The 133,525-nt window shown below is 42.8% G+C and overlaps 1 protein-coding gene and 1 pseudogene across 2 annotated transcripts; both read right to left on the bottom strand.

Annotated features, from left to right (window-relative positions):
* Positions 1-18,466: 18,466 nt before the first annotated feature.
* Positions 18,467-124,690, bottom strand: LAMC1 (laminin subunit gamma 1). Its single transcript, XM_079760546.1, has 28 exons — positions 123,830-124,690; positions 60,025-60,329; positions 56,098-56,228; positions 53,945-54,111; positions 50,704-50,892; positions 49,790-49,907; positions 49,329-49,427; positions 49,099-49,235; positions 48,137-48,259; positions 47,860-48,049; positions 47,458-47,570; positions 44,005-44,226; positions 43,708-43,896; positions 39,643-39,888; positions 38,997-39,150; positions 38,277-38,419; positions 37,118-37,296; positions 35,650-35,806; positions 33,870-34,075; positions 33,109-33,188; positions 31,460-31,597; positions 30,769-30,913; positions 29,539-29,688; positions 29,165-29,279; positions 26,768-26,967; positions 25,639-25,797; positions 23,074-23,173; positions 18,467-21,502 (listed from the first exon to the last, which is right to left on the bottom strand). Exons 1-28 carry the CDS (start codon positions 124,275-124,277, stop codon positions 21,246-21,248), a joined length of 4,860 nt encoding a protein of 1,619 aa, XP_079616672.1. The 5' UTR covers positions 124,278-124,690; the 3' UTR covers positions 18,467-21,245.
* Positions 103,732-119,836, bottom strand: LOC307092951 (adenylate kinase isoenzyme 6-like; annotated as a pseudogene). Its single transcript has one exon. The product of its transcript is annotated as an adenylate kinase isoenzyme 6-like (transcript).
* Positions 124,691-133,525: the final 8,835 nt, after the last annotated feature.

Here is a 133,525-nt window from a genome sequence, read left to right as displayed (position 1 = left end):
CGGGCAGGGCAGGAAGGCTGAGGCCCTGGAAGTCCCCTCCGTCCATTGTTTCTTTTGCAGCTCAGTCACCCCCCTCCCCCCGCCTCCCTCCCACACACACAGGGGACTTTCCTTTCCACAATGCTGTGTCAGTCACGTCACAGAACTGTCATCTCTGCACCCCAGCCTCCCAAATCGAATTGCAAGTGACATGTTGATTTTTGCCTCGAGTTCCATCTTTACCTCGGTTCACTTTCAGAAGGAATGTCTGGCATGTCACCGCGTTCACTCACTTATGATAAAAACTGAAGCACTGGCTGTTCACATGCCAACATCAGACCCAATTCCCTGCCCTTAATCTCCCCAGATAGCGCCCGTGACGTCAGCTCCTGCATAGCATTTTTAAATGTAAAATAAAGCAATAGGGGCACTGGGAGGGGGGGGGGGGGAGGTGGCGGGGAGGGCAACTCCTCTTGTTCTTAATGGTAAAGGAAAATGTCCATAAATGGAAATCTCATGTTTCCTGGATCGTCCGGGTAAATTCTCTGAGGCTGGCCGGATTCCAGAGCAGGGCTCTCTGAAGCGAGCCCCTGGCTGAAGTGGCCAGCTTTCACTTTAGGCAGAAGGGTATATGGCGTTCCCACAGCAGGTTCTCAGGGAGCTGTGGTGGCCAGGGCCAGGCCCGGCTCTGCCTTTTACGTTGGGAGGGGAGGCGATCCTTTTTCTGTGGTTGGCTGGGGACCCATGTGGGCCAGGGATTGGTGGGCAATCACAGCTCTGCACAAAGAACAACTTCCTTACATCTATTCGGCAGACAGAAATATTCAAATCAAGTCTTTGTGTGTGTTTTTTTTAACCTATACAACAAATAGAGAGGGCCAGAGAAGAGAGGGCATATGCTCAGAAAACAAAATAGAAGGAAAACTAATAATTATCAAGAGAGTGAAAGATTCTGGGAGAGGCAACTTCAGTACATTTAGGGGTGTGCCAACTGTCACGTTCCTTTAGACTGAAATTTTGCCATCCACTCCTGGGTGAAATGGCCATTCGCCGATTAAACACTGCCCATGGCTCCTCGGCCACTCTAATACTTGGACCAGAGATATTCGGATTTGAACGAGAGGCCACCAGATTTGAAGGAGCCCATCGCAGTGAGGATTCTTTGCTGGGCTTCATGGGTGAGGTCAGGGCTGCAGGTGTGACGGGGTGAGAGGTGGCCACCCTTAGGTCAGGCTCCCCAGCCCTGCCTTTCAGAGCCAGAACGGAGTCCAGGTAACCCTGTTTCTAATTGTGCTTCTTCATGGCCATCTGGAACTCTCCTTAATAAGTGAAGTTATAAAGTCTGAAAAACTATATATAGCATTCAGAGCCTAGTCCTCTCCTTTAGATAAGAATCTGTGAACACATTGTAAACATCTAGTAATAATGCTGACAATTATAGTACTGACAGTGAAGCTGTATGGAATGTTCTGGATGTGCCCAGCTCAGCTCTGGGAAATGCAGGGTTTTGGAGTGTGTTCCTCACCACCACCCTAGGAAGCAGGTCCTGCTATTATCCTCATGTTGAGGTTACTCACACATCCAATACCTCTATCTAGAGTTATTACTGACCTACAATATACAAAAAATTAACATGCCCTCCTCCCATTTAAAAACAAACAAACAAAAATGAGTCAAATGTTCAAATAAAACATGAAATTCCTAGTCTTCTATATACCATATTCTGCAGTGACTCCCCTCCTGCAATAAAAGTTTGGTTATTAGGGACACATTTTCCTTTTCACGTTACCTTTTTCAATTCTTCAGTGTACAATGACTTCAGACTCTTACGCAACATCCTTTTACATCATCCAATCAGGTCCCTTGCTCTGATATCTTAATCCAGGTATGAGCACTTTATTAAGTAATTCAATTCTTGAACTCCTTAGGGTAATTGGAAATGATTGTTGGCCTAGTGCAGAGTCTGAGCGGTCGGAGAGAACTCCAGATCCCAGTAGCTACCTCCCTGGCCGCAGCGTTTCCGGGGCCGGGTCACACAGAAATCCCCAAACATTCCTGGGTGGTTCTACTTCAGGAAGCCTGCAGATTGGATGAGACCTCGGTTAAAAGGTGGGACTTTTAGACCACTGCAATTATGGAAAGAGCTGCCAATAATCGCAGAAAAATCTAGACACTCCTCACTAACCTGAAAACCTCTGAGTGTACTTAGATTTAGTAGAATTAACGCAGTGATTCAGACAACTTAAACCAAAATGACACACTTCTCCCACCCACCCACCTGCTTTGGGTGACTGTAGTGTAGAGTAGGCCTGAATTATCTGGACATTGTTTCAATGTCCTGCTTTTTATTGTGCAAATGCACAGCCGAGCAAGGGCTAACTGCCATTGCTTGACCAAAGCTACTGATGCTTTTGCTGTTTTCTTACCTCAAGGTCCTCTTTGAATACAACCCTTGGAAGTAACTTAGGAAAGCTCAGCAAAAGCAGAATATGACTCCTTGGTTTTTCGGAAGAATTGTTTATAAGGAAGGGAATACATTTTATAGGCCCCAGGAGTTCTTAGAATGACACGTATGCGAAAAAGTCTACACACAGAAAGGGACATATTTTACTTGAGCTCCGGGTAGAAAATGTCCTTTTGAGTAAAAACTGTGGGCTTTTGTCTGGTTGGTTTGCTTCTTAGTTTTAATCTTATACTCAATATTTTCTAAGAAATGTCTCATCATTGGGTTGTACACCTGAAACTAATATAATTTTGTATGTCAACTGCAATTGAAAAAAAAAATTAAAAGGCATTGTAGGGCAGTACAGATACATACATGAAACTTTGAGACGAATTAAAAAAGGGAGGGGGCCAATTCTATATCTTCTGACCATTCAGGGCCTGATGGAAAACCCATCTTAGAGGTACCTGACCCAATACGATCAACAGTCTAATCTTTCCTGTTGGAATTTTCTGAAGGATTATTAACTTTATACATAATTTTACATTAATAAAAATTAATTTGGTGAACTTCCTTTCAGAACCAGATCTTGTCTAGCCAGTCAGCCACAATGTAGATGTTTCCCTCTGGAACAAAGACAGAGCCCGAAGGGTGATACCACACAGGGCCAGGCCCATTCAGAGCAAGTCCCTTACACAGAGCAAGGCTGGACCCCACCGGAGCACCAGCAGGTGTTTGGGGGTGGGTGGCCGCTATGACACTAACCCTCAATGAATGTTCAGGAAAACAGTGCAAAATATCCTGAAATTTACTTATTAGCATATTGTGGAATTATCTATCACCTGTAAATTTAACCAACTCTCTTTTTAAAATATATTTTCTAGGAGTTTTTTTATCTGCTACATAAAATCAACTTTTCTTTATTTTATTAAAAGGACCTCTTAATTGTCCTTGGTTCTAATACTTTAGGATTTGCTAAACAAGAGTATATTTTAGCATTTCCCAATACTTTATGATTTTATAAACTTTATATGCCCCCTGGCCTGTCTGGCTGAAAAATCCCATTTTTGACATCTAGTAGCCATCCCTGGTGATGGTTTTGGTTGCTTTTTTTTAGGCTGTTTCCAAGCTTTTCTATGAATGTCTTGACAAAGAAAAACCAGATTGTAAAAAGGTTTTTACATTTAACTGTGCCACAGCTTACAGTCATTTTCCTAACATTCTTAAGGGGTAATTTAGATAAGATATAATTTCCATCATATTAATATTTAAAGTGAGGCATAGAAAGGTGAGATTTAGCCTGATTGGAAGAAAAACAATTCTGAAACTCAAGTTCTCTTATTTTATTAAAATAATATATCACCAAAGCTGTAAATTCATACAACTAAGCAAGACTAAAATGAATATAAAAGAATGATGTATGACTATAAGAATGGTATAAGAAACATTAAATGTCAAAATGAGATGTTGCTTATGAAAGATTTTGTTTTACATTTTACAAGTGGTTTCCTTTTTTCATAAACTGTTTTTATGAAGTCCTAAGGTTTAAGATCATTTTCATTCATTCAGTTTTAGATGTGCATTTGAAAAGTACTTGCTTAAGTTTGGAGCTTGAAGAAAATGAAGGGAAGAGATCTACACTTAAGACCAAGGGTGTTACTAGAGAGAAAGTCCATATTCTCAGTGCCTCTTGGCATTCATGTTCTTAGTTTCATCACAGAGAAAGTGTCTTCCAACCCATATATTTCATAGATTTAATCAAACCGTCGCTGCCTCCAACAAGGCCCATACCACCACTCTAGGTAATTAAAAGAAGCTACTGTGCCCTGGCTGGTGTGGCTCAGAGGTTAGAGTGTCGGCTGTTCACCGAAGGGTCCCGAGTTTGATTGTCGATCAAGGGCACCTACCTGGGTTTCAGGTTCTATCCCTGCCCTGGGAAGCAACACAATTGATATGTCTCTCTCATATTGATGTTTCTCTCTCTCTCTCCCCTTCCCATCTTCCCCTCTATTCTCTCTAAAACTCAATGGAAAAAATATCCTCGGATGAGGATTAACAAAAAACAAACAACAAAAAGCTAGTGTAGCTTTATTCCCTATTTTTCACATTTATTATTTTTTCTTTCTTTATTGATTAAGGTATTACATATGTGTCCTTATCCCCCCATTTCCCTCCCACCCCCCCACCCCCGCTCATGCCCTCACCCCACTGGTGTCTGTGTCCATTGGTTATGCTTATATTTCACATTTATTTTTAATGATGGAAAGGAACTTTTATAGGAGCAGGTGTCAACTCTTTTTAGTGTCTGCAAGTTTTGAAAGTCATAAACATTTTACGTTTTCTATCAGCTAGGATGCATTTAGCCTCAAGAAATAGAAATCCCAACTCAAAGTGGTTTTTACAATAAGCAAACCCATAGGCTCACATAATTGAAAATCCAGAGGTTGGTGGGAAACGGGGTTATATTATCCTGTGGTCCATTGAGACCATCAAGGAGGCAAGTTTCATCTTTCTCTTCCATCACCCAGAGCACACTTCACCTGAAGGCAGTTGTCATAGCTGTAAACCGGTGGCCAGTTACAATCGGGGTTATACATTTCCTTATTCACATAGGCAGGAAGAGGTCAAACTCCTCTCCCCCAAACTTCAAACAGAAATCTTTCCTCTTCATGGGGCCAGTTTTGGTCATATGCCTGTCTCTGAACTAGTAATTTTCTCCAGGAAAATGCTTTAGGCTGGTTGGTTTTAGCCTAGATGCCGTAATCACTGGCAAGAGGTTTGGGAGAACTGTGATCGGCTTAGTCCAGAGGTCAGCAAACGTGGCTGCGGGCCGAATCCTGCCCACCAGCTGCCTCTGGGAAGTTTTATTGGAACAGAGTCACACTCTCCCTCTGCATGTTACCCAGGGCTACTTTTGCATTATAACAAGCGAGTTCAGTACTTGCTAACAGAGACCATCGGACCCAGAAATGCTCAGATAGTTACTCTCTGGACGTCTACAGAAAAAGTTTGCCAGACCCCGTTTTGGGTGAGCATGGGCCTGCTTTGGAGTTGAGTCCAGTCCCCTAAATCATGTTGCCACTCCACGAGAGAAAGTTGGACTCAAAGTTAGGTTGACATGTAGTCCCTCACATGTCAACCTAAGTGGAGTGTTTTCTCGTTTGGTTTTTTTCCTCAGAAGAGCTGAAAACAGATGAACACACACCAGCCTCTGAATGAAAGCCCTCGTTTTTGAAGTCCATTGACTTATGTCTCATCTAGGTTCATCGATATCAGTTCCTTACATTGATCTGTGTTCCAACGGTGGCTCTCTGGTTCTTTGCTTTTGATTCTTGTTTATGTGTGCGTGTTTTTCTGAATTGTCTTCAAGAAATTTGTTAATTTCATGGAACCAGACTACCCAAGCTTTCTTCCAGATCTTCAACCCTCCAACAGTGCTACTTGGAGTTCCCCCGAGACCCGCTGCAGTCAGAGAAGAAATCTGCGGCAAACCAGGGCTTGGCAGTGCCTGCCCAGTCACAGGAAGGGCCAGTCCTGCCCAGGGTTACGTCATGATTTTCTAGGTAAGCGATTTCCTGCCAAAACAGCCATCTGACCTTTCTTTTTCCATAGCTTTTCTTGTTTGTTTTTCTTATGACAGGTGCAATACACGTCCACTGTAGAAACATTAGAAAACACAGCTAACAAAAGGGGGAAAAAGAAAGAAAGAAAGCTTGTCATCATCCCACACCCCAGGGAACTTTGAAAACATGCTGCTGCCTGTTCCAGAGGCGCAGTCTTCCCTCCAAGTGATCTGAGCAGCTTTGACTTTTCCAGCAGGAAGTCGTGGTGGAATGGTTTATTTTTTTTTAGCCCCCTCCATATACCAAGTTACTGAACGGGTCTATTCTTGGACTCGCCTTTCTAAGGGTCTTCAGTAAATTGTGAACTTTCTCACCACTTTTGGGAGAGGCCAGCGTTGGAGAAGTTGCTGTTTCCAATTGCTCCCTCAATGCCTCGCGGACATCTTTTGCAAACATGAAAGAGCCCCCTTCTCTGCATTTGGGCTGGTATATACAAACTCACCGTATTTTGTAAATAAAAGGGAGCCAACCTTTCTGAAGTATAGGGTTGGGAAAGTCTGCTCAGTTTCGCAAATCCTCATTTAGGCACACCTGTGGGTTTGCTAATGCTCATTATAGAAACCACTTGAAAATGCCCCAAGGTTGGGTTGTTTCCAAGGCATCAGATGGGATTGACTTAGGTTTAGGGCTAGAATAGACTATAGGATAGGACTCAATGTTACTCCGAGTGCCTGTGGGGATCTGAGTGTGTGCTCAGGACCAATGTTGTAATTAGGAACCAGGCATGACTTCAGAGAGGGGTGCCTTCCTGCCTTGCTCACGCACCCACCCCACTCCATTATTTCTCTATAGAGTCCACACAGTACAGTTGACACCACGGGTCAAAATGACTCTGGCCATTCATAGCCTAAGGATAATTCCTGCTGAAGCTCCTGCTGCCAGGACGAGGAGTGAGCGGGGAGGAAAGTACACAAATGATAGACGTGAGAATAACACTGACTCTGGGCCCAGACGATCTGGGCTTTTATTCCAGCCCCACTTTTACAGAAAGAGAGAGCTTGAGTCTGTTTTTCTTCATGGATAAAACAATGACATAACAACACTCACCCCCTTCATAATGTTGGCTGCTGTGAAGGTGAAAGGTAATACATGGGCTGAAAACTTAGCACAGTATCCTAGGTAAACACGGGCTCTTATTTTTATGAGGGGAAAGGGTCCGGAATGGGAGAAGTGGGAGCTCTGAAACATACTTCTCTTCACAGAATTGCCAGCCTGCGCAGTCCATATTTACAGGGTTCTGGCTGCCCAGAACTGCCTGCTTCGTGACCAGACTTTCTGCATCAGATGGACTCTGAGAGCAGCAGAGTTTACTTTCCAGTCAAGTACATTAATATATATATAATTTTAACCCCGGCCAGTGTGGCTCAGTTGGTTGGGCGTTGTCCTGTGTACCAAGAGGTTGCTGGTTGATTTCCCCTGCTAGTTTTTTAACCTGAGGTCCTTTTCCTGTTCCAGGACCCTACCCAGGCTACTAGACTATTTAGTGGTCATGCTTCGTTAGGCTCCTCTTGACGGACAGTCTCTTAGACTGTTCATGTTTTAAATGACCTTGGCAGTTTTGAGGAGTGCTGGTCACTATTTTGTAGAATGTCCCTCAGCTGAGGACTGCCGGATATTTTTCTCATCATTAGATTAGGGTTGTGGGGTTTGGGGAGATAAGTGCCATTTTTATCTCATCTGGTGAAAGGTACATGATTTCAACACCATGTTGATATTGACCTTGACCACCTGGCTGAGGTTGTTTGCCTGGTTTCTCCCAGTGAAGTTACTCTTTTCTCCCTCTTCCCATATCTGACTCTTTGGAAGGAAGTCACTACACATGCCCACAACTAAGAAATGGGGAGTTACCCACTCCCTCCTCGAGAGAAGAGTATCTATGTAAATTATTTGGGATTCTTCCGTAGGGGAGAGTTGTCTTTTCTCTTCAAGTAATTTTCCTAGTCGAATCTTTGCTTGAATGAATTATTTAATTTCTACCAAGAAACCAGTGAAAAAAATAGTCTAAAGCCGGCTTCCCCCAAATCGATGTCCTTAACATGCACCACTTTCTGCCATCAAGTATTAATGCTTGGAGTGTTCTTAAGCTGAGCATGGGGGGAATATAGCAAAAGCAAGGTTGCTAAAACCAGCTCAGGAATTAGAGAGTCCTTGTTAACCCTACATGGAAAGGCCTGAAAATGAAGAAGGAACTAAAAATAGTGGGATGGTCAAAGCCAGTATGAATGAAAAGCTGTGAGCCAAGTGGAAAAGAATCCTCTGGCGAGTTCAAACTGGTTGCCTCAGCATGTCCTGAAAATGTGTTCTCGGTGTTCCAGGCCACGCGGTTCCTTCTGTGGCCATAACTCCTGCCCCTCCTCCGAAAGGGAGCCATCTCCATGTCCCTCCTAAAGCACACATCCGTAGATTGCTCTAGCATTGGCATGCTCCCCCAAATCTCTCACACACACACCACACAACTCGAGAATAAAGGACATGTCATGGAATTAGGGTGATTACAATTAGAATAACTGGCTGGGTAGCTCAACATCCACTTGGACTTTTTCTTAGAAAGACTTATTGTAAAACTAAAAGGCATGCATTTGGAGTTGTTCATTTGAAAGGAAATGGGGGATGCGTATTGTTGGATCAGCCTATCAGATTTCTACCTCTGTTTGGTCAGATCAAACTTTAGTGACTGTTGTCTTCATTGCTTCCAAAGCATCAGCTTACAGAAATAGGTGTTTGTTCATTTCTTCAAAGTTTACCCCAAGACAGAGAGACCTTTAATGTGCTCACCGGGTATCTTTCACTCGCCCTCAGGTGGGGCACAGCCTGGTCGCAGCATTCCACGGTGGTTCTGACACATTTCTTTGGAAAGCCACCCATTGCATGGGATATAGAAGCATCTGTCTCCCAGTGGTGAACTCCTGTCTTATCTTGTTCTGCTGTGCTCCCACAGCCATCTGGGACAGACTTTCATTTTGACTTATTATCCCAGGCCACTGAAATGAGCAGAAGGAAAACAGCCTTTGATCAGCTCCAGTGTAACCACGGTGAGGAATTTTAAAAGAAATAACTCTATCTGGTTCAGAGACTCCTCCATTTCCCACTTCCTACAAATGAAGCAAATAGAGAATCCCTGATTAAATAGAAAGTTCAGGAATGAAGCTTTTGGGGTTGACTATGGTTTCTGGCTAATTAAACCCTGCTAACATTTTCCCCCCCTAAAGTATGGCACTCACTCTACTTTCCAGACTAAGGTATTCATGCCTTCACTTAACATGTTGGGTGCCCTCTCTGTGTCCCCCAAATTGTCTAAAGTGTGATTACTGTCATCTTTCTGGAATATTTTGGATCTCATTCACTCATCATTTTTCCTCTTCAGCGCTATAGTTAATGGAGACAGTATAGGCCGAATTTTTGCCCACCCTTTGACCTCACTTCAGAATTTTGTAAAGTTCTTTGTCTTTTTTTGTTTTTATTTTTCAGAGAGATCATTAATATGAATTTTTATTCTTGAGATATTTTTCTTTCCAATTAACTCAATTGCTGAAAAACAGCCAGTCAAATTAAGGGTTCTGATTAAGAATGTCTAGCTTAAAGGTTTTCAAATTCTTTGCCTGGAGAGGTACACATACAAGAAGGTCAATTTGCAGGAAGCTCATGGCAACCACCAAGGGAAGTACAGTAATCTGATATTTGGTTAGAGCAGATCAAATATCCCTTGTGAAACCATTGGCTTTACAGAAATTACTCAAGTGTACTTCACCAACCCCAAGTATGTGCGCTTGCTAATGTTCACCTGGGATTCAGACCCATCCCTTTCCATCAAGGAGTCTCATCAACTGTCCCAGTCATGTGTGTGTGCAGGATGCAGAGAGCCAGGGCATTGGTGAGTCATGATGGGTCATTCATGGACTATGGACTACCAGTGAACAATGATTTCATTTGGTTTCACTTAGAAATAAGACTTTTGGACAATTTACTAAAGTGGCTTCTATAGGCACAAGATTGAAAGAAAAAAAAATGTGACTGCTTAACCAAATAAATGACCGGGTAAAACACACCCTGCTCGGCTACTCATTCCTGCATTCACATTTAGATCTTGCCATTCCACGTAACAGTACCTCTTCCAGAACTTCAGTTTCAAACACCTAATCTCTAATCACCAACTCTGCCTTTTCAAAGTCAGTCTCTCTATTGACCAGACCTTAATGCCACTCCCCCCTGGGACCTACAGTCCACTGAACCTACCACCTTTGCACTTCTCCAACCCCCTCTCGCCACCGCAGCCCTCCTCACTCACTATAAATGCCATGGTCAGTCATGCCTTAGAGTCCCATTAGAATCCCATGCACAACTTACTGTCATAACTTTGAATCCATGCTTATTAACCTCAGGGGGTTCTGAGCAATCAGACTCCATCTCCATAGTCCATTGGTTCTCCTATTCTCCTTGAAGACTGTTTCACACTTTCCCCTTTTCTTCCCACAGCCCACACTTCCTCTCCCAGGTCACTCTCTGCTAGTGACCTAGCTAGAAGCACCAGAAGGTAACCTCTACCACACGCTTTTGCTGCCACATCCAACTGCCTGTCCTCCTTTTCATGTTCCCTGTTGTCACATGCCCCATGTAAGGCCGACGGGAGGACCTAACCCTTCCCCTGGAGAAGGATTCTTCACCCTTTCTCTGGAGACACTGGCTTTTCTTTCTTTTCTCAAATGTTCCCATCTGAAAAAACAAGAACAACTCCCTTGAGCCCATGTTACACATTAGCTTCTGCCCTATTTTTCTGCTCCCTTTTAGAGTTGTCTCCCTTATAGGCAATAAGAGTTGTCTTTACTTGAATGCCACCTTCTCAGTGAAGTCTTTCTTGACCACTTTGTATAAAAATTACAAGCTCCATTTCACACCCCAAACACTTTCTGCCCCTCCCCTGCTTTATTTTTCTCCATAGAACTTTCTACCCTACTAGACACTGGCATGCTACTTGGAGGCAGTATGATGTGGTGGATGAGATACGGGTAAGTGCTAGAGTCTGTTTGCCCGAGTTCAAGGCCTGGCTGTGTCATTTACCAGGTAGTCAAAATAGAATCTCGCTCTCTCCTTCATTTTCCCCATCAATAAAATGCGAAAAATAATAATAGTACCCACCCCATTGGGTTGTAGGCTTAATATTTATAAAGTGCTTGGAACAGCATCTGGAACATATTAAGTGCTACATGGTTAGCTTACATATTTCATCTACCCCTTGTTTATTATGTCTCCCCTGCTAGAATGTAAATTCCGTAAGGGCAGGGTTTTATCTGCTTTATCCCCACCACATCGGCAGGGCCTCACACAGAGCTTCTCAGTATATAGTTGTAGAAGGACAGGTCATCAGTTTCTCATCTCAGGAGTCAGTAGGAAACATTTGCTAAAAAAAATTGCTTACTGTAATGATGTGCCTAAGAACAAAAATCAGAGTTCCCCTAGTGCATGGGCCTGGATAAATCTGTGCTAATCATTGATAGGTGGCAAGTCTCTCTCCCGGGTTACTTCAGAAAGTCACAGAATAGATTCTCAGCGGGCTAGGTGGACATGCATGGCTTTATGTTATTACTAGATGAGTAACCATCAAAAGTCATTTTCCTGTGATAACAGAGAACCAACTGAGGTGTTTCAGTTCTAAACTAAAGCTCCTCTCAGTATCTTTTGACCAGAATATTCTTCACAGTGCCACTGAAGAGAGCAAGTCCCCACAGGGGACTCTGGGGTCCCCAGTAGAGTGACTCCCTAAATAAAAGTCACTATTATCTTCCTCTACCATCTCCCAGGCGCTGCAAATATAGACTCCAAAGGCTAAGCTGTAGAGTTCAGATCTTTTAGCTCATGGGAGCAGCATTGTTTCTGTTGCTGTTTTGTTTTAATAAAAACACACCTGGCACCAAGTCCTGGCTGAGACATCAGGGCTATGCGCTTGCTGTCCAGAGCTTATGTTCTAAGCATGGTGTGAGCTTAGAGCACCAGGCCGGGGCCCAAGAGCAGCTCTGAACAACCAGGAGGTCATGGTTCGATTCCTGGTCAGGGCACATGCTCGAGTTGTGGGCTCCATCCCCAGTGTGGGGTGTGCAGGAGGCAGCGGATCAATGATTCTCTCTCATCATTGATGTTTCTATCTCTCCCTCTCCCTTCCTCTCTGAAATCAATAAAAATATATATATTTTTAAAAAGAAGTCAGTTTTGCCTCTTCCATTTCTGAGTTTGAAAGATTTAATGGAGCAGACAGTGAAGGCTCTGCCCCGTCAAGCCATTGCCCGTTGCCCCAGTGAATGCACGCCTTGGGGTGCCCTTTCTTCCTCTGGCAGAAGGCTGATTCTGCAGCCTCCGGGCACATTCTGGAGGCCGGGCACTCCCCGCGGAGCCGCACCCATGTCGTCATGCAGTGAGCACACCAAACAGGTTCTCCGGGCCAGACAGCGGCTGAGGTGTCTGCAGCGCAAGGGAAGTACAGTCATGCACACGCCCAGTGAAACAGTGACATAAAGGAAGCAACTGCTCTGCCTTAAAATAAATATAGGAAGTGCACTGTGCTTGGCTTTCCCATGTGGGGGTGATGGAGCCCATGGGTCCTTCACGGCTCCGTACTTACGTTTGCATTTGTGATTTCATATATTTTTAAAAAGAAGGCCACAAATTGTATAAGCTTCAGGCCCCAGAGTAACTTAAGTTTGCCGGGTTATACTACATGTTGTGTAGTTACACCTACTTACCCATTTCTAGGAAATGCAGGCGAAGGTGACTTAGCTAAGGGCACTCAGCTAACTTGTCCATGAATCGTGGCCATGCGATAGGGCCCGAGGTAAAAACGGAACTTCTTTTGATGTCTTCAGGTGAATTTGTTGGTTATCCTCATTTCAAAGGCATCTCTCACACTGAGTGACTTGGCTCTCTTTCATTTTGTGCTTGAGGAAACGTTCAGGACAAGCTCGCCAAATTCGTAGCATTAGATGGTAATGATGAATTATAAAAAGTCTAGTCTATTCCATGATCTTTTGGTCTGTTCACAGCTCGTGGACAGAAATTAGTATTTTAAAGATCTTGTGGAAAGTGGAGAAATCAATTGGAAGTGAAAATACTTACAAGGTTTAAAAAGTAGATTTGTCAATGTCATAAAATACAAAGGAAGTCTCAGGAACTGTTCCAGATGGAAGGAGAGGAAAGAGACATGACAACTGAACGCAACACGTGAGTTCAGATTTTCTTTTTCTATGAAGGACATTATTGAGACAAACGATATATTAGTTATCTATGGTTGTGTGACACATTACCCTAAATTTAGTGGCTTAAAACAACACAACGTTATTGTATTTCTTTAGGTGAGAAGTCTGATTGGGATTTTCCTCATGTCAATCAAGGTGTCTCTATTCCCTTCTGGAGGCTCTAGGGGAGAAGCCATTCCCGCCTTTTCCATCTTCTAGAGGCACCGCATTCCTTGGCTCCTGCCCGCTTCCTCCATCCTCCGGCCAGCAATCGTGGGCTAGTTCTCATCACATTGCATCACTGTGACTTCCTTTTCTGCCTCCCTGCTCCAATTATAAGAATCCTTAGGATTATATTGGGCCCCCAGATAACCAACATAATCTACTGTAAAATCAGCTTCAATTCCCCTTTGCTGAGTAACCTAATCCATTCACAGGTTGTAGGGATTAGCATGTGGATATCTTTGGAGGCCCATCATTCTGCTTACCACGAATGGTAAAATCTGAATAATGGCTGTAGATAATAGTAGTGTATCAATGGTAATTTCTCTGATTTTGACAACTGTACTATAGTTATGTAAGAAAGTTCCCTGTCTTTACATTGAAGTATTTATGGGTCAATGGGGCAACATGCCTGTAATTTAAAACAGTCTCTCTCTCTCTCTCTCTCTCTCTGTCCCTCTCTTTTTCCCTCTCTCCATCCTTCCCTATCTCCTTTTCTCCCACTCTCCTTCCACAGACAGCAAGAGCAAGAGAGCAAGAGTGAGAGCAGCAAAACAGCCAATGTAGTGAAATATTAACATTCAGGGAATCCAGGTCAACTATCGAAGAATTGCAACTATTCTTGCAATTTTTCTGTAAGTGTGAAATTGTGTAATAATAAAAAATGTTAATGTAATCTTTGTTATAAGTAAATCTCCCATTTCTAATAAATACTTAAATTTGTCACATTATTATGAATGACATGTTCATTCTACGTAAAGATAGATCTTTAAAAATCTCTTTTGAAGCATTAAGGACATTTTAGCAATTTGTTTAATGACATTATTTGTAATGAACTATGAATGTTATACATTGGGGAGTCTTATGTCTATTAGGAAAGTAAAATAAATTATTTTGGACTCCACATTAATACCCATCGGTTAGGTATTAATGTGGAATATTCTGTTTCTATTTTAAAATTCAGTATTACTTTAAAAATGGTGTCTTGAAGAAGAAAGTGTTTAAAAGCAGGCAAAAGACTATGGTTAAGAGTATTCTGCCAATATTAATTTCTTAGTTTTGATAAATGTACCATGGTTCTCTAAGATGTTAACATTAGAGGAAACTCGGTGAAGGTAGAGATAGCTGAGCCAGCTTTACACTCTACCCCTGGACGTACTAGTAAATAGGGCAGCAGGAGAGGAGTGTGAGCTGGGTGGTGTATATGGGCCAGGCTGCTTGAGGACAATAAGGTTCTAAGTGATAATTCTGCCACTAATTGGTTCCATATATTGGTCAAGTTACTAATATACTTTAAATTCTGTTTTGATTTCTCCAAAAAAGGGATTTGCTGAAACTGAAAATAATTTTGTACCATGAAAATTCTTAAAGGGAAAATAAACCAAAATCACAGGTGAATAAGGCAACATGCTGAAGTAGTGGTGAGGATGATGGAGCGGGGGAACCATGCTTGAATTTCCTCACTGGGCAAATGGAGACCCTAATCAAATGAGGGGCAAATTAAATAATTACAAAGGCGCCTTTTCAAACAGGACATACAATGCAAGCTACCTCGATAGTGCCAATCCTTCCAAAGTCCCCAGGAACTTAAAGAGGGCGACCCATCTGAAATCTACAGGGTGAAACTCGCATCTCTGGCCCGTTCTCAGCCTCTGCATCAGCCCGACCCAGACCGCGGAGAGCAGACTGTCTGAGCCAAGAGCAATCAGCAAGTTGCAACACACACACTTCTCTGACCAGGCTAAACGTGTAATCACCCAAATCACAGCTGTCTCCCCTGAGCCTTCATCCTGGACGCTGGCTCAGCAACCCAGGAAGGTGTAATCCACACCAGCACAGCCCTTCCTCCCCAAAGAGCTCTGCTGTGGCTGGACTTGTGCTTACGTTGCATGAACCTCAAGCTGGAAGCTATGCTCAGGAGGGAGAAGCATCCGTGGAAGAAATGGCGGGGACTGATTAACAGCGAAGAGCAAGAAAACTAATGTACATCCCAGAAGGCGGGCGCTGAATATTCAGAAAGAAATTGCACTAGAAATGCTTAACACTTAGTTGTCACAGCACAAAAGTTGATGATCACATTTAGTTACTGCAATGATGAAGGATCTCAGTATCAAGGCAGACTCCATGGAATGGACCCCCTAAAACAGTGGTCGGCAAACTGCGGCTCGCGAGCCACATGCGGCTCTTTGGCCCCTTGAGTGTGGCTCTTCCACAAAATACCACGGCCTGGGTGAGTCTATTTTGAAGAAGTGGCGTTAGAAGAAGTTGAAGTTTAAAAAATTTGGCTCTCAAAAGAAATTTCAATCGTTGTACTGTTGATATTTGGCTCTGTTGACTAATGAGTTTGCCGACCACTGCCCTAAAACATCAGCCTTAAGTTCAAGTAGAATTTCTTTGCTACTAGCCATAGCAAAAATGGATTATAGGAGGAAGGGTGGTCCTCACAGGTATAAGTAGGCACATTTCACAGCCACTGAAGTCGACGTGGACATTATTGTGGGAATCATGCTGCAAGAGAAGGTTACATTTCCGATCAAGGCGTGACCCTCCACTTTTTGTAGAAATAAATACAAACTGTTCTGAATTACTCATAAACCATACCTCTACGGCCTCTATTACAAGGCTTCTAATGCCAGTCTGTTTAAATTCACTGGGACCATTCCAAGGAATCAGAGAAAAAGGAAGGGAATTAATGCTATAACTTGGACCAGAGCCAGAGATCCCTACAGAAGAGGCTGTCGGTAAAAATCACAGCCCCACGCCCATGGCACCGGGAGTGGCTATCGTGTGGCTGGGAGCCGGAGGAACAGATCACATCACTCACTGGACGTTGGCTGCTTAGCTGTGTGTGTGGCGTGTGCAGTGCCATTTGGTGAAAGACAGGAGTTGGTTTTGCTTATCGTCCTGCAAACCCCTGCTTAGATGAGTGTGTTGAGGGAGCAGAATGTTGTTGGAAGGAGGCAAGAGAGGGCATTAACGAGTATCTCTAAACCTCCCTCTCTGCTCATAGCAGGGGAAAAGTAACAGGAATAAGGAGAAAAGGCAATGAGGAAGGATGACTACGTTCATGTCATCTAGACAACCTGAGTAACTACACCTCCTAGCCCCGAGGATGTGAATATGAATGACACAGACCTGGGTCTTGGGGAGAGGGAGGGAGGTAGAGGTGGGTGGAACACCTGATCAATAAACATGTGCCCAAGGGCCGTGCTAGGAGACAGACAAGGCTGGGAGGGATGGTAGACATCAGGAAGGACTGGCTAGTTTCAACAGAGGAGACTTTCCTGTGTTGAGAAGAGGAAAGAAAGGGCGTTCGTTCTAGGCAGAGAGAAGAGTTAAAGCAAAGACATGGAGGTTTTATACAACACTTGAAATGTTGGACTTTCTCGCATTTGAATTGCAAATCGGGGACTTTGAAGCTTTTCTTTGGACTTCTGCTAAATATTTCCTTTTCTTAAGCATGCATTTAGAATTTCATTTATCCATGCAGAGCAGATACAATCCTTCTAGGACACGCAGGATGAACAGAGGACACGCTAGTTGATGACTCCTGAACCAGTGGAGCCTCTGAGAGAGAGATTACTAACAGAAGGTTTCTTATTTTTCACTCCAACTAGGAATACTCACTTCTTTAAATCTGCTTAATGTGAATGGGCAAAACTATCTGCCATTGACCATTTCTCACTTGTTTCCATGAGCTATGGGCCTGCGGAGATCTGATGTTTCCTCGGGCCGGGACTTTCCTCACCTTAGGGAGAAGGTGCCACCTGCTTTTCTACCTCAGGACCCCTTGGTCCCAGGGGTCCTCTTCGGCATTATCCCGCTGTAAGCTTCATGGATGGAGCTGGTGAATTCAGATTCCCTGGGGACTACGATGCTTATTTACAGAGTAAGCCTCTGGGGATTTTTTTTTTTTTGAATCACATTACGCTGGTACCAACTTTGGAGAAACTGCAGAAACAAAAGGAATAGGAGCACGTTTTTAAAATCCCACTCATCCCGCTGACACAGTCACTAGAAAGGATGTACTTGTATTTGAACCAGATCCTGCAAACGAACTAAGAGGAGGTGTGTAGAGCTAGTAACTCACGCCCTCTAAAGCTCTCAGAGGAAGTCGAAAGGGAAGCGCTCCGGCTTTTCACTACAGGTCACGTAGTCACGATGACGCCTAAGCCGGGGAAGGTGGCATGTCCTCCACGGGAACGCAGGGCAGTCAACAGCGCTGAAGAGCGAACCACAGCCCACCTGCTGTCTCTGTAGTTCCAACGCTGCTCACCTGGTCTCAGGTGACTCCAGCCGGCTCAGCCCTCCAGACGGGCAGAGGTACAATGAGCAACGCCTGGCCTGCTGGTCCAGCACATTCCTTACTCACCCTTTCTTTTTATTCCATGTTTGGGTGTTTCCCATCATCTGAAGAAACCATCTTTAGCTAAAGACATGTGAGTATTCAAAAGACGAAACAACTTGTTACATACAGCTGCTAATTTAGGAAGCCCAAATAACTTAAAAATTTAGTCCTCAGCAGTCATTCATCAAGTTCTGAGACGACACCAGGGGTAAACTACAGATGGCAGGCCCATGGCCTGTGTTTGTAAATAGCTTTACTGGGACGCAGCCACTCTCATCTGTTCCCATGCTGTCCATGGTGGCCTTTCTCCTACAATGGTGGAGCAGCTGTAACAGATACTGTCTGGACGGCAAAGTCTAAGACAAATATTTGCTATCTAGCTCTTTACAGAAAAAGCTTGCCAACCTCTGGGCTACACCGAAGTATCCCAATCCGAGAAGGGTAAGAGAAAAAAATGTATACACACACATACACATACACATACACACACACACACACACACACACACACACACACACACACAGAGAGAGAGAGAGGGAGAGAGAGAGAGAGGACTGTTCTTATGAAAATAAGTAAACACCGTTTAACACATCTCACGCCCCCCGCCCCCATACTCAAGACGCACCAAATGTGAAGGGTTACAAATATTCAGATTTTATTATAAATAAAATACTGGTTTTTTAAAACATAAAAATTGCCAAGTGTTGCATTTTATTCACCACCCTGGAGAGCAAGACTGTAGAAATGAAGGCAAACAGCTCAGGTGAAGGCACATGTAAAAGGGCCACAGTTGGAATTAAAAACAGAATCCCAGGGAGCAGCTGTCTCTGCCCCTGTGACACCCAGCATTCCGCAGCAGCCACCCTGTCGATTGTATTGAATTGTAAAATACAGATAACTGGAACTCTACAATGAAACAATGGCTATATTGCAGGGGTGTAATCAAGGTATCGTCTTATAAAGAACTTTTATTTAAAAAATAAAATTCTGCTTACAAATATACCACACAGATGGGGGAGAGAAGAAAAGAAAAAAAGAAGCCAACAACAGAATCAAAATATTTCACTGTTGCCCAAGACTCACCGGAGTGACCCTGACCCAGAGGCTGGATGGAAAGCTACCCTGGCAGTCTATCTCAGGCCTCTTCCTGCAACCTTGACCACAGCGTCTATTAGGAAACGGCCACTTGACCAGAGGAACTAGCTAGGAAACTCTGCTGTGACAACTTGGCAAGGAGCCATGGGTCCTGGGAGAGCAGGAGAGAAGCAAGAGCGAAGGCTTAGGAGTGTGCCACGTGAAGCCACCTCTGGTCGCAAGGGGAGATGGGAAGGGGCAGAACTGAGCTAGGCGGCTCTCCCACTCTATCTGGAGCGCCTCCCTGATGCGCTCTCAGGAATTACGCAATCTCTCCGAAGACTGACCCATCCAGCTCCAACCATTGCAGAACGGGCATCTCTAGCTCATCCCTGGCTAGAGCTATACTGATGTTGAAGCTATCCTTCTGCAAAATGTCCTCACCCCTCCATCCCCTGGCAGCCTGGCATTCCTGCTCTGGAGCAGGCGTGAAGAGCAACACCGTGCTGCCGTTTAGGATCCCCAGGGCTGCAGTGGAACGGGGGGGGGGGGGTGAGGGGGGGGCGAGGGACTGGGATGCTGGCTGCGGCTGGAGGAAAGCAGGCTGATTGATGTTCGCGTGAGAGAATGGGCATGCTGCAAACACAAGGCAAAGAGCGAAGGGATGGACCAGGTACAATCCGGAGAACTGCCGATGGAAGGGGCGGAGGTAATCAGACACATTGTGCCCGGGACGAGGAGAAGTGGAGAGAAGTGAACAGACAGTGCCATTCTAGAAAGAGGACCAAGTATATTTACATAAATTCCTTACTCTATAATCATGATAAACAAAAACAAAAAAAAACATTCACACAAAAATATAAATTTTGAAATAATTAATAGCACCAGTGTGTCAGATAATAGTTTCTTTCCCCCGCTACGCAAAGTACGAAGTTGCATAGTGTTAAAGGCGATATATGAATCTCAAAGGCAGGTTGGTAGGAGGAAGGGGCCGTGTGGCAGGGAATTGTCACACTGTGATCTTAAAAGAAAACCACAGAGCTGAGGATCAAAAGTTGAGAAGCCCACTAGGAAACTCCATGTAAGGGTCTTCCCTCGAAACTTAGAGGGAAGGGTTAGAGTGGGTTTAAAATCACAAAGTGCAGGAACTAGATGGTGTTGGCAGCTGTATGAACTACTGAGGGCAAGTATTTGCCACCTGGATTTGGCAAACACGTGTTTTGAGGAATTCTAGACGATGGGAACGTCAGAAGAAAAAAAAATGAGGCTAAGGATCAAATATGTCATCTCTTCCCAATGGAAGAAAAATGGACACATGGGATCCTGACAACAAAAACTGACCTAAGTTTTATCCCTTCGCTAGAAAAGACGGGGGCTTGTTTTTCTTGTGTTTTGTCAAGATCTTAGGGACCAACTATTCTCTGCCAGATAACAACACTAGTTCCCATACCAACACACTAACACAAAGCTCTAAGAATCAGATTTGGGGGGAAAAAAATAAACAACTTTAGTGGTTATCATATCCCTATTTCTTCTGCATAGATTCCATTGATAGGAATATCAAAGGATGTCTAGTGGCAAGTACAAGCTGCCCATCCAGATTGAAATGATCAGCTGCCCAAGGATCTGAAGAATGTTTATCTTCCTAGTCAATTGTTAACATAGGAGAAGATGTTCGGCCCCATATTCTCCCGGAGACTGTCGTGAACAATTGCATCCTTACCCGGGGATGGCTCAGTGTCCTATACTCAAAGTAGCTAAAGCAAGTGGTGACGGCTCTCGACCTTCTAAAGGACCAATACCTTTGGCACAGGAGGTTTAGTTACTTTTGCTTACGAGGAGGAGGGGCAGGAGACGTGGATGCATTTTCTTTAGCTATAGGCTGGCTATACTGGCCATCACAATGCTACAATGAGCAGCCAAACTTTTCCTTCATAGAAACGAGAGGACTGGGGCGGAGGAGGTTCTGTTGGCACCAGTGAGAAAGGGAGGGCTACTTGCCCAGCCCCGGCACGCAAGGGTTCCCACGAAGTGTGCACGCCACTGGAGGAGGCCTCTGCATGAGGACACGTCCTTGCGCGACTCGGAAGGGAAAGTGTGGGTATGGGAGCGCCGTAAGTGGAAGAGAGACTTTGTTAGATAAAACCCTTGGTTCCCGATTCACGATGTTTCATTTGCTTCTCTTTAAACTTTGTGACTTTTCCTGGTTCAAAAGGACAGCGGTGGCGAGCAGCAGAGAAGTGGGGGTCTGAAAATGTCATCTTTGTGTGGAGGCACGCCCCGGCCTCACAGTGGCTCCCGGCGGGAGGACTGCCTGCCAGCCCTGAAGGAAGGCACTAGGGCTTTTCGATGGACGGGGTGTTGAAGCAGCCGGAGGGTAAGGTCTTCCTGATGTCTTCCAGGTTGTGGATGTCCTTCATGATCTCCTCGATGTCCCTGTTGTAGTCCAGGATGGCAGCCTCCTGCTTCCTGGCTTCATTCTCCAGGTCGGACACTTTCCTGTCTAGATCGCTGACTTTCATTTCGTCTTTGGCTTTGTTCAGGGTGCCTTCAATCTCGTTGAGCTTGTTCAAGTCCACGGTGTCCAGCTGGCCTGTAGAGTCAGAGAGGACCCAGAAGAGAACAGACGCGTTCAGAAAGGATTATGCCTTCACTCCACAAGTACCCCTGGCCTTTTCACAGAGCCCCGCAGCTGCCACTACGAAAAGGCGGCCTGCGAATGGGACTTGTCCTGTCGTGCAAGGGCATCCGCAAGGCAAGCCAAGCACCACGCCGACCCACCCGGCAGGAAGGGGGAGAGTGTATACTGAATACTGGGCTGGATGCATTTTCTGAGAAAATGGTTTTTGTGAAATGTTTCCTAAGTGCCCAGCCTTAGGACCTTAAACCTTGCTGTGGTTTTGTTCTAGACCTTAAACCTTGCTGTGGTTTTGAAGGTCATCTGGTGGCATTTAGTACTTTTTCCATGTAACCTGTGTGTCATTTCAGTGCCCTCTAATATACACAAACCCCTTTGGGCTAGAACCCTGAGCCTCAGCGCTGAGGTTCCAGGGAAGCTGAGCTGGTTCTGGGAGTCATGTCCTGCTCTCAAGAGTTAGACACCACGAGGAGCCCTGTGGGCAATGGCCAGGGCTGAAATGCTGACTCATTTCGGCAAAGCTTCACTTTAAAATCAGCAAGGAAGAGAGGTTCTTTGGAAAGGAACTGCTTCAATAATAAATGGAAGCAGACTTCCACACACAAGTCAGCACTTCATACATGCTGTGCTTGATTAACTGCTCACAAGGCCATGTGACATCAGGGATTCTCAGATGTTAAGTAATTTGCCCAAGTTTGCACAGCTTCTGGGCAACAAAGCAAAGACTCCAACCCAAGTCCGACGAACTTTAAAATCCAGCTCTTTCTTCCACAAAAATCGACCTCTTTTAGCTAACTTTCATTTTCAAACCCATCTGCTAGCACACCATTTATTATTCTTGACATTTGAGACAGATAAAAAATATACCCCCACTCCGCCCAAAAAAACACTGCCAAACTTTAAAGGCTAGGAAATGAATGAATGCCTTGTACAGAGCTGTGCGGACTACAGTTTCCCACTTTATGATGAAGGCCAGTGACAAAGGAGATCTGTCTTATAGGAAGCCTGCTCTCTATCAAGCTGGATGAAAAGAGGGTTCCAGTATGCTTATATTTCCTTGAAAAAAAAATCAAGCCTTTTTTTTCCTTTTGACATATAAGTGTCACCTCATCAGATTCTCCTTCCATCGGCAAATGAAGAGAATTCCAGGCAGTGGCATCACAACCAGTCGAAAGTGTTCTTTTATCGCATCACTGAAATCCTTTACAGACTCTGCCAGCAGGATGAGCTAAAGGACAATCACGGTTCGACTGGATCCTAAACCTCAATCATAAATGAGCCACCCCTGCTGGCAACACATCTCCAAACTTCTGTTGAGTCCTGGGACCACTGTCAGACTCAATACCGAGTCAGATTCTCTGGAAGGACCTTGTACGTACTAACTGAAGTAATACAACCAAAAGTCAAGATTCAGTTCACACAAAATTTGCATCATATATAATGTCTGGTTTTGAATCAACTACATCAGAGCCCAAGAACAGTACAAAGAATTCGGAGATTCCCTCATAGACACTATGGCTACTCACCCAGCTGCTCCAAGAGGCTGTTAATAAGGTTGAGGAGGCTGGAGACGGAGTTCTTGGCCTTTCTGGCATTGATCTCGGCTTCCTGAGCAGCCTGAGAGGCCTGTGGGGGGGAAAGGATAAATGATACACCTGTCCCGACCATATGCTTTCATCTGCTTGAAGCACTTCTTCCCCAATGAGCCAACTAATCTCATTTTCCTAACTCATAAAACCTCAATCTCTCACTGCAGGGCTTTTTTTTTGGTTTGTTTTTTTGGGTGGGGGTCGGGGACGGGTCTATCTTCATGTTGAGGATGTTGCTATTTTTTAATACATATAACAGTCATGAATAGGCACTCAGTATGCCTACACTAATTGTGTTTGTATTTCAAAGATCAACAGTATCTCCTTCTCTCACTCTCTCACTCAAAAACACATGGAGTTATATTCATAATAAAATCCATCAGGCAGAAACAAGTTATTTTTAAAGAATGAGCACAAAAACTACATTTTAGACCTAAAACATGTCTTTCAGGACACTCTTAGGAGCTTGATTATTAGAAATGTCCTATCTTCAGAAAACTTTCATAATCAAGTGACACTCTTCTATAATTGTCTCCCCAACCTGCCATGCACGCGCGCGCGCGCACACACACACACACACACACACATACATACACACACACACACACACACACACACAGGGCCAAAACAATTTACATTTTAAAAATCAACCGAAGATAAATATAATTGGGAAAATTCCAGGAAACATGAATAAATACACTTGTGCATGAGTCACAGGAGTAGGCCAGGGAAGAGGACGTGTCCAAATATCAGAACACAGATGCTCTCAGAAATAAATCTCTCAGGACACAAGCGAGTGGCTGTGAAGTCCCTGCCACATAAATGTTTTTCTTAAGTTTTGGGGTCAAGACAACGTTAAATTTTTGGAAACAATGTCAACATTTTAAAAAGAAAAAGAAAAAAAGCAAGGGGTAAAAACCTTCACATTAATCCCAAATCAATGATTAATCTCTGTGGAAATCACCGTCAGCCGTTCCTCCGGAGCCTTTGCAGGCTGCTCCGTGCACGAAGGACCGAGCTGTGGCCGAGAGCAGTGCTGCTGCCCTGGCCCTGCTGCCCCTTCTGGGAACAACCAGGAGCCTGTGCTCTTTTGGTTAAAAAATACAAACAAACCACCAAGTCACAATACTGGCCCAATGCTGGCTTTTTAGCATTGATAAAAATGTAGATAGGATACTGTATGTGATGGTGCACTGTGCTCCTTAGAAATTATTTACTGAAAGGAACAACAACAAAAAATGGATCTTCTTTCCACCCTTTGAATAGAGTCCAGGCCCTTTTTGGAAGCTTAACAAGAATACAGTCTTCTTGCCCGACCAGCATGGCTCAGTGGTTGAGCGTCGACCTATGAACCAGGAGGTCACGGTTCGATTCCCAGTCAGGGCACATGCCCGGGTTGCAGGCTCGATCCCTAGTAGGGAGCGTGCAGGAGGCAGCCGATCAATGGTTCTCTCTCATCATTGATGTTTCTAGCTCTCTCACTCCCTTCTGAAATCAATAAAAATATATATTTTTTTAAAAAGATAGAAAAAATACAGCCTTCTTCTTCTAACAGGATCTAAAACTAATGTTTCTACAACCAGATTACAGATGAAATCTGGAGACCCTCAATGAGAAACACCTATTTTTACTAGATGTGAATTTCCAGTTGGGCCACACCTTACTACGGAAAATGAAGACAATTCAAAAAAAACAAAAACCAACCATAAAAAAATGCATAAAACAGGGTGTTTGCACAGGGATGCTTCCTGTTATCACTTCCTTAAAGTCTTCTCTACCTAGATGAACTGCCTAGTATTTCTCCTTCCCATCCCAAGGCGAAAATGACCCACAGCCAAGGGCCTGTTTTTTAGCAGGACTGGAAGTGCATAACGAAATGAGTTCACGTCTATCATTCCTGTGACTGTGATCAGATGGAACTGGGAAGGAGTATGTCCACTGTGGCTTCATTAAAGTCTTTCAAAAACTAAATACAGCATCAACCGTTTTTGGTTGGGCTGTGCATTCCCAAGTCAACTTCGTTACAAATGGTGTTATCACACAAAAGGGGAACAATTCAATGGGATGCAAGTTTGGGATGGTTTGCCAGCTTCAAAAAATGTCCTTTTCCACAAGAAGCAGGTTTTTGCCTCAAGGGAGCAAGTGGCTGGGAGAACAAGAGCAGGAAGGAAATTGACTTTTCATTGCATCCTTCTTTGTTCCTTTTTTACTTTATACCCTCTATGAATTATCCATTCAAAAATATAAACACATACTGTGGAATACCCTAAAGCCTCAGATGTGCAAAACAATGTTTTGATTTTAACTGAGAGCAGCTTTGGGACAGGACAATTGTGCAACCACCTGGCAGAACATCCAAATTCTTTGTCTTCTATGTAAGTTACTAACCCAATTCCTGACTAGAAAACACAATGAGAAACGAAAATCCATATGAAAGAGACTCTTTTTTTATGAAATACCCTTCCCTTTCTGCCCATGAGCACCTATGTCAATGTCGCTTACCATCCCCGCCATCATCATATCCTGGTCCGCGTCATCTTGTTTTTTCTTCAGCTCCTTTTCTGCTTCTTGTAGCTGTTTCAACATATTGTTCACCTCATTATCCAGGTCTGTCACTTCTGCAAAAGTCCTTTCAGCTTCTGCCTTGGTGCTGGTAGCATTCTAAGTACAAAAGAAAGAATGGTTAAAAAAACACCCACACCATTAACCTGTCAAATGGATCAAAAATACAATCCAGAAAGAATAGGGCAGTAGTTTATATTGGATGTTGACTTGCATATTGAGTTTATTGTTTATTTTTGTCTTCTACTATTCCCATTGTTAGTTGAGTTCACAGAGCTGGCAAATGCTGAACATTTTAATGGGGCACATTTTCCACCACATCATATTGATTAGGTTCTTTCATTTGGATACATTTTAAATTCAAGGCTGGCCTTGTTCTACTTGGCAGCTCATCATAATGTACAAAAAGACCATAATCCTGAAGCAGGAATATTTCATACAATTCAGTTAAGCGGAAACTGACTGTTCTAAAGAAACTAAAAATGTGTGTGATTCTCAAATATGTAATATTAGAATCAGTACCAATCCTCCTAATAAATCATGTAGATTGACCTGTAGGTAGGAAAAAAGCCAGCCGGACAATGAGTAGAAGAAGCCAGCAATGGCAGCTACAGGAATTCTAAACAGGTGGGGCTTAGGTATGGCCAATATGCTTGAATGAGCAGCTTCAAAGATGTATTGACTTGGCACTCTATACAAGATTGAAAAAAAAGGTCAACTGTCCAGGTCAAAGAACTGTCCTGATTTCAGAAGAGCCTAATTTTTTTTGTAGGAAGGGGCTCTATGGGTCCCTGAAGCCATCTACCTGCTCACAAACTCAGATCCTGCCACTGAGACAGTAGAAATTTTAGTCAAAGACCTTTTCAATGATTCTCCCTCCTAGATCAGAGGAGTTGCCTACTCTAATGCCTCGTAAAAAAAAATAAAAAATGACAAGGTTAGTTTAAGATCATTTTACTGAGGCCAAGGAAACTTTTACCAGGGCTCTTGAGTTTCTGGAAAGAAATAGGAAAATAACTCAAGAAACACATTAGCAAAGACTTTGTTTCGAGAAGAGGCAAACACACACCTTCTGGACAGCGCTGGCGATCCTCTCCGCCTCGTGGGCCTTGTTCTTAGCCTCTGTGGCGTCCGCTGCTGCATTGCCCAGGGCCAGCTGTGCCTCCCTCGTCTTTTCATTGGCTTCAAATATGGTCTGGTTGATGGCGGGGATTCTCCTTAGTGCCTCCTCTGCAGCAGTCTTGTTATCATTCACTCGCTTATCAAAGTCTAAAACAAGTTCAAGGAATGCATTTGAAATAGACACTCAACAAACCAAAGGGAAGCTTTCAGGGAGCTGAGACTGGGTTTTATATTACAAACTAGAGGCCCGATGCACGAAGATTCACGCAAGAATGGGCCTTCTTTCCCCTGGCTGCCGGCACTGCCTTTGCTCAGGCCGGAGCCGACTTTCCGGCTTTGCTCCAGCCCAGAGCCACCTTTCTATCTTTGCTCTGGCCCAGAGCCGCCTTTCCGCCTTCCCACAGGCCCGGAGCGGCTGGGGCGGTGCGGACTGCCCCCGGCCGCTGGGCACCTGTGTATGCAAATTACCCTGCCATATTTTTGGGTTAATTTGCATACTCACTCCTGATTGGCTGGTGGGCATCACGAATGTATGGTTAATTTGCATCTTTCTCTTTTATTAGTGTAGACAAGGAAAGTCAGGGGAGAAAATGAAAGCAGCATGGACTGAAATCTCAGAAGAACAAAGCACACAGCTCTACGCAGGAGAGTCAGAGGAATGAACATCTAGCTCTAGAAGGCAAATTCTTACCTGAGAAGTGTATTTTCAGGCAGAGTGCTGGGCACGCCATCACTACCACCTCAACCAATACTAAAAACTGCAGTTTCCTTGTGTTCACTATGTGCTAGGTGCTGAGTGAAGAGCTTCGTTGTGTCTGTGATGCAGGCATTGTGCCATTTTTATATGTGAGAAAACTGAGGATTAAAGAGGTAGGTAATTTCCCCAAGGGTTCACAGTGAGACGGGGATTGGCGATTCTAACTCAACCCCACTGACAATGGGACCCTACATTCAACCATCCTCGTGTTAAGCATTAGTATTCATAGAGCCTGTGGCTACTTTATCAGAAACAAATCCAGGACTACACAGTGAATTCAGAACGTTTCTTCTTTTAATTTGGGCGAGAAAAGAAAACACAAATATTGAGATGCAACTGGCAGAGAAAATTAAAGGTAATCTCCATTTACCAAGAGAGGTTAGCTAAATAGGCATATCTAGGTTAAGTAAGTGAGCCTACCAAAAAAAGTTTCATTTTTTTTCCCATATTGAAGTATGCAGGAGTGAGATGACATGAGCTCTGTTTTTTTTTTTTTTTCCTTTGAAATACTTCAGAAAAAAAGGAAAGTGAGCCCTGGCTAGATGGCTCAGTTGGAGCGTCGTCCTGTACACCAGAAAGGTTTCAGGTTAGATTCCTTGTCAGGGCACATACCCAGGTTGCGGGTTTGATCACCAGTTGGGGTACATATAGGAGGTAACCAATCGGTGTTTCTCACATTGATGTTTCTCTCTCTTCCCCCAGAAAATAAATAAAAACATATCCTGGGTGAGGATTAAAAAAAAAAAAGGTAAGATGGATATTGGGGGATGAATTAAGTGCAGTAAAAACCATAACTATTGAATATGGATGACAGTATACAGAATTTATTATACTACAATAGTTTCCCCCTTATCTGTGATTTTGCTTTCCACAGTTTCAGTTATCTGCTGTTAATCACAGTCCAAAAATATTAAATAGGGAATTCTATAAACAAACAACTCCTAAGTTTTTCCCAGCCCGCGTGGCTCAGTGGTTCAGCTTTGACCCAGGAACCAAGAGATCACTGGTTCAATTCCTGGTCAGGGCACATGCCCACGTTGCAGGCTTGATCCCAAATAGAGAGCATGCAGGAAGCAGCCGATTGATGATGTTTCTATATCATCAATATTTCTATCTCTCTATCCCTCTCCCTTCCTCTCTCTCTAAAAATCAATAAAAACGTATTAAAAAAAGAAATTTCGAACTATTCTGATGTGAATCATCCCTTTATCCAACCTAGGGTATCATGCCGTATGTGGAATACAGGAAGGTATTTTGAGAGAGACCACATTCAATTCCTTTTAGTACAGTATATTGTTATAATTGTCCTATTTTATTAGTAGTTATTGTTGTTAACCTCCTACTGTGCCTAATTTATAAATCAAACTTTATCATAGGTATGTATATATCTAGGGTTGGGTACTATCTGTGGTTTCAGGCATCCATGGGGGGTGGGGGGTATCTTGAAACATATCCCCCACAGGTAAGTGGGGATAACTATTATTTTTCAAAGAATCGCATGGTTAAAATAAAATAAAAAAGAACTCGCCCTTGTGGAGGAAGCATACAAATTGACCCTGTGACCCTTGTTATCTGACCCTTACATACCTTTCAGGTTGTTGAGAATGTCATTGGCTTCTTGTAAGGTATTTCGTCCCCGTTTAGCAGCTTCTTCTGCAAGAGCCTTGGCAGCATCAGCTCGAGCCAGGAGTTGGTCGGCGGTCTGCAAGCACATGGCCGATCAGAGGCCAAACCAGCCAAGGTGAACCCCCTCTCCCCTAACAGATCAGGCACAGCCAGGCAGCCACCCTGAGACTCGCCAGCACCGAGCAGGCTGGGCCTGGGCATCCCGCACAGGCCCTGCTCTGAGTATGCCATGCTTTGCTGCCTCTGCTACTGGGGTGACATTACAGACACAGCTTACACTTGGATGGTTTCAGATTTTGCCCCAAGGAATGAAGCAACCTGCAAATCAAACCGACCTGCTGTTCGACCTTGCCGCCCTCCAGAAGTTTCTTCACTTCAAACTCCTTCCCTCTCATGTCATCTCTGAGGTCCTCATAATCTTTTAACTTCTGGTCAATCAGACGATCCAGATCCTCAGCTTCCTTCTTTATCTTATTTGCCTCATTCTGTGAGAAGCAAGTAAGACCATTCCATTTTATATCAAACAGATGAAGAGGTAGGCTTAGCTACTCTATAATACTTAATAGGTACTCTTAAAAGAACAGCATAGATCAAAATATGGACCTTATTTTAAAATTGAGGCATACTTTACACGTGGTGAAATGCACAATGTTTAGTTTGATGAATCTAGATAAATATATTTACCTATAACCAACACCCCAATCAGGATACAGAATATTTCCTCCCCAGGAAATTCCCTTGTATCTCTTTCCAGTCAATTTCCACACCCATCTTTCCAATAATGCAGCTGCCACCAGTCTGATTTTTAGTATCATCAATTAGTTTTGCCTATTCTCAAATTTCACATATGTGGAATGATACAGTATACACATATCTGAAGAGATCTAAACCTTTATGATAAAAATAAAGTCGACACTGTGGATGTAAGAAGTGTAATATGATAAATTTTAAGTTTAAAAGTTAATATATATGTGTGTGTATATATATATATATATATATATATATATATATATATATATATATATATACATACATACATACATACTGTATATATACCATTTATCCAGAGCCTGGTATGAGGATTTATGATTAGAGTACAGATGAAGTAAAATACTACTACCAATTCCAAAATATTTTACCTGACTTTGAGCATCCTGATGTAATTTTTTCATTTAAACCATTCTCTTTTATTTCTCTCTCGTTCTCAACCAGGTAGTGCCTGGGAGTGACGATCTAGGTGTACTCTGCTTTAATTAATCCAAATATGTTACCATTTGGATTTATATTAAAGACTTAGGGGTGACTATTCATATCACTAAAGTAGTCTTTGCTATTTAATGTTTATAATCACAGGATTCTTTACCTCAATCAGTTCTATTATGTATCTAAAATAGAACTCGCCTTGGCGGTGAGTCCATGGGTGGACAGTTGTGGGCTGGTCAGAATAGCTCTCACCCCAACTGTGTGTGTGTGTGTGTGTGTGTGTGTGTGTGTGTGTGTGTGTGTAGGGAGGAGTGACACAGCGACAACCAAAGCCCTGTGCACACAGGTTGTCAACCCCATACCTCCAAGGCCCCCGAGTCCACAGGCGACAGCCGGGACACGCTGGCATAGATCTCCACAGCTTTCTCACCGGCCCTTTTGGCCTCCTCGTGCACTCGGGCCGCTTGCTTCTCTAGATCCTGGGAGATGTTCTTCGCTTGTTCATACCTAAGGGACAAGAGATGGGATTTCATGAAAAACTCAGTTGCTTTTGGCATCTTAATATTAAGCGGATTCATTTCCATTTAAATCACTAACAAAAGTATTTCGAAAACCTCAAAGAAAATGCCGCCTTAAACTGCTATTGTTTAATACCAACACAGCTAAAGTTTACATTTCATCTCATCAATTCCATTCATAACATTTGGTTTACCTTATACTTTCTCATAGCGACACTTTTTAAATATTTGTAACTCAAGTGTATTTCCTGTCTGTTATGATTCTTTTCTTCTTCTGTTTTCATTTATGCAGTTTTAAGTATCATGGCTAGTCTTGTTATCGTTTTCTGCAGTTACAGTAATTGGACCAAATAATATCTCCATGGTTCTACATCCCCAGCTCTAATTGTGGGACCAGGTGAAAAGCAGGACAAGCAGAAGAAACCTTAGTGCGTGAACGCATGCCCTGAATCCGCCAGCATTTGATTTTTCATTGAACTGGTGTTACTTACAAGAACACCTGAATGGCTATAAGCCACTTTTAGATTTCACTCACTTCCTATTAAGCTCTTCAATCTCCAATGCTGTTTGATTTTCTCCTGCCAGTGTCCTCAAAAGCAGATTATATGCTTCAGTTGATGTGTCATTGGCTGTCTGGGCCACCCGGACAATGTCATCAGCTTCTTGTTTATGGCTGTATAACATATAAGAAAAAATAAACCATGAAACAGAGCCATCTGATGGGGAAAGCAGTAGAACGTAGGGAATGCTTACCTTATTACACATACTAATGTATATATGCATCTACAAATACTAGAAAATCTTATACATTTGGAAATTTGCAATCATTTTAGTGGGCCTGAGTTTACAAGTAGCATTCTGTAATCTAAGAAAATGGTATTTTCCAAGAAAATTAATGGTATAAAATTTATAGGAACAAATGTTTATATTTCTTCAAAAACTTAACTACAATTATTTAAGAGTGATTTATATATAAAACCATGTCTGCTAGCAGGAACACCTATATCTACTCATAAACACAAATCCCAGACCTACTCTGGTTCATTTACTACACAGTCTTGAAATAGCTTTGACTATTCAGATTTCTTACATGCAACCCCACTACTGGCCAAGAAAAGCAACTCAACACCAAATGGCAAGGAACATATCAACAGGCTCTCCAGCCAAATAAATGCATTTCAGATGGGTAACCGCTAAGGTATTTTTCTTCAGCTCTAAAATTTTGTTTTATACTGCAATGTCACACTGCAGTAGGTAGCCGTTCATGTTGGTATGATAAACTTTCCTTCAAAATTCACGTATGAAGTACACTGGAATAAAATGATCTCCAAGACCTAATTTTCTTGGGAGCTTTCCATACTGTTTTCAGCTGTCTTCTTTTAATCAGAAAATCCAGCTATGAGACCAGGAATGCTCTATGAACTAAAGGACACAGCTCACACATTCACATTTGCACACGTTTCAGCAAAATGCCAATGTAATTGCTCTGGACACCGGGGATAAAATTCCAACCTCAGGCTTCCTGAAGCAGCCATGAGGTTGACAGCTGTTCTGCAATGCATTCAACAAACATGTTATTGAGTGCTTACTGTATGCCACACATTGTTTTAGGCACTGGGGACTTTAGGCAGTATATAAAACACAAAAATGCCTGCCCTTACGGAGCATATATTCCAGCAATTTTATTTAAAAAAAATTTTTTTTAACTTGATGCCCTCTACAATTTAAAGTGTTCTTAAGAAATTACATTACACTTAATTTTTTAAAAAAATCAGGAATGAAATGGTCTGTTTTCTTTGGCTGATTTTCAAATGTACTGTGGCTTAGTAAATGGTTTTTCCTGAAACTTGAAAATTAAACATTTTTGTTAAAAATAACTAAATTCTGCCGAGCTTCTTAGTTATCTATTAACTTTAAGGTTTTGAAATTAAACATCTAACAATGTTATTTTTTTCAGATGTGCAAACATAATTTCCCTTCAAGCCATCATACTCTAATATCCAAAGTAAATATTCTAATTTCAAAGGAAGGGAAGAAAAGAGCACATGTAGCTGATAACATTCCAGAAAAGAGAGCCAATGTTGCGAGGGAGGGTGATGTGGAAAGAGCTTGCGGGTGCAGGATGCGGGAACACACCACAAGAAAAGCCACAACTTGACCCGTGAACAGGGGTCTGGCCATTACCGTTCTGCAAGCCTTCGCGCCTCTTCGGCCAAAAGGGTCATGTTGTTCGGGTCCCCCGTGGACTCTGGCTGAGTGATTGACTGAAGAAGAAATAAACAAAACACTAACTTTAAAGGACTGAATTATTTAATTTTAATAAAGCAAGTGTCAAAACTAAATTTTAAAAAAATGTGTTTTCATGGATTTCTGAGAGAGGAAGGGAGAGGAGGGGAGAGAGAGAAAAACATCAATGAGAGAGAATCATTTGATCGGCTGCCTCCTGCACGGCCCCCTACTGGGGATCGAGCCAGCAACCCGGGCATGTGCCCTTGACCAGGAATGGAACCAGACTTCCCGGTTCATGGGTCCATGCTCAATCGCTGAGCCATACTGGCCAGGCAAAACTAAATTGTTATTAGTGTCATTTAGCAAAAAGAATGCCTCTTCTTAATTTCAGAGATCTTTAATAGCAGCATCCTTGATTGTAGTTATTACTTCTAGTTTCGGGAAAGGATAAAAGAAACTACAATTGCCTAGTGCCATAGAAAGAACAAAGCTAGAGAAAGGACCCAGATGTAGCTTTGGTTCTGGATCCAGTTCCTGATAACTGTTTCATGACTACTGTGAGCAATGTGGTTTTCTTGCTCCATGTTTAGAGACACATAAAAAGACACAGGAGTCAAGTTAGCTGAAGGAGTGAACACTCCACTGACTGTAACAGACCTGCTACAAATTACCAAAGGGTTCTCCCGCCCCCACCTCAAAGCATCACACTCACTCACCACGTTGGCAACAGCAATCTTTGCTTTCTCAAGTTCCTTGGACGCAATTTCAATCAACTGCTCTGTGCTTTCTACCCGGGCACGCGCTTGTTCAGCCAAGTTTCCAGTCTCTCCAATGGTATTCCGGATATTCTGTAAGCGGCTAATTTGGCTGGATAAGGAGTTATTCACTCTCTGGAGGCGATCCATCAAATTTTGGTCCACATCTGCAAGGGCAATGCAGAAGAAGGTGCATGGATTATTGGAAGGGTCGGGGGACACGTCACCTCACAGAGCATCCGAGGCACTCGTCATCCTTACTCTTCCAAACACAGCAGCTTCCTGACAAGTTTCCCCATCGGCAGAGCCAGTCAGTCATGACTGTGCCCAGTTACATTCATCACAGTGTCTGTCTGCCCCACTTGACTCCGAGATCCTCTCTCTCACTCATCACTATATCCCCAGTCCTAATGTGTAGTCACGACTTAAAACGTTACAATCAAAGCAAATAACAAACAAACAAAAAAAACCCTAGCGTGGACAAACGCTCTTGACATCTCGTTTTATTTTCCTTAAAAATTTACCTCACAGAACAAATTCTGGATTCTCATATAAAATTTACCCGGCCAAAAGCGGATGCATCCAATTACTTCCTTCTCTATATCAATAATTTTTATGGAGTCAAAATTCTAGATATTAGATACTGACAATAAGAAATAAGCCATCTACTAAGTTTTTGTTGACCTGAACTCTAACAGGAAGACTTCTCTAACGCCACGTGGATACAAATTCACACACTCAGCAGGGAAGTCCATCATGGCGGTCCCAAGTGTGATAATGTTAACGCGCATTTACTGTGAGTGTCTGTGAACTGGGCATCTCAGAGATGGAGAGCCCCAAGCCGAGTGACCTCAGCCGGATGGTGAGCACCTTACTCATCTTTTCATTATTGCTGCTTAGCACAATGCTTGGCCTACGAGAGGCACTCAATACATGTAGGAAAGAACTTGTCCAAATGTAGGAAAGAGCTAATTCAGAGTAAGAAGTAAAAATCTAAAGTGATTTTAAAAAGCAAGTAAACTATTTAAAATAACATTTTTTTAAAGTCTTTTACTTTCAAAGTTTCAAAAACTGTTTCTTGTGAAGTCAATAAAGTGTCTACTCAATTGTTTCCTTAATCTTAAGTCAACCCCTTTGCTGCCTGTCACAGGTCTCATCAGATAATGTACATAGAACTGGTCTACCAAATTGGGAATGATATTAAAGATGCACATAATATGTAAAATATATACTTTTATATATACTAGCACATATGCTTGCTAATTAATTAGAAAATTCCCCAAGTAGACACTAATTTCCAATCTTTGCTTTTGTAAATACTAAGTGTTATACATTCAGTATCTGTTTAGCCAATACCCACAGTCCATAACTTTTCCTCACAAGAGTCCTTTCTAAGAAAATAATAAAGCAGTGCCTAACATAAACTCTTACTCACTAGAATGATAGAAAACCAATGCTACAATTTTCTACTTAAAATAATGCACACCTTTAATGATTTTTAAAGAAACTATTTAGAACAAGTTGTAATGAAAAAAATTTATGAAACAGAATTTTAATGTCTAATCCTTTTTGATGTGTTTGGAGAATTTTTTATGTTTACTTAAACCATTGAGTTGACAGGTTCTTGTAAGGCTACAAATAGTTTAAAAATCAAGAAGTAATTTTATAAAACCATACAAATTCACCTTGAATTAAGACTGGCTTGCCTCACGGAAATTACCCCCCGTTGGATCCTGCGTACCTTTGACATCCTGAGCCTCACGAAGGAGGTCCATCACCTCTCTCTCTGCTTCCTTCAGTCGATCCTCGAAGGCTTGATCCGGCACCACCTCACCCCCAGTACCAAGGTTTGCCATGAGAGCCTCTAATTCCTGAAGTTTCACTCGATGATCAGCAACCTAAATATAATGAAGGGAGAAGAGGAAGATGTAGGACATACAGGTATTTCAGAAGAACTCAACTGTACTTCCTGCAGGAATACAACACAGAGGGCACTCTATAACAAGTAGGTCCAGACACTCCATGCATGCCCATTCCATTGACTTCATTTTTATTTGTATTTAATTAATAAATACAAATTTTATTTTTCAATTACAGTTTACATTCAATATTATTTTGTATTAGTTTCAGGTGTACAGTACTGTGGTTAGACAATCATACAGTTTACAAAGTGTTCCCCTGGTATTTCCAGTACCCACTTGGCACCATATATTACAATGTTATCAACACTATTCCTGTGCTGTACTTCACTACTTTGACTTTAAACACTATGTGCTGAGGACTCTCCAGTTCTACCTCTCCCTTGCCCTTTAGATTACCTTCCTGATATCTCCACTTGGCTCTCCGATAGGTATCTCAACTTAACATCCAAAATTATACTCTCGATTTTTTCCTCTTAAATCTGTTCTGAGTCATCTCAATAAATAATGCCTCCAGCTACCTTCAGCAAAATACCCAACATCCATCCCGATCCTCCTCTTTCCCAATGCTTGCCCGCTGTACTGACTTACCCCACAAACATACACGTTTATCCAGTTCAATCTAGGCTTCCCCTTTGCCATCATTCTTCACGTAGCCGTCAGTGTGGTCTTAAAAGATGAGTCGGATTTCCTAGCTTAAAACTCTTCGGTACATTCCCATTTGATTTGGTATAGGATCTAAATTCCTTACTCTGGTCAACGCGTGCAACATAAACTGTCTCTACCTACCTCTCCAGTCTCAGCACAGACTGCTCCCTCCTCATTCGGCGGGCTCCAGTCATAAACTGTCTCTACCTACCTCTCCAGTCTCAGCACAGACTGCTCTCTCCTCATTCGGCGGGCTCCAGGCACCTCCCAGTGTTGAGGCTTTGGTACCCGTGTTCCCTCTGCCTGAAACAGCCTACCCTCCACTTGCTTGTTCCTTCTTATTCTTAAGATCTCACCTGAAGTGAATCTCTTTCGAGAGGCCTTGGATAAAGTAGCTCCCCCAGTTATTATTATTATTATATTTTTGGTCTCTATTCTTTTGGGCACTTATCTGTTAGGATTTCTTTATTTAATGTTTATACTTTATCTCCCAACTGGAGCCTGAGTCTTTGAGAGCAGGTACTGTGTCTACCTTGTGCACCATTTTTTCTCTAGAGCTCAATGCGCAGGGAGTGGCCATTCAACATCTGCATTGTGAGTGAGTGAATGAATGAATGAATGAGTGCACTGTTGGCAGCTCACCTTATCCTTCACCAGCCGGTAACATGCTGGACATTCCTGGCAGCCAGGCCAAGACCGATTGTAGAAATAGTTCTCTTCGCATTGGTCACAGCGATTTCCCACAAAGCCTTCTCGGCATTCACAGCGACCATCGTCTTTGCACTGGAGTGAAAGGGACCCCTCAGGGTGACAGTCACAGGCTGCAGAATAAAGGCAAAAAAGGACAGGATAAGGAAAAGAAGGAAGAGTGCATTTTCTCTGAACTCAGGCTACCAATAAACTGACTGTAATATCATGATAAGTAGACCTTTTTTTTAAACAGGCTGACTTAGAATTTAAATGGTAAAGTCTACTTAGTTGAGAATACAGACATTTTTATAACAAAAATAAATTTTAAAGTAAAATGTACATCCTTTGGAGGGGGACACGTTTCATGTCACTCAATAATTACAGAAATTAGTCTATTAAACAGATCAGAGCCCTTTCCGTGCACTTGGAGAAGTCTTCTCTCCGCTGTTTAATATTTCTCTCACTAAGGAGCTAGAAAACCCAAACGCTAATGCTTGTATTATATTATTTGCTGGTCTGTTTCCTCACTTTGTTCTCTGAGCAGAAAGTCAATGACTTATGCTGCGTTCCACAGGAGAAATGAAGGAATTCAGCAAGCAAACCCCACACTGTTCTGAGGCCTAATTCCAGGCAAGTGTTTATGCCAAGGAGCAGCAGCTGTTTACATGTAACTGCACCAAAAGTGCCCCAAGGGTGGGAAGCAACTGCAGCCAGCAAGTCAACAAATAGTTCTGAGCAGACTCCCTCACCGTTTCATCATCTGCACTAAGAATGTGATCAATAACATGTTTTACTGAGCACAGTGGGACACTCAGTAACCAAAGGGAGGCTTTTCTTTGGGAAAATGAAAGACTGGCAAAAGGAAGAATCAGGAACATAATAAAAGAAGACACACAGAGGGTGGCTGCAAAGAAACCAGAGAGGCTCTCAATCCCCAGAGTTTGAGAAAAGGATAATTAATATTCATGGAATAAAGCAAAGATGATGATTGAGGGACGGCCCTGGCTGTGAGCCGTCGGGGAGACGGGGGCTGTCAGAGTTCTCTCTGGACTTACGGTCCCAGCTAGAATTAGGGGAGACTTAAGAGTTCAGTGCCATCGACACCCCTTACGTTTGCAGCCTTCGGGTCCAAAGCCAAAGTGGTTGACCTCACAGTGCTCGCAGTGCTGACCGGTGATGCCCGGCTGGCACTCACACTGGCCAGTGCGGATGTCACACTGTCCGTTGGTGGAACCCAGAGCATGGCAGTCACACCTGAAATGAATACAGGACATTTCTCAGGTTAAAAAAAAAACACACAAAAAAACACAGACTTGAAGCAAACTTCTTTTTTTCCCCTTTCAGCATAAAACTGATATAATTTATAACAGAAAACAGAATGTTGAGGACTACTGAGCCCCTGAGGTTCAAGTAATTTTCAGGAATTCTATTCGGAACTTCTTTTCCTAAGCCAGCACACAAACACTGTTATTCCACCACTAAAGCCACCGCCTGTGGCTCTCCGACGTGGCGCCTCCTAGGCCCTGACCAGGAGTTTTGAAAACAAGAATTCCCCAACTGCCGCTCTGGAGGTCTGAGTCTAAACATCTCTGAAAGGACCTTGTCATTTGTGTATTTTTAAAATGCCGCTCAGGTGAGGCTGACCCAGCCGGGGCCTCGGCATCTCGCCTTGCCCCCCATTAGCTTCATTACAGCTCTCCGGTACTGCCTCCCATGTCAGGCACTCGAGTAACTCCTGAACAGAGTCAAGCCGACGACAACGCGTGAACATTCATCGCTTCCGATGAAAAAAAGCGACGGTCACTTCTACCAAAGGCCCCTGACGCCTCACCTCTGGCAGCCCTGCCCGCTGTGCAGGTTGTAGAATCCAGGTTCGCAAGCTCCACAGTCCCGGCCGGTGACGTGAGGCAGGCAGTCGCACTGGCCGGTCACGGGGCTGCAGCCGCTCTGCTGCCGCGAGGTCCCGTAGGGGTTGCAATCACAGGCTAAGGTGGGAAGAGAGAGACGGCAAAAGAGGCAACTCACCCAAGAGAAACACAAAAATGCAAACTTTACAAACAGACTCTTTAGATGTGTGTTGTCCAGTGCAGTGGCCACCGGCCACCTGTGGCTGTTGAGCACCTGAAATGTAGCTGCTCTGAACTGAGATGCTGGAAATGTGAAATATGAATTCTGAAGACTTGGTGTAGGGGAAAACATACATCTCAATAATGTGCTTTTACTGGTTACTTGTTGAAATGATAACATATGTCAGCTATATTAGGTTACATAAAAATATTATTAAAATTAATTTCACCTGTTTCTCTTTATTTGGATGTCCCTACAGAAAAATGTAAGTTACATAAGTGACGCGTAGCTATTTCTATAGAGAAGTGCTGCTTCAGACCAAACAACTGTAAATATTTAAAGAGACCGACCACACAGCGAGTTCTCAGAATGAGCACAATTGGGACGGCATCTGGCCAGTGGCTGATCACCTTTGCATTTGTCTGCCGGATTGGGAGCCAGCGGGTTTCCAAAGAAGCCATCTTTGCACCGGTCACAGTAGAAGCCGGCTGTGTTGTAGATGCACTTCAGGCATTCTCCTGTCAGGCGATTGCAATTTCCAACTGCGTTGGGATCGATGTTGGCGTTGCACTGGCACAGCCGGCAAAGCCTCACGGGGCCGTGTGTCCCCTGAGGGTCTCCAAAGTAGCCATCATCGCAGAGCTCACATCTCTTACCTGTGCACGACACAATCGGATGTTACGAAAGAAAGGCCTTAGGTATTTCCGGTGCTACTGGTTATGAAGAGTCTGCTTACAAATTACCCTGGTGACAAATAGCCTAGTGTAACCACTGATTGGGAGGCAACATGGTGCAGTGGACGTGGCACCAGCCTAGGAGAGCAGAGGACCTGGGCTACGGTCCTGGCACTGTGACCTTGGGCACCTCTCCAGTTCCTCATTAGAAAGTAGCACCTGGTTTGCCTACTTCAGCTCAACTGTCCTGAGGATTACCTGAAATCACACACTGAACGTGCTTTGTGAGTCGGGCTCAGAGTTTAACCTCTCCATTCCCAAGGGATGGCACATTCACATGTTTGCTTTGTTGATGATATTAAGAGAGATGAAAGGTGACTCTTGATACCATAAATCTCCTATACCTATGTATAGGACAGTGGCCGGCAAACTGCGGCTCGCGAGCCACATGCGGCTCTTTGGCCCCTTGAGTGTGGCTCTTCCACAAAATACCACGTACCCTAATTAAGTTAATAACAATGTACCTACCTATATAGTTTAAGTTTAAAAAATTTGGCTATCAAAAGAAATTTCAATCGTTGTACTGTTGATATTTGGCTCTGTTGACTAACGAGTTTGCTGACCACTGTACTATACAACAGGGTGAGTAGGATCATTCTCTTAAAAAAACAAAAGGCTAATCCTTGTTTGAGCAGCATCAACCAACACAGAATCTGAGCATTTTACAAGGGAATCTGAAGATCATTTGCCACCCACGTCTATCATAGCTAAGGGACCGGGGAGAGAGGTTAAACTACTTGCCCACAACCAAACAGGTAGTGAGAGAGACAGAGCTAGAATTCAGGGCTCTTCCTACCACACTAAACTCATGACTCTGTGAAGCAAGAAGAGATGACAGTGATGTGGATGAGGTTGGGTTCAGCGGAAGAAGTGAAACGTGGTCAGATTTACATAGAACCAGTAATGCTTGCTGGCTGACTATGTCTGGGAATGAAGGATATGCCTAGGATTTTAGCTTGAGCAACGAGGTGCAAGGTAGTATTTTTACTGAGATGACCAAGATTGGAGAGGGAACAGGGTTGAGACAGGAAAAAGAAGAAATCAAAGATTTAGCTGGATTTGCTTAAATATGAGATTCCTTTAGCCATCTGAACCAAGACCACAGAAGAAAAGAGTCAGCAGATTCAAATCAGCAAGACCTGAAGAGAATTTAGTAAAGATACTATCTACCTAGATATGGGCAGAGTATAGGGCAGTGATGGAGAACCTCTGACACGCGTGTCAGTGCCATTTCTGATGACACGCGGCCGCTGAGGCGGCCGCATGCCAAGGATGAAACATTTATGTTATTTAAACTATAAATATCGGGAAATAATGTTTTTTCCTCAAAGGGACACACTACCCGAGTTATGCTCCGTTTTTTGGCGAAGTTTGAAACACCAAGCTCAAAAGGTTGCCCATCACTGGTATAGGGAAACCAGAGGAGAGTGTAGCACCTGGGACAGTAACCATGGGGTTGATGGGCTCCACAACCTGGACTTCAGGGGTGGATGGATGGAGTAGCTACCAGAACCTAATAGTTTCTAACTTTCCTAGAAAGAGCTGTTTGGAGAAGGCCACCTGCCAGTAGCTGAGAACTTTGATTAAGGTCACCAAACCATGAGGATCCCACAGAGAAGGAGCCTCCGAACAAATACTCTGCATTTACCAGGGAGGCTACCATTCGATGTGGTGCATGTAGGTCTCGTGAGGGTAGAAACAGATGAAGAATGGAGGAGGAGGAGCATATGGAGGGCTTCCAGCCACCACCCAAGTGGAGATGGTACACAGGTAGCCAGTGCTCAGGGCATCAGGGCTGAAGATGCAGATTTTGCAGCTGTAACAGAGAGGTTTTGAATCCTAAAGATGGGGTCCTACTCACCTAAGGGGAGACTATCAAGTTGACATGAAAGCCCGAGGTTGAGAATCAGAAGTGATCAAAGGAGACCCAAAAGAAGAGAGGTAGGAGGAAACCAAGGAGATGGAAGTGTCAAAAAAGGCAAGAGGAGAAAATGTTTGGAGCAAAGTGAGCAGTCTACAGTGCCCAGGGTGGCTGAGACCGGGCCAGAGGAGGACTGACCACTGCAGGTGGTTAACGGAGACCACCGACGAGGCGAACAGAACAGAATACGTGGCTGGGCTCGGGCAGAAGGGGAAGAAACAGGATGCTGAGAGAGGAGAGGAAGCTGGGGGCCTTCTGGTCGCTGATACAAATAGTTGCCAGACCCCCACCTGAAATCCTTGTCCAGATTAGCTTGAAGACGGCATTTCAGTTCTGCTTTTTCATTAGATAATTTAGCTATTCTAGATAGGATCCACATTTAAAATGTTTTGAAACCTGTTTTGAATAAAACTTAATTTAAAAAATCTGGTGGAAAACCTAAAACAGAACTACATGGTAGCCCATGGAAAGCTCTCATTCCAAAATACCCTCTGGCAGCTACAGCTCGTCTACTCTTTGTCTTAGAGTCTAGGATGCAGGTTCAAATCCTAGCTGTACTATTTACACGGTTGGGCAGGAGAGAGTGGGGTGAGCACTCTAAAGGAGAACAGCAGACGGCAGGCGAAAGAGTCTGGCACATCTGAGGGACGACGAGAAGCCCAGGAGGACTGGAGCAGAGCGTGGGAGTGGGTGATGGGGAATGAGGCTGGGAAGTCTGTCTGCGTGAGACACTTTTGGGCCACTGATTTTTTTTAAAAACAGGAAAGAGTAAAAAATATAAAGTTCTACACAAATTTCCACTCCTTATTTTCCCAACCATCTTACGCAAATGATCGCATCTCTGTGTTGCAATGCCCTGATGCTTGGGGAGGGGTCAGTGGAGCAGGGAGGGAGATGGGGTGTTTGGATGTTTCCCAATGATTAAAGAATGTTTTGATGAAACACAAGAGATACAGATGATTAGCTCAGTGTTCTGGTCTCTCATTTATTTTTATGCTCTGTGGCAATGTCTTTGGAACAAAAGGCTTGTAATGGAGTCCAAGGCTGTATCAGAGGCCTGGCCAGAACTTCTCCATTACGTGGAGGCTGAAGTCAATGTGAGAAGAGAAACGGTCACCAGTGAGCCTCGGTCTCCTCGGGCAGCCAGCCTGGGTGGGCAGCTCTTTGAGTAGCTAGGAAAGACCTAGTTTTATGTTTTCACCAGAAAGAAAGAAACTCAGAGAATGGGAACACTGGCCTATCCAAAGCTATAAAAAAAATGGACATATTTTCCCAATAAATGTGATGGGCTCTGATACTCTGAAAGAACAATTTGGAGAAAGGATATAAAACGACTGTTTTAATTACCACTTTATATCAAGAAGCCCAGGATAATGGCCCCACAAACTAAAAACCAAGCTGTTTTGGTTTTCATCTTATGTGGGGGAGTATACTATAGTGATCATCATCTTTGGAGCCAGAACACCTGGGTTGAAATTCTAGCTCCTCTAATGACGAGCCTGCAGGCTTGGTCATGTAACCTAGAGTCTCTGTGCCTCAGTTTCCTTAGCTGGAACATGGGATGATAGCAGAACCTACCTCACAGGGTTCTGAGGATTAACGAGGCAGGAAAGTTCCTGGCCATGAATATGTTCGCTATTGTAAGTATCGAATATGCATTTTATAAGTCTATAATCAACCTGTTTCCTACAAAATGTTGTCTACGAGGAAAATTGTAATCATTAAGCCAGACAAAAATAATCCAGACATTTTCAAAGCCCTTCTCCTCACAGTGTTTCTAAAGGATGGACACTGTGAGCAGGGGGAAAGAGCAGACTCACCGGTGGTACCCGTAGGACAGTTGGTGCACACCACCTCCTGTGTTGTAGGGACAACAGCACAACTGGAGCCCCCAGGACACGGGCAGGGCTGGCAATCAGAGGAAGTGCCCGCGGTTGGATCGCCATAGTACCCGTCACTGCACTTCTCACAGTTGGGGCCGGCTGTGTTGTCTCTGCAGTTACAGACACCTATTTGGAGAGCGGGTGTGAGAAAGAGACAAAGGAGACAATGAGGATTTCCTACCCATCTGCTGAGGAGAACTTAGGTCGAGCAGCCCCCAAAGAGCATCTGCTCACCTGTCTCAGGGTCACAGGTCTCACTGTGTCCATTGCAGGTACAAAGCACACAGGGGCTATATGGCCCGAGACTCGGGGTTTCTCTTCTGTAGCCCGAGATGCACATCTCACAGAACTGCCCTCCGTATCCCACAGGACAGGTGCAGGTCTCCACCCAAGTTGCAGGGACCCCTGGCCCAGGACGAGCACTAGCCAGGGTGACATCATCCAAATATCCAGCACCTGTGTGGGGTGTGGGAAAGAGAATCGCTGAACTGGTTTCCGTTTTGCAAAAGCTCATGAGAAGTCAATAACATTAAAAGGTAACCAAATCCAAACTTCCAGAGACAAGCAGCCATCAGTTTAATTCATTTACTGGAGAAGATAAGTAGAAAATAGCGTTCAGAATAATCATGCGGTAGCTGGTGCTGTGTCTGGAATACAGCAAACATATTTTTAAACACACACCGAGATTGGTGGCTTTTACAGTTCTCCCAATCACCAATATAAAAAATGAAAAGCACTGGACCATAATCCAGAGCAAGAAGAGAGGAGAGCAAGACTATGGAGGACAAGAAGAGTTTAGGTCTGCAGTCAATAAACTGTTCTTGTTCTCTTGTGACAAAAGCAGGTACTGATTGTAGAAAGACAAGGAAGCAGGGAAAGCACCTGTCAACAAGTACCACTCAATTATATTTTTTCATACCCTGCACAAAACAGCAAAAATAAGCACACAAGTTCTAATACTCAGGGCTACCTCAACATGTATGCAATTATTCCAAAGCCATTATGCCATATATCACAATGCTTTCCCCTTTCCAGAAGAAAAAAAAAAAAGAGGAAGCCTTACAATGGCTTAGACCAGTGGTCGGCAAACCGCGGCTCGCGAGCCACATGCGGCTCTTTGGCCCCTTGAGTGTGACTCTTCCACAAAATACCACGTGCGGGCGTGCACGTACAGTGCAATTGAAACTTCGTGGCCCATGCGCAGAAGTCGGTTTTCGGCCTGGGCGAGTCTATTTTGAAGAAGTGGCGTTAGAACACTCAAGGGGCCAAAGAGCCGCATGTGGCTGGCGAGCCGCGGTTTGCCGACCACTGGCTTAGACCCATGATTCGTCCAACCCCACCGTGCCAGTGATGGTCTCAGCTGGAGCATCCCATGGAAGACGCAGGCCCTGATGATGTCATCAGGTTTCCCTTTCATTTCCATCCCACTCCTGTCTCTGGCAGTCTATCTTTCAAGTATATTTCCCCATGTTATGAAATATTATCGGCTGCTTATAACATTCTTGGAAATTGACAACCTGAGGCTGAAGGATATCTCTTCTGTTACTGCCTTGAACTTAGGAGTTAACTTTAAATATGTTTATGGGGTTTTTCAACAATTAGATCATGAGATACTTTTCCAATGGCTAATGTGCTTCCAACTGTAAACATGCTTAAGGCTCCCATCCTAAAAGTACTCCTCTCCCATCTTGTCCCTACTCCCAAATTATAATCCATCTCTTTTCCTTCCCTTATAGCCACACTTCTTAAAAGAATAACCTTTACTTTTCTTCTTGACCTTCAAATTACTATTGGGACACTGCACTCTAATTTTAGTTTCAACACTACTTAAAAAAAACACATACACACAAAACATTCCACCTCATCAATGATTCCTTAGTCACCCAATCCAAAATCCAATGGTGTTAACTTCTTAAGCTTGTTAATGGTTTCTCCTCTTCAAATGTTTTTTTCTCTCTTGAGGCTCAGGGCATGGTCCTTAAATAACTGTTTCCAGAATTGCATGTTTTTTCTTTTTTTCAAGTTTCCAAGTTTAAAAATTACTGCCCATGCATTGACAACCTTTCAATTCTAGATCTCCAATCCAAACTTTTTCCTAAGCCCCAGATCCATGTTTCTAACTACCACTTATAAGACATTTTCATCTGGATATTCATGCAGGCATCTTGAAAGTCACATCCAAGGAGTTGAGGGCATTGTGCTAAGTGAAGTAAGTCAGACAGCAAACAACTGCATGATCTCACACTCGAAATCTTTAAAAAGAAAACGAAGAGAAACAAAACAAAACAAAATACCCAAAACACTTACCTCATAGCTACAGAGAACAGAGACTGGTGGTTTACGAAGTTCCAGTTATAAAATAAATAAATCATGGGGATGTAATACAGTGTGGTAGCTATCCTATATACTAAAAGGGTAATATGCAAATTGACCCTAATGGCAGAAGGACCAGAACGACCGCTCAACCAGTCACTATGAGGCACACTGTCTATCTCTCAGTCCCTTTCCCTGGCCGGCAGGCTCCCATCGCCCAATAGCGAACGGGGAACCAGGGGTGGGTGGCGGGGATGCGGGCGGCACCAGGCCATGGCTCCCGCCTCACCGGTCGCCCCACACACAAAGGGCAACCCGCGGTAGGAGCGGGGCCAGTGAGCGAGCAGGAATGGCTGACCTCTTGGTTCCTCACCCTGGCCGGCAGGCTCCGATCACCAGATGGCAAACAGGGAACTGGGGGTGGATGGTGGCAGGGGGCGGGGCCGGCTGCAGGCAGCCGGGGAAGATAGCCCTGATCACAGGCCAGGCCTAGAGAGAGTACCCATGCATGAATTTCATGCGCCAGGCCTCTAGTTGCTAATAATACTGCATTGTATATTTGAAAGTTGCTAAGAGAGTAAATGTTAAAAGTTGCCATCACGAGAGGAAAAAAATTCTGTAACTATGTCTGGTGATGGACATAAACTGTACTTATTGTGGCAATCATTTCACAATATGAACAAGTATCAAATCACTATTTCATGGACCTGAAACTAATACAATGGCCTATGTCAGTTATGCCTCAATAATAAAAAATCCACACACCCAAGCTGCTGATGCCACTCTCAGTGCCACCTCACCACTGACTCCCCTTTGCCAGTTCTACCTTTCTACAGAGAGAGGTCTTCATTAAAAGGGACATCTGTAATACTTTCAACAATAAAGATGAATTTTCAAAAACACTGCAAAAAATTTTTTATAGGAAAAAAATTTGAAAGGCATACTTAAAACAACTTTGTTTATCTCAAATTATAACAAATGTATGTTCAGTAATTTATAATGTTTTATAATTTAGTCAACAGATAAAAGACTTGAGAATCACAGAACAATAAATAAAAAGAAATTGAGGTTATTAAGTCATGTGAGCCAGCAAAATTATATTTAGAAATTTTGGAAGAATCTATTTATATGTAATGTAATTGGAATAGGCTTATCTATTATAAGACAATAGTATTTACTAATTTTAGTAAATTTTCTCCAGGTTCTTAAAAGTGATTAAAAATACTTTTTTATACATAATTCATGTATATAGTTTATACCACTTCTTTAGGGTAAGTTTTATAGTATTAGGACTTTAGAGATACCCTTTTGCATATTATGGATCCTTCTACCTAATCGTGTTAAACAGCTCTTCTACATTATATCATAACTTACTTCTCTCACTGTATGTCCCACGGATCTTGATAGAGGTCAAGTTGTTAAGGAGCTTTTGAAATTCGAAAGGGGTAAGAGTAGGCCTCCAAGGGTAATCTGTTGCTTCATGGAGCCTGGAGAGAAAGAAGGGGCCCCATTAGCTTCTGTAAGGACAATTCTGGGGGCCGAGAAAGCATTTTCTTATGCATTTAGGCCGCCAACAATGTAATGCTCTGCCAATGTGACCAAGTCAGAAATCGGTCTGCTGGTTTGACAGTGCAGGTGTGACACAGGGAAGGCTCCCTTTTACAAAGGCCCCTTAGACCCCAAAGTTTATCTTCAACATTCATCTGGAAGCCTGAGAAGCTCAGATAAAGAAACGACTTCCGGTCAAGTCACACTTTACAATGAAGAGGACCTTACCTGAAGACGTATTTCACAGTGGTCTCACTTGGATAGGAATTGCCCTGCGCGATCAAGGGCACGGACACTCTCAGGCCAGCTCCCTCGAGCACCACGTCTTCTGCAGAGAGGCGAGTGTCTCGCCGGTCCACTCGAAAGGAGAAGGAGAGGTTCTGACCATAGCTCATCACCTGCTTGCCCAAGAACTTGGCTGGAACGCAGACACATGGGGCAAGGATGTGAGAAGGAGACTACAGAGGAGCACACCCCAGCCAGACTGCTTTCCGGCCTCACTTACCAGGAGCAATGAAGTACCTAGGAAAGTAGCTGTCTGAGATGACGGCGATGTCTTGCCTCTCAGAGGACCACTCCAGGGATGATTCAGAGCCGTCCCTCTGCTCTGCACGCCACCCATCCTCATCTGCAAGCAGAGGACAAAAACACAAGTGCTGTGGCATTGTAAACACCCTGAATTCACCTCCTTTATGGACCACAAACACATATAAAAAGTATAGGGAGAGCCCTAGCCGGTTTGGCTCAGTGGATGGAGCGACGGCCTGTGGACTGAAGGGTCCCTGGTTCGATTCTGGTCAAGGGCACATGCCTAGGTTGTGGGCTCAATCACCAGCAGGGGGCATGCAGGAGGCAGCCGATCAATGATTCTCTCTCATCATTGATGTTTCTCTCTCTCTCCCCCTCTCCCTTCCTCTCTGAAATCAATAAAAATACATTTTTTAAAACTCTTTAAAAAAAATGGATAGGGAAAGACAGCAATGAATAAATGAATCCTACAACAGTACCTAGATATGCTACACCCCTCAAGTTACATTTTTGCTTTATTTTATGTAACATTTAATTATGGTGAATTCTAAACCCATATGTATGTTTTCATAAAGTACGGCATAGGGCATACAGTAAAAAATATTGTAATGACTATGTATGATGTCAGACTGGTACTAGATTAATCGAAGTGATCACTTCGTAGATTATATGAATTTCTAACCACTATGCTGTACACCTAAAACTAATATTATATTGCATGTCAACTGTAATTGAAAAATAAAAATTTTTTTTAATTATTAACTTCAAAGAGAAACTATATATGATGATAAAAACAAACAAAAAATCCCCAAACAAAAAAAACAAGTAACATGAAGTGTTGGCTAACCATCAAAAAAATCCTCCAAGAGTTACTGATTTTTAAAAAATACTGTACATCTAGTTATACATTTTAGGGAAGGAAGGGAAGGTCTAAGTTACCAATCTGAAAGGTCGAGGTTATAGAGTAAACACTGTAGCCAACGGCGTTCGTGCAGACGGAAGAATGCCCGAAGCAGAAGCAGGGTGTGCAGCCTCGGGGATTAGATGATTCCAGATTAAAAAATCCAGGTTTGCATCTGAAAAAGATTAAGAAACAATCAGGCATTTTTTGTGTGCTTGAAATATGATAACGGAGAAAACACAATCCAGCTGGAGAAGGAATGAGCTACCTCTCACAGTTGAAGCCTTCAACATTGTCTTTGCAAACACACCGCCCTGTCTCGACATTACATTCATCCGTGCTGCCTGAGGGGTTACACGCGCACGGCCTGTTGGGTGGAAAATGAATAAAACAATGAGAGAAGAAACAGGAGCAAATAAAGTCCACTCTTAAAGTCAACCTGTTGGTTTACATGTTAATAATAATAATAATAATAATACCTAACTGATGTCACTTTTATACTTGGATCTGGTTTCAATCAAGGATACCCATTACATTTAATATGTAAAACTCTGCTTAATCTCTGTGCACACCAATCCTGGGTCATCATTACAGCCAGAAGTCTTGAATCTCGCGGACAATTATTTTGGGGGGAAATGTTTATGCGGCTGCAGATAAGCCACAGGTCTATCATTAGGAATCAGCTCCATTTAGGTTGTGCCCCCTTGTTTTGGTGTTGAAAGGTCTCACCTGCACCCTGCCTCCGTGAGAGAATGGAACCCAGGCTGGCAACGGTCACACTTGTCGCCCATCACTCCCGGCTTGCAGCTACATCGGCCATAGCTGTCACACTGCGTGCTGAGGGAACCTAAAATGTAAAAAGCATGTCAACCACCCGGCGTGTCTGCAATATTACATGTCAAAAAAAGAAAATTGGTAACTAAGAACAATGCCCGAAAACCAAAATGCAATCTCTAGATGGTTACGGAGGAAAAAGGTGGAATTCTCTCAAAATCAGACCCCTGTAAGCCATTACATTTTACCTTTCTGGACAAACACCATGGATATCAATGTTGAAAACACTAACATGTCACTCTACCCAGCGGTAAACTGGACACGAGGCCCGGCCCTCCTCTGTGAGAAAGCACTGGCTCCCTCAGGGTCATGCCTAGAAGTTAAGTGTACACCGGCACGCACAACAAACACAAAGGTCAAACTCTTGCAAGGACAGAATGGACTAAGAGCACACCACCTCTGTGGACATATACTAACATGAAACAGCTCAAGCTCTCGAAGGATTTCAGACTAAACAAAATCATTAACAAGGAAGAACTCACGAAGCAGCTAACCTTTCACCGTAGAGTTCAAATGCTCCCTAGGATCTTGTTGCTAATTATTTTAAAAAATCATTGCTCAGGCCACGCCCCGTTTTATACACACCCGAAAATCATCGGAAAGTCCAACGTGGTTTAAAGAGAGTGGAGGTGGGGGGACAGGCAGATCCTGAATCATTGACATGTTATAATTTCCATGTTACAGTAATGTCCCCATTTTCGTACCAAACCTGTGCACATGCCTAGGAAACAGCTTCAGGAAATGCTTACTTTTTTTGTTTTTTTGTCTTGAAACCCATCAGGCTGAAGCAGACACTGCCTGGCACTTACCCACAGGACTACAGTGGCACGGAGAGCAGGGCTCCGTGTTCCCAAGGCGGAAGAAATTCTCCCGGCACCTCTCGCAGTGGGCGCCGTCGGTGTTATCCTGGCAGTTGGTGCAGTGGCCACCATGGCTGGTGGAACGGTATAGTTCAGGGTCAAAGTAACACTCTTGTGATCGGCCATTGCAGTCACAGGCTGTCGGCCAAACACACAAGTTAAGTGAGATCCATGTTCCTTATGAATGGCGTTTTTACAAGACTAAACAAACAAACCACAATTTCCCACATCTCTGTGACAGGTGGTGTTAGAATAAGAATGACCGACAGATGCATTGCTCATTAAGAAAAAGAAAAAGTTTGTCAATAAAGAGTTTATATAGAAAATGTTCATCCTGATCAAAAACAGCACCATCATAAAAGACAAGGAATTCCTTTTCTTAGAAAGAAATCTCCAGGTCATTGTTCATCTATATATATATAAAAGCCTAAGCAACTGAACAACGGAACGACTGGTCGACTGGTCACTATGATGTGCACTGACCACCAGGGGGCAGACACTCAATGCAGAAGCTGCCCCCTGGTGGTCAGTGTGTTCCCACAGCCAGCCAACCTCCTGTGGTCCCGCCCCCTGGCTGGCTGGCCCTGATTGGCCCTGACTGGGACTGGGCCAGACGGCCCCGATAGCCCCCAACCACCGGCCAGGCTGAGGGATCCATCTGTGAACGAATTCGTGCACTGGGTCTCTAGTATACAAATAAAAGCCAAGTCAAATTACAATTTTTCTGAGTCTTTATCCTTCATCCTAATCCCAACTCCAAGAACATGCCAACGTAAAAGCAGGCTTCAAGGCACCTTAACGTTTCAGGCCTTAGATGATTTAAATAGATTAAGATATGAACTTTCAAGGTGCCAGGTTATCTGCATATCCAGACTGGGCTAACCTGAGACAAAGGGGTTATAATTAGTGCTTCTGCAGACGGAAGCAGAATTAAAGCGAAATCTGGATCCACTGGGGAGCCTCGGTGCCAACTGCGTCATCTGTTAAGTAACTAATGATACCACCCCCTACAGGGCACAGCCATAGTTTAAGAACAAGTATCTGCAGTCATAGAAATCATTTATTACACTGTATCAGAATTATTGATTTTTATCAGAATTATTGATTCTGCCCAAAGTATCTTTGATTCTACAGACAGTATCATGCACACTAAATAAAAATAATAAAGTTTTATTTAGAAAATAAAGTTTTATTCGATTTCAGGAAGTAGTTGTTTTAAAATATTTAATTATGCGTATTTTCTTCCTTCATTTACAATCAGTTCTTTTATGATATTATACTTGAACATTTTTTTAGAAACTCGAATTACTGTCACCAAATTAAGAGTTGTGTTAAGTAACTTTTATAGCTCCCTTTCCCTTCTTCAGTAGCTGTTTCTTTTCCCTCCAGCCTCCCTAGATTACCCCACAATCAACCCAGCCAGCCCCACCGGAACAGTCTGGTGCTTGGAGACTATGAGCCAGAACAATTCCCGGGTCTCCACTGTCCTTACCCAAGGGTTTTCAACCTTCTTCATCTCATGGCACACATAAACTAATCACTAAAATTCTGCAGCCACAGCTGTCACACTGCGTGCTGAGGGAACACCAAAAATATATATTTTGCCAATCTGATAAAAAAATATAGGTATAATTTTGACTCATTCACATTGGATGGCTACTGCTGTGTTGGCTGGTGCCATTTTGTGATTTGACAACCTCAGGGAGAGAGGTCAGTGCCCTGACGAAGCAGTCAGGTACTGCACGTTTTGACAATTCTTGCGGCACCCTGGCTGAAAATCGCTGTCTATCCCGCAGCTCAAGCAGAGGCTGTGGCTCCCTCCTCAGCAGCTGGTAAGAGGGAAGGCAGCTGTCATTTCCTCTTCCGTAGCTCGAGCCCCTGGACAATACTGAACTATTGTCACAACCTCCAGAAACGTTCTCTGAGGGGTCACAGGGCCAAAGGGACAGAGGAAGAAAGCAAAGTGACTTCGCTCCTCATCAAAGTCCTTTGCCTACGGCATTCAGCTCATTTGCTCGAGATAAGCTGGCAATCCAGTGTCTTTGTTCTCATAATGTTCCTGGACGGACCCTAAATATGCCCACGTCATTAAACAGAATACTTTCTGAACACAGGTGTGCATTTACTTCGGTGGCACACCTTAGGAATATTTCATTCTTTCTCTTGCCGGCCTTTATCATGTAGCTTCCAACACTGGATATTACAGTTCAGTAAAATAACTAAAGAAGCCCAAGCAATCGTTTAGGAATGCTGGAGGAGGCTATAAAGTTAATCTGCAAATCTGGGATTTGTTGAGGGAAAGAAATGATGAATAAGGAAATCTGCTCTGGGCAGCTAATAAAATTAGTCATAAGATATCAATTCTTTCTCAAGGCTTCTGCCAACAATTCCTGCAAGTTCACAGGGTCCGCTTTCTTATTCAATTTATTCCCAAGAGACCATGATAAGGGATATTTATAAGAACATGAGAAAATTATAGCTGCTTTAAAATTTTCTTAAGTCCTTGGCGAGTCATAATTATATGGTTTCATGGTTCCTTTCTCCTAAGATTCCTTTCCCTATCTGTTCAGAGTAAACAAAGACGTTGTGAAGGAACAAACAACGTGTTATCTTCTCCAGTTCACCCTTTCCTAGGGATTCTAGTGTCTACTCTTCCTCCCAAAGCCACCGCCTCTGCATGAGGGGAGTCAGAAAATTCTCCCCACTGAGCTCTTTAGTGACATCAAGGAAAATTAATTTTTTATAAATAAACTTTTGAATGGCAGTCTTAGTCTAGAACTCATTGTAACTGACACATGTTCATCAATGACCTTAGCTCTGGAGCATTAGTCGGAAGAAGACTATTTTAAAGGACAACAAAGAAGAAAACTGGAGAAATCATATGTTAGAGCTGACCACACTGGCCCGGAATCTGGATCTAAGCACCGTGCCCAGCACTGAGGATGCTGCTCCCATCCTGGTGTGTGTGCTCAGGAAGGAAACACACAACCAGCATGGTTTATGTTTACAGCCAATCGCCCTCATCTGTGATGTTCCTCTGACGTCCACGTCCTACGCTTTCAAAGTATGAAAGAAGCACTGCCTTTCGTTGTTTGCCTTTCAAGGAGGCATAAATGCAAGTCACCCATTCCTTCCTCCACCCCTGAAAGATCTCAAGATAAGTGAACAGCCCGACGCACGGGACACTCACGCAAGCATTCGCTGGCACTCTCGGCAGTCGCCCTCCTCCACGGCCGGTCGTTGAAGAAAGGAAGACACTTTTCACAGTCTACTCCGTAGGTGTTATGCTTGCAGTCACACACCAGCTTGTTATGCTCGTTCTTCACACACTCGCTTGCGTGTCCATTACATTTACACCTGGGGAGAGGAGAGACACTCAGAAACAGGAGACAGCTCGAAAGCCTCAGAAATGGATGCAGAAAAAGGATGGACACAGGGAACCAAAAACAACCTCTGAATATGCTTGAGATCTCCATTCGAAACTGTAAACTGAGGAGCTGAGTAAGATTAGGTAAGGGCTGTTTGAGTTTTCAGGTAGGAAGAAAAATTAAACCGGAGGGGGAAAAATGTGACTTTATTTAACAGGGGATGGGGCATTAACCAGACGCGAGGAGAAAGTCCCTAAACAATATCAGAGGACATCTGCAGCATCACTTCCTGAAGTCAAATGTGTGTGCCAAGAGGCAGCCAAGTGTACTGGGTAAGAAGAGCATGGATTCTGCAGCCAGGCTGCTGGGTCTCAAGCCCCGCCCTGTGATTTACCTGTAGAATAGGGAAGATGATAATGTCTATTGCACAGGGTTCCTGGGAGGATCAAGAAGTTGCTTTATTCCTGTGCCTAGGATGGTGTAGGCACACAGCAAGTCAATAATTATGTCAGCCATTATCTGCCATAATGATTTTCAAGTATTCTGATCTGAGGGCAGCAAGAGACATTAGATACCTCATGATCAGATGGATCTCTCTGGGGTAAGAATCCTTGCAGGGTCCCCTTTAGATGCAGGTAAAACCATAAACTAAGAGCTTGTAGAAATCCCCATGAACACCAACGTGCCCTCTGGTGTGCTGAGTTTCCCTCACTTGCTTCCTTGAAGATAGCAATCGGTTCCATAGCTTCAACTACCACTTAAAAATACACCCAAACATTTCTGGAACATCTACAGCATAACCAGATGAGTCTCCAGCTCTCATGTTTCTCCCAAACTCCTTGACTGCTGCACAAATTTAGACATCCTCCGTGACCTACAATTTTACATGTCTACACGCAAACTCATCGTCTTCCCAATTAACTCATCTTCTTTATTAATTCTGTTAATGGTACCACGATGCTCCTGATCACTAAACCTTACAATCATCATGACTAAATCCTGACAATTCTTCCTTCACAATAAAATGCATCTAAATGTTCTTTTCCATTCTATTGTCACCACACCCTAATGCCAGGTGTTTGTTAGCTATCACCTAGCTCATACAGCGTAGTAACAAGAATAGAAATTCTCTCGAGCATACTCTGCTCATAACTCATACATACATGCCCACAACTAATCTTCCTGATCCGCTGTGGTGGTATCACAGCCCTACTGAAAAAAAAAAAAAAATGACATGATTTCTCATTGGTGACAGTTTCCATCAGCTTCCACTGAGCGTCAACCCCTCCCCAGGAACACTGCATGCAAAAAAAAAACAATGTTTCTGCTCTCGAGACCTTATAGTTTAACAGGGGAGGTAAGTCCAAGGTTCTTGCCTGCTCTGTAAAGTCTCTGGCTACCAATTGATCTCTCTGGTTTACAACTCTACCAATTCACATAAGAGATTTTCCTTGAGTCAAGTAGGCTTATACTCTGCCAACTCTAAACTTTAGTTCATGACCTGCCCATCCTTCTGTACCAAACCAGACATCCTTCCCACTCATCCAAATCATCCAAGACCCAGCTCTGAGCCCATCTGCTTCTCTAGCCTGACAGTTCTGCAGCATTCTCTGGCATACGGCATCTTTTTATCTAAAACATGGGGCTATGCTGGTATTTACTTTTTCACATATTCATACACTGTCTGCCCCATTCCTGGGTAGGATCCTAGAAGGTCCAGTTCTTATCCGTAGGTGCATGTCAGCCCTACACTTCCTCCGGAGCTTCATGGTGCCTCTCTATTATAGAGCTTTGCACTATATTCTCAATAAGAATTCACGAAGGGGACTGATTTGACAAGGTTTTAGAAAACCTACTTACTTGGTTTTTACAATAAAAAGGACTAAAACATTATTAATACAGTTGTAAATAGTTGCTGCATTCACTTCTAAACCAAAGCTCGAATCCCTTTCAAAGTGTTTAATAGTTTACTTACCTACCACCTACGGAAAAATCAGAGATTGCGTAATAGTAGGACTTGAGAACTTTGGGGTCATTAAACACCTCGTCTCCGAAAGTGTTTAGGCGATTGAGAGTCACTCGGATGTCGGTGGCTGTTACCCACTCCTGTGAGAAAACAAAAACAGAAAAAACAGCTAGTGGGACGGAAGATAAGGGATATAAATGGGACCAAGTTTTCTAAACAGTGACTGTATCATTTAACGTATGTCCTCTTCTAGCATTAACTCAATCGTAATACTCAATGGTTCCTTTAATTTCTTGGATATTCTTCTCCTTCTTGACTCTTCCTTTCTTTGTTCTAAGTTGTTACTTTATCACTCAGAGTCCCCCAAATCAGGAATAATACTAGTTTCTTCACAGGCCATTGAGAGGCTTAAATGAAATATACTTCTAAATGCCTGGCATACACTGGGTACTCAACACATGTCCCTTCTCTCCACCCTGTGTCCGCACCCCAAATCCAATCAGATATTAGCACAGAGCTCATGTGACTCCCCACTTGTACAAGACATGCTGGTCGTTGTTACCTCCTCCTGCCCACTTGGCACCACCTATCGCTCCCTCCGTAGCCAATCCACTCCGATAGGTCTGGGAGAGACATCCAAGTAGAAGCACTAAATCATTACACTGGCCTCAACCAATCAGAGTCAGTCTTTGTCTTGACCCTCTCCACAATTTCACTTCTCTGGGAGGCCTTCCTGAGCCACCCTACCTAAAACTGCTACCACCCCTGAAAGCCCGATTTCCCTTCCCTATTTTATTTATATTGTCTGTTTCTGACACCATCATCACCAAATTGTAAGCAGGAAATTTTTGTTTTATTCACTGCCATTCCGCTCGTATAGGAGGTGCTCACAGGGTATTTGCTGAGCAAATGAACAAATGGGAAGAAACTACAGCTGATCAACTTGGTAGGCGTACCATAACGGCCAAGGGTAAGAATGAAGGTTGTACAGTTTCCCCCTAGCGTTTGTGAAATCAAAGCCCTTGTAATAAATGCCCTTTCACTGAGCTAATGCGAGTCAGGTGTTTACATCTGTGACAGACTGTTATACAAATGATGCCAACCCATTGTCATTGCTGGTGTCCCCGCCCTGCGGAGCCCCTTTCCACATGGGTTCTGGGCTTGGGCGTGTGATTTGCTTTAGCTGAGGGGACATCTGCAAGTGTAACACGAGCAGAGGCTTGATAAGCACTTGTCATGGGACTTGCCCTCCTGGAATAATTCCACCATCACATGAAAAAGCCCAGACTGGCCTCCTTGAGGATGTAAGACCACAGGGAGAGAGAAACCCAGCTCCCAGCTCACCTGCCGGCGAGTGAGCCCAGGGCAATACAGAATCAACAAGAAATAATAAATCATGGTTGTTTAACCAAGACATCATCTCCACTTCAAGTCCTCTCCTGGGACTGCACTACAATCATATATGGAGACATAACGAGACGCAAGAGCGAGTGCAGGGCTGTGGGCGAGACTGGGAGGCACGCCCCTGATTAAGAACCACTGCTTCAACCACGCCAAACACCTGGCAGACAGAACACAAAGAACTCAGAAAAGCTAATCTCCACCAAGCCTCCAAGTATAATTAGAAAGGAAAGAGATGATGATTTCACCGCATCCAAACTTGGAACTCCAATAACAACTCCCACTCATGGCCACAATGTTAGGAATCCTTTCGTCGTCTGTAATGTAAATAGCTAAACATATCTGTGTTTAATGCTTATTATATTTTATATAGCCTTCACCTTTATCACAGCTCTCCAGAATAAAAGTTTCTCAAGGGCTGAATCTAAGGTTCTCCCCCCTCTTTTTTCCCCCTCATAGTGGGAACCTTCAAAAGAGCAGACAGACCCTGGAGCAAGACTTTCTGGGTTTTGAGTCCCAGTTCAGCCACTTAAAACTGTTTGGGGCAAGTTATTTTATCCTTTCTGGGCCTCTGATTCCTCATCTGTAAAATGGAGATAACCAAGAAGCATCTACCATAGTAATCCTGAGGGTTGAGTTAATATTATCTGAAGGGCTTAGAACAATGCTTGTCACACTGTGGCACATTGTGGTAAGTGCTGTAATAAATGCTAACCATCACCCTAAATCAATGCATGCTTGGTAATATTCATATACAATGACACCAAGAAGGGCTTCCCTCCTGGCAGGGAGATAACTTCTGGAAGGCGGCACAGGGGGTGATGAGGAAAGGGTGCTTGGCCTCTCCTCACTGTCCAATCAGCTGAAGCTTAAACCCCCTTGGCAACCAGATCTCAGAGCCAGAGCGCTTACATCTAGAGACACATAGTTAATGTCTCTGCATAACGATGCCAACTGACCAAATCCACCGCAGAGGCTTACAGCATTTTTTCCACATTAAGTCTCGTGAGTTCCTGTGGAACAAGAGCAGCAAACATCAGAATTCCTATAGCTGGCGAAACGGCCTCAAGACAGCTGACAAGGCATCCAGTTAGCGAAGGTGCCAGAAAACCAGTCACAACATTATGTCACGGCCTTTTCCTACTGGCTATCCATTTGCCTCTCCAGGACAGTCAAACACAATCATTTGTGTGGGAAGAAACAAAGCTAGCAAATGTCTGCTGGGTCAGCTTGAAGAGTCTTTGTAGATCACTCCTCCCCTAGGCAGGCAGTCTCCTGCTTTTTCATCTATCAAAGTCAGCTAGTCTTCCTGCCATTGACTCTGGGCACCTCTTACTGCCAATGCAAGAAACGCTTTTCTGAAAGACTCTGCAAACATATCCATTGCTCACTACACCCTCAGAGTTTTCCAAAATCAAGATGTATAATCTCCCAGCCAGCAGCTTACAGAAATACATGGAAAGGAAGAACTGGACTCGAAGAGAAATATAATCTCATCTATGGCCACTGTCCAAAACCATACAACCAAATTAAAGGAAGAGTCCTGAACATCATAAATTCCAGAGAGAAAAATGAGAAGACATAAAAGCATTAAGCCCCTGCTACTGAGAAATCACAATAGCTTTTCATGAAACGAGCACAGCTTTTGCAAACCCTCATCCAGTATTTCTTGTCTCAGTCAATTACGACAGCCTGCCCCCATTCACATGTCAGCTTCAGCCACAGGACAGAAGTGCCTCCAATTCTGTGTTAATGTGCTGAGTGTGTGTGGCATGAGGCTCGCCAGTCTCACCATGATCAAACAGCCAGAACATAAGAAAAAAAATCACAGAAATCTAAGCAATATGTAAAGGTGCTGTATGATGGTGTATAAGGAATATGTACACAGCATTCATGAGAACAATTCTTTCTATTGCTAGATAGGGAAAAGTTTCTATGACAGTGCTTAAGCATGATACCAGGGGTACCTAAACTTATATCCTGGCACAAACACCAGTGCTATAGGCAATGAGGAGTTTTCATGATTGGCAACAGTGCCAGACAAGCCCAATCAGAATTCCCTGGCACAGTAATGAAGGAAGGCGGCATTCTTAACTATCCTGCTTCAGCTGTTCCCTCTTGCTAATAAAATATCTTCTAGTTTGTCCAATCAATGAAGAGGTAAGAAAGGATGCAAGAAAACCGGATCAATTAGTTCAAATGCCCTCTTCACAAGGTCAGAAGCAAAATGTTTCCACTTCAAGTACAAACACTAGAGTTAAAATGGCCCAACTTTAAAAAAAATTTGTAAAGTTTATATATCCCAGGACACACTTGCAAGTGCATGAGAACGTAAGAACAAACATCAACCGGGGGGTGGGGTGGGGACAGGAACAAAACTGCTTTCCCTCGCTTAGGGAGAGTCCACAGGAGAGCAGAAGGAAAGCCAGCTGTCTGTCTTGCTGGGGGACCACAGGCCCCATCACCACCATCTTCCTGCATCCCGTGCGTACGTGGGAGAACCACCTGGCTCCACGCCACCCTCCGGATGCCTACCTGCAGCACAGGGCTATTGTCAAAGTTGTAGGCACTGGGTCTCCCCTCCAGCGTGGAGAAGGCCACGTTGCCCCCGGTGAGCGGGGAAATGTCACTGAACTCGTCGGTGCACAAGGCCTGCTGCTCGTCCTCGCCAGTCCTGATGAAGCCGCGGTTCATCTTGAAGTAGGTGTTCTCACAGGAGCCGCTGTAGTACTGGTAAGGAACCCAGGGCCCGTCCTCCCGCGTGCGCTTGTAAATGGCGAAGCTCTCGGGCCGGCTGGTGTGGAACCTGAGGCGCACGTATGTGATGTCAAAAGATTTTCCTACGGGACAAACACATTGAAGTTCATATCTCATGTGTGAAGCCAAAAAAAAAAAAAAGCCCCCCGGTTCCCAGTTTGCTTTGGAACTTGACAGAGAAAGAGTGTACCAACCACCCTGTGCACACCAGACTAAGAAGGCTCCAGAACATACAACACATCGGCCGTGTCCGACAGGCTGGTCTGCACCTGGAACGGAGCACGTTTTCCCACACAAATGACAAGTGATAGTTGGTTCATAAGTTAGCTCATGAAAGCCTACTTATGACATAAGTCGTTGAAATTTCGTTTGCCATAAAAATCGTAGCATATGTTAGTACTGTACTCACACTATTAAAAATAAAATGGGGGGGGGGAGTACATTTATTCTTAATGCTGAGGTTTCAGCAAAAGCTTAACTGAGAGATAGAAAAAAATGTTTTTGAAAGTGGGTATTCTGGGCACTTTCAAAATGTTTAAAAACTCATTCCATATTAACTATAGTATTATCTCTTCATGCAGGAAGCGTATCCTGGGCACTGCGATGCTACTTATCGACCAGATTAAGAAAGAGAAATCTGATACCGGGAGGACGGTGGTTGAGATAGGAGGCAGGGCATAGGGTAGGACAGAAAAAAATTCCTCCAGTGGCTGAATAAACAGAAAGAGAAAAGGAGAAAGGTGGCTTAAAGCAGTTGTGTTTGAACATGTTCAAAAGAGAACAGGTGAGAGGTGAGCCCTGGTCAGGGAAGGGAGGAGTTAGTGGACTGTCATCCCTCCGGAAGAAGAATCCCTGAATCAGGCAGCTCCCTACAGCTGCCAATCCGACGGCAGGGTATCTTGGTCGCCAGCCAGCGTGCCTTCGGGTGGGTAAAAGAGGTCATGTGCAACTGTTCATTCATTCAGAAATTGGGTCTGACACTATCTTTTCTTTGCTGCTTCTATGCCAGAGTGAAGATCACAGTTTGGTCAACAAGTATTTGTTGGGCACAATGACAAGCTCAGGCCTCGGCTGTATACTTTGGGGGACAGCATGTGTTAGGGGTCCTTGTACGCAAGGAGCTTCTAGTCTTTTCTCCCCAAGTGAATTAACTGCACAGGAAGAACCATCCTAATCCTCCCCTACACGCTCAGAAGTGCTGAGGGCAGACTTCAGCCGTTTTCTCACTTCCTGGAACCCACTCATCCCCAGGGGAACGATGCTCATGTGTGGCCTGGAATCTCCAGCTCTCTCTCTAGCTGTCTGAGTCCATCTCCTGCACTCCTCAATGCAAGACAGCACCTCTGCCTCCAGGCAGGAGGCCTGCTGCAGTCCTGGTACAGATCTGAGACTCAGTGTCACGGTGAGTTCAATTGGGAAAAGGAGGTGGTAAGGGGAGGAGGCAGGAAGTAAGAGCAAAAAGGCCACGGAAGCCATGTGTGCAGGCTCTGTTCTTCACTCCAGTCTATCTATTATAAAATTGATGTGATGAGCCCTATCTGATTGTATTTCTCAACTGGTCCTGATCTTAAAAGACAGGTTTGATTAACTACCCCCCATCTACACAAAACACACACACACATATGAGCTTGGTCACAAGGACGTGTGGCATGAAAGAACATAGGACTGGGCACCGTGAGACCTGAGTTCAGGTCCTGCCTCCTTCAACGACTAGCTGTGTGATTTCTGCTCTGCCATTTTCCCCTCTAAAAAATGAGGATGATAATCCCTGAGTCACCCACTTCAAAGGGTTGTTGCAAGGTCAGACTAAGATCTTGTATATATTTGACTCATTGTAAAACTCTATACAAATATAAGGTATTATGACAACAAGGTTTAGAAGAAAATTCCTGAACGAGGACCCTGGATATGTTCACACATAAGGGCCTGATTATTCCAGGGACCACCTGGTACAGCCTGGATCTTCTATCTACAATGCAATCCAATATTTTGCCTCGACACAGGTCATGGAAATACAGTTTACAACCCTCCTATTAAAGGAACGCAAATTTAACCTCTCTTTACTATGTAAAAAATGTCAAGACATCACCTTTGCATGAGGGTGAGGCTATAATGCAGTATCTAGGACATTCCAGAGACTATCTAAGACATTCCAGAATGGGAAAACCACTTAGGAGTAGGTGGCTCAGGATGTTCAAAGGCTGACTCGCTAATCTCTAGATTACAGATGACTCTTACTTTTCTACTCTCTCTGTCTACATTTATGATATCGCAATCTCATTTTTCTTTAGCAACCCAACCTGCAGAAGATTGGATCAAAGGAGAGAAGGCAAAAGAGATCAGGGTGCTTTTGAGTTCCATAGCAACATCTGTACCACAAAGCCACACCCCGAAAGAAACGGGCCTATGTGCTCATTCTCACTGCTGACACACCTAGAAAGCAATCTTGCTAGCATGAAACCTGGAGGCAACCTAGCGTGCGGGTGCTGGCCTTCCCTCACCCAGCCTCCTTTTCAGAGCTGCTCTTCTCTTCCTAACCTATAGCCACCGTTGGAAGAGGAAAGGCTGATGGGGCGATCTGTGGAGGAGGTGCACACGGTCCACACCACAAGACAGCCACGTGGACTGACTGCTCATAGAGTTGCAGTCCGTCCAGCAGTCGCTACAGAACGTTGCGCTTCCGTGCGAGGAGGGCTATGACAGGGAAGTGCACAATGTTTTGGGAGCATGGAGGGAAGTCACCTAATCTAGATTTGCGAGGTTTTCCAGAGGAGGTGACATCTAAATCTAAAACCTGAGGAATGCAGAGGAACTGGCTGAGCAAACAGGGTTCAGTTGTCCAGGCAGATGGAAGAGCATGTGTGAAAGCCCAGAGGACGGAGACGTAATCACTGGAGGAATCGGAGTTGACAGTGTGGCTGGAACTGGAGAGAGTAGCTGGAGATGAGCTAACGAGGAGGTAGAATATGCCGGCCAGAAGTCATGCTAAAGAGCAACTTCAATTTGAGGACAATGGCAAGTCACTGGAAGATTTGTCAGGAAACGCATGGTTTGGTTTGATTTTTAGAAAGATCCCTCTGGCCACTGTGGAAGGAACAGGACTAAGGGTGGGGAGAAGAGTGAAGATGATGTGGCAGTAATCCCGGAGAGATGACAGTGGCTGAACTAAGAGTAGGACAGCTGATGAAAAGAAATGAATGGATGCCAGTGAGATGTAAGAAGCAGATATCAACAGTAACTTGGTCACTGATGGAGGATGACGGGGAACAGGAGCCACTTCTGAAAGCCTCCTCTACATTTACCCTGTTGACATTCTGTTTCACTGTCAAATCTTTTATTCATTTCATAAAGGTGGGATACAAGAATGTGACTAGTGGTGGTGGAAGGATTGCCTCCATGTAGGAGGAACCCTGCATCCCTGCTTGCTATCTGGATGCAAATGCAAGTGACTTTGTAGGTTTTAAGGGATGGACATTGAAAGAATTCTAACTGATGACTTTTTATTTCTGTGCAGTGAAAACCAAGGGTGTCAGGTAAGGGGTGGGGGAATGTTGGTGGGGACTATGTGAAGAGAGTGTAGAGACTTCCTAAGAGCCAGTGTAGAGACTAGCAAAGAGATGACTGGAGAAAAAGAAGGCTTGCTGGGCAGAGACTACACTGCGGAAGAGGGAGGAGATCATGACTTTGTATGGACATCGTTGTGCAGGTGTGATTTTCTACATAGGTGCAATGGAAGGACAATAAGATAAGGAGACTCAAGTTACTTCAAGAAATCTGGAATCTATTCTGAATAAATACAGAAGCAAATACAGAAAACAGAGTGGAAGAGTCAAAGCTTAGCTGTCTGTGCTATCCAGGATTACCTGCAACCATGAATAAGGAAGAACTGGGAAAGTAAGGAGCTACTTCTTATTCCATTAAACATTCCAATTCAGAAAATCAGAAGTGCGTGTCTGAAAAGTGTAACAGCAACTACACAACTAGAACTAGGACATCTTCCACCCCTCACCTCATATTCATACAACTGAGTCTCTCTGTCTCTCTCTCTCTCCATACTTCCCTACTCTGTATCTGTCTGTCCTACTCCTTTGACAGCGGACAAAGTACAATGATCTAGTTAATCGGTAGATGAGCAGAAAACAGGACCAGGTCTCCTGATTTCCAGTCCAGTGACAGCTACAATACTATCGTTACACTGAAAGAGTGTCCAAGGAGACAGTCTGACTTGAAGGTGAAGATGCCAAGCACACAATTCAGAAAATCAGAAGTGCGTGTCTGAAAAGCGTCCCAACAACTACACAACTAGGACATCTTCCACCCCTCACCTCATGTGCATGCCCATTAAGACTAACGATGAATATACACACCCTCAAGAAAATATTTAGCTTCTGAATGTTCTCCTGCCTCCCCCCTCTCTCTGCCACATTCCTCCCATAAACAAAAAGCCTCAAGTGCAGATGTTTAGAATGAAGCACACAAAATTAACTAATACTTCCTGCTCTGAGTCCTACACTTCAAGCTGGCGAGGGAATGAGAGAAGGGGAGGGGGCCGCCTGAACAACGAGAATCAGCCTTTGTTCACACGGGGCCAAGCCAAAGAATTCCGCTTAAGCCTCCTACGTGGTGAAGTATTTCTAATCGCTGAGCAGGGGAGAAACCCTTCCTGTCTCAGAACTGGAGTCAAGCACTGACTTTTGGCGAACATAAACGCCTCTCTGTTATGTGCAGCTCAGAAGAATTCCACTGAGTTCCTTGTATAACAGCCTTCTTCACAATGAAGTAATGAGCGACAATGGCCATACAGAATTTTGCAAAACTTCAAAATGCCCTTCAGTGGCCTGAATTAGACCAAGAAAACGAGTTCATTCTGAAGTCTCCAATTAGGAGTCACTAATTCACTACTGTACTTCTGGGCGAACTCCTCAGAAGCATAAACTGACTGTTTTCCTTGCAGTCAGACTTGATCTTCTGAATCTTAAAACTTGAATAAGGTTGTAGCACGTAAAGTCCAAGAGAGATGATAGATGTTTAGGCTGCTAAACGAGATCCCCCAAACAGTTAACACAAACAGTAGTCACCAAAAGCAACTATTTGAGAACGTTTTCCATTTTGTGAGTGGTGTAACTGCTGGCTGAAACAAGAGTTCCCAGGACAACATGCACAGCTGCGTTCCAGCTGTTATCGCTCCACCTCGGCAGGCAGATTGTCCAAATACGGCCTCGCCAATCAAGATGACCCCGGGCCAAGTGAATGCTGAGTGTGGGATCCTCAAGTGGACAAGGATGGGTGAGCAGGAAGAGGACTGATGAGCACATGCAGAATGTGATCTGGGTACGTGGAGTCATTCCAACTGCCAGGAAACTCAGTCCTGACTGCCTGTTAACAAGCTAGCTACCACTGCCTAAAACTCTTCTTCAAAATAGGTTCTTTTTAAAAACTTACTATCCCAGTCCTTTCCCTTAAATTTCAGTGCCCCTCTGTCATGGCCTCTCTGTCAATCGGCTTGATGCCAACAGTATGAGGGCACAATCCCATAGGAAATACATCTAAATCAGCACTACTTACACCCAGGACAAGTAACCTTTATAGCTGGGTATAAAATAGTCATTTTAAATTGAATTTATTAAAATAAATGCAATGGAATTTACGATTTGAGAAAGCTTCAATGGTTCACATTTCCCGAGTACTTGCAATACGCACTTCCTGTCACACGTGTCACTGCCATGACAGAAAGACATGCTAAGATGAGTAGTGCTGGAATATGGAGTTTCAGTTCTAAGCTGCCACCTGACATATAACAGAGCAGGTAGCTAAAAGAGAAGTGATGACAACCATTTGAATCTTGTTTAAACCCAACAAAATTCTATACCATTGGCTATTTATAAAAATAATTGTACGGCTGTGACAAAGGAGCTTAGAGGAAAACCAATGTTTTGAAATACATTGGCATGCCTTGGGGAAGATAATCTCTTAGGAAAGCAAGATGTTTCCATAAAGCACCAAATTTAAAGTGTAAGCCAAAGAAGACAGTTCTACCTTCATCTCCCAAAACTACCAGTTGGTGCTATTGTTGAATAAGACCATGGCACTAACCTAGCGTAGCAATCTTCCAAACATAAACTCTTTCTGCTTGCATTGCCCAACTGCGATATCCAAAAATGCCATATACCCTTCAGCAAATGGAAAGGTCAGAATTGACCTGGTTTAACACACATCAAATATGAGATCACCAGACAGCTGTTATGTGAACAGAGAGAATTAGAATTCTTCACTGAACGCCAGAACATCACACACTCTTGAAGAGTAATTTCAAATAGGTGTATATCACTGTTAGATGCTACAGATATTTGCCATTATCATAACATAAAATAAATTCATCCTAATTTGTATATCTTTGTCATTTTATTTGAAACCTTCACCAGAAGAGACAAGATTCCCAAGTGAAATTCCAAGCCAAGTATTGGGCATATGCCCTCTTAACCCAAACCTCCTGCTCACAAGATTCCATACCAGCCCTAATTCAGGCTAGTAGGTCACAAGCATGCCTGAAATCCTTGAGCTGAGCTAAAGGAATGAAGCCAGCATTTACTCCCACTCACCCGAGCTGAGGCAAAAAATCCATTCCGCAGAACAACAGAGTTCTAACTACAGGGGATTGACTGACAAGTGCGATTTAATGGAGTCACCTAAAGAAAGCAAAGAAGTTAATTATAATACTAAGGAAATAAAATATAGAAATAGGAAGGCAATAAAATATAAGCTGCATAAGTAAAACCCATATTTTAAAAATGTAAAATTGTTTAGCTATGAAAAAAAAAGACCACACAAGTATATGGGAAGTAATGTCTTCTGTGATATCCATGTACTGTTCCAAACTGCCCATACTTTCACCCATAACAGAGGAGTGAAGAATGCAAAATAATAGTGAGAAAATCTGATTGGGGAAAAAAGATTCTTATATATAACGAGAGATTCTATATGCAATGATAGACTAAGATAAACCCTAATAAACCTTCACCCCCCCCCCCACACACACACACTCACATGTAAGGCCACAGAGAGTTGAACAATAGTGTGCTTTTATTTATTAAACCGCTATTTGCTAAGTGAATTTAAGCTGAAGTCCACCAAGACAATCTATTTAGAAGATACCATTCTTCATTTTGGTAGAATGCCTTTACTCTCATTACTTTAATTCCTAATAAACTTGGCCTCTTATTTCCCTAAATCATATACTTCTTTTTTCCTAACTACCCTAAAATATCTTAAATACTAAAATGTCTTGGTTTTCACAATTGCTTAACCTTTTGCACTCGGATGTCGAGTGTGACTCGACACGGTTAGCATCGGTAGCAGGAATCGAGAAAAAAGCAAGCGAGTGCAACGAGTTAATTTCTGACCACAGCCACCCATTAGGTCAAGCCCGGTTGATAGCCATAACTGGTCTTGATAATTCCATGTCCATTTTTTTCCCATTCATTCAACAAATATTTATTGAGCACCTACTATTTCATCATTCTATGCACTAAGGCTATGGAAGAGAATCACAGAGCCCAACACCGTAGGGCTTAGGGTACAGTTGGGAGTGGAGGTGGGCAAAGGATAGATAAAAAGCAAAATAAAAACAAAAATTTTGTGTCAGATGATAAAAGATGTGGCGAAGAACAAAGTTAGGGGGAGGAATGCCATTTAATACAGCGTCACCAAGAATAGCCTGAGGTGGACAAGAGCATTTGCGGAGAATTCGGGAGAAGGGAAACACGTGGGGGGAAGAACATTCCCGGAAGGACAAAGGCAAATACCATGAGGCAGGAGCATCTTGGCAAGTTCCAGGGAAGGTGACAAGGCCAGTGGGGCTGAATAAGGGTGAACAAGAAGGAATGTACAGGGGATAAGGTCAAGAAGCTGAGGGGAGGAGGGCCTGCCCATCATGTAGGCCTTACAGGCCATTGTAAGACTGGCTTCTACTGGTTTTTTGTTTTGTTTTGTTTTGGCTTCTACTCTGAATGAGATGAAAACCCGCCGGAGGATTTTATACAAGGGAGTAACATGATCTGACTAGTATTTTAAAAGGATCGCTCTGGCTGCTTTATTGACAAAAGACTACAGAGGAGGCTATAGGGACAAGAGGGCTGGTCAGGGTTCTTTTGCAATCACCCAGGCAGGAGATAAGGGTAGTTTGGTCCAGGGCAGAACCAGCGAGCAGTGAGCAGATTCCAGCCATATTTGGAGGGTAAAGTGGACCTGGTTTACTGATGGATCAGAAGTCAGGTGTAAGCTGTTCCATAAGCAACCAGAAAGAAGAAGCCGTTGTTTTCTGAGATCATGAAGAACATGGGAGAAACGGGGATGGGGATGGAGTGAAAGGAAATTGGGGATTCAATTATGAACCTTTTAACTTGGAGACGTTTATTATGAAACAACTGAGTGGACATGTCAAGTAGGCATTTAAGTATGGATTTCAGGGAGAGGTCCAAGCACGAGAGAGAAATCTGGAAGTCAGCAGCAGCCAGACCGAACTAAAGGCCATGGGATTAGATGAAAACACCTAGGGAATGAACGCAGACGAGGGGTCTGCAGCTGGGTCTTGGGACATGCCAACTTTTACAGATGGGGAGATAAGAAGACTCAGCAAAGGAGACTCCAGAGGAATAGACACTGAAACAGAAAGAGAATCAAGAGTAGAATTCTAGAAGCCAAGATTAAAAAAATTTTTTTTCAATAAGGAGAGAATGATTGATTGAATCAAACACTCCTGAACAACTGAGGAAGATGAAGACTGCACACTGGCCACTGGATTGAAGAGCCTGACAATTGGTTTGTAGTATAATGACAGGGATGAAAGCCAGAGAACGTTTGGGGAGGGGGGGAGAAGGGGGAGGCAGAGATTGCAAAAGCTAATATAGACAATTTTCCAAGTAATGTTGCTATAAAGAAATGAGATGGTGGATGGAGGGGAGGAGAGGGGGTTCAGGAAAAATTGCTTTTAAAGGTGGGAAGACAGCATGTGCTATGTTGATCGGGTGATCCAGTTAGCACTGGACGGTGAGGACCCTCTCTGGCAGTGTCAATGGACGAGAGTGGGTTAAAGAGACCCACTCTGGCCCACCATGAAGTGTGTGAGAGAAGCTTTCCAAAGGCCTTCTTCAAGAAAAAAGAAATAATGGGATGAACAAAAACAATGGAATTGGAATCAACAGGATCACCGAAGTATCTAGATTAAAAAGAATCATCTGGTTCCAAAACAGTTCAAAACCCACAGGCGCTCTGGAGGGCGCCTCCCCAAGAGCCCGGCCCCAGGCTAGGCTTTCCTGCTACAGTCGTTCCCATAATCCGGCCCACGTAAGGCTCCAGCCGGCCTGGTAGCATCACCTAGTGAGCTTCCGCAAAAAATGCAGACTGTTATGCCCGACCCCCACAAGTTCTGTTTTGGTAGGGTCTGGGAGGGTTCCCCAAATCTGTATTTTAAAGGGCACCCTAGGTAAATTTTTATGCACATTTGAGAAATACTGCCCTAATGTAAACTCTTTTTTTTTAAAAAAATACATTTTTATTGATTTCAGAGAGGAAAGGAGAGGGAGAGAGAAATAGAAACATCAATGATGAGAGAGAATCATTGATCGGCTGCCTCCTGCACACCCCCTACTGGGGATCAAGCCCACAACCTGGGCACGTGCTCTTGACTGGCATCAAACCCGGGACCCTTCAGTCCACAGGCCGACGCTCTAGCCACTGAGCCAAACCAGCTAGGGCTATATAAACTCTTCTTCATCCTGGCGCTCACCCTTTAAAGACTCAGGTAGGAAAAGGCCTCTGCCCTTGGTGCTCAGCTGCAGGATCAACTAAGTCGCTTATGGGTGGTGACTTTGACTTTCACATGTCATGTATTTCAAGGTAAAATTTATTGCAAGTGTTAACTGTGCAGGCCTGCGCAGTGAACCAGAATAATAGCAGTTTATCTTCTTTAGGACACATACAGAGGCTCAGCTCCACAGGGGCTGCTCACTCCATGTCCAAGGAGGCTTGGAGTGACTGGGCCAACTGAACCCAAACTCTCTCCAACATTATTTTCCATGCTAATCTCTCAGTCATTCAACTTGTGTCCTCAGGGCCCTATCTCCCAGGCAAGTAGAAATAAATATATGTTTGATTCTGAGCAAACCACCGACTGCTGGGGCTTTCACTGTGCTATTCTCATGCAGACAATGGTCGGGATTCCCCAAAACCAAATTCCCCATCCCTTCTGGTTCCTGTCCTTCCGGCCTCCTCCCAACCATTACTGGTACGTAATAAAATGATACAAGACCAACAGCAGTTCTCAGTGGCAAGGGACAAATCTGGAAGCAAAGAGTTAACTTCTGCTTCAGTGCACTCAGAAAGATAAGAAAACACTTTTTCTCCTTTGTCTAGTAGCCTAGACTTGTTTAATCCCAGTCTGTGTCGGGCAGTGTTGGCATTTTCAGGGAGGGTGCTACATTCTGCTGGTTAAAGACCAATGTGAAATATTTACTTTTCAGAGAAGAAATTTCAGGTATGTATTTTACATATAAATATATACACATACACACACACACACACACACACACACACACACACGCTTTAGAGCAAAGTATCAGGCACTCACACTGCTATTAGAGAGAAAGAGAGGCGGAAGGGGAGGGTTAGGAATAAGGGGAAGGAGAAGAAAGGTAGATTGATTAAAGAATTAGAAGAACACTCCAAAACTCCAGACTTGATATTCTGGATTTTAAATTCTCTCACAACATTCACACTGAATCTATAGGGTGACCTTTTAGTTTTCATGTCAGAAATACTTGGAGGCTCCTGTTCCATCTCCTCCCAGACTCAAGCCTTAGGGACACACCGTTAGTAGTTTAGAATCTAAGGTTGGCAAACTGTACCTATGAATCAATAAGTAATTCTGGGCATCAAATGTATTTGGATTGCTCTTAATCTTGTAAAATTTCTGAATGCACCTCCTCCTTCTTCCGCATTTTTGGGGACAATAGAGGACACATTCAGATTTCCTTGGCCCAAATTTTGAGCCTGTGTGCCCTGCAGAAAAGAGGTAAAATGAAGGGGCAAGATAATTAGCAGTTAAAAGGTGAGGAGATGGAGATTCAACTCATTTCCAAGGTCAAATCTGTACTAATAATCTTTAGCTCTTATACGGCCCACGAACTTGAAGCCATCAAGCAGAAAGACAAGGAAAACAACACTTTTTCAGTCACAGCATTTCCCCAGTGGTGCCCCTGTCAACCCGCTCCAGGGGAGACTTAATAGCAGTAACAGCAATGAAAGGAGGGAACCCAACTGATCAATTCAAGGAGCTGGGACAGCAGGAAAAAACAGATTAAAAACCACACACAAAGTGGAAAAGGCCAGCGGATCCCATTCAGTCTCTGCGAGAACCTCCCTCCCTGTCCGCTGGGTGGGAAGGAATTCGGTCCTTCACACAGGCCTCCTTGTGCCTCTGCTCTTCTGAGCGGATGGACATTCTACATCATGAAAATGCTCTGCCAACTGTCACTCTTTCCACAAGCGACTGATTGTGAGCAGATGCCCCTGTAAATAAGTATAAGCGAATACGGCCCCTTTGCATTTGTCGTCCACCCCTGCCCCCCTCTTTGCATAGGAATGGAAATGCACACTCTACAAAGTATTCCTTAGACACCAGAGTTCGTGTTCTCTGCATCTCTTCATCTCTCGTGGGCTGTGCCTGGACTTGCTGGCGCACTGCTGATTAAATTAAGCCCCCCACCCGCATCGAATATCTGAGATGTCTGCAATCTCCCTAAGTATTTGTGGGCAACCTTGTACTCCCAGATGCTAGGGTCTGCCTGTTTGTCCTAATGACTCGAATTAAACACTGAATTACATTCTAGTACAGCCTCAGTCTAGAACATTTGATAATCTACTACAACAAAGAATCAAAACGTCTAACCAGAGTCCATCAAAATTACTGATGTATGCAGTGTTACAGATGAAATAGTCATGTCTAAAGGCACTTTTTTTTCCTATTAAATCCCTTTCCTTTTCATGTACATCATAATTTCAGAAATTTCTTTGTTTTAAATTTCTGTTCAGGAAATTAGTAAAGTAGTGAAGAGGGTTTTTATTTTTTATTTTTTTTAAGGAAAATAGTAAGGAGTATCAATGTCCCTATTTAGGGAGGAGAAATATTTAGTGATCACTCCTGAAGCTGTCTTATAAATTATGTACACACCACATCCAGTGAGGGGGCATTGAGGTCAAAGAGAAGATCATGACAAATTATTTGCATAGCGCCCTTCAGGTAGGCCGATCAGATTCCCGGTACTTCAAAAAGGGGCCTCTCTTATCTGCCTTTCCTTGTACAGTGAGAGCAAACTTAGCGGTGGTATCAGAAGAAATGCTCAAGTCCATCCTTTGCCATATTTCAAACAGACAGCCCTTACCCACAGGAGTGCCTCGAAGGCCCACAATGGGACCCGCTCTTCCTTTCTATTTACATTCTGGATGGCAGCCAAAGTCCTCCTGGCTCTCTTTGATCGGATGCCAAAGACTTGGTATCCAACACCCACCTAGGAGAAATTCCCTCAGGAGCTCCACAGCGAAAGAGGGGGTACGAAGGAGCTGGGAGACAGTCTACGAACCCACCCTACATCATATCACCCCCCAGCGTATGAATCTGTGCAGGTTACCTGTGCAGGTCAGTGCAAACTCCCGAGGTGTGTTATTGCAAGACTTGACTAAGTCTGAACAACGGTGCTTCACTTTCTACCTCCAAGGCAGACCCTAAAACACTCCAACATAACTTGAAATTCCTCTCCAGACTTGCCATCTTTTTTCTCCATCTACCATTTCTCCCTTCTAAGTCATCCTCCAGCCTTCACTCCTTCCAAACCCCACCTGTATTTAGTTCAGGTTTAGTTCAAGTGCCACTGTCTCCATAACACTTCCAACCTGTATTATCCTCTAAGCTCTTCGGGATGCACCGTGTAATTCGGCACTTGAGTATTTACTCCTTTGTGTAAGTTTCTTTTCTCCTCCAAGAGTTTAACTTATTCAAAAGAAATCTATCTATACTTTTTAGATATTCTCAAGAATAATATTTTTCAAGCTTTCCTGACCATCATACACAGTAAAAAAGAAACTTTACGTTGTAACCCCAAGCACACACAACTGAAACTCCAGCTTGATAAAACAATGCAAGACTGTGATGCAACCTGATATTCTATCCTATTATCCATTTCATTTGTTAGAAGGCGCTAGTCACAGCTCACTACGTTGATTTTATGACATTAGGAAGTTGTAACCCACAATCTGGAACGCACTGTTCTGCAAGCTCTTGGGCACCGCTCTTGGCACAAAACAGGTGACCAGTAAATACTTGTTTACTGTTGGTTGACTCACCTCCTACACACAACAGGTCAGAATTCTACAATGAAACAGTGCTTTCTGGATACTGACATAAAGTTTAAGATGATATACCTTTCAAGACCTTCTTCCAATTATTTTAAAAACAGGGCAATAGAAAAAAAAGAGCCTTTGTATGTGGCAGCCTTTAACAAGATCAAAGAGAAAAAATAGCTTTTCCCAAAAGCTAAAAGGCAAAAATTCCATTCATCAAGATGGCATCCCTAAGAGGGCCAGAAGCCCCCAGCCCTGCCTGAACTGATCCTTCCAGAGACCTCTGTTTAGCAGCTCTGGTTCCTGAAGTCCTTCCACCATGAGCACGCTTGAGCCTTCAGGGGAGTAGCAAGGATTTCCTCTCTGTGGGGTAGATGGACTGATGCCCAGTCCTGGGGGTAAGATTTCTACTAAAAAGAAGACATTTGGGTATTTATTGAGAAACTCAATGCTCCATGTTCATGGCACTTTTTCCATTGACTTATTAGTACCTGGAATCATCTCACTTATTTTTTGCATGTTTTGTTTAAATCCCCGTTTCTTATCCCTCTCCCCCGCCCCCCGGCCGCCCCTCCCCACATACTCATACCCAAGAGAGTAATGAGGACCAGGACTGTCTCTTGCTGTCTCTTTACTCTGGGGTACATTTTTCTTGGTGCCCTTTAATGGGAGAGAAGTGTCTGACTTATGAAATAAGCAGCATCCCTATGAGAGAAAGAGAGTGGCCTAGGTAAGTCTGGTTTGCCATCTGGTTCATTCATTCACTAATTCACTCATTTTGCAAACATAGGCTAAAACTTACTGCATGCCCCCCAGGTTAGACACTGAAGATACAAGGATAAAGCAAGACTCAACCCTTGTCCTAAAGGAATTCCATACAATCTCTAAGGGAAGACACGAATAATTAAAATGTAAAGTGAGTGCACTGCTGAGGTAGGGTTAAGTAAGCAGCAACCTTACATCTGCTTCTCATCCGTAAGCCAGTTCTGACAAAAGGAACTTTAAAATCCAGTTCCAAGAAGCTGGACTCTATACTCTTAGGTGTCAGTGACATTTCTAAGGATACTTCCCCACTAGATCGGAAACCCTTTTTCTTAAAGTTACATTCCAGAGAAATGCCAGAATGCCGTAGGAGCTGATTTCACACGGACAAATGACATCTGAGACATGAAGTATCAGCTGGTTTCCAGTTAACGTCAGTTCTGTAAAGACTTGGGTAATTTCCTGAACCTATACAGGCGCCCGGTCAAATCCTAGATTGCCAGCTGCCGGTGAGCGCATACTGAATGATCTGCGAAGGCTAACAGAAATCCAGGTCCCATTTTTAAGGGCACGGCTTCTCTACTGACTGCGAGCACAGGGTTCTCACACAGCGGCTTCGCCTTTGGATGAGGAAAAGATAACTTCTGGTTTCTAAGTGCACAAACGATGAAGCATTTCGATCTCCAGGCTCTAAACAAATAATCAAACATCTCTGTCCACATCTAGCCACAAGGGACAAAGGACACGCAATGTCTCACAGTAAGTTCCTCAGCAGCGGGGAAGAATGGGGTTTTCTGCTCTTGCTTCTCTCACCAGAAAAAGTAAATGTCTGGAGCCCTTTGAAAATTAGCCCAATCCCCAGAACAGTGGAACTACACTGAACTCCCACCACTACTTGGCTCACGCATTCTTCCACAAGTTTGGAACAAAGACCCCATTGACTTCCGCATGTAGGCGGATTAGAATTGCAATGCAGCCATGCAGCACATTGCTGCACAGTGGATCCACCCCGGTGAGTCCGGGGAGCCGTCGTCCCTAGATTTTGCCCTGTTTTCCTTCTCTCCACAGAAACACACTGGCAAGGCCACCCTATATCACCTGAATGTGTCATTTAGCATAAAGCAGGTTTGCTTGTGGATTTTAGAACAGATATGGGCATTACATTTTTTTTTTTAATTTGCCTGCTTATACTTAGTGCTGTGTCCAACCCTTTTTAGAACTCTCCTAAAAGTCCAGACTAAGTGGGCACATGCTAAGGGTCAAACCACTTCAAGTTCCTAAGTGTCCAGTGAGGACCGAAAGAGAAAAAACATTAGTATGAATAAACGAAAGGCATGTGAGGATGGGAAAGGGCTAAGTGGGAGAAAACATGAGCAAAAGGATAGCATGAGCGTAAGCCAGTTTTCAATGCCTTTAGAATTCTTAAAGCATGTTCATAAAACATTTTTTAGTGGCAACAACTTTCGGAATTGATTTCCAAGCAGGAACAGGAATAGAATACGTAAGGATGAATGTGTCTCTGCCCTCCCGAAGTTTACAATCTAGTGGAACCCAAATCAAAGGGCAACACAGAGCAAGCAGGGAGTGCGGTTTCAGCAAAGGCATAAGCAGGCTGACTGATCCCAAGTGAGTGGTTTCCTAAACTTCTAAAAAGCAGTTACATACAAATTTAGATTTCTTCTTCTAAATAATTGATAAAATGGGTGTTTTTGACATAATAAACCAATATAAGATGCACCCCTAACTGCATTTTATTTCAGTGTTCCTCCTGTTTTCGTATATGAATTTTAAGAATATTCACATTGAGTAAGGGCCTGGTACTGTCAGCATTTCACTGGAAGGAACCCACCCAGAACTTAAATGAATACATGTACAGGTAAGGGCAGAGCCTGGTTCTAATATCATATGTGCCTGAACAAAGAAAATAATTTCTCCCCTACGTTATCCTTTCAGAAAGAGGAGAACTGCTTTATATTCCAGTTCTTACTAAGTTTCCCAATTACTTCATTTTAGACCACAAATTACTGTGGAGAACTCAAATTAGCTTGCAAATAACAGAAGTTTTGGAAGTTTATAAAGAACACAGGATAGAAGGCTTTTTGTTTCTTGGGGTTTTTTGTTTTTTTTTAGAGGCAAACATTTTAAGCCAGATTTATATAATTATCTCTGGAAGGTATAACTTTAAAATTAAAAGTGCTGAATATTGTAAATAATAAGCCTTTTAAATGATACTTTATTAGGCAGGAGAGTAAGTGGCTATATCATTAAAACCCCAAATATAAAACAAAGGAAAAAAATATACTGTTGTTATATGAATCAGTATACATGGCTTAAAATTAAATTTCCATGATAGCAATCTCATACAAATTTGAAAAGTACTGTATCATAAACAACTTATTCATGGAAATAAATGTACATAATGTACTCTGGGAAACTGCTGATAGCTAAAAAGTAACTTTAATAATCAATGATGCCAAAGATGTAGGCAAAAAAAATTGTAATAAAATTGTTCCATAAGATGTAAGAATGTAGGAAACAACCCTAACTTTTTATTTTACTTAAACACACAAATTAATCAAGTAAATATTTTCAAAAGACATCTGATTATTTCACCTATATCCCTAAAATGTTTACATATTAAAAGTCGGTAAAAACCTGTTTTAAAAATCTTCTAATAGGGAAAATGAGGAATAGCTTAATATTTGCAGATATCTTTTACAAATATTCAGATGGTAAATTTCATGTTATTACTCAAAAGAAACAGGATGGAAGCCCGAGGGGGGGATTCTGTATGAGAATTCTTCAAAATTGAACAGAGCGGTACCTACACCCTTTTCAGTCCCTGAAGACACCAGCACAGATCAGGTAGTATGTGGATGGCAGGCCAGCCACGCGTCAGGTATGAACCTCGTATGTTGCCACACAGTAGCTACAAGTCACCCAGGCGGAAGGGTGCCCTGCTTGAGACTCTTCCATCCCCTTCCCACTTTATTCCGAATTCAAAAGGAAAATCAACTTTAAAGGCAGATCAACACTAATAAAATGAAATATCAGTACAGAAATCAGTATACTGGCAGAATGGGAGTATGGTAACAGAATAGCAAAGGGAGAAAAAAAATCTTTTTCTCTTATTTGCCTGGCACCAACTCAGAAAATTATCACCTTGCTTTGCTTCCTCTGGAGTCCTCCCACCTACACAAGTCACTGTGAAAGCCAGAAGTGTTGGCAGAATTGTTAGCCCAGCCAGCCGGAATGTGAGCTTTTGAGCATTTCACTATCTTTGCATGAGCTGTGCTAAGGCCAGAGAGCCCTTGCTCCACGATGTCACTAACAGGACAAACGATGATACTGTCCACATCAAGGCTCGAGCCGGGAAGCCTCGCCAGGAAACTATCCTGACTCTGAAGAGCACTGTCCAGGGTCACAGTCCTCACTTCTACTCCCAGCACTAGGATATGGTTGGCCCCGGTCCTAACAAACCCCAGATTAAGCCGTCTTCAGAGATCCAGGCGCATGCCTGAAATGCCACAGATCTCTTCATCAACACGCACACAGTGAAGCATCAGTGCCATCGTCACAGTAGCAACCTGACTGCATTTGCAGCAGCAATTCCAAATGTAAGATGCAGTTTCAGGATGGCCAGCGGTGATTCGGAAAATGGAAGGTGTTGGGAAGTCCTCGCCCTTCAGCGCCCTTTCTCAGGCACCAGGGTGTGTGCACACACGTCACACACCACGGTCCACCCTTTTACCCTGACCCTTCACACTTCACAGTCATCTGCCAAATGATATCCTCATAAGGAAGGCATCAAAAGCACACTGAGCATCCCAATCTCTTTAGGATTAAAAAGCATTACTACGCTCATTCGTTGTTGGTGGGGGTGTAAAATGGTACCGTCACTTTGGAAGACAGTTTGACAGTTTCTTACAAAATTTCACTCACGCTCACCATATGATCCAGCAGTCACGCTCCTTGGTATTGAAAACGAAATGAGGTGAAACCTTATGTCCACACAAAAACCTGCTCATGAATGTTTATTACAGCTTTACTCACAATTGCCAAAACTTGGAAGCAACTAGGATGTCCTTCCACAGGTGAATTCATAAATAAACTGTGGAATATCCAGACAATGGTATATCATTCAGCAATAAAGAGAAATGAGCTATCAAGCCATGAAAGGGCAGGAAGGAACCTTAAATGCGTGTTACAAGCCAATCTGAAAAGGCTACAGATTGTATGATTCCAGCTATATGATATTCTGGAAAAGTAAAAACCACGGTGATGGTAAAAAGATCAGTGCTTGCCAAGGATGTGGAAGGAGAGAAGGATGAATAAGTAAAGCACAGAGAATTTTTAGAGCTGTAAAACTATTCTGTGTGATAGTGTAATGGTGGTTCCATGTCATTCAACATTGTGCAAACCCACAGAACGTACAACACCAAGTGTGAACCCTAATGTAAGCTATGTAGAAACTTCAGGGGATATGGATGTGTCAATGTTGTTTCACGGATTATAACAAAGGTACCACTCTGGCATAGGAAGTGGGCAGTAGGAAAGGCTGTGTGTGTGGATGGGGGAGGGAGTATGTGGGAAATCTCCGTATTTTACTTTCAGCTCAATTTTGCTGCGAACCTAAAACTTCTCTACAAATAAAGTATATTAATTTAAGAGGGAGCATTACTAAATTTCACTTAAAAGACTTGTTTTAGAGGCCAAATAAACTTTGCTATAGCCTTTCAAAGGCAGTTTTCATCCAAAACTATTAAAACCGTAGAATATTAGTGCTGCCAAAAGTTTGTCCTAAGGACAATTTTTAAGTTCAGATAAGCAAAGACAAAAATTGTGTGTGTTTTTAAAAAATAAAAACTTGCCAATCTAGCAACATAAATGACACTAATAAAATCACAATAACAACATAAATTTCTAATTAAAGATGAAGGATACAGCCTAGAAAATACAGAAACTATCTTGATGCCTTAAATATCCACTGTAGAAAAAATAGCCAATACAACGACAAAAGTTTGTTTGTACATTTTCATGGCACTGTCATTACTCACTAAGCTATCCTTCATTCTAAGATGACTACAGTAATACAAATATTTATGTTGCTATTCAGTAGAACTCCATGGCATCTATTACAAAGACTGAACACTGGTTAGTTTTTTCAAGCAAAATCATCTGACCGGCAGCTTTTCAAACTAGAAATGCAATGTTTATCAGCTGATTAGGCTCTTGGGAAGTGACTTGTGCTAACCAAAGTAACCATATACCATAAACAACCACATGTTCATTTTTGATGAAAGCTACTTTGGTCAAAAACAATAGGACAGATATCTGCACAGGGCAGGTCCTTACAGAAGACCAAATTAGAGATCAGAAGGTTGCTTGGTAAGCAGAGAACTGGGGCAAACGGGAGTTGAACATTCTTAGGCAACAGTTCTTCTATCAAGTTATGGCAAACTGCCCTTCTCTGGTCTAGGGGTGGTTCTCTCTACTAGTAAAAGCAATCAGACCAGTTGTGTAAAAAGTTAGAGCATTCTATCTCCCAGAGAATGGGACACAGATTAAAACATTTACTCTTGTCCTTTTTCAATATCCCTTCTACGTCACGAAAGCTTCTGTTTTTTACAGTTTCTCACATTAATTACCTGTCATGATCTCCTTAATCTCCCAATGTGGTCTCTAACTGTATCACAGGAATGAGCTAAAATGACTCCATCTATTAAAGGTTTAGTTTCCTCACCATAACTCCAGATTTGGGAATTTGAGGATCTTATCTCATTACAGGAGCTTTTAGACTAAAGAGCACTTAAAAACACAATTAACATTCCAGTGTGATATATACTTTCCCATTTAATACCTGCCTCCAGAAGCAGAAATTCATAGGGCCCATCACTAGTGGAAAAAAAAAAAAGTGACAACGTTCCTGTTAAGAACAATCTTTCTGAACCAATATCTTTCATAATTTTAATCTGTATCTAAAATATCAAGGAAAATGTACCTGAAAACACACAAACACAAGCAAACAAACAAAAAGCGAAGCACAACTTTCAAAGGTGAAGGGAAGAATGACACCGGGGTTGAGTAAACCTAAGAGAGAGAATGTTATGGCCTCAAACAAGTAACCGGCGAAGGGATGAGATAGAACTGGTCAGAGCTAGTCCACACAAGCACGGGGACTGGGCGGGAGGTGACAGGAAAGGGAGCGACCCCAGGAAAAGGCATTCCTGCATTCAGTCCGCCCATCCACTCCAGGAGTTTCTGGGTTCAAAGCGACCCAACAGGATTATCTCTGGGATCACTATGTAAAAAAGAAAAATGCTATAGAATTATGCCGCCAGGTACTTCAAAGGAATTCCCGCTTCCTCCAAACTTTCAGCAAGTATGCCTGCTTTTCAAGAAAGAAAGAAAGAAACAGAGGGGCAATTTAGGTTTGAGACTATTTGCATTGTTAGGTCCTTTCTTTTGTTCTAAATTTAAAAAAAAGCAACGCACGCTGTTCCCCAAAGTGCCTCCTAATTACACTAGTTACCAAAGTGAACCCATGAAAAGCCTTGTCTTGGCCTTTCAGGGCGCTTCAAGGGACTACAGTGGGAAGAGTCGGTCACTGGTAACTACTAAAACCAGCAGGCCCTTCTTTAACTAGTTGGGGATGAAGTTAAAGTATCTTTCTGTGTTTAAATATTTAGGATGGACATGGGGGAGGAACATATTGGGGTTTCTACGAGAAAAGTTTAATTTTTTGGCACATACACAAATGTTGTAAATGTCGAAGGGTTTTCCGTCAAAATTTATATCAAAGCTTTGATAACCAGTGATCAAACTTAAAACATGCATTGGCGTGCATTCACATGGTCAAGTGACAACTGAGATGGCAGGAAATTCAGAAAAACGAGTGAAGATGGGCCTCGCTCTGAAGTGGTGCAGGGGAAGGGTGGTCCAGGTGCACGGTCGCATCCTAGAGGTCTGCAATGGTGCCCAAGTAGGATGTGCAGGAAGGCGGAGGAGGGCACGGAGGCTAACCCCTCCTGCCTTCCCGCCCCAACTCCCAGCTTGGCTCCAGTGCTCCCCTAGTTCCGAGCCACATGCGGCTCTTTGGCCCCTTGAGTGTGGCTCTTCCACGGCCTGGGCGAGTCTATTTTGAAGAAGTGGCGTTAGAAGAAGTTTAAAAAATTGGGCTCTCAAAAGAAACTTCAATCGTTGTACTGTTGATATTTGGCTCTGTTGACTAATGAGTTTGCCGACCACTGCCCTAGTTTGATGGACAAAGATGGCAAAAGGTGATGAAAAAATTAGTAAAGTCATTAGACATGTTAGTGGAATAAAATATAACTACTAAGGTGTTTTTTCTCATGATTCTCATTTTTTCATCAAAAATCCCATGGCAGCATCTTTTTGTTCCATAGGACTAAAAAATAAAAATGGCAAAGCTCTGTTGGACAAGATGTCCTTTTTCGTCACTCAGGGAGAAAGGCGAGTAACAGGGAGCTGAAGGCATTACCGTGAAGTGTGTCTAACCATCACAAAAACACTCGCAGAGCACACAGCCTTTCACAGGGTGGACAGAGTCCTCACTTCCGGCCTTCTTACCGCGGTGCAGGCCTATTTATAGACTCATGTTGGGAAGAACTGGCCAAGGAAAGAAGGTTCTCTCTTTATAAAAGCTATAAGATCTGCTAAAAGGACAGAATGAGGTTTTGTAATACATTGCTTATGACAGCTGCAGAAACATTTATAGAAATTGGCCAGACAACGCGATGTTCAATCCGCAGATTTCACATGCCCCAGTGCGCCAAGAGATTAAGAAACCGTTACTGTACTGTATCTTTCCTTCCCTCTCCACACAGGAGGCAGCTGAGAGTTACAAGCCAAACATTTCAGAGTTTGAGGATTTATTTTAAAGGAAATGTAGTTGTAAAAACTCTCCAAGGGTAGGAGAGTTCTCTCTACCAAATGCCTGTAGCTATTCATTCCAATCACGGGACTACAGAAATCACTGCCATACCTGAAGGGGGCTGACTCTCCAAGTTGTAAATTCCGTCTCCAGGGAAGGACACAGATCACTGCTATCCACGATGAGCAAGCAAGATGGACCACTGGGATGTGTGTGGGGAAAATATTAGAAACTCTATTTATATTCAGCTTTCTCTTAACCTTTTACATTTTCCATTTACTATACTTGTATAAATTACAATCGTATATATGTGTATATAACTTATAAATTGGTATACATATATTGTGGGTGTATGCCAAGAAATATTTTTATCCTAATGCACTGAATCAGGAAAGTTTAGAGACCACAGGGCCGGACAGCCAACCGCTTAGAGCCCAAGCTTGTGAAGGGACTCAAACATTGGGCAGGACTTGGAGATAACCTGAGAGTTCACTTCCTAATTTTAAATTCCGTTCACGCTTGCTCAAATGTACCTATCATTTTAATAACCTGTTTTAGAAAATATTTTCCATGAGACAAGAAAAATATAAACAGCAGACACTCCTTATTTCAGTAAAATTCTTTTAGGCTTAAGTGGAATTGAGACTATGTTAGAATTTTGGAGGAAAAAAAGTCTTTTAAAAAACTAAATGAGATAAAATCCAATCTGTATATCCAAAGGTAGGCAATGAAAAAGGTTTCCATTACTTCTATTCAGCTACCTGATATTTAAGTAAAGTTTCATCTTTCACTCTTGCAGCACTGAATTGATAACTTTCAGGATTTTTGTTCTTATAGACTCCAATGATTGTGAATTAAAATATAAAATTAACGCATCAGAATGTAAAAGATAACTTTTTTCTAATACATAAAGTGTCCAAATCCTCTATAATGGAGAAGACGGAAAAGATGTTGTATATTGCCCTAACTGGTTTGGCTCAGCGGACAGAGCGTCGGCCTGAGGACTGAAGGGTCCCAGGTTCGATTTCAATCAAGGGCATTTACCTTGGTTGCAGGCATGTGCAGGAGGCAGCTGATCAATGTTCCTCTCTCATCGATGTTTCTAACTCTCTATCCCTCTCCCTTCCTCTCTATAAAAATCAATAAAATATACTTTAAAAATGTTGTATGTTCAGCTCTCTTTTAGGTAAGTACTCCGCCTCTTCTTCATGAACTAAACATGTGACTCAGGCTCAATATTATTGTACAGTCATGTCCACAGAGCTGTCTGGGGACCTTGTAAGGACCACTTGAATTAATTGTCACAAGGCTTCAGTGTAGCAAGATTTTATCTACAGTCAGAGCTCATCACGGTCACATTATCACAGATGGTGCCCCCAAATAACCGACTTTAGAAAGTCAAGCTTCACCTGTGTGCTAGTATTTGTTCTTAGTTCCAAATTAAACAGTTCCCTTAATTCTCAAGAGATTATTTTTACCTTTTATTTTTTTTAATATATTTTATTAATTTTTTACAGAGAGGAAGAGAGAGGGATAGAGAGTTAGAAACATCGATGAGAGAGAAACATCGATCAGCTGCCTCTTGCACACCCCCTACTGGGGATGTGCCCGCAACCAAGGTACATGCCCTTGACCAGAATCGAACCTGGGACCCTTGAGTCCGCAGGCCGACGCTCTATCCACTGAGCCAAACCGATTTCGGCTATTTTTACCTTTTAAAAAGCATAAAAGTACCCCATGTTCACCTGGACATCTGAACCATAAGTAAGTAGGAACAATAAGCTTCTACCCTAAATACAGTCAATTTTCATTATTCTTGGTAGTTATCCTATATAATAAAAGGCTAATACGCAAATCAACCGAACGGCGAAACGACCGGTCGCTATGACATGCACTGACCACCAGGGGGCAGGCGCTCAATGCAGGAGCTGCCCTCTGGTGGTCAGTGCGCTCCCACAGGGGTAGCGCCGCTCAGCCAGAAGCCCGGCTCACGGCTGGCAAACGCAGCAGTGGTGGCAGGAGCTTCTCCCGCCTCCGCAGCAGTTGGACATCCTCCGAGGGCTCCCAGATTGCAAGAGGGCGCAGGCCAGGCTGAGGGACCTCCTCCCGCCGACCCCCCCACCCCCACGACAAGTGCACAAATTTTGTGCACCGGGCCTCTAGTGTTCTATAAAGTTGCTATAAACACCAACTTAGCAAATATTGAAGCATTAATCCCAGGGGAAATACAGGCTTAGATTCTTGCAAGCCTCTGGTCACATCCCGTCAACAGATCAACCCTGTCCTATGTGTGCTGCTGTTTTAGGACACCTCATTTAATACATATTATTGATTCATTAACATGGAGGTCATGGCCAACACTGCTACAAACTCATGCCTGAACAAAGCTAACCTAACACACGCATTTCCTCCCACATCAAAGCCTTCTTGTGCTTAGGACACTAGACCTCTGAAAGCCATTTTAGGTAGCAAAATCAACAAAAGCACAAAAATGTGCAAAACCTGGCAGTAAATAGACCATGGAAAGGACACATTTGTAGTATGGGAGCTGAAACAAGAAGGCAGAGCATCCCCTGCAATTTAGCTATGAATGTGCATATCAGGGGACTCACATTTTTCACTGCTCTGCACATGTCCCCAAATAACTGAGCAAATGACCTGAATATTGATTTTTGGGTTACAAGTGAGTAGGTGATTTTGCAAATACCAAATCTGTGAATAGTGTCCAGAAAAAAAAAGTAAAAGACCAACTGTGCTATCCCTATTATTATTGTTTTAAATTATAGCTGTGACTGGATGCAGTTTCAACTTTCAAGTGAGAAACCCCACAGGGTAAGAGCTACAGAACACAATGTAGAGCATGTTCCTCCACCCACGTGAAGACAAAACATCTACATGTGCACAGGTCCAAGTTACTCATGATGTCTCTTCCTCCACCAATCGCCAATTCCCTAACCTGACCACCTATATGTACACACACACACACACACACACACACACACACACACATCAACTTTCAAATTTAGAGCCTTGAGAGACATTTCCTGGATCTGCCTTTTGTGCAACAACAACAACAAAATAAACATGGGCTTCCTGACATATAAAATATGGTTTCCTAAACAGCAATCTTGAAAAGTGCTGTTACTTTGTATAGCGACACAGCAGGTGGCAGGGTGTGATGAGACAGGAAATGAGAACAAATGTCTCCCACACAAACTTGCAGACCACCACAGGGAATTCATCCACACACAAGTCCACATCTTCAGCCACTATCTGCAGGGTTTCTCCTCCTTTAACTCACCCCCACCCACTGCTCAGTTACCTTTTCACCTGCCTGACAATTCTTTCCACATAATTCTTTACATGTTAACCAGAAATTCACCAAGGGTGACATTACAATGAGAAAGACTCCACTAAATTCAAGTACAGAAAAATTCCTAATTCCTAAACAATAATAATAATTCCGAATTCTCTAAATTAAAAGCATTTCTTCTTCTTAAGCCAATTTTTTAAAAAATGTAACATTAATATCTCTAGCAATTGTTAAGCCCCTGTCCCCTCACCACCTCCAAAGAAGAAGGGTTCCCTAATTACCAACTAAATATAGCATTGATTCCACTTATAGAAATCTAATAGGAGCTTTTATCTCACTACCCCAGAGATCAAAGTATCCAAATAAAAGTGGTGGTAATGACCCTGACAACAAAGGAAGAACACACAGATGCTACCATCACCCCCAAAACTGGAAGCACCCCAGGAACACCTGAGCATCCACAATGCCTCTCAGTCATCTAAACGCTACAGCAGGCTAGAGTGATGCTGACAGCCAGGACACAGAACCCAACCAAAGGGGCTCAGCTCTGAGGCCCCACAGAAGCACTAGTCCCTGGTCCCTTTTCTTAAAACCACAGGTTGCTCTAGAGTGGAAGGAAGAGAAGAATTCCCAAGTGCAACTGCTTCATTTCTAGGTGAGAAAATAGGCCCAGAGATTAAATGATTTGCTAACAGTTTAACAATGGAATCAGGGACTCAACTGCATGACTCTGTATTTGCCTCATGAAGGGCTAGGGGAGGATGATTTAATAGGCAATAAAATCACCGCAGTTTTATAAAATACAAATCTGGTCATTCCATCCCCTTTTTCACACTTCTAATAATTTCCCAAAGCACTCCGGACTTTAAAAAGTTCCTGAACATATGGCATAAAGATTTTCATGGCCAAGTCCACGTATCTCTTACCTAATTCTGCACACACCCTACAATCCAGCACGTTCATTCATCTGTCCATACACTCAATCATTCTTTGAGTAGTTATTTATGAAGAGTCTACTCTGTGCCGGGCACGGTGCCATCCCAAACTACTTAACATCACTCAACTGAGTTTCTCCTTTTGGCCTCCGGGACTTTGCCCACACCACTCTGTCCACCTGGCACGTCCTCTCCATCTTCCACGTCTTTATTCCCTGGAGTACGTAGGGCATGGTAAATGAATTAACTCAATAGTTATTGTATAAATAAAAAATGCACAAAGACCCTGAGATTTAGATTAATGTGCCAAGTATATTATATCTGATGGGCGCTCTGAGAACACTCGTCTTCTTTTGATGGACATAAAATTCACCCATTTGAAGTTTATAATTCAGTGGATTTTAGTACATCCACAAGACTGTGCAACCATCATCACTATCCAATTCCAAAACACTTTTATCACCTCCCCCCCTCAAAAAAACCCAAACCCACCAGCCGTCCATCCCCATTACCTTCTCCCTCTAATCTACCTTCTGTCTCTATGGGTCTGGGAACATTTCTCACGACAGGTGAATACCCTAAGTATTTAAATATTTTTAAAACATCCTAACAAGAAATTCAGCAAACATATTCACTAAGACTTCTTTTTATTTTTATTTTTTTAGATAAAAACTTCTTATTGAAAAATAAAGGCAAAATTCACCTTTACGTAACATATGAACTCCAGTTTAACTTAATAAACTCTTAATGCAGTTTAGTTATTTATTCCCTTATAGGCAACAAATAGCAAACGCAATATTTCCAGGAAAAAAAAAAGAAGCCCAATAAGGGCATTTTTGAGAAAGCAGTTTATAGACATCTACAACTAAAATTCACATGTCCCCAAATCATAGAGAAAGTAACATGAATATTGATTTTCGGGTTACAAATAGTGAATAGGCGATTTTGCAAATAGTGTCCAGAAAAGTAGAAGACCAACTGTGCTGTCCCTATTATTATTTTAAATTACAGCTGTATCTGGATGAGATACAGTTTCCTGACCGTCCTGTCTGTTCGGGAACACTCACATACTGCTGTGGACTCAGCAGTCTGATCTGCCGCGGGACATCTTTAACTATGAGAAAGCCCTTTATTCGAGCCAGGAACTGACTTTTGCATAAATGTGTGGCGCTGCAGCATGCTTTGCACACAGGTGCACAATCTGTTACTAGCGCTCAGAGTGTAAGATGGACAGAGCCTTTGACCAGCAGTCTTCCTTTAGGAACCTGAATTGTAGAAATGCTAAGACAAGTGCATACAGTAAAAGCCTGAGGATGCTCACTGGTGAATCGCACCAGTGCTCTCCCTGGCACTGGAACTGTCCAGGCAAAGCTGCAGTGACCCTTGTGGGGGTGCCGTAGGGGGATTCCTGCATCCCCTGGGAAACTGCACCTGGTGACTTCAAAGATTCTTCTAACGATACGCTCTTGAAGACGGGGGACAGCCCTATCTAGTCTCACTTATTTTCTTCTCTACTTCCATGTTTCTCCTCTCGGTATAGGCCATGGAGCGCCATGGAGAAGGTGACCATGATCAGGTCAGCATCAGAAGCCTTCCCACAGTCACTGAGGTGTCTGGGGCCACCTCTCCTGCTTATGCTGGTGGGAAAGGAATCCAACCACCTGCTTCACACAAATACTCTGTGCTTAGGAACACACTACACTGTCTTTCCTAACCCTGCACCAGCAGGGCTGACCAGGGGCAGTAGCAGTGACACCCAAAGTCAGTGTGAGGGCGGTGGCAGGAGGGGAGATGACCGGCAGACCACTTAAGAGACCATGGAAGGTCCAGGCGGTGGACCCTTCATGTCAACCTGGCAGAGTAAAGACAATACCAGTGTACAGAGTGGAGACCAGATAGTCTCCCAACACCAGACTGAAGCCCTTAGGAAGAGAAAGGAAAAGGAGGAAACTCCCACAAGGCCTTCCTATCCTGGTGGGAGGACAAGTCAACCCTAAGATCCCATGGAACCAGTCGGGGAGATCAAAATAAGGACCAGAGCAGCCCAGGGGGCCAAGGACCTGGCGCCTCCCCCCAGGAATACTACAGCCTCAGCATCACCCCAAAGGAGCTGATCTAGAACTGGTTTTGGGGAGGGATCCGTTCCCTCATCCCTCCCCCATTCTGCAGCTCTCTGGAGTCCGAGAGGGAACTCTAGCTATTCATGGAACCTGTGCAGATCGACTAGAATTGATCTCCAGTGTGATGATCCACCCACCCTTTCAATATGAGGAAACTTGAACTTTTCTGAAGTGGGTCAATTCTTTCATTTCCAGAAACTAATAAATGTCTGCTATATCCCTTAAAAAAAATAGAGAAGGTACAAATTGGTCTGATATGGCCTCAAGGAAATCCCAGTCTGGATCCTTTCTCCCCATCTAAGTTGAAGTGGGCATGTGATTCCTAGTGTATGCTTGGGTTATCTGGACAAGACACTCAAGATGCCCAAAGAGTTTGGTGTATTTGCAGCTATCACTGCATCAGACTGCCAATGCACTGAGCTTGCCAGAGCGTGAGAGGTAAGTATATCTGAAGTACTACATACTGCGTGTATATAATAATTTGTGTCCAGAGATTTCAGTGGGCTTGGAACGGTCCATTTGTCTAGAGTACTCGCAGTTTTCAATATGCTTGGCACACTGTGTGTTGGAAGGCGTAAATCTGTCCTGGTTATTAGTGTGTACAGAGTGGGGCCTTCGTGGGCATTTTGGTATTGGAATTTACTACCACATCCTAACAAGTTTCAATCACGGCCTGTTCTTCTAACTGGCAATGTGACCCGAGGCAAACATGGTGGGTCTTGCTGGGATGCAGTTTCTCAGTGCTCCGTCATGACCCCTGGCACAGAGGTTCAGGCCATCAGAAGCATCCCAGGTGCATGAGATGAGGAGTCCATCACAACCTATCAACTGTATCCAACTGTATACCCTACTTGCCACAATTCTGAACCTCACACTTCATACTCATGTAAGGGAAGACCTAGCTGTTAATTCTGCCCTTGAAAGTCTCACGTTCTAGACTCTCATCCTCTCACTGCACCTCTACCCAAGACTGAAGGCTTCTTTCTAAACATGTCATCCCAATAGCTCCCTCCTGCCTTTGCATCCACAATGAGTGAGGGCTTGTACGAGGCTGAAGAACAGGCTTATCCAGAGGTAGTTTAGACACCAGCATTAGGTAATTTGGGCTTCACCCCAGGCTTTGAAAGAGGTGGTTTAACAGCCCCAATTAGACCAGGCAGCTGGGCTGGAAGGTACACAAATCTTCTCCCTGACATCATGAGCCTATTCTGAGTTTCCTCAACTTTTCCCATTCAAATGAAAATTTTAAAAGTAAACACTAATTATAGTTAAATATATTGCAGTTAATTCCCAAGAAAAACACTAGCAGGTATGTTTTGAACCCTGAAAAACAGAGCAACATCTTAAAGAGCAAGCTGTTTCTATAAACAAACCAGTAAATATGTACTAGTTTACGGCCAAATAAACTATTTTCGCATTTCATGAAAAAAGACAAAATTAAGAGAGACTGCTAATAAAAACCTACCAGGGGAAAATATCTAATAAACAAAATACTCTTACCATAGAGTAAGGCTATAAATTATAAAGAAACTTTGAAAGTGTTGGGAACAATTTCATGTAGAAAACAATGAAGAGAAATCTCCTAACTTCAGCTGCAGGACTGAAATTTCCCAGTATTGCACTAAAACCAGGTTAAAATGCACATTCTAACCTGCATTTTAGAGGGAAAAGAATGAGGTGGAAAAGCCAGTATTGACTTATATTGTCTCTAGAACTCACTGACACATAAAAAAATCAGAAACAATGGGGTCATAATGACAACAGATTGAGAAATTAAATGACATTATTTGTATGTATCTGCTCTTATTCCAGAAGGATCATATCCTACTATACTAAGTGGTAAATGTATGAGTATAGGTCAAGTCTCCTTGGGAAAATTATTTTTCTAGGCCATTACTTCCTTAACTGTAAAAATAGAAATACTGTCCAGAGTCCCTTTTTCCTCAAATCTGAAATTTAGAAATTCCCATAAACCAGTTTTTGTTGTTTTTCAGTTAGCAGCAGATTCCTTTGGCAGAAAAGCTCACTGGCAGCAAAATCTGACCTGAAGGACATGGGACTATTTATAGTCATTATTCCACCAATGCGTGACTTTTCTGTATTTCACTACAGAAATAGTCATCCGTTCAATTATGGGATACTTGGTCAAAAATGCTCAAGGAGGGAGAATAAATAATACCAAGTATCCACACTGCACTGCCTTTCTAAAAATCCAAAAAATTCATGAATTCTGAAACACGTTTTGCCCCAAAGGTAACTGACTTCACACCTGCAATAATTTAGCATCTACTTCACAGAGTGGTTTTGAGGATCACGAACGTATAGAATGCTAGTATAGTGCCTGCACATGACAGGTCCTTTTCAGGAGTTAGTGGCTGCTGCTAGCCTTCCGGGACTAGTCCGAGGGGTAGCAATACCCCTAAAACATTTCTGGTTTTCATTTCTTCTTCATTCATACTCCAAAGGATGTACTTACCCCTCTTTGCGCATGTACAATAAATTGAGTGCTGGCTAACTATTTCTTACACCTTGGACTGTTATATCCCAGGTGCTACTTTAATCTAGATAAAATAATTATCTTACACTTTAAGTTCATTTAAGCATCTGAGATTAGGACAACTGTTTCATTCATACAAAAAGAAACCACAGTACGAAACAGATAACCCATTAAAATGTACCATCCTCTTAGGCAATAAGATTGCATAGCAAAGGCTTTTTAAAAATTATTATTCCACTTTCAAGTAAGAAAATGAATGTCACCAGGTACTTTCGATCTAGCCCATAAGCTTCTTAGTAGGTTACTAGGAAATAGACCCCAAGCACGTGTCCCACTGTGCTATGGGAAGCTCAGGGTAATGGACTCCAATCCACTCATTTTCTGGGAGATGCATCAGAAGCAACAGCTATACACAGTGAAGTTTCCTTTTCTCATTCATTTTATCACCCATGTGAAGCCCCAATAACTTACCTTTCCCAAGGCCTCTCTGCTATCATGATACTCCCAACACTATGAATATTGAGGTCAATACTGACAAGCTACAGAACACTCAGCGTGGAACCACAACAACAGAGAAATGCACAAAATGGTCAACTTCAGGAGGAAGCACACTAATCCTTCTTTTTAAAAAAACAAAATAAGAGTGCTTCCATAACTTTAAAAAATGCACTTATAAGAAAAGCATTCCAGACAACATTAAAAGCTTTACAGATCAAAGATTACTTTATTTCTGAGCAAAGTCCCAGAACTGATCGGTAAGTCAGCAATAGTTAGACAAGGTTCTAGATGTAACATCTGTAAGAATATGACCTGCTTTAAAGATTTTCCAGACAATAAAGTTCCCTTTCAAGAATACTGGTGTCAAAACAATAAATTAACTTCCAGACGCACCCTTAGAATTTATTTAAATGTAACTATGACTTCAGAAAAATTATATACCAATGACTAAAAACACAATAAGTGAAACTTATTGTCCCAACCTCATTCAATCTTCATACAACACTTCAAGATCATAATGTCACTTATTTTTAGTTTGTTCAATCATAATAGTCTTTTAAAAACAGAGAATGATAAATTTGAAAGATGCCAGATTTTTATTCCATTTTTCCTTATTAATAACTAGAAGCCCGGTGCACGAAATTCGTGCACGGCGGGGGGTTGTCCCTCAGCCCAGCCTGTACCCTCTCCAATCTGGGACTCCTGGAGGGATGTCCGACTGCCCGTTTAGGCCCGACGGGCAGTCGGACATCCCTCTCACAATCCAGGACTGCTGGCTCCCAACTGCTTGCCTGCCTGCCTTCCTGATTGCCCCTAACCGCTTCTGCCTGCCAGCGTAATCACCCCCTAACCACTCTGCTGCCAGCCTGGTTGATGCTTAACTGCTCCCCTGCCAGCCTGTTTGCCCCCAACTTCCCTCCTCTGCCAGCCTGGTCACCCCTAACTGCCCTCCCCTGCAGGCTTGATCGCCCCCAACTGCCCTTTCTTGCAGGCCTGGTCCCTCATTATAAATGGCAGAACTGGGATTTGAACCCCAGTCACTCAGCTCCAATCCTTGGCTCTTTCCATACCCTTCTGCCTCTCAGAGCCAAGAACTTCTAATTCTTGTCAGAGCTCTGGGCTTCCAAAGAAATACACTCAACAAAATTTAAATTTTATAACATTTACAATGTTTCAAAACTTGCTATTAAAGATACACACTATGATGGTTAATTTTATGTGTCATCTTGGCTAGACTACGGTATCCAGATAGTTGGTCAAACACCACTCTAGGTATTTCTGTGCACGTATTTTTTAGTTCTGATGAATATTTAAATCAGTAGACTCTGAGGAGAGCAGATTAACAGGGGTGGGCCTCATCCAATCAGGTGGAGGCCTTAACAACAAAGACTGAAGTTCCCTAAAGAAGAAGGAATTTTGCCTCCAAACTGCAACACAGAAATTCTGGCTGAGTTTCCAGCTCTTGGACTCAATCCTGTAATATAAACTCTTAACTGAATTTCTAGCCTGCTGGCCTGCCCTACAGATTTTTCAAACTTGCCAGTCTCCACGAACATGGAAGCCAATTCCTTAAAATAAATTAGTATATATAAAGAGATTTATGTATGCATGTACTTATCATATATTGACTTATACATACATGTATGATTAATATGTTTGTGTATGTGTGTGTATATCTACCTCCTATTGGTTCTGTTCCTCTGGAGAACCCTGACTTATATACTTATATGTATTACATATAAAATTTTAAACATCAAATGCATTAACTCAGGCAGACAAGTCAAATTTGTTTTTACACAAACATTGGAATAACTTTTCTCCATCTCTGTGGTGTACTTGTGTGTCTTTAATTAGGTTGGTTCTGCTCTGTCTTCATGTGAATTCCTTTTTGGGCTTGTCCACTTGCATAAAACTTTATAAGCGTGCACACTGTCACTGTCCTTGCATGCCACATCTATATGCCAGGGAAAGCCTAAACTCGCCTGCTCACCTGGTGCCTGTACCTGCCACAGTTTAAGAGTCAACTCTACAACAATAAAGACACTTTAAAAAAGAGATTTAGGCGCTGTTTTCCGATTGTCACTGTCCACGACAAGGATGACAGAAGGAAGCTATGCTATCTATTATGAGACTATAGGAACATCTTGTAAATGACAAAATAACTGACAAATTATTTCCCAAGCTTCCTTCTGGGCCCACAGCCCAGCAGAGATGAGCCTAACCTGAAATAAATAAATAAAAATTTAAACATGCTTAAAAACCCCGGAGACAAGAGTTATTACAGAAAGAACTTCTGTTCCTCTTTGAAAAATCAGAGTATAGACTTTCAGAGTTAGGTGGAGTTTTTAGACACTAATGCCAAAGACTTAAATAGAAAGGACTTTACTTTTGAAGGGAAGAGGGAAAGAAAAAAATAACACCTTGGCAAACCAAAATGTGAGAAATCTAAAAGTGAACTACTTTGCCAGAGCTCGAGGTTTGTTGTTTTAAGTCCCTCCTCTTGCCTTTCTCAGCCCTCATTAACTCACATCTGGATCGCTGCAATAATTTAACTAGTATTCCAGGATCCAAACTTTTCCTCATTCCAAACCATCCCACCCCGAGGCGAATTTTCCCGTAACTCTGCTATGTAACCACGTCACTGCTCTGACAAGAAACCTAAATGGCTCCCTTCCGTAAGACAGCTCAACTCTTCTGCTTCAGGTGAAAGCCTTCCAAATGAAGTGACCATGTCTTCTCGTTTACACAAGCCCACTTCCCAAAACAAATCCTTCTTTCCCATTAAACTGTCTCATTCTTCCCATCAAAAGAATGCTAATTTTGCACCCTTACCTTTGCTCGTGTTGTTCTATCAACTTAGGATAACCTCTAATCATAGTAATGTATGTTTCCATTCATTCATTCATTCATTCACTCATTCACAAGCATCTCATGAGTATCTTGCACCAATCTAGTGCTAGGGATACAAAGATGACTAAGACCTTGACGTCAGGGAATGTAATGATTATTGGGTGAGTCAGACGTGTAAACATATCATTAGGGCACAGTTTAATAATGGCTGTAACGTTGTGTACAGGGTACTGTGGAAACACAATGGAAGTACTGATTCACTGTAAAGAAAGGTAGGAAATGAGGAGACCATGGTCCAAGAGATGGAATTTGAATGAAGTCCTGCAAGATGACTAATGGGGAGCGGTGGGACAGGATCAAGGGACAACCGCTACTTAAGAAAAACAATGAAAATGCGTCCCGTGGTTCGGGGACCGCAAGAGACTCCGCATGACTAAAATACAAGAAGTAACCACGGAAAGCACGGTCACGTAGGCTTGAACTTCTAGATGTGTGCGGGGGAGCCCAGGAGGATTCCTAAGCAGTGAAACTGATTAGATGTGAGGTTTTTAAAGGTTTGCTCTGAAGACTGTCTCCTCAACATCAGCAGAGCCTTCTTGTGATGGTTATTTTTCTGTGACAGCTTCTCTGGGCCAAGGGATGCTCAGATCCAACATTATTTCTGCGTGTGTCTGCGAGGGTGTTTCCAGGTGGCCTCAGCATTTGAATTGGACTCAATAACGTAGACTGCACTCCCCAATGTGGTGGGCATCTTCCAATCCATTGGGGGCCTGAATAGAAAAAGGCAGAGGCAGGAAGGAGTCACCCCATCTTGCTTCCTGCCTGCCTGCCTGCCTGCGCTGAGGACGGTCTTCTCCTGCCCTCGGGCCGGAACTGACACCATCGTTGGCTCCCGGGTTCTCAGGCCTCTGGTCTCGGACTGGAATCACACCACCAGCGCTCCTGGGTCTCCACCTTGCAGACAGCAGATCGTGGGATAGCTCAGCCTCCATAACCGCGTGAGCCAATTTCTCATAATAAATCTCTCCATTCATATATATATATTTCCTCCCCTCTGGAGAGCCCTGACGAATACATCTCCCTGCTACCACACTGCTCACATTTCTCCCATTGCTTTACCCCCTCCTGCCTTGAACTCCTGGAACAAGAACAGCTAGTTGCCATTATGGAGCATTCGCTATGTCCCCACACACTGAGCCACACACTTCACACCACCATCTTATTTAACCCTCACAAGATCTCTAAGGTAAGGAACTTAGAGCCAGAAAAATGTTCTTGTCCAAATATCACACAGCTTGTAAGTGGTAGATGGTATTCAAGCTGACTCCAGATTCTGTGCTCTCCATCCATTCTGACCGGCACCCTCCTTGTCTTCTCCCCGTTCCACATCTGTGTCCTCTCTTTACTATCTTACAGATTGCTGCGGGACCTGGGTTCTATGCACACAGCAGCCACACATTAATTGTTGACTTACACTGGGCAGGTAATTTACCCTGGCTACTTTCCTTGGCTAAAATGAAGAATTAGATCAGATGGCTTCTCGGATCACTTCATTATCTCCTACCACACACTTGGGTCAATACAAACCACAAATGTGGGTATAGAACAGGGCAACTGGGCTGATAGAACCTGGGATGCCATGTCCTCCGTGATATAACTTATGAATGGTCCATCCATCAACCTTTAAGCACAAAACCTCTCAGAGCAGGAAGCCACGCCTGGGTTAACAAAATCATCCACAGGGAAGGCCCCTCTTAACCTCTGAACAGGCATCTTAGTCTAATACTGTCTCCTCCGGGCAAGGATGCTGGGCTTGTGAAGGCTTGATGTAGAGACCACTTCACTACCAGGAGATTCTAAAATCACAAGCTAAGCAATGAGCTGCTTCAGGGAACACAATGGAAGCAATTGCCTCCGTTAAACACCCACCAAACTGAGACACAAAACAGAACAGATCCTGTCCTGGTATAGCTATCTTCCGAGAACATCTTTTGAGACTTTATTCCAAAGAAAGAAAATGTTACATGCTACAAAACAGAACAATATATCCATATTACCTTACGTGAAGAGCCCTTGGCAGCTGAGATTGGAGCTGATGGGTCTTATCTTTAATAAACATGTAAGTAGCTTTTTGTTTGTGGTTTTTTGTGTGTGTGAGGGTTTTTTTTTTTTTCTCTCCTTCATTAATCACCTTCTTTTGCCCTCCAGGGAAACCAAGTAGGTGGGCAAAAATTCCTGGAGGTTTTCTGGGAGGTACTTAGAACACCCACACCCAGAGACACACAAAAAATACTTCAAGTCTAGATAAACAGTTTTAATTTGTTTAACAGGAAATATTAGTATGAGTAGAGATAAAATATTTACACATTGAGACATAGAAAATGTTACAGGAAAATGGAAAAGATGTATAAGAACTACAAAATTTCAACCTAAACACTTTAAGATGTGTTTTCTAATGATTCATTCACATAGCAGATCCACCAAATCCACCATTCTTTCCTGGGGACAGAAAAACAATATCACTCACTATTATCTATTATAATAAATAATAGATAATAGTGCAGAGAAGAAACAAGACCAGACTTAAATTTACACCTGCCAAGCAAATTAAAATATAACCACAGAGTTTTCACCACAAAAAAAGTAATGTGTTCATTTCAAGAATCAGACAGCCATAAAGATGTAGGAAACTAAAACATTGTAAAAATTCAGTCAACCCCAATATCCCTATGCTATCGGTATAAAATACAACTATTAACCAAAACTCACATTCATTCAGCCACACAACCAGCAGGCTTGAGATAAAAATCTTTAAATTGCGTCTTCAAGTACATTTCCAAGAACTGACTACATTTAGGATAGATCAAACAGCCAATAGTGGTGAAGTTTTGGGAAACTACATCATAGACAAAAAACTAAATGTCCTCCCATGTTAGAATGAGAGAGTTTCTTTTTAGAATGGCCAAATATACTCAATGACATAGACTGATGGTTTATATTTAGAAAGAGATGAGGTCTGCTAATATTTGCTAACCAAGAACAAATCCTAAAGATGACCTTTAATTATGACTTGGTTGCTTTTTAGGTGTTCAACTGCACATAAAAAATATATATACATTTAGTGAGGACACAGTATTTACGTAGGAAGAGAAACAAAGAAAAACTTTCATAGAGACTAAATGAAGGTGATGTAGAATGTATGTTTTCAACTTCCCAACCCCACCAGCTTAGGCTGGTCTGAAAGTTGTTATAAAAGTTTTTAAAATAAATTTCTGTATGGTTTGGGATGGTCCAGGAAGTTTCCAGAGACACAGGCAAACTAGTCAAACTGGACATTGGCCTGCATCCTGAAATCTGTTTACCCATCAAAGGTGGCTGAGGAGGGCACGGAATGAAAGCAGACCGAATAAAATAGAAGTCCCTGGATGCCTCCAGAGAGCTAGGAAGCGGGCACCCCTGCTGCTCTGAAATATAAACACACCTGCCACTAGCAAATGAGGAGCTGAGAGAACTGGGTGGGCACCAATCTGTGTCTCTCTGTGTCTGTCTTGTGGGAAAACAACAGGTTTTTCCGAAGGCCTCCTTATTCCCACGGCCTCTTAACAGCCCAGGAGGCTGTGAGCTCTCCAAAGGCACAGACTCTCTGATAAAGCCCACGGGTCCTCAAAGCTTTGCACATAGTAGGTGCTTAGTAAATTACGCCTATGGTGTGATTTTAAATAAGACAGAATTACTCAAATATTATACCTACCATCTAAATAAGACAGGTATATAGACTGTGAGCAGGAGCATATCTGGAAGAGGCTTCTCTGTCCTAGGGGGTACGGGTCTACATACATAACCTCCTAGTCCTCCTGTTTCTTTGGGTTTTTGTTTTTAAAAGAAGCTCAAAAATTGAGACGGTGCACAGAGTAGTGGAGAGAGCACCAGTGAGAGACGGGAAACCTGACCTTAGGCAATCACTCGGTTCCCTGGACTCCAGTTTCTTCTTCTGTAAAATGGGTGTGGTGGTGAAATGAATTCTGAGGTCTCTGAGGTCCCTTTAAACAAGTGGTACCAAAGAATCAGGATGGAGGGTAAGATCAATGAGCTGGGGGCGGAGGGGGGAAACATAGTGAAGAGCCCTCAGGAATAAGACGGCTCAAATCAGGCTTGAGAGATGGGGTACTTGTCCACTGGACAACAAATACTCCGGGATCGGCAAGGTCAGGTGTTCATACAAGGCAAGTTGTGAATTACATGAGATCTTTATAAAATCTTTATAAAATGTTCTGCTTAGATCCATCATCACTGTGGTCTTGAAACACATTAATTCTCTCAGGGAAGCTGATTGGCCTCAGAATCAGACCCTTACCATTCAAGCACTTATTACCCAACTCAGTATTTTTAAAGCAATACATTATTCTGAAATGAAAAAATAAAAGTCAGGTCAAAGATCAGCATTTAAATATATATATATATTTAGAATAGAATAGAATAGGAAATATCCTAGTACAATAAATGAAATAATGGCGAGACACGTTTTAAGAAACATGTTTCAGTTAGGTGGACTGACTAGGTAGTAATGGAAAACTTATTTCTCTTAATGGGCTACAGTCAAATATACCTGGGAAAAACTGATCTGACTACTAAAAATGGGCAAGGAAATCAAGTTTTTAAGCAAATTTTTCAAGTTTTTACATTTAATGCACGGTAAAGCTATCTGACTGGCAGCATTCTTACACCATAAAGGCAAACAAACACATTCAGAAATGTGCTTCCCTGGACAGGAAGCAGAGTTACAGAGAACTGCAGCCAACACTAGGAAAAAGAGAGGAAGCACTGTGCACGCCTCTTGCCTCATTTACCTGTGTTTGCATAAGGAACCCGACATGCTCTCAAGACAATAATTCCTAAGTTTCTGGTCACTGACCTCTAAAGAGCTTTCACATAGTTTCTTGGAATAAAAGAGAAGAAAATACAAATATAGAAATGGTTTCCACTTAGTGCAAATAATTTAATGTACACTACTTTATATCATAAACAAGACCTTCTCTGTTTATAATCTCCTAAGGCAGTGGTCGGCAAACTCATTAGTCAACAGAGCGGCAAACCGCGGCTCGCGAGCCGCATGTGGCTCACGAGCCGCGGTTTGCCGACCACTGTCGTAAGGGCTATAAGACAAACACTCAAAAAGCCACAGTGACTGTGCTCAAGGTGAGGGAGAGGGAGAGACATGAGCAGGAGGAATAAAGAAATGAAACTTGAAGAAATAGAAAGACGATGATAAGAGCCTCCAAGTATATGAAGAAGAGTATCAACTGGCAGAGTTTGGGAGAGAGAGGGTGAGGAGTGGAAAGGGGGATGCCTTTGACGGAGGAGAAGAGCAAGGAAAAGGCATGAGAGCTACAAAAAAAAAAAAAATGGACAGGCATCCTGGGGACACGTGTGGGAAAAGGTGGGGATAAAGGCTATGGTTTCAGCGTGGGGCCCACAGAGTAAGTGCCTTCGGTGGCAACCAGGGGCTACATGTTTTCTTTGGCAGGCACTGGAAGGGAAGCTTTTTGATGGAAGGGTGGCAGGAACCTGTGGATACCAAGAATCTGAACACAGCTTGTTTTCTTACTGCTCCCCACATTTAAGGCTTTGCTGGGGATCAGCTTAAAGGTGGTCCCTGCACCTGCCTCCCATTCAGTAGACAACAGGGATACCGACCAGAAAAGAGCCTGTTTTCTCAGACACAAGACACAGTGATGGTAACTTGGTCTGAAACTCCAGCTAAGCTTCAGTTCTCATGCAAAAACGCACAGCCTCGGGATAGCTCTGGCTCCTTTCCCACTGCTCTCCATTAGAAGCCAAGGAGAAGGGCAATTTCTGCTGGGAGGGAGTCCACAGGTTCTTTTTAAGCAACATTCCAGGAAGGAAGAGAGGCTAATTCCCCTTGGGAATGAAAAGCTTAGCCTCTCATACTCAGTACCCCAGAGGCTCAAAACTGTTCCACTTATCCAGTGCTGCACAGCAAGCTACTCTGAAGCCCAGTGGCTTAGGACAACCACTGTTTTTATATCTCATGATTTTGAGAGTCAGGAATTTGGGAAGGGCTCAGCTGGGTGGTTCTTGAACTCCACACGGTGTTGACTGAAGTCACTTGGTAGTATGCAGCTGGCAGCTTGGGTGGTCATACATGGTGCCCTGATGGGGATGGGACGGAAGGCTGGACACAGCTGGGAATAGCCACCAGAGTGCCTATCCACGTCCTCTCAAGCCTGTTGGCTGGAGGGTAGTCAGACTTCTACATGATGCTTGGGCTCTAGGAGACCCAGATAGAAACTTCACTTCTCTGGAACTGGCATGTCATCTCACCTACTATCCATATGGGTCAACAAGGTCACAAGCCAGCCCACAGGCAAAGGGACAAGTGTCAAAGCATTGGTGGTCATCTTAATCCACTATAACAACCAAAATCAGAGCTGCATCCTAGGCAGTCCTGATTTTCTAATTTCTGAATATTGGACATTTAAAGCATCAGGTGAAGAAAAATTCATTTGACTACCTCACATTAAAAGGAGAGGAGAAATGGGGAATTTTTAGAGCAAGAGATACACTCTGCCTGCTACTCAAAAGTTTAAGACTAAAACAACTACAGGCCTTACAAATACTCATGTGTTTCATTCAAGAATTCTACCTAACAAAACAACCAGAAAGGCACATAAAGTTAGACAAGTATATCAAAGCACTATTGGCAGTAGTCACAAAGCTGAAGTAACCTACATTTCTAACAAAGGATGGGGTAAATATATAAATACAGACAAAAATTACTCTTAAACGATTAAACAATGTAATAAAATCCACGGGCAGAGTCAACAGGCAATGAAACCCTACACTCCAGTGTAATCAATAGCAACTTTTTGAAATCTGATGGATAAAGACCAATTAGTAGATAATACCATCTTGATTGGGACCTGTATTTCCAGCATATAGGATGCAAAGCACAATCAGGCAAGGATATTGAGTTTGGAAGACCAATGCACAAAAAGATATGTAAAATGCTACCCAATACAGATATGATTTACCAGGGGTACTGCCCCAACTCTTGCTGTATCCAGAGTAAAAAAAAAAAAAATACAGCTCACACAGAAGAGAGATGGTCCAGATTGATTTTTTTACAATGTGGTAAGAATGGAAGAGTATGGTGTTTAGGGACAAGAAAAACAAATTTCCTCTCTAGGAAACAAAAACAAATCTCACACAATAAATCAAATTCCACATTGGAGAAAACAGTTATCAAAAGTCAACAAAATATTGCCCTAGCCGGTTTGGTTCAGTGGAAAGAGTGTCGGCCTGCGGACTGAGGGGTCCCGGGTTTGATTCCGGTCAGGGACACATGCCTGGGTTGCGGGCCCCCAGTGTGGGGGGCGTGCAGGAGGCAGCCAATCAATGATGTTCTCTCATCATTGATGTTTCTATCTCTCTCTTCTTCTCCCTTCCTCTCTGAATTCAATAAAAACATATATTTTTTAAAAAGTCAACAATACAGTGTTGACATACCTTTTTATATAAAGTTAAAAAGCATGACTTCTTTTACTACAATTAAACAAAATTTTCTGAAGTAAAAATATTTTAAATGCTTCCACCACACATTATTCTAATGCTATAATTACAATCGGACCAGTATTAAGGCCTTTCCATTCCTATACATCTTCTCTACAACCAGGGGCGATGTACATGCCCCTCCACCATGGAAAACATTATGATGACACTCACCACTGAGACTCACTGAAAAAGCAGTTGTACACAACAAATAGGGAGAGTTATAAGGAAATATGGAGAACTTCCTCCGACTTCCTACCATAATGGGGTAGGGCGGAGGGGTAGACTAAATATATCAGCAAACACTTCTGGAATATACACCAGTTGCAAAGAACTATGTTAATGTTGGAGATACAAAGAAATTTAAGATATAGCCCCTACTTTCCATGTCTCCAGTCGGTGAAACCAAAAAGTTAATACAAGATAGTACTTGGGTCAATAACTAACACCTGATATTTTAGGAAGATGCTTTGGCTCCCAAGTACAACAGACTGGGTTGGGGCGTGCGGGACTCGGAGGCAGGACACAGAAGATTGCACATGAGGTGGGCTGCTGCAGGATGATTCTCAAGCCACCAGACTCCTGCCCCGTTTTCTAATAAACATTTTGTAATGCCTCCACATTACTATCCCCAAATGAAATGAAATCCTTAAGTTATGTAATCTACAACATATATGACTTCCAACTAGGGTGGGTGTGTGTGTGTGTGTGTGTCCCAAACTATAATGTAAACCAGAATTCAAAGAAAACATGCTCATTTCAATAGATAAAACCTTGGGGATTACTACAGTAGGAGGCATAGCAAACCCATCTGACACTTGTACCTCCTCACTACAACATAAGTTAGAATTTTTAAAAACAGGATTGGATGCCATTCTGTATGAGACACACGGACAATGAAGGGGCAGAGGTCCAGGTAAACCCTGCAATGAAAATTGGTGTCAGAAGTAATCACAGACTAGATTCACCCATATGTTTTGAGACAGAGAGGAATATCGCTTTAACTGAGTAGGTATAACATGTCAGGACACATTACAGACTATCAGAGTGGAGAACATGAGGAAGGATGATATACCTCTGCCCACGTGATCTGCTTGTTTCCTTATAAAATATTCCACTTAATTTAATTATCTCACTGTTCCATAGGAAAATAACATGTTGGTTACTATCCATATGTAGGAAAAACTGTAAAGGCAAATTTCAACTGAATGTTATCAACACTTTTCTTTAACATTTGATACTTTAGAAAAGAGGCTAAGTAAGAATATGCAATACATACACAGAATCCCTCAGACTGTGGTCCGCTTGTGTGTTTATGGGCAACCTGAACACCACAAGAGACACTGTTGGCGGTGAAATGACTTTCCTGATTGTAAACTCTTGTTAAGCTCAAAAAATATTTACTTACATGGTACTTGTATTCATGAGAAATTATGCACAATAAAATTATGTTATAAAACCTCTGTGTTTATGTATGAAGACACAGTTATATTCTAGGCTCAGATCTTTATAACTGCGTTTTTTAATAGCACAAATGTTCCCCGGGAAATCCCACAGATGGGCAGGATTCAGGCAATTCTTTGTTGTGTGGGACTGCCTCCTCTCCTCTCCCCTCTCAGGCCCTCCCTGCCACCTGTCCACTATATGGCCCTAAAGCGACAACACCATAACTCCTTTGAGAACCATTTCTGTGGGGTTTACAGATGAATGATACATGGGGCTTATCTATCCCAAGAACTCAAAAGACTTGACATTTATCACATTTTACGTTGTACAGACAATCTTTCTACCAAGTCACACAGATTCGCCATTCTTTGTTCCAAGACCTTTAAGTTCAATCCATTTCTCAGATATAAATAAGGTTTCAAAGTGTATTAAATTTTAAAGAGAAGAGGAGGAAAGAGCTTAAAGTCTATGGCCCACATTCATGATAGGAAAACCAAGAAGACTGTCCTAAAACATCTCAGGAGCTTGAGAAATTTATCAAACTCTGCAATCAAGAGTGATTCAGTTATGAAAACTAAATAAAGCCCAGGTCCCTCCATCAGTGCCTCCTGGAGTTGCCACTGAGACAGTTTGCTTCGTGTTTTAGGGACACAAATGTATTAATCAAGTCTTCACTGAATTTTATAAATAGCAAACTTTTCATTATTCAAATTACCACTTATCAGGTCAAACAGTATGGACAGCAACTAATTTGGTAACTAATTTTACCAAAGAAGTGAGTAGTACCTGTGTATTACTAAGTTTAATATTTTAGAGCTATTTTAATCCACTAAAATCTGTGCCCAAAACATTCCTTACAGTGGTTTAATAGAAAAAAGAAAAAGAAAAAAAGTCAGAAACTAAGCTGGAAAAAAAATTGTATTAATACCACATCTCTTTACAAAAAAAGGAAGTGAGGTAGCTTACAGAAATAAATATTATGCCACAGAATAAAAAATAGCCTCAACAATTACAAAAGAAATGCAACCTAAAATAAAAACATTTCTCATCTTTCAAATTAGCAAAGCTTTGGGAATCCCAGTACTTAAGGGGAATGTTTAAACAGAAACTTTGTATATTGTTCTAACTGACAAAGAAAAGAGAAAAATAAATAAAACAGTTAAGGATTGGTAAGAAGAAACAAAAGTGTCATTATTTACAGTGATTGTCTTCATATAAAACCCAAGAGACTCTAAAGACAAATAATCAGAATTAATCAGAGAATTAAGCAAGTGGTTATAAGATCAACATACAAAAACCAGTTACATTCCTATATGCCAGCAACCAAGATGTAGAAAATGTTAATTTTAGAAAAAAATTATAAAAGATAAAATGTATCCAGGATTAAATCTAACAGAAAAAGGCCAATGCTTGTGTAGAGAGAATTAGAAACCATTACTGGAATTCATTAAAGAAGGGCTAAAATTATACTATGTTCATGGATAGAGAGACTCCATATTGTCAAGATATCCATTCAACCCAAATGGATGTATAAAGTTCACGTAATTTCAATCAAGATCTAAAGAGAGGTTATAGAAGAACTTGATGAACTGATTCTAAAATTTATGTGGAAGAGCAAAGGCCCAAAGACAGCTGGGATATAACTAAATTAGAAGACTAAGTTTGAAAGGGGTTTGCCCAAGGAGTTAAGGACAACACATAAATCAATGTCAGATGGATTAAGAACTTAAATGTAAAAGGCAGATTCTAAAACTTTAGAAGATCCTTAAAAGAAAATATATGAAGACATAAAAAGGCTAACTACCAGAGAAAATACTGATACACTTGATCATATTAAAATTAAGAGATTCTGCCCAAAAGATATCATAAGAAATATAAAAAGGACAAATCACACACACTGGTAGAAAAAACAGACCCTATGTAACAGATAGAGGATCAGTACCCAGAATATATAAAGAATTCTAAAAATTCTAAGGAAAAAAGGGCAAAAAACATGAAGAGACATTTTACAGAAAATGAAATATGGAAGACCAATAAACACATGAAAAGATACTCAACCTTATAAATTAAGCCACTGAAATATCATTTTAGACCATCAAATGGGCAAAACTTAAGAATTCTAACAATACTAAATTTGGGTCAACAGCCTTATATTAACCCTGCTGGTGAGCACTCAACTGGCATATCCACTGTGGAAAACTAGTTGCATGATCTCATACAACTGAAAATACTTATTATGACCTAGCAACCCAGTGAGAGAGACTCTCACACATGAGCATCAGGAGACATGTGTAAGAATACGCACAGAACATTATCCATACTAACAACAACAACATGAAGTCTATCAACAGGATGACCAATACGTTACTGTAGTATAATCGCTTAGTAGAAATCCTACAGAAGGGTGCAAATGAATTAATTACAATTATTACACTTTAGAAATGTACTGAGTGACAAAAGCAAGTTGCAGTAGATGACTGCACATAGTAAACCATCTTTATAAACTCAAAAAACAAGCAAGCCATTGTCTAGGGATGATAAAACTGTCTCTTTTTGAAAGCAAGGGAATGAAACACAAAATCTAGGGTAGTGGGTACCTAGGGTTAGAAGAAGTACTCCTCTACTCATTTACTTCGTAAAGAAGTTTTCACTTCTACTCCGGTCTCTGTGCACTGAAACAATCGGTTGCACAAACAATATAATTATCTCTTTTATCTTGTATTTACCTGTAAATACTGAACAGCACTTCACAGTAATCCACATAACTTATTTCAAAAAACTCCAGAGGTGATTCGTTTGTTACTGGTGAGCCCTTGGGAACCACTAGCCTAAGTGACAACAGATTTCCTCACCAAGAAATAACCTCTGGGTTTGCTGGCAATCAGTATTGAGAATTTATAAGGGAAGTGTGACATTGTAATAACCTTCAAATGACACAAAGAAGAAATTTAAACACCTACTTTGCAGGACTTTATACTTAGTGAGACAGAAATTCTTCAAGTCTCAGTCTGAGAAACTCTGCCATCCTAAAAAAAGAAAGGTACTGAACTTGGCATCGTGGATGCTGGAAAGGAAGAGGAGGCTTCTTAAAAAGAACAAGTTTATAGTTGGTTTCAGCCACTTTCCTGTTCTGAAAAAGAAAATGCATCGGAACACACAGGCAGGTCTTCTATTATTACTGTCCACAATAGGGCGATGTCCGGAAATTAGCCTGCACATATTTGTTAAATTTAGCCCTATGCTTCCCTATCCGTTTCGAAGTGAGTTTTCTGATTCATCAAGACAAAGCATATGCAAATGCCTATCATTTCGTGAGGCAAGTACCTTGCTCTAACCTGCTGACCTAGTGGTTTAAAACATACTTCCTGTCCTCAGTGAACTCATATGAGGAAATACACATGAAAAAGATTCCAGAACAAGACAGTATGCTCAAGTGACCAAATGAGTGGTGCAATACCCACTGCTGTCTTCATCCTTCTGCATGTTGAAAGAATGTATTGAGAAGGCAAATTCCTTAAAAAAACAACACTGGAATGATAAAGCCCAAAGGACATGACATATTTTAGGCAAAGGGTGATGGCAAAGGACCCTGAGCAAATAAAGATAATGAGTTTGACCAAGAAAAAAATAAGAGTAATTCAAGGAGACCACAATCTTTTAGAAAGCAAAACCCAAGCTGAGAGAACTCAACGGGTAAAAGAAATCATTTATAACCATCTATACACTCATCCTCAACATGAGTGGTTTTTTTAAAAGATTCCAAGAGACACTGATTTACTTCTGATTTAAAACAATAGGACAGAAAGAAAAACAAAGCTGTGCTAAGTAGGTAGGAAAATGGGGAGATGCAAAAGTGTGAATAGAGGAAGGACCCAGACACCTGCTTCTGAGAACAAGAAATCAGAATTAACTCCAATTCAAAAAGCATCTCAAATGAGATGGCTTTAGTGCAGCCAGGTTCCTAACAAACTATGCACAGGTATTGGAGATGAAATCGCATTTTTACAAAAAAAAACAACACACAATCAAACAAAAAACAAGGAAAAAAATACTTTTTCTTAGAATGGGTATTTTTGGTTAGAATTCAACCGCTACTACTTCTCTTAAACATTTCTATAACGCTCTTTTATGTACTTCTAAATATTCTTGCCGTAATTTAATAACCCATGCACTCAAATTCTCAAAATAAATGTTAAAATTCTTCCTTTGACCAAATAAAAGTTCCTATTAAATGGGCTTTATTCATGCACATTAGATAATAATTTATTATCTAGTGCCTATTGGGTGCCAAATTTTGAGATAGTCTTTAGTAGTTCTATTATTACCATCTATAGAAGTGGTATAACATATAATGAAATGTGACGCAATGTACCAAAATTCAAAAAGTGCTCAAGAGCAGAGGATTTTCCTGACATATGATAACAAAGCATGACTTAAACTTAGTGTGAGGTCCTTGCAGCCTTTAATCAGCCTAAAGTGTAAATACATTTCGCTGCAGGAATATGGAAGTGTTTGGCTGGGGGTACTGCTACTGCTGTGGCTGTTATGTGTGCACACCCATTTTACTAAATTTACTCTGATTCCGTAAGTCAAGTACCTAGCTCTAAACTGCTGATCTAATGAATTTACACACAGTTCCTGCCCTCCGCGAACTCATATTCAAGAAAAAGGTAAACACATTAAAAAAAGATTCCAGAACAAGACAGGATGTTCAAGTGGCCGGTAAGTGGCACAAACAACAGGCACTGTTTTATCACTCCTGGAATTCTCGATCTAAAACACATCTGGATTTCACAGGGGACTTGATTCATCCATCACAGTCCAAGGCAAACATGCTCAGGACTGTCAACTCAATCAGGATCCTGCCCGGGAGGTGCTCCTCCTCCCTGGATCTGTGATGTTCTCAACGCCGAGGCAAGGTCTCAGTGCCAGCCTGGTCCGGTCTCAGGATAAAATGAATTCTGCCAAGGTAGGGAGCCACGGCTGCACGCTGAGAAGAGCAGGATGAGCACGCGCCCATTTTGGCAGAGCCTCTTCTCCTGAAGCCCGAGGGTGTGAGGGTCCACAGAGGTTGCTAGTTTTTCTAGATCCATTTCCTAAAACTGTGAGCCACAGAATGGGAGACTCTAAAAGAAGGTGTTCCAGGAAGACCAGAACCTGGGAGAGGTAGGCTCTCCCGCACAGCGCTGGCAAGGACATCACCAGAGTAGAAGTGTTGGCATGCCAGAGCCACTTGCCAAAATCGGTTCTCCCTCTGTCACCGTAACAGACATATGGTTGCATACAGGAAGTGGCCAGGTGACTAAGCACCCTCCAGTGGCAGATGATACAATGATGTGCCACCTTTGGGTCTCTGTCTTAAGAATGAAGCACACACTCCTTGGCAGTACCGTTATCTTCCCATTTGGAATACAGAAGAGTCTATCACCCAACTTCCACCACACACACACACGTGGGGGCCACACCCCAAGGGATGGATGGCAGAGCATGAAGATGAAAGGAACATCTGTGGGGATCGATCTACCCAGCTGCCCACCTACCTCGGGACCAACCCCGTGAAAGGGAAACAAACGTTTTTTAAACAGCTTTATTGTTGGGGCTCTCTGCTACGGTGGCTAGCCTTTACCTAAGGCTGTTGGTAAGGAAGCTACACCATGCACTAGCCATCCCATTCCACTTAAGTTCCGACAACCCTATGTAACAGGCAAAGCCCACCTTGGGAAAATCTAAACAAAATTGCCATTCTCTCCTGCATCTGCATTCTGTGACCATAGCCTCATAGAATAAGAACTCACTCATTCAGCAAACTTCTGAGCACCTGGAGAAAAAGGTATCATGCTCTACGCTAGGGATCTTAGAGCCAACGAAAAAAGAAAGCCAATAAAACCCTCCCTGGGTCAGGTCCTCTGAACTGCATGCTTTTCACCCAGAAGTTCAGCTCTAGGTCTTCCCTGCCCTGTCTCCAGCACTTTGTGGCGCCTTTTATACACAGGCACTCAGTAAGTGTTTTGTTAGATGAATCAATAAACTCAACTTGTTCTCAATGAACTGAGTCTAATGGGGAAATAGAGAAAACAACAGAAGATAGCACCTCTTTCATCATAGGCATGCACTATGTTTGTTTTACTGATTTTTAGAAAGGAATGAATACATGAATATCCAACAACGTAATGGCAAGTGCTATGGAGGGGGCAGAAGGAACCAGAAATTAACAAAATCTTCCTGGAGCCCTGGCTGGTGAGGCTCAGTTGGTTGGGCGTCATCCTGTGCACCAAATGGTTGCTGATTTGATTCCCGTCAGAGCCCATGCCTGGGTTGTGGCTCAAACCCCGATAGGGGATGTGTAGGAGGCAACCAATCGATGTTTCTTTCTCACATCAAAGTTTCTCTCTCTCTCTCCCTTTCCCTTCTTCTATCTCTAAAAATCAATTAAAATATTAAGATAAAATCTTCACGGAGTTGAAATTTGCCACGAGTTTGACATAACCAAATAAACAAGCAAAAGGAGGAAAAAAGGGGAATCAAGAAAAGATGCAGCACCCATGCTGTGTAGACATGTTTACTATAACTGGAATTGGGGGCAGAGTTCCAATCATACAATGAACACAGCCAATACTCCTTTGACTTGAATACTATTGCTCCCGTTAATTAAGCCCCAAAATGATTTTTTTTCTTTAGCATTTGCATCACCCTACTTCAGCGATTTTCAACCAGTGAGCTGCAAGAATTTTTAAAACATGCAATAAATACCTGTTTAGTCAGGGGACACTGACCTCTTTTCTCTTAGATTGTCAAATAACAAATGACAACAGCCAACAATAGCCATCTGGCATGAATGAATCAAAATTATACCTTTTTTTTTTTTTTTTTTTGGTCAGAATGGCAAAAAAATATGTATTTTTTGGTGTGCTGCAGAATTTTAGTAATTACTTTGTATGTGCCACGAGATGAAAAAGGTTAAACATCGCTGCCCTACTTGCTTAATATAAATTGTTTGCTTCCCCTTCTTTTAGAGACTTCATTTTCATTTTTAAATCTAAAATCAGGATTTGACTCGTCCTAACAAGTCCTCTATCATATAATCAAAGAATCTCAAAGTTGGTAGGAATCTAAACATTTTCCATGAAGTCACTTATCTTGATCAGCTCTAATCAGATCTCCTTTGCAGTCCCACAGTTTTTATCCTTCTCTTTGGCGCTTTATGTTTTGTCCTAGAGTGTATATGGTGGTAAACACATTTTTTACTTTATCTTTAGACTTTAATTTTATTTTAAGAGATCATGTTCATTTTCTTCTATGATAAACTTAAAAGATATCCATCCACACATTTGGTCAGATTTATTTATTCTTTAGCAATTGAAGCATGAAATGATGACTGTTTTTAGTCCCAATCTTTAATAACATTATATTCATTACACTTAAGGTTGTTCAGCTTTCTCATGGGAAAAAAAAACACAAACAAAAACAAACATAAACCTTTATACTATCCACCTACCAGTTCTGGAGCACAATTTTAATAAATGGGGTTTACTAATAATTGGACAATTTATATGATGTGGGCAGGGAAATACTAAGAGTGATTATAAAGTGGCCAGTCTTGTAAGTCAAGAGCTATGATCCTTGATCCATTCTCAATCCACTTCAATATCTGATTGATATTATCCTCTAACTCTCCTGGTTTATTGCTGGGCAGCTGTTGCGCTATTTCTTCCTTGTAGGATGCTAATGCTAATGCTTCTTCATAAAGAATTTGAAAAATTTCACACTGGACATTATCTTTTAGTTTCTTCTCATTATAACCCCTTGTTTCCAGTCTTTGGTACAAGACACTATGACCAGTTTTCAGCACAAAAACTGTATGAAACAAGCGTTCAGCGAAGAAATCCCAGCTGTGGTCATCAATAATAACTCCACCTTCACTCTGTTTTCCTACCTCTCTCAATTCATTTAAAGTGGGACACTCATATTTTCACCATAACCATCATGTAACTGCTCTCCTCGAGCAAAATCACCCACATTAATGTGTTTCAGTCCCAATCTTGATGCAAGTTCTCTGCCTAGCGTGGTTTTTCCATCCCCTGGTGCACGCGTGAGCAGGATGTTCGGAGGCAACACGGTCCTCACCGCCCTGGCTCTGCTAGAACGCATGCTTCCTGTGTAGAACCTTCTCTCTCCTTTATCTCACAGTCCTCCAGCTCAGCCACCAAAGGCTGCGCAGAATTTCCTCTGTCCATCCACCCTGTCCGCTCTCCAAGTCCCTGTGAAGTCCCACCTCTGGGCTTATACCTGGGGACAGCGTTTGTCACCTTCGGTAAAAGCAAGTTGTTGCACCTTCTTTCCTAAGATCCACACGCTTCCCCACGGGTAGAGCTGTCACGTGACTTTGTTCACCTCCTATTTCTATTTCATGGATTAGGGTGGGAGACTCCAAACATTTTTTAAAAAAATGAATCAAGTTCTGAAGAAAGGATCCCACCTTGAAGCTGCAGAGTGTCTGTATCTCAGGAACTGTCAGCTGTTTCCCTGCAGATGGTTTAGGCTTAGAATCAACCATGGCCTTTCCCGTTCCACCTTTTGTTCCTCTGACGAGGATACTGCGCTTCCTTGAGACTTCCTGTTTGAATAAGCACACACTTGGGTGTTCAAATTCCCATGGGTCCATTATTCACCATAGGAAGTAACCGGGCAGCTGAACACAAAATGATGTATGAACAAAACAGCTGTGTGTTAGCAGGATGAACAAAAGACAGCAGGGAGCTAGGCACTGCTGTGAGTTTCAAAAACAAGGTCTATTTAGTCAGGCATGGTAAAAAGGCTGCTGAGTCAGAGCGTCAGGGGCCCGTTTCATAATTGAAAGTCACTAGAGATGTGAACGAGTCTGCTTTTAGTTACTGCTTCACAGTTTCGCCCCAACACCACCCTTCCCAACAGCTCCTTCCTCGGAACAAAGTTGCCTCTTCAATCTATCACAGAAATGGCAATACAAACTCAAAAGTTTTCACACAAAAATTTAACACCTATTTTATTTCCCAATCCAAAAAGCAGATCCTCCCTTCCCCAAGGGGCTGTCCTATAAAAACACAGAGACACACACAAGGACGCACAGAAAGCAGCACAGAAAACAAGCCTCCATTCTCCAAACATCTGGAAAATATGTTAATTTCAGAATCAGTCCATCTTTTGGTATCCTGGTTTCACCATCCATGCCCTGTGCCAGGACAGAAGAACTTTCAAATGGACATAAGTTTAGAACCAAAATCTTAGAATAGCCACAAAACTGAATGACCCCTAATTCCACCAGGAGTTGGTGTTAATTTATTTCTTGGCATGCAGCAAAAATGCAGAAAATAGCAGTAAAGGAACCAGTGTGAGCCTCTAAAGCAATCCCGATCAAGTAAACAAATTTTATTACAGCTGCATTACAGATGTTCCCACAAACTTGCATCATTTGTAGTAGAGTTCTAAAAATTTAGTCTTCAATAGATTTTCTATTCCATGAACTTATCTAAAATACTGTAAATTCCAAAACTACATACAGGGCTGCTCTAAAAGTTAATCCTGGACACTCAACCCCATAGAACATGACCCTTTTCCCATGAAGAGGCGATCACATGGCCAAAGCCATTAGACAATTGCTCTTTTGGTCTCCAACTCCCTCCTCCCCATAATCTTTACCCTTAGCCCCTGTTTCTTCCCAGTTCCAAAAAGAACACACAATTTCAATGAAAATTCCAGGATGCTCATCTCTACCAGATCATGATCTGGTATGAAAATAATAATAATCTAAAAACATAGTGACACCAAAACAACAGGAGTCATTAGTCCTATAGGAATAGGGTCCAGGACGAGCAGAAACCACTGTGGGAGGAACAGCAGCACCAGGCTCGGCTGTACAGAAAAGTATAAACCAAGGCAACTAGACCCTAACTTCCCAGTCCCTGCCAGTGAACAGAAAGCTCAAGAGAACCTAGTCAACGCATTATCATCAAGCTGTCACTACCCCCTTTTCAAAAACGTGTGACTTCCCCAAAACTTAGCTATAGCCATCCCTCAGTATCTGGGGGGATTGGTTCCAGGATCCCCCCTGCAGATACCAAAATACTTGTGTGCTCAAGTCCCTTCTATAACATGGCCTAGAACAATGCACACAGTTGGCCCTCAGCATCTGGGGATTCCCATCCCTGGATTTGCAATCATAGATCAAAAATACTGTTTTAGATCCCAGGTTGGATGAATCCAAGGATGTAAAACTGCAGATACACAGGGCCAACCATATATTTATTGAAAAAAAATCCAGGTATAAGTGGACCCACACGGTTCAAACCCATGTTGTTCAAGGGTCTATAGTTCAGATCTTTATATTCTCTTTGAACAGAGTTGATAGGAAATCCCTGAGAAAATACTTATTCTCTATATTTTACCAACTGGGGCAATTTTAAGGCCAACACTCATTCCTCAAATGTAACAATGGGTATCATCCCACCCAACCTCCCCATCAGAAAAGACACTGAGCATGCACATTTAAAAATCATCAGTCACAGCCCTACCTGGTTTGGCTCAGTGGATAAAGCATCAGCCTACGGACTGAGGGGTCCCAGGTTCGATTCTGGTCAAGGGCACATGCCTGGGTTGCGGGCTTGATCCCAAGTAGGGGGCATGCAGGAGGCAGACAATCAATGATTCTCTCTCATCATTGATGTTTCTATCTCTCTTTCCCTCTCCCTTCCTCTCTAAAATCAATAAAGATATTTAAAATAATAACAAAATAAAAATAAAAATCATCAGTCACTAGGATGTGATGGTGTGATAACATCACAGGAATACCATGTGTACTAAGTAGGACTATGGAGAAAGCAGAACTTAAAATTTAGTCAGTCAACTGATACTTGTAAAGAACAGCCCATCCTAAGAATCTTGAGTTCTAGAAGTGGAGATAGTCTGTAGTAGGGGAGCAGCCCAAAATACAAAATCTAAGTGGAAACTATGACCCTGTTCTTTAGAGATAAAGCAAATAAAACAAAGCAAAACAAAACACTTTTTTTTTAGGATATCTATAGTCCCCTGATTGAACCTTCACTCAGTGATGCTCTGGGGAGACTAAGAAGGTACAGATTAAATAACAGATAGAAACAGATAAGGTAGATCCGATAGACAGAGTTAGAGATTTACAAAGTAACTTATACAGAAAAGAAGGTGAAGGGAGTCACTCTGACGACAGAGACAAAGAAATCTAGGACCACCGTTGTTACGGATCAATCAATCAATAAAAGGTGGTTAGCCCTATTCAGTTAGCAAACCTGAACAACAAAAAAGCAGCCATGTAGGAGTTAGAATTTACGTGGAGCAGAGGGGAAATGAAGTAGAACCTGAAGAGGGCCTGGCTGCTTTATCTTCAAGGATGTCAGATAACATAAGCAACCGGACTAAATTCAGCAATTCTCAACCACCAGAAGGGGTGTCATGGATAAGGCAAAAAGGAGATAAGCTGGCATTCCCCCGACCACCCTTCAGGAAATGGGCAATGAGGTACACTTTCCCTGTCAGGAGATGCTGACAAAACCCAGGATCTCATTCTGAAATTCAATAAATTCCTTACGAAGTCCTAGAGGCATTAACAATTAAATACTTTAAAATAGTGTAAGTGCCCCAAATTTAAAATTCTTCCATTGCCAAGAAAAAAAATTGCAAAGCCCGTTTTGAAAGAAGCAACCCAAAACCAGAGCTCCCCAAGCAGAGGTCTACAGAGACACCAGGCTCAGCTCCTAGGTTTTAAGTTCTTTTCACTCCCCAATTCAAGGTCTTCCTACAGTTCTCTCTCACATATCAGGTCTGTTCTAACGTAGAGTCCATCCACAACAGGCCTGGATTCCAACCTAAACTCAGCCTGTCCAACCTCAGAGAAGTCACAAGTTAGTTCGTATTATTATTCATAGTGGATATAGTAAGAGAGAGTCTCAAGATCGTTTTTAAAGGATTCAAAGAGGTAACCAGGGGGCACTCAATGGAAGGTAATTTCCTTTCTTTTGTCACCTAGTTTGCAAGATCCTCATCTCCCCAGAACCCATCCTCCATGTCTCCTCTACTCTGAGGAAAGCAAACAATGCCTTCACCGTTATCTGATTACTTTTAGACCTTCATTCAAGCACCTCACCCTTCCTGGAAAATCCTCCATTCATGTCCCTCTTGGGTCTTTTCTTCAAGACCCAAGAAGCTTTTCCTCACTCTTCATTCAAAGGGCTCTGCAGGTTTTCCCTCCGCACTTCAAAAAGTTTCCACTGAATTATTTTTGCTGTGCTTATATTGTCCCATAGATTTCCTGCACATGAATGTTTCTGTCTCATCTCCTCAGACACATTACAAATTACTTGAGGATATAACGTTTCAACATCTATTGTTACCCACACATCCCATATTACAATGGGCATAAATGAAGAATTCTCTCACCAGCTGCCTTATTTACATAAGATCTTTGTCCACTAACTATTCAGAATCCCAGTCCATTAAGCTCAACTCATTTTGAGTGAGTGGGTCTTTTCACTTAGTTGTAAATACTTCACAACATTTCATAAACTTCTCTAAGAAAGCCACACAATCCAAGCTGCAGACTTACTGGCTCAATGAGAAGAAGCCACTGGTAGAAAGGAAAGAAGACGGGGCCTTCACATTAGCTACACGTAATTTGTGGAACATTTCGTTTTCACCACAGAAATTAAACAACTTACATATAAAAACCAGACACTGGATCCAAGCACCCACCACCACCGTGCAGACACATTCTTAGAGGATTATCTACCAGCAGCAAAACCCACAAACTTACCAACTTATCACTTCAGACCACAAAGCATCAACCAAAACCATTACCTGCTTAAAGGTAGGTGAGAAGCTCACCTGAACACCCTTCTGAAGGCACTCTCCATTAAAACCGGCTGATATCGCAACTAAAACCAGCGGGTTCACTTATTTGTCCTTTCACTCAACAATTATCAGTCAACACCTATGAATGCCAGCAAGTAGAAAGACAGTAAGAGAACTATATCTTAGATGATCAAGCCTCAGATTCTGTGTTCTTCTATTTTAAGCCAAAACCATACCAAAACCAAATGAAATCACCTATATATTATTTTGTGTTATGATTGGGTGTTTTTTTTTTGTGTGTGGAATAATTTGCATACAATAAAGTGCACAAACATTAAATGTGAACTTCTGAATTTGTACACTTATGTAACCTCCACCCCAGTCAAGACATAGAACATAAAATTAGAACTATAACTGAGGGGAAAAGACTGGTCATTGTGGTATCTCTGGAAACACGGGCAGGTTACTGCCCTAGGCCAGTGGTCAGCAAACTGCGGCTCTCGAGCCACATGTGGCTCGCGAGCCGTGGTTTGTCGCTCTGTTGACTAATGGTTAGCGGAGAGCTTCACATCCACGGTGATTTATCATCAAACAAAATTCACTGAGTCTCGAACTCTATACAAGACCATTTGTATTTTTTATTTCAAGAAAATTTTTAAAACGTGAAGGAGGCTGATTCTGGATTAATATTTCCAGAAACGTTCAAAACAGAAAGAAGATAAAATAACAAAGAATAAAAATAAAAAAAATCCGAAGACAATATCAGAAATGCAAGGAAGATGATATAACAAAAATCTGATGTCGCCCTCACTATGACAGGAAGCGGCCACACAGTTGGAAACAAAGAGTAAAAGAAGGAAGCCGAGGGAATATAAATCCTAAAGTTTGAAAAGAAATCTTGTAAATCCCCTAATTCATCCCCCAGGCTCGCCACAAGGTTCTCCTCCCACGAGAGATCTGAGAGCGCCATTGTCTAAGAAGGAGATAAGCCTGCTTTATTTTATTTCATGAATATGGAGCTGCCCAGGGCACCAGGCTGACTGGGCCCAGTTATTTTAGGCTGGCCCCCGGGAAGAGACCACGGAAAGAAAAGCAGACATACTTAATTAGTGTCACCACAGTCTGGCACAATGCTCCAAAACCTCAGGGACATTTCTATAAATGAGTTTTCTGGTAGGCCCCTTTTAGCAAGCTGTCAATGTAAGCCCAAATGAGCAAACATCTAACTTTATCATTTCACAGGAAAGAAGATGCTTGCAAATCCCAGCAGGTCCCTCTTACAAATCTTAGAGCAAGCAAGTTAGGCAAGGTAACAGAACCAGCACACAGGCACTTGAAAGGTTGCCCTTGGGAACTGATCATCTTTAGGATAAGGGGCAGATTAATCCCTTATTTTTTTAACAAGCAATTAATTAATGTTAGTTTGGTTGCACTGAACTGAGAAGACGACGAAGTCTTTGATGCTGCCTTCAAAGACCTCGTGGTCTAGAAGTGGAAACAGACAGAGAGACACAGAGTGGAACCCCTAATCCAGGCCAGAGAGTGAGAATGGAAAAGGGAGAGAGAGAAATGGGGGAAGGATACCCGGAGGTGGCAGCAACCAGGAAGAAGGGTTCCAAAGCAAAGAACCAGCCCTCTGAGCATGAAAATGACAAAACTGAAGACCAGCGATGAAGAAGGTCTAGATTCTAAAGTATCTTGTACCCCCACCCCAAGGAGTCTGCACATTATCCTCAAGTCTTAAGGAACCACTGCACCATGTTCAGCTGGGAAATGTTATCCTCAGATTTGCATTTTAGAACCATCGCTCAGTCCAGCGTGAGGCTGTCCAAATGCCAGGAGCCAAACCGGAGGCACAAAGACCACCAGTTAGCGAGGAAGCTTTGCAGTGACCCAGGTGAAATTCCATGGGAGCTACAGTCAGGCAGAGGCAGAGATAAGGATTCCAGAGCCGCAGTGGCAGATAGAGGAGGTAAGAGTGGAGTCTTAGGCAGATGGCGGGGAAAGATGGGTGGGAAAGAGGGGGTGGAGTTACAGCTGGCCAGGCTGACCCACCGCCCAGCAGGGAATCCTATCTGCTCGCCAAACACGGTAATCTTTGCTGAGGAGAGCCTGTCCAGCGTGGTTATCTTTCATGGGAGACTTGGCAAAGGATTGGATTCGAGGGCCCCGGGGTTAAACATTCATCTGTGCATGAAGATACGGCTTTTGAGTGGGGTAAGATGATGATGGGGATGAATTTTAGTTTTGGACATGGGCTCTGGACATGCCAAATTGACCATGTCCAACAGGTCTTTAGGCCCGGAGAAAGAGCTGGCCAGCCTGGAGATGAAGCCTTGGGATTAAGAGTTCATTCAGGGAGAGTGAGCAGCACTTAAAAAAAGTAAAATAAAAATAAGGCTTCCAGAAACAAGTAAAAAGGAACCGAGAGGGACTAGGAGGGAAACCAAGGGAGTCTGGTATCTCTGAGTCAGTGTGTACATGACCTTGTATTTTAAAGTTGCTCTGGAATAAACGAGTTTTTTTGAGAGATCTGTTAAAGAAGCTGAGTCCCAGGAGCGAGTGCTTTAGACTAAGGAGTCAAAATCTACCTCTACTGGTGAATGCTGGCAAATCACCACCTCAGGATCCTCACCTTTACCTGCTCCGAGCTGTGAAAAACCAAATCTGTGATATCCTGGAGGCTTTACAAACTGTGAAATAGTATAAAGGCACTCCCGGTTTATTATTGAAACGGCATTACAGTGAGCAGGAAAACTCCATCTAACAGAGTATAAACTTCGGAAGGCGAGACCCAATCTCCTATACCTTCCTATGGGCTACTGTGCCATGTACTGAGTGGGTATTTTTAAAATGCTTGCAGACTCTTTGGCAGTAACCTGAGAATGTATGCACAGCGGGAAGGAGTGCATAGCAAAAGGCATATCCAACTTCCTAAAAGGATTTAGAATTGAAATAGGCAAGCCTTAGCCTTCCCACAGATGTGGCCAATGACAAAATTCCTGGGAGGGGTTGGGGTGGCCTCTAGTTCCAACTTCTCTCCTAATGTGTGCGAGGCTTTTCTGAATACTTTAGAAACACGGACAAGATATTTACAGAAAAAGCAGTGAACTGCAGAACCGGAAAACAAGGGCTTTATAAAACTGTGTTCAACAACCCCTGGCCATTAAAGAAGAGCGCCTTCACTTCTCAAGTTGAAACCTGCAAAGTGTAAATCAGGCCTTTGTGAGACAATCTAAAATAGTGTCCCCCCGGGGTACGCAAATACCACAGTGAAGTCACCGGAGCACACCATTCCCTGACTGAGTCAGTCAGAGCCTACCGGGCAGATTTTCCTGGGGAGAAAACGCTGTTTGTTTCATGCCAAATATACACTGAGTGGCCAGATTATGATGATCTCTGAACGCATAATAATCTGGCCACTCAGTGTATATCCTATGTAATAAAAGGCTAATATGCAAATTGTCCCCTTAACCAGGAGTTCGACCAGCAGGCAGGCCAGCCAACCGCCCATGTCCCCTCCCCCTGGCCAGGCTGGCTGGACCCCACCCATACATGAATTCATGCACCAGGCCTCTAATACACACACACACACACACACACACACACACACACACACACACACACAGTGGCCAGATTATTATGCGTTCAAAGATCATAATAATCTGGCCACTCAGTGTATACTCAGAGGACCAAACAGAATAAAATGTAATATCCTTAGAGATCAATTATTCTGATTTAGATACACAGAAAGGATATTTAGATAGAGATAAAAATGCATCCTTTAATCACAATTTGTTCCTAAAGTTGATGAGGAGCTTGGAAATGAATCTGGTCTTGGTGTAAATTTTAGGAGTTCATAAACTTTGATTGAGTTGGTTTTATAAGCACTCCCTTAATCTAATTGTTTTTAGGAAGAGAGAAAGCTACCTTCCCCCAAGATGAAGACCCAGTCTACTGAGTTTCCATCCACAATGACTATCAAGTTAATGAAAAGGGCAGCTTAATAAAAAGCAAATCCTCAGCCACAATCTTACTATCAGCTACCCCACTGATACTAATGAAACCTATTATGATTTATTATAAAACACAAGAGCCACACAATCAGCAATCGAGTAATCCACACAGACGTTTGAAGATCCAGAAGTTGAAGGCAAAATAAGACTTCTTTTCAGAAAAGGGTGCCTGGTTCCCACAGCAACTTTAACTCATTTTATCAGAAGACACACTGCACCCTGCACCCTGGATTCCTGGATATGCTACTGAAGACGTGGCTACTTTCAGAACCAGTGCTGGTTTTCCTGGCTTTTGTACAAGTGATGATAATAGTACAATGATCTAATTTGTACTTGCCATCTGTTAAAATGTGCCTCATCCCCCCTCCCCCCAAAAAAAAAGGTAGCAGTTAAAATGATCATGTAATTTTATATACACGTGTGTGTGCATGAAAAGTTTCCAGAAGGTTACATAAGAAACCGTGCACGGTGGTCTCTAAAGCAACTTAGCAACCGGAGATGCAGAGCCTCGCTAGTCATTATACTTACTGTTTTAATTCACCGTGGCATGTGTTATTTTTACAATAAAAAATGACTTACGATCGGTGCCAAAACACGTATGCTTCTTGCGACTACTTAAGTGCCATCTGACTTTGCTTATTTTAAAGTGTACTGTGTTCAAAGTTGAACATTAAAAGGAAGCCTAGAAAAGTGGCCGCCAGAACCCGTTCTTTCACACCGCTCACTTGGCGTTTCACATGCTCCGGAAGGGCAAGGCACAATATGCATCACTTGTTTGAGGGTATGTGAAATCTGAACTGGAGGGGAGATTTAATAGATGCACAGGCAGTCATGGTACTTGAATTCGTGGGAATAATTAGTTAGCTAGAACCCATGGAGTAACTGGGGTGAGGGAGTGAATATGCTGGACATCATCAAGCCTTGCCTATTTGCCATAAATTATAGATCATAACAAGCATGTATACATATATCCTTGTCATTTAAAAGGGGGAGGGGAAGAGGGATAGAAGGTGAATGAGAAGGGGAGAGATATTGATTGAGACACACTAATCTCCCTCCCCTTCCCACCATACACAATTTCCTCCAGGACATCATTTCTGACCCAAGAACAATCAGTTCCAGTCAAGTTTTTAGAAATTGTCTACCTGAAAAGTTTAAAGTAAATGTTTTTACAGTTTATCACAGGGTCATCTGAAAACTACTTTAACTTTTTTTTATACTTAGAATTTCTAAACCTATAGTTTATGAACTGCATTTACCAAGAATATTATTTAAAAACCCTGAAAAAAATCTTACAGCAAGAAACAAGTCCAAACATATATTTTTTGGGCAAAAAGTCACGTTAGAGTCCTAAGTAGGTGAACTCTAAAATCTCTTTTTGACCTTTTAATCACCAAGACCCACAGTTAATACATGTACCTCCCAGCAGTAGCAACCTAGCTTGACTGATACTGTCTTACCCACCACATGGTGGTTGTAACAGAGAAGTAATCACTGAGTAATCTAGCCACCTCTATGATCACCTCAAATAACCTTTTGCTACATGGTACCCACAGCAGAAAACTCAGAGGCGAAGACTGACAGCCCCACCTTTACCTCAATAAGAAGATTCTTGTTCAGAAATTTTCAGCGGAGACTCTCAGGCACTTTGAGACATCAAGGCAGTGCCTAAGGCAATGCCTTTGCTTTGAAATATTCAGTATTTGAAAATAGATCATATAAGACTTCGTGGGCCATTCAAAATTCAACACAGAAATTTTAACAAGTCACAATTTAAACAAAAATAGCTGGATATACATTTCAAAAGTGATCTTGGCCAAGTTTAAAAATGTAACACTTAGGAGGAAATAGCTCAAGAGCAGCCCCACTAAGTCTGAGACCCTAGGTGTCTTGCACCTGGCTCCATCCACAAAACTGCTAATTCTACACGTTCCCAGTATCTCTGAAAAACTGAGCTCAGCAGAGTTTACTTCTTCCTGAAAAAGAGGTGTCTCAGAATTTCACTTTTTGAACTTACTTTCCAGAAGTTTCCTCTTCCTAATGCCTTGACTACAAATAAAATGGTACTTGCCACAGCAAAGGTGCTAAATACTGCTTTTCTAACACTCCATACACAGTAATTTCATTCCACTTTTCAAAGTTCCATTTTTTGTAAGTCATATTCCTTCTCTGGCATCTGGACACTTGTATAAAGTTCAGTGTACCAGAGAGCAGTGGAAAGAAAAATACCAAACCACTACCAAAAGAACCATTTGCCTACGAAACATTCCTCCCAAAGGCCCCCCAAATTAATGTCATTCACTTTATAGAATAAGCCTGCGCTGACAGAAGAATGGCTTGTTACTCTGCCCTCTCTGGAAGTTCATTACTACCAGCTCCCGGTGAAATCGAGACTTCCAGTGGCAATGGGGATTAAAGCTTCCACAAATCAAATGCTGGAATGCTGGTTTCTCACACAGCGTGTTGTTTGTTACTCTGTTCAACAACGTAAATCATTTCCCTTGTTTATATATTGCAGTGATGAAGAAACACTTATCTAGCTGAAACATGATGTTGGATCCTTGAGGATAAACATGCCCATCCGAATGCATACCCCCCCCCCCCTTCGCTCCCCACCCAGTGAAGTTTTCTATACATCCCTTTCCTGATTTCTAAAAGCTCACTTATACATGTTTCTACACTTGCTTGGGACCAAAGCAAAAAGGAAGACAGCCAGGAAGAGCCTTTTTACCCAGGGACAAAACTGGGCCCAAGCAATTACAGGGAGTGCAGACACCTTTTGTTTCCTCTGGACTAGGATTAGCAGAGAAATCGCTTTGTGACTTTAAGGCTGAAGAACTGTAAGGAACAGTAACTTTGAAAGTGAGTTTCTACTCTAATTACAGAGAGCTTTATGGGTCGTAAAGGCATTTGGTCTCCTCACATTCCCGAATCTTGGACCCCTTCCTCTCTCGCTTACTCAACAGAGCAAAGAGCAATCACCCTCAACCCTGGAGACATGGCAACGAGGTAACAGTGCTTAAGGTGGACCCTCCTGCCTCGGATCCAAGAATGCCTTGCGATGGCCCCGCTAGGAGAGAGGAACGCATGGGTGGGAGCTTCTGCTCCATGTTTCAAAGAAGAGGGACAAAAAAACAGCAGGAATAGTGACTAATCAAGGGAGCGAGAATCCGGCCGAGTTAGGAAAAATAAAAATAAAAAAAATAGAAAAGCAATCAGAGAGATGCTGGCGGGAAGCATCTTGGCCCTCGCGGGATGGTAAGTGAAGTTGGAGGAGGGAATTTCTGTGTGGCCCGGGCTGGGGAGCAAAGCCGCCCGCGCGCGGCTGTGTGGGCCCCAGAGGTTGGGCCAAGTGGGGGGGGGGGGGGGGGGAGAGCCGGCCCGGGCGCCGTGCTGTGGGCGAGCAGGAGCAGGGGGCAGGGCTGTCACCGCTTACCCAGGTGCAGCGTGAGGTTGATGGAGTTGGGGTACTGCACCCCGGCCAGCATGGTCTGGCTCTGCCACCAGGTGGTGTCGGCCTGGTTGTTGTAGTCGGTCAGGAAGGCGGCCCCGTGCTGCAGGTGGGGCTGCCCGGCGTCGCACAGGTGACAGGACTTGGTGACTCCGGTCACCCCGGTCTGCACGCAGTACTCCTCGGGCGGAGTCCCGCACGTGTTGGTGGCCACCACGGTCACGTTGAAGGCGGCGTTGACGAACTCGGGCATGCAGCGCTGCGGTCGCCCGCCCTCGTCCGTGCACTCGTCCATGGCCGCCCGGACGCAGCCGGCCGCCGCGGCCAGCACGGCCAGCACTGGCCAGAGGCGCCCCCGGGGCCGCAGCGCCCGCGCGGCCCGCTCGCCGCCCCTCATCCCGCCGCCCGCGCGCTGGGCCACGGCACCGGCCATGGCGCGTTCCTCTCCCGGCAGCGTCCCCCGGAGGCCGCTCTGCGGGCTGAGCTCCCGGGCCCAGGGGCCGGGCTCGCGGGGCGGGCGGTGGCGGCGGCTCGGGCTGGAGACCGGCGCGGGTGGGCGCGCTGCTGGCGAGGACCGTGCGGCTCGCTGACCACTGCCCCGCACGCCGCCTCCGCGCCGCCCTCACCCGCCCGGGACGCTGTCCGCACTCGGCGCCGACCCCCGACTTCCGAGCGCGTGCCCGCGCGCGCGCCCCCGGGAGGAAGGCGCAGGGGGTGGGGTCGGCAGGGTGGGGTGGGGTCTGGCGGAGGCGCAAGCCCAAGCCCGGCCTCCTCTCGGCAGCGCCCGCGGCCCCCGTCGCTGCTCCCCCGCCCTCGGTCCGCCCCGGCGACTCGTGGCGGCGGCAGGGGCGGGGGCACCTCGCGCTCGGCCCGGGCGCGCGATCGGCGGGGAGGGGCCTGGAGGGGCGCGGGGCGGTGCATGCCGGGAGGGCTGGGAGGCTGCAGGCACAGCGCCCCGCGCGGGCTGGGCACCGGGGTCCCTGGACCCCGCGTCCCCGGGTGACTCCGGGTTGGGGGCGGGGGTAGTGAGGTGGCTTTAAAGGCGCGATGGTGAGGTCGCTCGGGGTCGGCCTTCCGGCCCCGCGCCAACCAGAGCGGCAGAAGCGCGGACCTCCGCCCGCCAGGTGTCCGTCCGTCCTCGCGTCCAGCGGGGCGCGCCCGGAGGCCGGCACGGGAGGGACCCGACGGTGGGGGTGGCCCGCAGGCTCCAAGCCCCCGCCGGCGGCCCGGGATCGCTCCCTGCCGCGCGGGCTCCGCTCCAACCCTTTCCGGGGAGAGGGCCGGGATGTCTAGGGGGCTGACCCGGTCCCCGGAGAATTAGGGTCTGGTTGCAGCATCAAAAAATGCATTTTCTGAAGCGATTTCCTGCCTCTAAATTAAAGTGTAACCTGTCGTCTTAACAGGGGCAAGGAAGGAAGTGAAAAGGCTGGGAATGGAATGACATTTTTCCCCTGGGTACGCACCCACTGCGAAATTCTTCCACTGTGTTGTTTATGTTCCCCAGCTTGCCTTTAAAAGACTCGAAATTATCTGGATCTGACATCCTCCTTTGCGGGCCTGCTGAGTCACGGAATATTTTCGGTGCCAGAATGACTCAGTTCACAGAACCTGAGCCAGAAGATCATGAGTTTTGTCCCAGATCAGAACCGGGGCACTTACCCGGTGCGGACCAAGAGCAGACGGGGAAGGCAGAGTGCCGTAAAAGCGCACAGCCTGGGGCGGCGGTTTTAAACCTTTCGAGTCCCTAAACTTAGTGGATGCACCTAGTGGTTCTCCAGGTGACAGATTTAAAAACAATCAAAAACCTTTTCAAGATCTTAATAGTAAAGTGAGAAGAATAATCCCACCGGGCAGGGAGGGCGGGGAGTCATGCCTGGTTGGGGACCCAGTGGTCCTGGATAGAAAGGGATAATGAGTATCTAAAGTAATGAAATATGTAATGTTAGGTTACTATGGTTGCAGCCAATGTTAACTCTAGAAGGACTTAAAGGAGATTGATCTGATTGAGGAGAGGAGGGGTACAAGGAACGTGTCAAAATGCTGAGGTTGCTTAGCAAGTACATAGATCACTCGCGTTCATTTATTTAATGAGATGGGTGGAGATGGTGCGTGGCTGAAAGTTTACTCCTCTTTGGGAGAGGAAAGTTGAAGGGCTGTCCGTAGCAATGTTTTCATCCTTTTATGCTTGAGTGGAAGCAAAATAAATATATTCATCTATACCCAGAGGGGATGATACTGGGGCCTTGATTGTACACAAAAACAAAGCCATGTAAGACAAAGATAAGGATGTTGGTTGTAAATGAAGCTACAGACATTTTTAATAAATATATGAATGCATTTGCCTTATGAACCAAGTATTTTATGAGATATTGTCAAATGGTGGGGGTCTTTTTTGCCACCAAAAAGGTAAGGAGATCCCAAAGGTTGCAAAGCCGAGTGTTTGCTTGTCCCTGCTCCCTTTTGGGTTCTCATGTCCAAGGGTACCTTCCAAGCTATCACTTATGCATGAGCTATCACTTATACCATAGTTTCATTACCAGAACCTTATCTGGTATTTGTAAAGCACATAGCAAGGTTTTAAGTTAATTTCTAAATTCTGTTGCTCAATGGGGATGTGTTATAGAGACAATGAAATGCCTGTTTTGAAGAGAGGTAAAATGTAACCAGCCAGTGTGCTCAATGACTTAAGGAGAACGAACACACACACACACACACACACACACACACACACACACACACACACCTTTGCTCCATTGTTTCAGGATTCAAACACACCAAAGGTTAAAACAAAAAGTATTAAGGCAATTGGGGAGATTTGAACACTAATTAGATATTTGGTGATAACAAAATACATATTTTAGATGCCTGGAGAGATGCCACTGTTGACTAGGCTTGGTGTGTTGTTTTTTTAAGTGAACGTGTGTGGTATTTTCTTTTACATCAAGTTACTCTAAAAAAAAAAATTACAGAGCCTTTTCATATCTGTTCTTAACTGCTTAGAAACTCCATCATCTAGTAAACAGATGTGGTGCTTAGAAGGAAAATGTGAAGGTGTGGACGGAATGGGATCAGATGCCGCAAAAGATGATCTTAGTGCCCATCAGCAGTGCCTCTGTGCAGCCAGAAAGGGAAAATGAAGAAAGGTAGCTGTTTATTGCACAGACAAAAAAGCTCCACTTAAAAAAAAATTCCACTTAGAACTCCAGAGAAAAGAGATCCCCCCCCCCCCCCCCCGCCGGCAGGAAATGGGTAAACAATTTCAAGGAAGGATGCTGATTTCCCCCGCTTGGGTCACCTGCCAGTCTCTGAGCATCCCATTCCTAACCAAGGGCACACAGGTCATAGGTGTTCAGCAGCCCACCAGAAAACCACAAGATTTGGGGAATGCAGTTTCTCCAAGGAAAGAGGTTCTGTTGCCAGAAGGAGGGGAGGTTATAGGACAGAATAAAAACAACAGATGTCTACTACATCAAGAGTGAGGTGTGTGATATAATTAGAAAAATAATGTAAAAGGTTGCATCGGCCTTTTAAGATTGCAACTTTGCCCTTTTTTTTTAAATCTTTTTAGAATTACCAATGTGTTTATTTTTCCATTCCTTCGTCTTTCTGACCTCATTTCCCTGTATTCTTCCCAAGCCCAGGCACCACTATATATATCCTTTATCTTTTATATTTAGAATGCAACCTAAGATAGCAATTATAATGATGCTAGCCTATATTTAGTTCTGTTCTACACTTTTCAAATGCAATTACCTCTGAAGCGGGGGATATTAGCTGTGCAGTGTTGAGAAAACGAAGACTCAAAGAGATGAAGTAATCTCTGTAACCTTGCAAGCGGCAAGGTCAAGATGAGAACCTGCCTTTCTGGCTCCCTGTCCAGCGCTGTTTCCTTTTCTGCCATTAAAGGTCATAGTAGAGAAGAGGATAAAGGAAGAGCTATTTCAGACTTCCCAGGTTTTTTAGGTTATCAAACGGGAATTAAAAATGAGGTGAAAATTAACGTGATACTGGAAGAGAATTACAATATCCATCTTCAAAGTTACAGTAACTACACATGATTCTTTGTGTTCGGTTTATAGCTCTTGCCTGGGTCCTTGGTCCAAGTCCAAGCATAACAAGATAAGATATCTTTTGTGGCCATGCTCAGGTAGACGGGATTCTTCTTGTATGAGGTAAAGTCCCTCCTTCCCACTCAGCCCCACACATGCAATTTAAGCCACCCTGATGCTGTGATACTAGTTGGAAAAGGGAGAGAAAAGAAGGACACTTATCATAATTCGTAAAATTTAAACTAGAACTTTATTACACAGACAACAAAAGAAAGTATTTCCCAAAGTGAAGAGTAGAGCTCAATCCCTCCCTGACCCAACATGTTCAGGGAGCCTCACATCTCAAAAATCGTATTATTCTACTAACCGGATGTGCACTGCATCCCACTGTAGAGGATGGAGACAGAAATAATCTCTTACATGCAGATGACATGGTTTTATTGTGGGAACTCAGAATGTCCTTAGGTTTTGACCCTGAATGGTTAAATATTGTTAGAAAGGGTACAGGTAACAGCCTGGTGACTATAGTTAATAATCCTGGGTTGCATAGTTGAAAGCTGCTAAGAGAGTCTATTTTACAAGTTCTCATCACAATAAATAATTTTTAACTATGTATGCTGACAGATGTTAACTAGACTTATTGTGGTGACCATTTCACAATATACGAGTGTACAAATATCAAATCATTATGTTGTATACCTGAAACTAATGTGATAGGTCGATTATACCTCAATTAAAAAATTCAACTCTTAAAAAAAGAGAAAGGTTAATTCTTTCAAAGCAAAGGGAAAGTTATTATTATTGGTTGTTTTTTCCTAACACTTACTTGCCTCATAGGTTCATTACCTCATTCAATTATTTAGATATATATTGCAACAGGTTTTTTGTTTTGTTTTTAGGATGTGCGCCTGGAAATTGCATTGTTCAAAATTAGAAGTTCATAGCTCTTGAGCAAGAGTTTTTAGGATATTGTTATTATACCAGCTTAAAAAGCTTTTCTGGCTGAAATTGTGATGGTCCTGGCACAGAACTCAAGAGTCTCCATCTCCAGTTTACATTATGTATTTGAATAAATGTTAAATTGCTTTATCCTCCCACCCAAAATTTGTCTATTGTAGCAACCAAATTAAAGCAAGACTTTAAATAGTTCACCCATAATTCTACTACACTAAAATGACTTTTTCATTTATCAGAATTCCCTCTCCTAGCCCATATTATTATTTTGTTTTAATAGACATCCTTTATCGAAGTACAATTTGCATACAGGAAAAATGCACAGATTCCAAGAGTAGAGTTTAATAGTTTGTATCACAAAGTGCACACACTTGTGTAATCCTTACCCAGGTCCAGAAATAGAATCTTACCCTAACCCAAAGCCCCACCCTGCCCCACTGACCATCGGTAGCCCTTCCTTCTCCCTAAATGTAACTAACATCTGTGCTTGCTTCTAACAACCTTGCTAAAGTCACTTATGTCCTATGGTTTGTAAATTCTTCTTGATTTTCCAGCTACAAAATTAGGTTACGTGTGTATAGTGACAGTTTTATTTCTTATTTTCCTTTTTAATACCTTTTAGCTCTTTTCCTTCTTAACTTGCACTGACTGGGACATCTAATATAATAATATTGAAGTGATGATAGCAGGCATCTTTACCTTGTTCCTGATCTCACAGGGAAACGTTTCAACATTTCACCATTAAATATAATGTTTGTTGTACATTTTGTATATTTACCTTTTATCAGATTAAGGAATTCCTTTATAGAGGGACTGGGGGAAAGCAGATTTATAGTTGTGAATAAATGCAGTTTATTTTTGTATTATTATTTATTTTTGTATTATCATTATTTTGTTGTTGTTGTTAATCTTCACCTGAGGATATTTTTCCATTGATTTTTTTAGAGAGTGGAAGGGAAGGGGAGAGACAGAGAGAGAGAAACATCGGTGTGAGAGACACACATCGATTGGTTGCCTCATACACACATCCTAACCAGGGCCAGGGATCGAGCCTGTAACCTAGGTACGTGCCCTTGACCAGAATCAAGCCCAGGACTCTTCAGTACGCAGGCCGACGCTCTATCCACTGAGCTAGGTACATTTATTCTTGTATTACTGAGCTAGGTACATTTATTCTTGTATTACTTTTTTTTTTTTTATATGAAAAACTGTAAACCTACTTTTGCCCATACCTGTATTCCTAGTTTAATAAGAGATTTTTTTTAAAAAAAATTATGAATGAATGTTGAAATTGGTTATGATTTTATGCATTTACTAAAATGTTTATTTAGCTTTTCTATTCTACATATCATATGTTATTATTTGTTCATATGCTGAATAAATTGATTACTTTTTAAATGCTAAACCAACCTTGCATTCCTGGAATAAACCAAATTTAATTTCACTATTTTCTATCTATCACTGAATTTAGTTTCTAGTATTATATTTAGGATTTTTTCATCTATGTAAATGAGAGAAATTGCTCTCTTATATTCTTTTAAAAAAATCTTAATTTAGTATCAAGATTAAGCTGGCATGCCTGGCTGGTGTGGCTCAATGGTTGAGCATCGACCTATGAACAAGGAGGTCATGGTTCAATTCCCAGTCAGGGCACATGCCCAGGTTGTGGGCTCAATCCCCCATAGGAAGTGTGCAGGAGGCATCTGATCAATGATTCTCTCTCATCATTGATATTTCTATCTCTCTTTCCCTTCCTCTCTGAAATCAGTAAAAATATTTATTGGCATAGATTCACTTATAATTAATTCTTATTCTTTTTTTAATTATGGCAGGAACTTTATTCATTCCTAAAACTGGTATTTGCTCTCACTCTCTTTTTTTTACTTACTAGATTTCACCAGTTTAACTAATTGTTACAAATTACCGGCTCTTGACTTTGTAATTTTTATTATTTGTTCACTATGTTATTCATTTACGTTTTTATTATTTTCTTCTTTCAACTTGGAGTTTTTGATATCCTGTTCTAACTTCTTGAGATGAAATATTAGATGATGAATTTCAGCCATTTTTCCCTAAAATATGCGTTTAAGGATATAAATTACCCTCTAAATGCCACTTTAGTCACATCCCATGAGTTTTGATGTGCCATTCTAATGTTGGTTGCAATTTCTACTTTGACCTATACGTTATTTACAAGTGTGTTGCTTAATTTCTAAATACTGGGGGATTTTTTAGTTTTCTTTGTTATTATATTGTTATTTACATTCGAATAACTGGAACCTTAGGAAATGTACTGTTGATTATTGCTATTGTCTTGCTGGATCATGGAGTCTGCCCCTCGCTGGGCTTTAGGGAGGTGAGAAAGAGGACCCTGTGGTTTGAGCAAATTATACAGGGCGGGCTGGCACCAGAAGCTCTCTGACCCAGGACCTTGAGGATGAACTGCAGAAATGGCAAAGGCCTTTCAACAGCAAGGGACAGGCATCAGAACTGACCCCTTGAGACTGAGTGACAACCCCTGGGCTCCATGACATGGGGGCGGACCCAGAAAAGAAAAGATATTCATATAATATTCAGGATAGATGTTTGGAGTTATCTTACTACTAAAAATATGTGGCCTTAAGTTATTCTTCAAGCTTGGGAAACAGGATGGAACATTTTTCACTTGATATCATTTTTCAGTTGATATTTAAGAGACATGAATATAATGTGGTCTCTCTAGTGAGGTTTTAATACCCATTGCTAATATTTACTCGGCATTCTTCCGAGCAGTGTGCCTTTATTACTTCAGCTAGTCCTCATATCGGTCATTATCCCCATTTTCCGATGAAGAAATGAAGGCACTGCCCAAGGTCATCCAGCTGCTGGTGCAGCCTGGATATAAACTCAGGGTGTGTGACACTAGAGCCAGTGCCCCTAGCCACATGCATAACAACAAATGTTTACTTGGAATTTGCTAGGTAGCAATAACATTTTAAGTGATCGACTCATATAATCTTCGCGATGACTCTGTAAGTAGGTATTTTAACTATCATCCCATTTTATAGATGAGCACATGGAGGCACAGGGAGGCCCAGTAATTTAGCCAAGATCACACAGCTAGTAGGTGGCAGAGCTGAGGTTCAAACATGGGCAGTTTGGCTGCGGAGCCTTTGTCTTCACCGTTATATATCACTGCCCCCCAAACTCTATCGACTTATCAAAGACGTGGCCAGTGTCCAAACCATCAGTTCACATGTATATACCATCAAATTAACAATCACTTAGGTTTGATAATTATGTCAGAAATGATGAGACACTTATTTTCTGAGTAAATGTTTTGCTCATAACGTTCTAATTTTTATAATTTAAAAACATAATAGCATAATAGAAATGACCTGCAAATAGTCAAGTTTAGCACAAATATCATTGCATAGAAATATGGTGTGTGATTTTTATTGCCTAGAAATATGGATGATGGTTTTAGTTTGAGTGCTTTGACAACTAGAAATGACTGTTATAGATACGATCAACTGGGGGAAAGAAAACTTCAATTTCCCTTAAGTTATGCACACAGGTTGTTGTTTTTCCATGGCTGCAACCTAAATTATAAACTTTAATGGTAAACTACTCAAGGACTTCATAAATACCCTGTACTGACAAGGCTTATGTGTGTTAGTTCCACATGGGGAAAAGGGTCCATTTTTTTTTCATCCAAGTCCAGAGACATGGTCACCTGATAACCCACTAAGCTTAATGAGAGCAAAGCTGAACAATCCTCTCACCACACAGGGTAGTTTTTAAACGACCCAATAAATGACATGGTAATTGAGGTCCTTAACTTGCTATCAGTATTAGCATGCCACAATTTTAGGAACAGGGCTTTGAATCCTTGACCCAATTGTATTTGACTGAAGTCATAAGTGGTTTCTGCTAACCTTTCACCTTTGACTTTTGGTGTGTAGTTCACTATACCCACTTGTTAACCACACAGGATATGCTTTTCCAAAGCAAGAATTACCAGTGACTCAAGCTGATTTTATGAAAAAGTCATTCCAGGAAGCAATTTGACATCAGAGTATTCACTGAATACAAGAATGCCGTTTTCTTTCAAAGAGCCGGATGGTCTTTCGGAGGTCCAGTTTTCAGGCACGTCAGGACGTTTTAGGCATAAGGCACCCTTGTTTTGTTTTTAATAGCATCTGGACATTTGTGCTAATGGAAGCACTGATCACTCATTCTGGAATGGGTTGTGGAAAGGACATTCTGAATACAAGGGACCTCTGTGACATCACCGCGCTTTTAGCAAAGAAAATACTCGAAGCGATAAAGCAGGAATACAATATACTCCCCGCACAAGGCAAGTGAGTGAAAATAGTCGATCTAGCTAGCGTCCGAAGCAGAAAAAGAAAATAACCACTTCCGAAGAACTCTTCTCAGGACAACACAACATGAAAGCCAAAGCAAATTGCTAAAATTTGGGGAAGAAAAACCAACAAAATGTAAATAAAAGAAAAGGAACACTCTCTGGAAAGAGGCACCGTGGCAACTCCCAAAAGCCAGATGTGCCTTACGGAAAAAAACAAATAAACAAAAAACTTTGCCCGGCTGGCGTGGCTCAGTGGTTGAGCATTGACCTATAAACCAGGAGGTCAGGGTTTGATTCCGTCAGGGCACATGCCCGGGTTGTGGGCTTGAT

The sequence above is a fragment of the Cnephaeus nilssonii genome (assembly GCF_951640355.1).
Source record: "Cnephaeus nilssonii genome assembly, chromosome: 21".
In the NCBI taxonomy this organism is placed as follows: Eukaryota; Metazoa; Chordata; class Mammalia; order Chiroptera; family Vespertilionidae; genus Cnephaeus; species Cnephaeus nilssonii.
Note: the sequence above shows the minus strand (reverse complement) of the source record. Positions and strands in the feature narration are given on the sequence as shown.

Excerpts from the sequence above, each read along its gene's own strand:
- LAMC1 (XM_079760546.1), bottom strand. The coding sequence starts at position 124,277 with ATGGCCGGTGCCGTGGCCCAGCGCGCGGGCGGCGGGATGAGGGGCGGC. Across the intron at positions 37,297-38,276 it reads TGGACCCGAAGGCTGCAAAC|CCTGTGACTGTCACCCTGAG; the intron begins GTAAGGGGTGTC and ends TTTATTCTGCAG. Across the intron at positions 26,968-29,164 it reads CATTCTCAACAACCTGAAAG|ACTTTGATAAGCGAGTGAAT; the intron begins GTATGTAAGGGT and ends AACTTGTTTTAG.